The 114344-nt window shown below is 43.4% G+C and overlaps 5 protein-coding genes across 12 annotated transcripts; 2 read left to right on the top strand and 3 right to left on the bottom strand.

Annotated features, from left to right (window-relative positions):
- The first annotated feature begins 2998 nt into the window (after nt 1-2998).
- Nucleotides 2999-24168, top strand: LOC108708772 (ligand-dependent nuclear receptor-interacting factor 1). Its single transcript, XM_041582745.1, has 4 exons — nt 2999-3094; nt 10591-11938; nt 21462-21620; nt 23190-24168. The coding sequence occupies exons 1-4, from the start codon at nt 3006-3008 to the stop codon at nt 23625-23627; spliced, it is 2034 nt and encodes a 677-aa protein (XP_041438679.1). The 5' UTR covers nt 2999-3005; the 3' UTR covers nt 23628-24168.
- Nucleotides 24169-32282: 8114 nt separating this feature from the next.
- Nucleotides 32283-48150, bottom strand: trpc2.l (short transient receptor potential channel 2 L homeolog). The gene is made up of 13 exons (XM_041582744.1): nt 47863-48150; nt 39643-40335; nt 39156-39359; nt 38800-38964; nt 38397-38571; nt 37830-38030; nt 37199-37361; nt 35962-36054; nt 35080-35272; nt 34638-34765; nt 33987-34056; nt 33776-33908; nt 32283-33428 (listed from the first exon to the last, which is right to left on the bottom strand). The coding sequence occupies exons 1-13, from the start codon at nt 47875-47877 to the stop codon at nt 33085-33087; spliced, it is 2577 nt and encodes an 858-aa protein (XP_041438678.1). The 5' UTR covers nt 47878-48150; the 3' UTR covers nt 32283-33084.
- Nucleotides 48151-50128: 1978 nt separating this feature from the next.
- xndc1.l (Xrcc1 N-terminal domain containing 1 L homeolog) lies at nt 50129-56484 on the bottom strand (the record flags this gene model as incomplete). Its single annotated transcript, NM_001093580.1, is given in 10 exon segments — nt 50129-51013; nt 51480-51592; nt 51701-51788; nt 52171-52370; nt 52998-53053; nt 53722-53879; nt 53994-54149; nt 54910-55048; nt 55745-55815; nt 56431-56484. Coding segments are annotated over 9 exon segments (1179 nt in total). The 3' UTR covers nt 50129-50789.
- A 300-nt stretch (nt 56485-56784) lies between these two features.
- numa1.L (nuclear mitotic apparatus protein 1 L homeolog) lies at nt 56785-87624 on the top strand. Of its 7 annotated transcripts, none has more exons than XM_018247805.2 (27): nt 56785-56942; nt 65856-65942; nt 66973-67058; nt 67298-67380; nt 68412-68500; nt 69041-69121; nt 69320-69410; nt 69990-70122; nt 70568-70725; nt 70987-71101; nt 71932-72049; nt 72137-72277; nt 73608-73730; nt 73816-77541; nt 78119-78160; nt 79471-79539; nt 79629-79739; nt 79828-80058; nt 80242-80414; nt 81480-81735; nt 81856-82135; nt 82303-82439; nt 82703-82936; nt 84570-84674; nt 84943-85191; nt 85419-85442; nt 86052-87624. In XM_018247805.2, exons 2-27 carry the CDS (start codon nt 65901-65903, stop codon nt 86082-86084), a joined length of 6930 nt encoding a protein of 2309 aa, XP_018103294.2. In that variant the 5' UTR covers nt 56785-56942; nt 65856-65900; the 3' UTR covers nt 86085-87624. The 7 variants fall into 7 exon arrangements, with proteins under 7 accessions (XP_018103294.2, XP_018103293.2, XP_018103292.2 ...); XM_018247804.2 differs by having other exon boundaries at nt 78119-78169; nt 84946-85191; XM_018247803.2 differs by having other exon boundaries at nt 78119-78169.
- A 1683-nt stretch (nt 87625-89307) lies between these two features.
- LOC108708771 (interleukin-18-binding protein-like) lies at nt 89308-96750 on the bottom strand. 2 transcript variants are annotated; one of them, XM_041582741.1, is made up of 6 exons: nt 96617-96702; nt 95133-95207; nt 93296-93355; nt 91318-91447; nt 90438-90605; nt 89308-90009 (listed from the first exon to the last, which is right to left on the bottom strand). In XM_041582741.1, the coding sequence occupies exons 1-6, from the start codon at nt 96639-96641 to the stop codon at nt 89970-89972; spliced, it is 498 nt and encodes a 165-aa protein (XP_041438675.1). In that variant the 5' UTR covers nt 96642-96702; the 3' UTR covers nt 89308-89969. The 2 variants fall into 2 exon arrangements, with proteins under 2 accessions (XP_041438675.1, XP_041438676.1); XM_041582742.1 differs by lacking the exon at nt 95133-95207 and having other exon boundaries at nt 96617-96750.
- Nucleotides 96751-114344: the final 17594 nt, after the last annotated feature.

The following is a 114344-nucleotide window of genomic DNA, read 5'->3' as shown; positions in this document are numbered from 1 at the left end:
CCATTACTACACCGACATAAACCTTTATTCATGGCTGTCACATCAATGACACAATATGTATTAGAAATGGCACCTTTTAACTCTTTTTCAATATTGAACTATTTAAATTTGAAATTAATGAAAATGTTTTATAACTGAATTAAATATTACCTTTTGTTGCACTGATACTCCAGCTGCTTCCACTGTATTTTGTAAAGAATGTTCAGCCAATAGAATTCTAGAAGCAAATTCTCAATTGAAAAGGTACAGAATTTACTCTGGGTCTGAAGAGACAGACTTCTCTCATGAGGCAGCCCAAAAAATACAGGGATCATGATGATACTCAAACCACCAAAGTGGGTGACCCTAGTCTCCAAAGCCTCCTAATACTCCAAACATGGTTTGATAATGTGGAAGAAATGTTGCTAACCCTGGTGCTAGAAGTGACACTACTTTCTGGAGTGTAATTTTAACATTGGCACCATGCAGCACTTCTACAGAACCCTGTTCTCTCCTGTTACAAATATAAACAGTTATGCCAGGAGTGCAGGGATGGGGAATAATCTCCATATATTGTGCCATGAGCGAAGGGATGGGGGAGAGTCTTCATATATTGTGCCAGGAGCACAGGGATGGGGAAGAGTGTCGATATAGTGTGCCAGGAGTGCAGGGATGGGGAAGAGTCTCCATATATTGTGCCAGGAGTGCAGGGATGGGGAAGAGTCTCCATATATTGTGCCAGGAGTGCAGGGATGGGGAAGAGTCTCCATATATATTATGCCAGGAGTGCAGGGATGGGGAAGAGTCTCCATATAGTGTGCCAGGAGCACAGGATGTGGAAGAGTCTAAATATATTGTGCCAGGAGTACAGGGATAGGGAACAGTCTCCATATATTGTGCCAGGAGTGCAGGGATGGGAAATAGTCTCTATATATATTGTGTCAGGAGTGCAGGGATGGGGAAGAGTCTCCATATATTGTGCCAGGAGTGCAGGGATGGGGAAGAGTCTCCATATATTGTGCCAGTGGTGCAGAGATGGGGAAGGGTCTCTATATATTGTGCCAGGAGTGCAGGGATGGGGAAGAGTATCCATATATTGTACCAGGGGTGCAGGGATGGGGAAGAGTATCTATATATTGTGCCATGAGTGGGGAAGAGCTTCCATATATTGAGCCAGGAGTGCAGGGATGTGGAAAAGACTCCATGTAGTGTGCCTGTGCTGCAGGGATGGGGAAAAGTCTCAATATAATGTGCCAGGAGTGCAGGGATGAGGAAAAGTCTCCATATATTGTGCCAGGAGTGCAGGAGTGGGGAAGAGTCTCCATATATTGTGCCAGGGGTGCAGGGATGGGGAAGAGACTCCATGTAGTGTGCCAGGAGTGCAGGGATGGGAGAGCGACTTCAACTATTGTGCCAGGAACGAAGGGATGGAAGAGAGACTTCATATTTTGTGCCAGGAGCGCAGGGATGGGAGAGAGACTTCATATATTGTGTCAGGAGTGCAGGTTGGGGAAAAGTCTCCATATATTGTGCCAGGAGCGCAGGGATGGGGGAGAGTCTCCATATATTTTGCCAGGAGCGCAGGGATTGGGGAGAGTCTCCATATATTGTGCCAGGAGTGCAGGGATGGGGAAGAGTCTCCATAGATTGTGCCAGGAGTGCAGGGATGGGGAATAGTCTTCATATATTGTCCAGAAGTGCAGGGATGGGGAAGAGTCTCCATATATCGTGCCAGGAGTGCAGGGATGGGGGAGATATCTCCACATATTGTGCCAGGAGCGCAGGGATGGGGAATAGTCTTCATATATTGTGCCAGGAGTGCAGAGATGGGGAAGGGTCTCTATATATTGTGCCAGGAGTGCAGGGATGGGGAAGAGTATCCATATATTGTACCAGGGGTGCAGAGCTGGGAAAGAGCCTCCAGATATTGTGCCAGGAGTGAAGGGATGGGGAAGAGACCCATGTAGTGTGCCTGGGGTGCAGGGATAGGGAAAAGTCTCAATATATTGTGCCAGGAGTGCAGGGATGAGGAAAAGTCTCCATATATTGTGCCAGGAGTGGGGAAGAGTCTCCATATATTGTGCCAGGAGTGGGGAAGAGTCTCCATATATTGTGCCAGGAGTGCAGGAGTGGGGAAGAGTCTCCATATATTGTGCCAGGAGTGCAGGGATGGGGAAGAGACTCCATGTAGTGCGCCAGGAGTGCAGGGATGGGAGAGTGACTTCAAATATTGTGCCAGGAACGAAGGGATAGAAGAGAGACTTCATATATTGTGCCAGGAGCGCAGGGATGGGAGAGAGACTTTATATATTGTGCCAGGAACACAGGGATGGTAGAGAGACTTTATATTTTGTGCCAGGAGCACAGGGATGGGAGAGAGACTTCATATATTGTGCCAGGAGCACAGGGATGGGGGAGAGTCTCCATATATTGTGGCAGGAGTGCAGGGAATGGGGGAGATATCGCCACATATTGTGCCAGGAGTGCAGGAATGGGGGAGAGTCTCCATATATTGTGCCAGGAGTGCAGGGATGCGGAAAAGACTCCATATATTGTGCCAAGAGTGCAGGGATGGGAGAGAGACTTCATATATTGTGCCAGGAGTGCAGGGATGGGGAAGAGACTCCACATAAATACAGAACAATGGAACCCTCATGGCTAAGAATTTAAACCATTCAAGTGTCTCTATGAAATATCAGTGATGCCCAAAGCACTCAGACCAAGTGGATTAATCTTTAAACGAACTAAATTACATTTCATTAACTAAACAAAATGGCTTTGACTCCCAGACAATTGGCGACATCATTAAAACCATTGACTTCCATGACACAAAAACAACTTCCTTTAATGAAACCGGAACTTCAATTTTTTTCACCGCTACCCGGAAGTTGCGTTGACGGAAATTGAGCCTGAAAGCGAGGTACTATTGGACGTGATGACAACGTGCTCGTTACACAACCAATGAGTCCGTGGGAAGAAGGAGTGGCTTCCGGTAGGCTGCGCTCGGAACCCAGTAAGTGTTATGCATGTTCCCCGGGGGGTTGGGGTCGGAGCTGCGGCCTGTTAGTGACGGGATTTGCTCGGTGTTGCCGCGGCGTGGAGAAGTTGTTTGCCGGTATATTTGTGTGGTGGGTCCGATAAATCCCTGGGCATAAAGTGCGGGAATTTGGGGGGGGTTCCGTCAGGGGGCGCCGTGTTGTCTGTCAGGGAAGTGGGCGGTGCTGCTGTCAGCCATACAGAGGGCGCTGGTGAGAAATGTGAGTGAGGGAATTGTTAGAGTTGCTGCTCCTGATAACTCCTCTTATACCCTCCCACGCCTACTGCTGCCCCTAGCGCTCCTCTTATACCTTCCCACGCCTACTGCTTCCCCGTAGCGCTCTTCTATACCCTCCCACTTCTACTGGTACCCCGCCCCTAGCGCTCTCTTATACCCTCCTATGCCTAATGCTGCCCCGCCCCTAGCGCTCCTCTTATACCCTCCCACGCCTACTGCTGCCCCCTAGTGCTCCTCTTATACTCTCCCACACCTATTGTTGCCCATAGTGCTCCTCTTATACCCTCCCACACCTACTGCTGCCCCCCAGCGCTCCCACACCTACTGCCCCCTAACACTGACTCTTATACTCTCCCACGTTTACTGCTGCCCCCTAGCGCTCCGCTTATCACGTCCCACGCCTACTGCTGCCCTGTCCCTAGCTCTCCTCTTATACCCTCTTACGCCTACTGATGCCCAGCCCCTAGCGCTCCTCATACCCTCCCACTTCTACTGCCCAGTCCCTAGCGCTCCTCTTATACCCTCCGATGCCTACTGCTGCCCCCTAGCGCTCCTCTTATACCCTCCGATGCCTACTGCTGCCCCTAGCGCCCTTACTCCGATGCCTACTGCTGCCCCCTAGCGCTCCTCTTATACCCTCCGATGCCTACTGCTGCCCCCTAGCGCTCCTCTTATACCCTCCCACACAGTAGATAACAGATAAGTACTACTATAGTTTATATACACAAGCTGCTGTGTAGCCATGGGGGCAGCCATTCAAACACAGGGTACACAGTAGATAACAGATAAGTACTACTATAGTTTATATAAACAAGCTGCTGTGTAGCCATGGGGGCAGCCATTCAAGTACAGAATACACAGTAGATAACAGATAAGTACTACTATAGTTTATATAAACAAGCTGCTGTGTAGCCATGGGGGCAGCCATTCAAGCACAGGATACACAGTAGATAACAGATAAGTACTAATATAGTTTATATAAACAAGCTGCTGTGTAGCCATGGGGCAGCCATTCAAGCACAGGATACACAGTAGATAACAGATAAGTACTACTATAGTTTATATACACAAGCTGCTGTGTAGCCATGGGGCAGCCATTCAAGCACAGGATACACAGTAGATAACAGATAAGTACTACTATAGTTTATATAAACAAGCTGCTGTGTAGCCATGGGGACAGCCATTCAAGCACAGGATACACAGTAGATAACAGATAAGTACTACTATAGTTTATATACACAAGCTGCTGTGTAGCCATGGGGCAGCCATTCAAGCACAGGATACACAGTAGATAACAGATAAGTACTACTATAGTTTATATAAACACGCTGCTGTGTAGCCATGGGGGCAGCCATTCAAACACAGGGTACACAGTAGATAACAGATAAGTACTACTATAGTTTATATAAACAAGCTGCTGTGTAGCCATGGGGGCAGCCATTCAAGCACAGGATACACAGTAGATAACAGATAAGTACTACTATAGTTTATATAAACAAGCTGCTGTGTAGCCATGGGGGCAGCCATTCAAGCACAGGATACACAGTAGATAACAGATAAGTACTACTATAGTTTATATAAACAAGCTGCTGTGTAGCAATAGCAGAAATTGAATAAAGGTTATATGGTACAGGTTAAATAGTGGATAACAGATAACACCATTATGTTCTACTGAGCTTGTCTGCTATGTAACCTGAGCCTTTTCTCCTTTGAATGGCTAATAACTCCAAAGTTGGGTAAAGATTACTATTAGGTGCAATTTACTGCTGCACATGTGCCTTTATTCACCAACACACAACATGTTTCGAACTTAATAGCCCTTTTTCAAGTGTGAATGGCTGCCCCCATTGCTACACAGCAGCTTGTTTATATAAACTATAGTAGTGCTTCTTAAGCAAACACAGCAGTTTTACTAGTGCAAGACCACTGCATTATATTTGTATACGTTTACTGTTCCTTTAAGCAAATATTAGCCTTTTACATGTTTTTCCTTGAGTCCACTTTTGTGATGGTCTGTGTGTCCGTCAGAGATCACCTGACAGGAAATACTGGAGCTCTAACAGGAACAGGAAGTGTGAGAGTAAAGACAAAGTAAAGCTTTGTCCTTTCATTGGTTCATGTGACCTGACATGTTTGGTTTGTTTGTGTGCACCGTGGGATCCCATGGGGCGGCTCTTCTTTCTTAAAATGGCAATTTTTTGTATAGGATTACCCAGTGGCACATACTGAAAATGGTTGATTTACTGGGTTTTGCATATGAGCTGTTTATGTAATGATTATTCACTTGATAAAGGGTATTGTACCCGAACCATGTTGGGTTTGCCACTACTCGGAATAAAAGTTTGTTTGCAGTAATCTCTGCTGGAATTCCTTTTCCTTCAAGTATATTTGGATCATATGTAATGTCGTTTTATAGAGACCTACACTGTTTGAGGGTATTATTTGCTTTAACTGGTTTATTTCTATGCACGTGTCACATATAAAGAGAATACCGAGTAAGTGGACGGAATACAGGCTGCGGTTTGTGTGTAGGGGGGTTTAGTTTCACTGGATCAATTATATCTGGTGTTAGAGTCCTGCAGCGGGTCGGTTACCCGCAAAAGCCTGCGATACCCTGCGGGTTGTGAGTAGAAGTTCCGGACGTGGTTCTGCGGGTCGCAGGTCGGCAGCGGGTCCTCTCAATAGCGATTTTTACTCCTTTTTTCTGATCACGCCTACTTCCGATGAAGTCACTTCCAGTTTATAACAGCACTTCCTGTTTTACTCCTTGTTTTCTGATCACGTCTACTTCCGATGATGTCCAAGCGGGTAAGAATGCGGGTTCGGGTTGGGTACGGGTTCCAAAAAATGGACCCGCGCAGCACTCTTATCTGGTGTCACTGCTCACAAGCTGGGTGCCACCCTCCGTGTCATTTTTATGAGCGTTATTCTGCCCATAGGCTATATAATTCATTTTTTTAATGACGGGCCTTTTTTCAGGTCATGGGCACAGATCATGGAAGAATTTGGGCAGCACCAGTAATTCGAGAGGGGCACACAGAATTCATCAGTAGCCACACAAAATCTAGTTCTTTAGAAGTGCTGTGATACCAGTAATGTTGACATCCTACTTTCTTGTCCATTCCTATTGTTTTTCAACCTGCTAATGACATTAAATCTTCTCTAGAAGACTTATTGATATCATTGGCTAGGCAGCATTTGCCCATTTGGCTCAGTATGATCAGCAGGAGAGGGCAATTCTTACTGTAATGGATCAAGTCTAATGGATTATGTCTAGTGTTGCCCTTGTTTGTGTGTATCAGCACTGTTTTCATTTTCTTTAGCCCTTTTGATTACATTTATTTTTTCATCTCTATTGACATGCCCCCCCCCAGTGGTCAGATTAGGATAAGTGGAAGAATGATTACTTGTGCCACAAAGCAATAACTGAGAACACTATGCAAGTACAGTTCTTTGGTGCAATTTCATAGCTCCTAAATCCATCTCTTGTTACGTAGACGTCTTTGTAATATTGACAGTGATGTCTTGTCCCCTATGGACTTCACTAAAAGAAAGTTATATATCTATATATATATATATTGCATTTGGAGTAGCTCATTATGGTGCAAGTGTATATTTACAGCTATATATGGAACTGCTCAAGTGATTCCCTTAAGGTAGCCATAGACGCACCGATAATATCATATGCAATTTTTGATCTGATGCCTTTGAAGGCACCTCATCAGCCATTGTTAGTGCTGAATCGTCAGATACAGGTAGAATTCTATTGTTTCTATATGTATATCTGACTATTCAGCTCTAAACGTGTGTATTGAAACAAATGATCTTTTCCAAGAAAGATTATAATTGTAACTGTCTATGGCCTCCTTTAGTGTTTCCCTTCCTTCCTGTTTGCTTTCTTGGCTTCAATTGAAAGCCCAGCCTGAAGGTGACTTATGCAGAGTTCTGAGGTGAAACTTATTTGCTTTTCTAGATATTCCTTGGATGACACTTAAAGCGGACCTGTCACCCAGACACACACAGCTGTATAATTAAAGTCCTTTTCAAATTAAACATGAAATCCAATTTCTATTTTTTATTAAAGCATTCATAGCTGTTGTAAGCTCATTTAAACATCTCAGCTGTCAATCAAATATTGTCTGCCCCTCCTCTATGCCTTAGCTTAGGCAATTACTTTCCATTCAGCACTTCCTAGATGTCACTGCTCTCCCCACATCCCCCCCCCCATACTCTTCACCATTTAATTGTGTAGCCAGGACATGGGGATGGACATCAGGTCCCCCATTCTGGTGCACAAACAAGATACTGAGATAATACAAGGCTTGCCACAAAATGGCTCCTGCCTGCTTGCTATAATAATGAATTCCCAGACTGAAGGAAACAAGATTCAAATAATTTATATAGTGTAATTAAAGTTCATTGTGTTTGACTAATGTGATAAAATAGGATTTTGAATATTTTTTTGGGGGTGACTGGTCCCCTTTAGCGTTTTCCAGTATTGGGTGCCACAAGCTACAGGGGCCCTGACCGAGGTTACAGCCTCAAAAAAAATCTCAAACTGATAAAGTCTGACAACCAGTGCCTCAGACAGTACAAAATGAGGGCATGGAATATTGAGAGCCCAGAACATTCCTTTACTGTATAGGTGTATATATTCAAGTGTAAGAGCTGCCATATTGTTTCCCTTGGATTGTGCATTATGAGAGTTAGGCTAGGGCCAGACAATTGTGGAGAAATGCAGGCTGAGAATCTGCTCCTCTGCTCCTGCTCTGCCTGCACCCGGAAGCATTGTTTCTGTTTTGGTGCAGTCAGATGCTGCAGATTTCTTTGCCAAAATGCAACATTTTGCCTATGGCACCAAAATCCGCCCTGCCTTCAACATACAAGGGGAACAACAGGGCAGTGGATTCTCCGCTTGCACAGAATCTGAAATCATCTGCATTGTCTGGCACTTGTCTAAAGCTTGTTGTGTACACATTGTTCTTTCTGTATTAGTGTATTCAGGGTAATACACTGAATTTTACATCCCCTGATTTTAAGTCTTCCCTCATTTCACATCATTTTTGTGCTCCCACCTATATATTATGTATAATAAATTTCCCTGATTTAGCATTTTCCTGGATTTTACACAATTTCTACTGTCCATATAATGGTGATATTGTGTATACTGCATATAACTATTTATTCCATAGACTCCCACAAAACAGTACCCAGTGTAGGTGATGGTAAGAAGATGGTACTGCTCCATGATTATTTCAATAATACATTAGTAATTAAAAGTCATATTTGCCTTGCTGAATGCAGAGATCTTGGTGCTAAGCTCCGTTAAAGGGGACATGTCTCCCTAAGATATATTACAAATTACTTTCTATTGTTTGTCGGAGCAAAAAGATTTAACTTACTTTATATAAAATATTTAAATCTTTTATTCTTCGGCCTTGGAATTACACAGTCCTAGCTAGCTGGCAGGCGGCATTTTATGGACATATAATTAAAGGGATACTGTCGTGGGAAAAATGTGTTTTTCAAAACACATCAGTTAATCGTTCAGCTCCAGCAAAATTCTGCACTGAAATCCATTTCTCAAAAGAGCAAACAGATTTTTTTCTATTTAATTTTGAAATCTGACATGGGCTAGACATATTGTCAGTTTCCCAGGTGCCCCCAGTCATGTGACTTGTGCTCTGATAAACCCTTTACTGCTGTACTGCAAGTTGGAGTGATCTCACCCCTCCCAGCAGCCTAAAAAAAACAATGAGAAGGTAACCAGATGGCAGCTCCCTGGTAAATCTAAGAACAGCACTCAATATTAAAAATCCAATATTACAGCTAAAAAAACACACTTGCTGGTTCTGGAATGAAATTGTGTATTGTAGAGTGAATTATTTGCAGTGTCATTTAGAAATAAAACTACACCATAAAATCATGACAGAATCCCTTTAAGGCATGCTTAGCATCATGCTAAAATCTTGTTTATGCGCCACAATGGGGCGCCTCGTGCACTTTCTACACAATTAGAATGAATGAAAAGTGTCTGCCCCGCCTCTATGCCTAAGGGGAGGGGCAGGCAATATATGATTGACAGCTGAGACGTTTGTATGCATTTAGAACAGGTACGGATGTTTTAGTTAATTAAAAGTATTTTGGTTTCATGTTTAAAAGAAAAAAAAAAGTACTTTTATTAAAAAGCTTTTTATGTCTGGGTTACAGGTCCCCTGTAATATTTTGCTCCTCTGGAAGTTTGGACAGTTTTCTACATTTGTTTTCCTTCTCCAAATATGCTGAATATTTGACACTTAAATAATCACTGTATTCTCTGTGTGTGTCCGCAGCTTTAGAATTGGTTATTTGTCGTTCCAGTTAGTATTAACGTTATTTATTAATTCACACCTAAACTCCCCTTTGTCATTGAGTTTTCACCAGACCCCCTTAAAGACTCTGATGTTGCTTAAAGGACCAGTAACATAATTTTTTTTTTTTTTTTTTTTTTAAATTCTTTAGTACAGAACGAAAAAAAAAAACCCACAAAGACAAATTAAACTTTTAAATCGCTAAGTCTTTATTAAGAACTAGCTTAACGAAACTCTGCTTGCGTTCATCTTCAGAAAAGGCGACACAGTGACGATCCATCATGTGGCGCTCGATTTCTCCTCTCTGCCTTTCTTATAGGAGATAGCCAGGGAGGTGAAATCGAGCGCTGCATAATGGATCGTCGCCCTGGCGCCTTTTCTGAAGAGGAGCGCAAGCAGAGTTTCAGTAAGTTATTTCTTAATAAAGACTTAGAGATTTCAACGTTTAATTTGTGAGGTTTTTTTCGTTCTATACTAATGAATGTTAAAAAAAAAAATAAATTGATGTTACTAGTCCTTTAAGAGAGAAATGTATTCTAACACGTACATGGAGAAATGAACATGACCGGTCACTTTTTTTCTGACCCGGGGGAGTGGGGTTTATACCCTTTTACTGGTGTGACATTGAGAATGGGGCCCCTACCCTGAGCCTCAGGGTTTCACAATCCGTTTCAGAACTTATGACAAAACTTAAAAGTGGTGTTTTTTATTTCTTAAAGGCACAGTAGAGTTGTACATGCAATATATAACTAAACAAAAAAATTAGTTTGGAAAATCGGTATGCGGTAGAACCCCTACTTTATGTACTCTGATTTTACAGTTTCCCGTAATTGCCATTATCATCCGCCTCTAAACAAGCCCCTGACCCCGTTTTTGTTTTTTCATTTTTATGCTGTTAAATCTGGGTTCTACTGTATGTATTAGTATTTAGACCAACTAGTTGGTTTTTTAAAAAAAAATGTTACTGATAATGAATTTCTTTTGCAGTCTTACAGGTTGTGTGTACCACGTCATTCAAGGTGTTGGGCTTTCTGGGCAAAATGTTCTGAAACTGATACCAGTGTCAAAGCCAGCAAGCAATTTAATCCCAGTGTTTCAGCAGCCTGTGATCTCTGGTATATCGAAACAAAAGCTAGCAGTGCTGCCTCCTGTGCTTTTAAATTCCACCTTGCCCACACCAGTAACCTTGCCTGAGTTACTGCAACCCACTTTTGACAATTATATCATCACAACGAACAACAGTCTTGCAGAAAGTGAAAAAACTGTTCTTGTTGAACAGACGTCTCCCCTTCAGAACGTAACTGTGATCCTTGAGAAGCCCCATGTGACTGTTCCATCGAGCGTGCCTCAGCCAGCAGCACCAACATTTGTCATCATGAAACCGACGCCAGCTGAGGTTACTGTAAATTCACCCCTCATGTTGCCTTTAGGACATCATCTCCAAATTCCTGCTAATGCTGAAGTGAAATCCGTCCCAGCCTCTTCATTGCCTATCGCTATTCAGCAGAAGATCATCACAGCAGCTAACCGCGGAGATGCCAATAGAAATCCTTCTGTTATATATGTTTCTCCAGTTAACACTGTGCGGACCTTGGCTGCAAAACCATTGAGCCCCAAGACTGGCAAAACATCCCCAGCGTCAGTAGGTGTTATGGTACCAGCTCCTAAATCTTTTCAGTCAACTGCAGAATCTCCAAACAGACCAATGAAATGGATTGTGCAACAGAATAAAGAGTCGGCAGCCTGCCTTGTTCCAGTAAAATCCTCCAATGACACTGCTTCAAAGATTCTAAAACTGCTATCAGGGGCTCAAAATGACCAAAAGAACCTTGCAAATGTGTTGCCCGTGTCCAACAGCCCTGCTAGTTCTACTACAAAAGCTATTCATATTAAAGACAATGCTCTAGTTATGTACAATAATAAAATTTATCTACTGGCCAAACGGGGGTCAGACATTTTTGATTCAGAAGCTAAAAAACCTGAGCCATCTAGTCATGCCTCTCCTGACCCTATCAAAGATATCTCCAATAAAGTGGTGGAAGTACTTTCAAAAAATAAAACTTCCGGGCCTTGTGGCAATGAGCAGATAAGTTCTACTGCAGAGAACACTACTCCGAACTTGAACATTAAACAGACCTTTACTCCCAAGCCTTTGCAAGGGACCAGGGCTTTGACCAATGGAATTTCTGTTAATGGTTCTGAAAAGCACTTGACTATTCCTAGACCTTCGCAAAAAGATAACATGTCCACCCCTCCAAAGAAGACACCTGCAATTAATAGAAACGGTGTCACAGATGAACCCGAGGAACCTGTTCCCATTGCACAGATGAACCAGGTAAATTGAGCTTAGGTGCTAAATTTGTGATTCCAATATTTCATTTTCAATAACACTTTCACAAGTGTGATGAACAGGTAAAATTGGTGACTGTTCTGAGGTGCAAATAACTGTTCCTTATCTCCTCCCCCACTGGCCCGCTATTCTCAAATCCATCCACCTTGCTAAATGTGTTTTGTTTTTTTCTTTTGCTTTCTTGTGGGACACGGAACTTTGAGGGTTTTACTAAAGGTCATAACACTAATAAATAAAATAAAATCCTTGTACTTGGCTCTTATTCTTTTGTTTTAAGCCATAGATGTGCCTAAAGTGGAATGGTTTCATTGTAGGCACATGTGGCTTACAATAAAAGACTAAGAGCCAGCATTGCAAGTTGTGCATGAAGGTTATGACTTAATTGGCTGAGAAACCCAACCAGATATCTAGTTATACCTCATATACCTGTGAATTAGGAGTACAGGAGTAGCAGTCAATATTATACTTCTACTTCTATTTCTACTACCATGACCTCTCATGATAGCTTTGTCTAGCTCCTTCAGGTAAGTTGGGAACTTTGCACAGCATCCCCCTTCCCTGGTCTACTAATGGGCTTTCCAACCCCTTTCCATGTGCAGCATCTCATCACATTGTTTGTCCCAGGGTATACAACAAGAACAGTAGTCCAGCAGGCACATTGTTAGAGACAGGACTTCTAGTTCCTTGCAGACCTACGTCAAACATAATCACAAATTTGTGCCTTTTAACCATCCCCAATCATTATAGCAACTTTATAGAACTTTGCAGGAGAATGCTTCTTCTAAGTCATTGACATAAGTAATCAGAACTTCACAGAAGAATGCTTCTGAGAGTGCCTTGTCTCACAATATTCAGCTTCTGCTTGGGAGCAGCAGACATCTGTCATTGGCCAATGTGCAAGGCATAGCTTAACTTTCCAACTCAGGAAAGCAAATATGAGAGCCCGTAAATTCTAAAGCTGGCCATAGACGCAAAGATCCGATCGTACGAATCATGGATTCGTACGATTTTCCGACCATGTGTGGAGAGTCCCGACATTTTTCGTCCGTCGGAGATCGGTCGTTTGGTCGATCAGACAGGTCAGAAAATTTCTGTCGGCTGCCGATAATATCTCTGCGTGTATTGCCGATCGTACGATTTTCAGTGGGAGACTGTCACTAGTGTTGTCAGACATAAGTATCGTACGATTGCTGTCAGGGGCAGAGCATTGGGTGATCTGTTCTTATTTGATCGGAATGGTAAAGACTTTGATCGGAATGGTTAGTGGAGGGTCGGGAGATCGGAAAGTCCGATCGTACGTTGATTCCGAGGCCATTCTTCACTATTACAGCGTCTGTCTTCTAACTGGTCACAACCAGAACTTGGCCAAGCACAACGGTGTCCTCTTGGGCAGAATTTCTGTTGGAATAGTTCAATAATAGTAGTCCATGGCGAGCTGATGGGAAAACTCATTCCTATGGAATTTTCTTTAATGGAAACCCTTGATGTCACAACAGGGTGAGAAAAGCCTTCTTTCCACAATCCACATCACAGTGAACCATTCAATAAAAGCATGGAATGTTTCTTCAGGGATTGTGATTTTATTCCTCCAACGTTGTTCTCCCTCATTGTCATCCATCTTCAGTGGTTTCACTCAAAACAGATAATTACCCCTTTCCAATATTGGAGTGGGATCCGGTGGTTGGAGGACATTTAACGCCATTCTTCAGGAAATGCTCAGTGAAGAAATTTCCTCCAGGCATTTTACCCTCTCTTGAGTTCAGCAGAGAGCCAAAAAGAAGGACCTTTTCAGACCGTATGAGACCTCATCATATACAGACTCATGACACCAGCACTTTTAGTTCAGCACACAGAAGGCTTATCCTTTAATTATTAGCTTTCCTAGATGTAAAGGATTTTGCATTCCTGCAGAGTCACCAGTTTTCAGATTTTTTCCTTTGTTCTCTCATCAGTTCCAAGAATGTTAAATATGATATAAATTATATAAAATAAGTGATATAACTGATCAATGACACCCATACTTCGTCTGTATCCCGGTGAAGTCTGATTCCCAGGAAAAGACTGGAGTATCTGGTGGTGCCAATTCATCATTAAAGATCTTTGGATTGACCATCAGCAAGAAGTTGTACCTAGGACCGATGCGGGTCATGCAAATCTTTTATCTGATTTTCACTATCAAACAGAAATTTTTTCTTCTTCGGAGAAAGCAAGTATCGCTTCCAATTCTGGGTCTATAAAAATGAGCGTGTGTGGAAGGAATATCAATCCAGCTCACGACCAACTCCTCGCCATCATCCTGGACAAATGGAATTCACCTGAACGGAAGTTTCAGGCTACACGTAAATTCTCCAAGTCCTACCCTTTCACCAAAGAATGGGTGGACAAGTGTTCAATGCCACCAGCATTTGATGCACCAGTATCCAGACTTTCCATAACCACAACCCTGCCAGTAACAGACGCGGCAGCATTCAAGGAACCGTCTGATAGACGACTGGAGGGCAAATTAATAAATTCGTATGGTTTCCACTACCACCTCTATGCTGACGATACTCAGATCTATCCCTCATCTCCTGATCTCAACCCAGAACTCCTAACTCGCGTCTCCTCCTGCCTGTCCGCTATCTCTACCTGGATGTCGCAACGCTACCTTAAATTAAACCTCTCTAAAACTGAAATGGTTCTCTTTCCTCCAACTAACACCAGTAGCATCCCCGAAGTTTCCATCATAGTTAACAATTCCACTATCACCCCCTCTCCCCAGGCCCGGTGCCTTGGGGTTATCCTAGATTCTGCCCTGTCATTCACTCCTCATATCCAGTCACTTATTAAATCATGTCACTTCCACCTAAGGAACATATCTAAAATACGATCATTTATCACCCAAGACACTGCCAAAATTCTTATTCACTCTCTCATCATATCGCGTCTAGACTACTGTAACTCTCTTTTAATTGGCCTCCCCCTCCAGAGACTGTCACCTCTCCAGTCCATAATGAACACTGCTGCGAGGCTCATACACCTCAGCAACCGCTCCTCCTCTGCCTCGCCATTCTGTCAATCCCTGCACTGGCTTCCGTTACCTTTCAGAATCAAATTCAAATTAATGACACTGACTTTCAAAGCACTTCATAACTCTGCCCCACCCTACATCTCTGAACTCATCTCTAAATACTCACCCACTCGCTTACTACGGTCCTCTACTGACCTGCTACTCAACTCTTCTCTCATTACCTCCTCACATGCTCGCATTCAAGACTTTGCAAGGGCTGCACCCCTCCTCTGGAACGCTCTCCCACGGTCTGTCCGACTTTCTCCCAACCTTTCTGCTTTCAAAAAATCTCTGAAAACTCACTTCTTTCGAGAAGCCTACCCTCACTCTGCTTAACTACCAAACACAACGCCACATACAATACCACATTTCTCACCCACTTAATTCGATCTTGCCCACTCCCACACCTTGTGTATTACTCCCTTCCCTTTAGACTGTATGCCTATGCATAGGGCCTTCCTCACCTTTTTGTACCTGTATTGATTGTGATGTTTGTTACTCCATATATTCTATATATGTAATTCATGTGATGTAGTTGTATAATCACATTTACTTTACAGTGCTAAGCAATATGTTGGCGCTATATAAATACATGTTAATAATAATAATAAAAGCGGCCGTTATACTAGATGCAATAGTCCACCCCAACTTTCCAATTTTCATTCAAAAACCAATGAAAAAGGGCGACCATCCTGGAAGACCAACAAGTTCCACAGCAAGCCCCCAGCCGACAAATCCACCTCGGGTTGACTGGGCATCCCCATCCGGAATCACAGCAACCAGTAGGGGGAAGGTTGCTCCAATTCCGGGAGGTGTGGAACAAACATTAGTCAGGCAGTAGGGTCAACAAAATAATTTCAGAAGGTTATCATTTGGACTTCTCTTCCTGCCCCCCCCTCCAGAAAATCCCTCATGTCCAGAATCCCTTCCGCACCATCCAAAGCTCAAGCGTTCTTGGACTGCATATCCAAGATGGAACAGAACGGAGTGATTGTACCAGTTCCTCCTGTAGAGAAATTCTCTGGTTTCTACTCAAACCTGTTTCTAGTCCCCAAAAGTAACGGTTCCTACAGACCAGTTCTCGACCTGAAGTTTCTCAACAAACATGCTTGGTTCGGTTCAAAATGGAGACTCTGCGATCCGTGATTCGGAGCAATTGTTGATGTCCCTGGACATCAAGGATGCCTACCTTCATGTTCCCATTTGGCCACCTCACCACCGCTTCCTAAAGTTTGCCTTCAAGAACCTTCACTACCAATTCGTAGCCCTTCCCTTCGGCCTCACCTCGGCCCCCAGGGTTTTCACCAAACTACGACTCCATGGAATCTCTGTGACACCCTATCTGGACGATCTTCTCCTGAAATCCAGAACAAGGGAGAAGGGAAAAGCAGATCTTCAAAAGGCGATCTTATTGCTTCAAGAATTCTAACCTATGTCCCAACCACCAGATGACCTTCCTGGGTCTAGAATTCAACACCCTCACACAGCAAGTCATGTTACCACTAGACAAGCAGATAAAGATCAGAGACCAGATCAACATATTAGCCCACAACCACCATCCTACCACTCACCTGGCCATGAGGGTACTGGGGTTGATAGTTTCCTCCTTAGAGGCGGTACTGTTCGCTCAGATACACCTACGTCCTTTGCAAGCCAACATCCTATCTGGATGGAAAGGAGGCTCCCTCTATCAAAAAATCACACTACTGGAATCAACAAGGGACTCTCTCCATTGGTGGCAGCAACAAGAAAATCTAGCGAAGGACCAATCCTGGGCGACTCCGGATTGGACAGTAATAACGACGGATGCCAGCCTTCAGGGCTGGGGGGCAACATGGAACAACCTCTCAGTACAGGGTACATGGTCCACAGCCAAAGCAAAATTTCCTATAAACATTCTGGAATTACCGGCAGTTCGATTGGCTCTCCATCACTGGACACACCAATTACATACAAGAGAAGTGAGAGTACAGAGCAACAACTCCACCACATAACATAAACAGTCGGGGAGGAACCCACAGCAAGGCAGCCTTCGCAATAGCACAATTAATTGTAACGTGGGCAGAACACAACATAGTGAGACTATCTGCTATCCATATCCCCGGACTGGACAACACAAAAGCAGACTTCCTCAGCTGGAACCAGCTGGATCCAGGGGAATGTGAACTTCATCCAGACGTCTTCTCTCTACTTGTCAGGCACTGGGGCCTTCCCCAGATCGATCTGATGGCGTCCAGATCCAATCGCAAGGTGAAGAGGTTCTTTGCACGCACTCGCAACCCGTTGGCTGTAGGAGTGGATGCCATGACGCAGAGTTGGCACTTCGACCTCCTCTTCCCATGTTGCCTCGAGTTCTCAAGAAGATAAAACAATCCACCACCACAGTGATTCTGATAGCTCCTTATTGGCCCAGAAGAACGTGGTTCTCCGATCTTCAAGAATTGTCGGTGGCACAACCAATTCGTCTTCCAAACAGAAACAACCTTTTCTGTCCGGGGCCCATAGCTCATCACAACCCAGGCCTATTCGCTTTGACAGGATGGCTATTGAGGCAGACATTTAGTGAAGACAAGGCATGACTGAAGAGGTCATTGCCACGATGTTAGTCACGTAAATCCACTTCTTCTAAAGCTTACCACAGAGTGTGGCACAGCTACTGGAACTGGTGTCAAGACGCTCAACTACCGTTCCTCGAGTACAACATCCCTAGAATTTTATCCTTTCTACAACTAGGCCTCAAGCTCAGTTCCTTGAAGGTACAGGTGTCTGCCTTGTCGGCTCTCTTCCATTCACGACTGGCTCTAGAAGACTCCGTGCATACCTTCTTACAAGGAGTAGCTCACGTGGCACCCCCATTTCGCCCTTCGACTACAGGTTGGGATCTAAACCTAGTCCTAGAGGCCTTACTGGATCCACCTTTGAGCCATTACGGACCATCTCCGACAAGTGGCTCACCTGGAAGGTAGTGTTCTTAGTGGCGATTTCATCAGCCAGGAGAGTTTCGGAGCTCAGCGCCTTATCTTGCAATCCAGCTTATCTAGTCTTCCACAAAGATAAAGCAGTCCTATGCACAGTCCCTTCGTTTCTACCCAAGGTAGTGTCTTCATTCCACATAAACCAGGAAATTGTGGTGCCTTCCCTGTGTCCGGAGCCCAAGAACTCAAAGGAAAGCATCTTCACAACCTTGATGTTGTCAGAGCCCTTCGTTATTATTTGGAAAAATCTAAGCCCTTCAGACTGTCACAGAAACTATATTCATTCCTACGGGACCTCGAAGAGGTATGGCAGCATCCAAGGCTTCCATTGCACGTTGCCTGAAGGAGACCATCCATGAAGCCTACTGGCCAAGGGAAAACCGCCATTAGAAGGGGTGCGAGCACATTCCACTAGATCCTTGGGTGCTACCTGGGCTTGGCACAATTCTGCCTCCCTGGATCAGATCTGCAGAGCGGCTACCTGGTCATCTGTTCACACATTGACAAAATTTTACAGTCTACACGCCTTTTCCTCTTCTGAGGCAGCCTTTGGCCGAAAGGTGTTAGTCAGTGGTACAATAATGTGTTACTATCCCTTCACTCCCACCCTGCTGTTCTCGGGGCTGCTTTAAGTCCCCAGCTGTTCCCTTTGTCCCCCTGAGACGACAGAGAAAACTGGATTTTTGTTACTCACCGTTAAATCCGTTTCTCTTTAGTCGATAGGGGGGCACAGGGAACAGCTGGGAAAAATACCGTTTTTGGAAGCATTCTTCTGGCCACTAGAATCTGCTCCTCAATGGAGAAGTATAGCCTAACTAAAGAAGTAGCTAGAAATGTTGTACATGATGTTTCGTGCTTCTGTACCAGCCCAAGGCAACCACAGCCCCTTTAACAGTAAAGATCTGTGTCTCCAAAGATGGCCCAGTAGCTCCCCATCTTCTTTTCTGCTGATTCACTGCACATGCTCTGTGCTGCTGTCACTTACTGAGCTTAGGGACCCACTCACAATATACAGTACACATAGAATAGATATGTCACAATATAAGGCTGATTAGTAATTAATACACATAATTACTACATGGCAGCACAGAAACCAGTGCAATTAGCATCAGAATTGAATAATCAGCAAACCTGTAGCATCAGCTTATATTACAGCCAGGGAAGCTCATTTTCTGCTGGATAATTAGTGACGAGCCCTAAACTTAGCTTCTCAACAGCCAATCAGAGCCCACTGAGCATGTGAGTGTCACAGACACTTTCCAAGATGGTGACCCCTGTGACAAGTTTGAAGTCCTGGATCATTGCTGCTATTGACAAGCTGAAACTTTAGCCTCGTGCAATAAGTTCACTATATAAAAATGACCTTTTTAGCCATATTCATTTTTATGGTTTAGTTCCACTTTCATTTGGATAGTCATAATTTAGTTGCCCAATGTTAAAGGGGGTAGTTCACCTTAAGGTTAAGTTTAAGTATTGGTCTTCATTTTTTATAGTTTCTGAACTGACTTCATCTCCTGCTTCTTCCAGCTCTCCAATGGGGTTAATTGACCCCAGCAGTAAAAACAAATGCTGTGTGAAGCTACAATTTTATTGTAATTGCTTTTTATTGCATATATTTTAGTCCTCTTACTATTCATATTCCAGTCTCTCTCTAAGCCACTGCCTGGTTGCTAGGGTATATTGGACCCTAATAAACGGGTAGCTGCTGAAATGCCAAACTGCAGAACTACACCTTTAAAGTCACATGACTTTAAAGGGCAAGTATAGTGTAACGTAGGATAAGGCTAGAAATGCTGTATTTTGTATACTAAACAATGAACTTACTGCACCACAAGCCTAATCAAACAAATGATTTAGGCTTTCAAAGTTGGCCACAGGGGGTCACCATCTTGTAACTTTGTTAAACATCTTTGCAAGACCAAGACTGTGCACATGCTCAGTGTGGTCTGGGCTGCTTAGGGATCGTCATAAATTATCAAAACAGCACAAGTCAAATAATATCTGCCAGAAGCCGATACAGCAAGACTGATTAATAATCAGAATACATGACAACACAGGACCCGGTGCAGTCTGTATAATCTAATGTGGATTTTATAGTTTTTGTATTGTTTAATACAAACTTCCTCCAACTCTGCAGAACCAGTGGCTGCAGCAAAATAATCCTCCAAATAGAATCCCAGTTTATCTGTTTAAATCTGGCTCCATGATCTTTGTCCCTGCAGCAGGAGTTGGAAACAGTAAAGGGAATGTAAAGGCAAAAATAAAATCCAATACAAATCTCTACACAGTCACCGACTGCTCTACAGGGAAACAAACAAAGCTGCTTGAGTTCTGCATGGCTGGGAAGTAAGGCGGGGGCTCCCCCTGCTGTTCATAAGTTTGATTGTTTCCTTGCAGAGCAGTTAGGGACTGTCTGACAATTCCTATCCACAGCAGTAAATGAAGGGAGAATTTCACTGCATACAGTCAGGTTTCATATAAAAACGGTACACATTTTTTGATTAAAGTATATCGGAAATAGGTTTATTTTTCATTAAAGAAAGTAAAAATGTATATTACATGTCCTTTAAGGGTTTTTGGATTAGTGCATTTCTAGTTTGAGCCTTGTGATATCGTCTCTGCTTGTCCATATCAGCCAGATGATTGTGATTTACTGCTTATGTTTAAAGCTAAAGAATGATGAGGAGAAGCTCCATTCTCTGGACATAATGAGGACCCATTGAAAGATGATGTCTACATTTCATCAGTGACTTTTTGTGATGCTTTCTGGTTCTAGATTTGGTTATGTAGCATCTACAGCAGCTAGTTCAGCGCCCTGTGTCAGAGCAGAGTTTACTGTAACAGAGCTGTGAGCTTCTCTTGGGCTTTGAGAAATGGGGAATCTGCTGAGCAAGTCAAGTTTTTATTTTATACTGAACAATTCCTTTTAAGATGATGGAACTGCTTTCATAAATCCCAGAGATTAGCTATTCGAATTAGTGGTTTGCGGAATAAAAGAAGGGATGAGGAGTTCATTTCATATACTGTCAGTATTCATTTGGTCCCCCAAGTGACTAAGGAAAAATAGTAAGTATAACTCAGCCTGCAGCCTTGTGTCTTTACATGGTCACAGAACAACCCCTCAGTGACTTCTAATATCCTTATCATTTACAGTAGGGGGTACATTATCCCTTATAATACATGAGTGATACTTAGAGTTCCCTGTATAACTCAGCCTGCAGCCTTGTGCCTTTATATGGTCACAGAACCCCTCAGTGACTTCTAATATCCTTATCATTTACAGTAGGGGGTACATTATCCCTTATAGTACATGAGTGATACTCCGAGTTCCCGGTCTATGTCATACATTTTCACTTTCATTAAAAACATTTATATAGGAGACAGAATAACTTTATTACTATAAAGGATCTGCTTTTAATGTATGGGGGTGTCTGTTGAAAAGTTGGGTACCATGTTTAATTCATTTTTCCAATCTTAATTACAGGTACAGAGACTGCCAACACCTGTTGGAAAGCGTGCAAAAACGTCAACTCCAGTTACTCAGAGCAGCGATAAAATTTTGAGACTGAAATTCGGTTTGATTAAAAAAGAAAAAGTCATTCTGAGGAGGCTTCCTTTACTACGGGCGCAGACCTCATCAAAGGCAAGTTGAAAACAAAATCCAATGACACTACTGTATATACAGTTGCAATTGGGTATTTCTATGTTTCACAAATGTAATTAAATGTTTGTTGTGGCAGCTTGATTGGGGGTGTTCATCCTGTTTATATCAAGAACTCGATGATGATGTTATAAAGATTTTGGTATTGAGCAACATGCAGTTCAACTTGCTTTTGTAGAATGTTTCAAAATCTGCCATTTTAAACCTGAATATATAGTGCGTCATTCCTTGTAACACGACTATATAGATGTAGATGTAGATATAGATATAGATAGATAGATATATAGATATATAGATATAGATAGATAGATATAATATAGGTGCTGTTAGGGATTTGGCCTTTTTCGGCAGGATTCAGATTAGGCCCGATACAAGTGCCTGGCTGGACCAAACCTGTATCCAAACAATCACATGACTTTTCATCACACAAATATTTTTTAATACGCGCGGTTCTCTTTCCCTCTCGTTTCCCTAATTTACATATGCAAATTAGGGTTCGGATTCAAACATCTTTCACAAAGGATTCAGCCATATCCTAAAATAGTGGATTTAGTGAATCCCTAGATCTTTATTTGTTCTTGGTCATGTGGAAGATATAAAGTGGGGTCAGGTGGGTTTGAAATGGAAAGTTAAAACTTCTCTATGTTGATACATTTGTACCATACCAACAGCACCAAATGGAGGAGGATTTTGGGTTGTGTGTGGTTTGGCAGGTAGTAGGTTAATGGAAAACTAAACCCTAAAAATGAATAAGGCTAAAAATGCCATATTTTATATAGTGAACTTATTGCACGAGGCTAAAGTTTGAGCTTGTCAATAGCAGCAATGATCCAGGACTTCAAACTTGTCACAGGGGTCACCATCTTGGAAAGTGTCTGTGACACTCACATGCTCAGTGGGCTCTGATTGGCTGTTGAGAAGCTAAGCTTAGGGCTCGTCACTAATTATCCAGCAGAAAATGAGCTTCCTGGCTGTAATATAAGCTGATGCTACAGGTTTGCTGATTATTAAATTCTGATGCTAATTGCACTGGTTTCTGTGCTGCCATGTAGTAATTATCTGTATTAATTACTAATCAGCCTTATATTGTGACATTTCTATTCTATGTGTACTGTATATTGTGAGTGGCTCCCTAAGCTCAGTAAGTGACAGCAGCACAGAGCATGTGCAGTGAATCAGCAGAAAAGAAGATGGGGAGCTACTGGGGCATCTTTGGAGACACAGATCTTTACTGCTAAAGGGCTGTGGTTGCCTTGGGCTGGTACAGAAGCACAAAGCAACATGTACAACATTTCTAGCTACTTCTTTAATTAAGCTTTAGTTGTCCTTGAAGCAGGCCATACACGAGCAGAATTAAAGATTTGGCCCGTTCATAGCAAGTTGTCCGCTTATGTGCCTGTGTGTAGAGCAGAATTCAGAATGGCATTAGGGCAAGGAATTAATGGGCTCATGATGTGCTCCTCCCCTATTTTTATCAACCATAAGCGTTAAATTGTCAATTTGTGGATTACTGTGATTACATGTATGTGATTTTTTTTTTTTATCGTTCAGGAACAGGTTGCAGTGGAACAGCATCCACAAAAAAGAAAATCGGCGTCTCCATACCCTGCACATCAGCTAAAGAGGAGAAAGAGCCTGGATGAATCTGTTGTTCGCCAAGACTTTGCCCCTGCCAGGTCCTCGCGTACAGCATCCGCGCCCCCTGTAACACTAGGTTCTGTCTCGCCTGCACCAATAATTTCCGGTGCTCTTGCGAATACCTCAGCCAAGAATAAAAACCCAAACCCATTGTCTAGTCCCCCAGAACCAAGTAATTCTGATGAACGTTCCTCCCATTCGAATCCAGAGCCTGCGGGCCAGTACTTTCCGACCATTGCTCCGGTTTATTTTGATGATACAATTCGAGATGAGAAAATCCACCGGCTTAAAGAGCTGCTCAAGGAACGGGAACAAGAACTGGAGGCAATAAGAAAAAAGATAAGATCTTAAATGTGCTCCGATTCCTTACAGATCACAACCATTGGTCATCAGTAGGAACCATTAGATCTTTCTATTGCAATGATTGGAGGCTAAAAGATATTCCTACAAAGCTTTCTTAGCTACAGTTTATTCTGATAAGGTGAGGACTCGTCCCTATATTCAGTGTCAATTTGTTTTTGATTTTTTCTTTATTCTTCTAGAGCCAGCATGGTACTTGTACTGGATTTAGGCTGGGCATAACCTTATATTTAGATTTTGGTTTCTGTAGCAATGAATGCAAAACAAGTGAAACGTTTTTAACGTGGGACATTTCTATATATTATTTACTTGTGTTCTAGTAGCAAAGGTGTACTTTACTTCCTGTAGGTGTAACTTGTTCCTGGTGTAATATAGAGGGGAGCATGAGTTATCCTCCAGGGGCACAAACACACTACCATGCACCTAGCTTACTCTACATTTATATTGTTTATATCATTCTATACAATTTTATCAAACTTGAGATGAGAATTCTAGCTCTTTATTTGTGGGATATGAGAACTGTGTATCTGATGTATCTGATAAAAAAAAACCTTTTAGGTTGTGCAGAACCAGGAATCCCTGCAGCTTGCTTCCCACAAACGTTCTACTTCCTGGAAGCGTTTAAATATAACATTTTCCATAATAAAAGCTCATTTATTTCTAAGCAACTATCCAATATATATTCCAGTTAAAACTTTCCACTGACTGTTGAAAGCTCTCATTGCTATATTGGCGCCTTGCCTGGAGGGGGACTCCCAACTGCCGCATTGTTTTAATGGTACATGTAGTCAGAATGAGCAGTGAAGAAAACAGTACGGGAAAGACATGGCTGTAATATTATTGACCTGTTGTAATCAGTGGACGATTGCTTAGAATTTGTGCTTTTAGTATGCAAAATGTTTTATTTAGGATAACTTCCCCATTCATTTTTTTATTTTGGGGGAGGAGGGAGTTGGAGTTGGGAAAAGGGTGCAAAGCTCTAGGTTTTATTTAAAGGGCTTTATGTTCCAGAGACAGATTGTGAAAGGCAATTTATTTAAAAGATGAGTAAACCTTTAAAATAAGTGAATGTAAAATTGACGATTGTGCTATTCTAAGAAATTTTGCAATGTCCATTCATTATATATTTTGTTTTTATTCCAAGATATTAAGGGATACATGTAGTTAATATGAATGAATTCTGTTAAAACAGGCCACCTGCTGGTCATTTTCCCACCAGTCTGACCACAAGTAGTTCAAGGAAGTTGTCAGGAGAAAGAAAGAGGCTGCTCTGATGTTTTCTTCTGTTTTAGGAAAAAAATTAGAAACCTTTCTCACATCTTTCCTAAGCAGAAGACATCAGAGCAGCTCTTTCTTTCTCCTGAAACTTCCTTGACTACTTGGTGGTCAGACTGGTGGGAAAATGACCAGCAGGCGGTGCTGTTGTAACAAAATCCATTCATATTAACAGCACATGTATCCCTTAATATCTTGCAAGAAAAAAATAAATAATGAATGTACATTGCAACATGTCTTAGAATAGCACAATCATCAATTTTACAATCACTTATTTAAAAGGTTTACTTATCCTTTAAGAAAACGCTACGGTGGAGTTCTTCCACCCACATCAAATCGAGCATTGGTTTCTCCTATATCTTGGGTGCCATGTTCCCAATACCCAAGAACTCATGCCAACATGGAGTTAACTCCCCGTTTTGGCGCTGTTAGAATATGGGTGCTTGTTTTATTCTTAGTGACACTCTAATGGCTCATGGGGCCTTTAGTTAAGTGGAAATGCTGCAGAGAGAAGATGAAGTGAGGGGGGTCCCTAGATTTTTTTTTTGATTTTTTTTTTTTTTTTTTTTTTATAGAAAATTCTTAATTCTGACTTGGGAATATGTACTATTGGCCTAATATTTAAGCACTTTTGCACATTTTTGCAGTCACACAAGGACCAATAGTAACCATGCAATGTACCCAAGCACGTGCCCTACTAATATCACAAGTGGGCCGCAGTATTACGTCCTTGTGGCAACTAAACTGTTCTGTTGCAGAAAGGCTCCAGATTTGGCTTATTCATTTCATGACCCAATACCCACTAATGGGGGGACCTGACCTATGCTGTCCAGCTGAACCCCAACAACAAATTGACCATTTTTGGGTAATGCTTGTATTTTTCATTTGCATATGCAGATGTTGTGTGTTGTGCAAATCAGAACTTCTGTTGACTCCCCATTGGCTGAAGCAGATACATTTGTGTAAATAAATGAAAGGGGCAGGTCACTGAAGTGGTGGCGATCTTGTGTTTTCTACAAGGAATTGGGTTTGAGAACAAGCTGTATATTTCAGTTGGAAAGCCAAATGCTTGGTAGGATCGAGCCTGTTTCCTTACTCGAGGAGTCTCGTTTAATGAACAGAATGAATATTACCCAATCAATAAAGGTGAGATGTCTACAGTCCACTTGGGCTTGTTTATTATAGTATTTATGTTCTAGGTCAGACCCCAGGGTGCCTTTGTCAGGACAGCAAGATACATCGCAAAAGAATCCTTTTCCTTTTACAGTTGTATTTTAAATAAAAGCCTTTATCAGTAATATTGTATTCTTTCCTGTTGTAATGTTTTATGACAATGTGGTGGAAAATCCTGTTCATCACATTCATTGGGGTTGCGTCTTAATGGCATTCATCATATTGGGGAACATCGTTACTCTCACTCAACAGGGTTGGAACACGAGTTCACACAATAGGATAAAGCATAAAGTCATGCTGGGAACTGGGTAGAAAGGAAGACGGGCACTAAGGGAGACTGTTGCTGGGACTGACGGAGTATATTTAAGTGGAGACTGAGGAATTAAAGGAGGAGGAAAGGCTAAAATTAAGTAAGCTTTATCAGAAAGGTCTATATAAATACACCAGTAAACCTCAAAGTTTGCTGCTTGTTCCTCTGTAAAAAGAAACCCACAAATTCTTTTTTCTATTGTTCTCATGGGGCTTCTGTATAAAACTTTTTCCCTTTTTCAGGTTTTAAACCTCTAGGGCTTGAGCATGCTCAGTTTGCTCCTCTCTCCCTCTCTCTTCCCCTCACTGCTGTAATCTCAGCCCAGAGCTATGAGTGAGCAAAAAAATTCTTTCATCCCTTGAGTTTGCCCTTTTTATGTGAGACAGAACTTTATTTGCTTTAGTGGCCATAGAATGACTGCCTAAAGTTACACAACTTGTCCCCAAACCCCAAATCCTTTTCAATTAAAGGGATTCTCTCATTATTTTTATCTAAAATACACTGTTTACAAATAATTCACCCCACCATATAAAATTTTATTCCTGAACCAACAAATGTAATATTTTTGAGCTGTAATATGTAGGTGCATCTTTCAGAAAAAGCCAGAACTTCACAATGGAACGGCTATCAGATAAGCTATTTTTTCCTTCTCAACTGAACTAAAGGAGTTGCGGTGGGACTTGTGTTTTTATTATTGAGTGCTGTTCTCATATCTGGGGGGCATGGGAGCATTTTTAGCAATGCAGTGTCAGGGAGTTATCTGGTTACATTCCCATTCTGCTGCTGGGGGGAAGGGGGTGATATCACTCCAACTTGCAATGCAGCAGCAAAGAGTGACTAAAGTTTATCAGAGTACAAGTCACATGACAGAGAGCACCTGGGAAACTGACAATATGTCTAGCTCCATGTCCGATTTCAAAAAAATGGATTTCAGTGCAGGATTTGGCTGGAGCAGCAATATAAACTGATGTGCTTTGAAAAAAAAATTTCTGGGGACAGAATCCCTTTAAAGAAGCTCCCAACACACTACCATTTAGGGGTGTATTTATCATGCAATGTAAAAGGTGGAGTGAAGCATTACTTGTGATGTTGCCCAGAACAACCAATCGGCAATTAGATTTCAACAGTTACAAAACAAACGCAAAGATCTGATTGGTCGCTATGAGCAACAACACCTGTAATGTTTCACTCCACTTTTAATACAGTATGATAAATAGATCCCTTAGTGTATAACTCACATTTTTATTATTTCTACCAAAGTGCATAACCTGCATTTATCAACATTGAACCTCATTTTCCAGTTTGCTGCCCAGTTTTCCAGTTTAGACAGATCACTGTGCAAAGTGGCAGCATCCTGCATGGAACCTATAGTTCTGCACAATTTAGTATCATCTGCACAAATAGAAACAGTACTTTCAATGGCCACCTCCAGGTCATTAATAAACAAGTTGAAAAGCAAGGGACCTAGTACAGAGCCCTGCGGTACTTCACTAACAACACTGGTCCAATTAGAAAATGTTCCACTTACCACCACTCTTTGTAGTCTATCTTTTAGCCAGTTCTCTATCCAGGTACAAATACTATGTTCCAGGCCAACATTCCTTAATTTAACCAGTAACCTTTTGTGTGGCACTGTATCAAATGCTTTAGCAGAGTCTAAGTAAATCACATCCACTGCCATCCCAGAGTCAAGGTTCGTGCTCACCTCATAAACGTTTGCAGTGAAGTTTTCTGTAACCCTTTAAAGGGACAAATAAATCCCTAATCTGGTGGATCAGAGGCACATGCGTGGGGCCACATTTACATAGCGTGTGATCTCCCAGTGTCTGTAAAGCAGTTGAGTTCCGGCAACAGCCCTGTGCTAATATTATTCTTTAATTAGAAGGAGAATGTTATACACCAGGGAGTAACAAGTGCAGACCTGCCAGCCTGTAATTAGTGGCCAATGTGTAACAATATCCTACTGTTAACTACCAACCAGCAGCAGGTGCCTCTATAAATACACACAGTATTTACAGTGTGTGTGTGTGTGTGTATATATATATATATATATATATATATATATATATATATAAACAGTACTATAAGTAAAAGTACTATAAGTTTTATTTATATATATATATATATTTCCTAGGATATTAATTTCAGCCCAAATCTAACACTACTTGGATTTCATGTTGGGCTTTTAGGGGGTATAGATAGTAAATGGCTATTTTCACCCTAAATGGCCTACAAACTGAGCTTGCCTCAAGGAGGTTACAGATTGGGCAGGACAGGTCTAGAGACGTTGCCATAAAGCAGGGCAGGGCTGTTGTTTGCCAGAAGGGAAATAGAAAGGGTCACATGGTTAACAGGAAGTAGATTCCTCTAATTCAGCAGAAAATGCCACTTTATGTCTTTTAGAAATGAAATTAATATTTTTCCCAAATTGATGCCACTTCATACAGTAACACCGTGTTTTTCCGACAGAAGTGACAGTTGTTACTGTGATGTGTGTATCCCTTTAATGAAAAGCAGTAGCGCATCATTCCCATCGGGCCCTTCCCCTAAACACTCGGCTTTACTGAGAAATTAATTTGGGATTCCCATGGGGGCCCCTAACAAGTACATTTATTATTTAGTTTGTGTTTCACCCAGGCCCATTAATTGCTTCCCTGAGAAATCTGTGAATGTAATTATACAAACTGCTCATAGGAATCAATAGAACAATCGTTATACACTAATTATCCCCTTCACTGCAACATTGTTTTTGTTCAACACAGTGATCTAGTTATACCTGGGGTTCCTGCATAAGGAGAGGATGTCAGTGGGAGGGGTTTATGTGAGTAGGAGGATGTGTGTGTGGGATGGTTATATGTGAGTGGGAGGGGTGTATATTAGTGGGAGGGGTGTATGTGAGTAGGAGACTGTGTGAGTGGGAGGGATATATGTGAGTGGGAGGCAGGTCCGGACTGAGAATTAAACTAGGCCCTGGCATTTCAGGTACACAGAGGCCCAATCAGCCCACATAGAGGCCCAAACAGTCCCCACCAGCCCACTAAATAGTGACTTTCTATGGCACCTTATAGCAGCCCCTCTGGCATTTGCCAGAACCCACAGATTGCCAGTCCGGGCCTGGTGGGAGGGGTGTATGTGAGTGGGAGGGATATATGTGAGTGGGAGGGGTGTATGAGTGGGAGGGATATATGTGAGTAAGAGGGGTGTATGTGAGTGGGAGGGGTGTATGTGAGTAGGAGGAGGTGTGTGTGGGAGGGATATATGTGAGTGGGAGGGATATATGTGAGTGGGAGGGGTGTATATTAGTGGGAGGGGTGTATGTAAGTAGGAGGGGGTGTGGGAGGGATATATGTGAGTGGGAGGGATATATGTGAGTGGGAGGGGTGTATATTAGTGGGAGGGGTGTATGTAAGTAGGAGGGGGTGTGGGAGGGATATATGTGAGTGGGAGGGGTGTATATGAGTGGGAGGCATATATGTGAGTGGGAGGGGTGTATGTGAGTAGGAGGAGGTGTGTGTGGGAGGGATATATGTGAGTGGGAGGGGTGTATGTGAGTGGGAGGGGTGTATGTAAGTAGGAGGAGGTGTGTGTGGGAGGGATATATGTGAGTGGGAGAAGTGTATGTGAGTGGGAGGGATATATGTGAGTGGGAGGGGTGTATGTAAGTAGGGGGTGTGTGTGGGAGGGATATATGTGAGTGGGAGGGGTGTATGTGAGTAGGAGGAGGTGTGTGTGGGAGGGATATATGTGAGTGGGAGGGGTGTATGTGAGTGGGAGGGGTGTGTGGGAGGGATATATGTGAGTGGGAGAAGTGTATGTGAGTGGGAGGGATATATGTGAGTGGGAGGGGTGTATGTAAGTAGGAGGGGGTGTGTGGGAGGGATATATGTGAGTGGGAGAGGTGTATGTAAGTAGGAGGAGGTGTGTGTGGGAGGGATATATGTGAGTGGGAGGGGTGTGTGTGGGAGGGATATATGTGTGTGGGAGGGATATATGTGAGTGGGAGGGGTGTATGTGAGTAGGAAGAGGTGTGTGGGAGGGATATATGTGAGTGGGAGGGGTGTATGTGAGTAGGAAGAGGTGTGTGGGAGGGATATATGTGAGTGGGAGGGGTGTATGTGAGTAGGAAGAGGTATGTGGGAGGGATATATGTGAGTGGGAGGGGTGTATGTGGGAGGGATATATGTGTGTGGGAGGGATATATGTGAGTGGGAGGGGTGTATGTGAGTAGGAAGAGGTGTGTGGGAGGGATATATGTGAGTGGGAGGGGTGTATGTGAGTAGGAAGAGGTGTGTGGGAGGGATATATGTGAGTGGGAGGGGTGTATGTGAGTAGGAAGAGGTGTGTGGGAGGGATATATGTGAGTGGGAGGGGTGTATGTGAGTAGGAAGAGGTGTGTGGGAGGGATATATGTGAGTGGGAGGGGTGTATGTGAGTAGGAAGAGGTGTGTGGGAGGGATATATGTGAGTGGGAGGGGTGTATGTGGGAGGGATATATGTGTGTGGGAGGGATATATGTGAGTGGGAGGGGTGTATGTAAATAAGAAGTGAGGATGGTGCAAAACTGACCAGCGGGTGGTGCTGCTGTTAATTATATAAGCAGTGTAAAATTGCTATTATCCTTGAGAAAGCTGGCCGAAGCCTGTGAAACATGTTGGATGTTGCTAAAGAGTCAGTGGAAGTTAGAACTGTAACCACTCCCGGAATTGTGTGGATTTGAGTCTGGATCACTGAGAAACGACACAGAAGTGAGTGGGACAAACCGGAGCCATAAACAGACAGAAAGGAGTTGGAAGAAGGAGCAGTGGACGAGCGACACGGACAGATAAGGATTTTATAGATGCGAATGTTTTTATTGATCTTGTGAGTGTAACTTTTTATGTGGGGATTGTACAAAAACAAACTACTACACTTGGAAAAAAAACTCCCTGCTGTTGCACTTTTTTATAATTATAGATTTTTGTGTGTGGAGAAGGAGTGTTCCAAAAAGAAAGCAGCAGAGTGGGGAAGGGATCTGTGAACGGCTGTTGATACTGGTTAACCCCTGATTCCAGGAGCACCGAAAAAGTTCTAAATTGGTAAAATTGCTAATAGCTTGAAACTTCAGGAAAAAATAATAAATATATATATATATATATATATATATATATATGAGAAATTGTCTAAAGCTGCCACCCCCTGTACCTGAGATATCCCCCTCCCTCCTGGGGATGAAGAGAAAGAGTTATAGTTGGATTAACCACCATGCTGTGCCCAATGTGTGTATATATATACTGTGTATACAGAGCATGATCAGCACACTGTTAAAGGAGAAATAAACCCTAAAAATTAATATGGCGAAAAATGCCATATTTTATATAGTGAACTTATTGCACGAGGCTAAAGTGTCAGCTTGTCAATAGCAGCAATGATCCAGGACTTCAAACTTGTCACAGGGGGTCACCATCTTGGAAAGTGTCTGTGACACTCACATGCTCAGTGGGCTCTGATTGGCTGTTGAGAAGCTAAGCTTAGGGCTCGTCACTAATTATCCAGCAGAAAATGAGCTTCCCCTGTAATATAAGCTGATGCTACAGGTTTGCTGATTATTAAATTCTGATGCTAATTGCACTGGTTTCTGTGCTGCCATGTAGTAATTATCTGTATTAATTACTAATCAGCCTTATATTGTGACATTTCTATTCTATGTGTACTGTATATTGTGAGTGGGTCCCTAAGCTCAGTAAGTGACAGCAGCACAGAGCATGTGCAGTGAATCAGCAGAAAAGAAGATGGGGAGCTACTGGGGCATCTTTGGAGACACAGATCTTTACTGCTAAAGGGCTGTGGTTGCCTTCGGCTGGTACAGAAGCACAAAACATCATGTACAACATTTCTAGCTACTTCTTTAGTTAGGCTTTAGTTCTTTAATAGTGATATAGTGATTTATTTCACATAAAGTAGCATTTTATCCGGCATTTCGGTCCCACATGGGGACCTTTCTCTTATATATATATACATATACACACACATATACACATACAGGCACCCCACATTACCCACCCACACAAACAGATATCTATTCTCAAGTCAAACACTGCTCATTGATAATTGCGTCAGATTAAACATCACCAATTGTCATTGTCACAAACTGAATCCGTGTCATCCGGGGCCACTGTACCCCACTTACACTGGGGGGGTCAACTAGAAAGCCTGAACATTATAGAACTTGTTTCTCACCTTAAGTGGCAGATTTATTATAGTGTGAAATAAGATCTTACCCCGTAACCCCCATTCATTTCTATGGGATTATTCAGAGAAGTTGGAGTTCACCATTTCATAAATACATCTCTAAAAATTCCATAGGAATGGGGGGGGGGAATTTCACACTTTGCTAAATGTGCCCCTATGTGGTGGTGCAAGGAGTGCAGTTTAGTAAATACAAAGGCTGAGACGCCCAATGGAAATACCTGTAGCTACGTGTGTAACTGACAATTTCTGCAACATTCATTCTGTTATGTTAAACTGTAAGGATGGTGCCCCCCATGTACCCCTAATCTATATTGGTGACATTCCTAAATCCAGCAGTGAACATATACTTTATACATGGACAAGCCATGGGATGGGATTATTGGAGATTACCAGGTATTTCCTCGGCACAGTGAAGTCCACACCCCCAGGGTCTCTCTATGCACCTAATGGATCATGTGTTTCCTACATAGCCTCATTCTCATCCAGATGATTGGCTTCCCCGTTCCCTGCCACTCCATTGGTAACGACCTCCTCAGGGTACGGGGGACAGTCATCGTCTGGCATGAGGCCCTGGTCATTGTCCTGATGGATGGTGACTTCTGATGATTCTTTGCTGGAGTTGATGGACACTTGGTCGTAGCTTTGGAAGCTGCCCTTCACCTTCATGATGTACTGGCTCAGCACGTTCTCATTGCTCTTGTTTGTGCCAGACCCAGTGCTGTCCACCACCGAACGTCTCAGGTTCTTCACTTCTGACTGAAGGCGGATCACGTTCTTGTTCAGCTCAGTGATGCGGTTGCCCAGATCTAAGGAGATAAATTGTACAATAATGATGATATCTGTGCTTCTACTGTTGCACCTATAGACACAGTTGTGCCAGCCTGTTGGGTCCTGGAATTTATATTTTGCTGGAGTATCAAACAGAATAATTGTATTACAAATGGTTCCCACTGTAATATACCCCAATGTGATTTATTAATGAAAGGCCTCTGCCAGAGGAACCACCATTAGTGCACTCAGGAGAAGACCACCAAGAAGCCATAGTGTCACTGGGAGCACCTGAGTTGAACCTTTTTTTAACTAGACATTAGTTGGTCTTGCATTGCTCCTCCCCCTGTATCCATGTAGCCAATCCATGGCTGTATCTCATTACCTTTCCTCCTGCTCTCCTCAAACTCCCTCCTGGCGGTGTCTATGTATCTCTGCACCAAGGCCTTTATCACCTGCAGGCGGTACAATGCCCGGCTCTCTCCAGCAGATATTCCTCCATCCACTTCTCTGTTGGACTGAGACAAGAAAGGAAGAAGCTGCAATACTGGGATTCTTTCTGAATTTCCCCCAAGCCTTACAAGATTTTTACTTACAATGGTGGCGATTGGGGGATAATCTTGCCTTTTCTTGGGTTTGGAACAGCATATAAATCTGCACGCTCTCCTACGGGACCAAAGAAACCCAGTTAGCACCGTCCTACACACACACAATCTCTATAGACAATGCCTGGCTCGCTCTTGCTCATAAATATACCCACTGCCAGTGGAACCCTTGAGTACTGGGCATTAGGGGGAGACTTATTGCTGGAGTATGAAAAACACAAAGCTAAGGATGATTGACACCAGATTGAGGAGCCCAGGAATGCAATAGGCAGTTGGTGAAGGTTCTTGGGGTGTAGATGAACAAAGGATAAAGAACTTCACTGTGGGGACATGACATCATATAGGGGTGACAGAAATGCCAACTGTACCACTTGTTAAAAGTCAACCCAATAGACCAATCAGCAGGCGGCATTTGCTGCTCTAGTGCAGTTAGAATATTGATATCAGGTATCTGATTGGTTGGCTTACTTTAGTAGACTGGGACAACTGTTAGTGCCTTACCCCCAAAAAGGTGCCTTCTAATCCCCCCAAACTCTATTTGCTGCACCAGAGTTGCACAAACCCACCCTAGCAACTGCTCCATCCACAGACCTCACGTGTCCTGATGGTAGAGGGGGCAGTTCTGTTGTCATGGCGACCTACCTTATGATGTAGAAGAGGGATTTAGGTGTGGGGATGATGTTAAAAGGCACTGGGAGAGTCAGACCTTCTCTGAAGTAGGAAAGATACAGCTTTGAGCGGGCAAATTTCCATTCCACGTCGGCATCATCCTGCGGGGGGCACAAGGACATGATTGTTGGAGGTTTCCGGCAGTTAGAGAATGCCCACAGCATGGGCACATTGACTCCCATGCACCCCGCACGGGATGCACATTTTGTGTTGATGCATAGCTGCCATCTAGCACTGGGCACATTTGGTGGCACATGCAACCACACTGGAATTCTGGGCAAACACAATGCACTGTTGGTAAAAACACATCCCTGAGCTGTTGTGGGTACTTTGCCTGTTGTTAGTGAATGAGCCCCTAAAGGCTTCATACCTTGTGACACCCAGTAGAAGGACAGGGAGGGTTTAGAGAACTGACCTCGATCTTCTGGAAGGAGTTGGTGATCATGGCTATGAGCATGTTGAGCAGCACAATGACCATGATGATGGTGAATAGTCCATACAGAGCCCGACCCACAAATTCAGCCACAGTATAGTGATTCATGTCCACCGTAGTCCTGTCCACCATCTGGAACATTGTCCAGAACAGGAACTGGAAGGTCTCATTGAAGCTGCCAGGAAACAGACCAAAACAACATAAGTCCACTGCTGGTCCATATCATGAGTTTGCTTGGGCCAGGAAACACTGACTAATATGGTACCAGAACCAAGTATTTCCCTATGGACAATAAGCAGATGGCACCTTGTCAAAATATACCCACTGCCAATTGCGTTAAAGAGGGGGGATATTTGACTTTGTACAAAGGGGTGTGAAGAATTTCAGAATCGTCAAATGGGCCTGGCTGGGTGGGTGCCAGGGAACCCCGGGATCCAGGAGGTCACAGTGCAGAGAGTGATATATAATGAGGAAGACATCAGATAACTAAATGCCTATGGGGATGTGAGACCTTATGGGGGGTCTCTTCTGAAACACAAGTCAATAATTCAGCGATTCAAGATGCAGAAGATAGAGAATGAGTGGGACATTCATCAATTCTAGCCCAGTAACAAGGACCACATTGATCCATTACATAGAAATACCCAGAAACTCACTTTATTTCATTCACTGGTCCTTGGAAGACTCTAGGTCCATCATTTATGAAACAGCACAAACAAAGAGTAATAAGTATCTCACTCTCTTTTACTGAGCTCCTTAATTTCTCAGCAAATGTATCACTTGTCTGAGTCTTTGCAAAGAAATAGACACTTTTATAAATACAGCCCTGAGGTCATTGGCAGAGAAACTGCGAAACACACTCACTTTCCCAGCGTCTGGGACTCGGGGTAATTCACGTAGATGTTGTTGAGGCCACACAGAAAGGCAGTGAGAATAATCATCAGGATAAACATGAACCTAAGGACGAGAGATTGTCCAATCAGATTAACTACTCAGATGGATATTTACAAAATATAGCAACTAAGAATTATTCATCTCTAATGCCAGTTATTTCCTACTGGTTGTTATACAGTCAATGTAATGCTATAATACATAAAGAGGGAATCCTGAGTATCCCTTAGGGATAATGTAAATGATAAGGATATTAGAAGTCACTGAGGGGTTGTTCTGTGACCATATAAAGACACAAGGCTGCAGGCTGAGTTATACAGGGAACTCTGAGTATCACTCATGTATTATAAGGGATAATGTACCCCCTACTGTAAATGATAAGGATATTAGAAGTCACTGAGGGGTTATATGACCATATAAAGGCACAAGGCTGCAGGCTGAGTTATACAGGGAACTCTGAGTATCACTCATGTATTATAAGAGATAATGTACCCCCCTACTGTAAATGATAAGGATATTAGAAGTCACTGAGGGGTTGTTCTGTGACCATATAAATGCACAAGGCTGCAGGCTGAGTTATACAGGGAACTCTGAGTATCACTCATGTATTATAAGGGATAATGTACCCCCTACTGTAAATGATAAGGATATTAGAAGTCACTGAGGGGTTGTTCTGTGACCATATAAAGACACAAGGCTGCAGGCTGAGTTCTACAGGGAACTCTGAGTATCACTCATGTATTATAAGGGATAACGTATCCCCTACTGTAAATGATAAGGATATTAGAAGTCACTGAGGGGTTGTTCTGTGACCATATAAAGGCACAAGGCTGCAGGCTGAGTTATACAGGGAACTCTGAGTATCACTCATGTATTATAAGGGATAATGTGCCCCCTACTGTAAATGATAAGGATATTAGAAGTCACTGAGGGGTTGTTCTGTGACCATATAAAGGCACAAGGCTGCAGGCTGAGTTATACAGGGAACTCTGAGTATCACTCATGTATTATAAGGGATAATGTACCCCCTACTGAAAATAATAAGGATATGAGAAATCACTGAAGGGTTCTGTGACCATATAAAGACACAAGGCTGCAGGCTGAGTTATACAGGGAACTCTGAGTATCACTCATGTATTATAAGAAATAATGTACCCCCTACTGTAAATGATAAGGATATTAGAAGTCACTGAGGGGATGTGCTGCTCACCGTATCATATCATCAATCATTTTGCCAATAGAAATCTGTAGAGTCCCCAGAGTCTCGTGGGCAGGTAGGATGTAGGCCAGGCGAGTGAAGCTGAGCATACTGGTCACGGCAAACAGAACCTCAGCAATGAACTGGGGGTCTTCTGTGTTCCACTCATTCCTTTCTGCAGGATTTCATACAAATATGTTTGTGAAGATTCTCATTCATCCAGGTCATGGTATATCTGTAGAAATAAGTCAAATCAACTGGACTTGCTGTGTTTTTACTGAAGACCTTTCACCAGTCATCCAACTGTTTTTTTCTGAATTGAGAATAAATCACAAGTTATTCAGAACTGAGAAAGTCCAGTTGATTTGACTTATTTCTACATTCATACAAATACAAGTGTCAGATTATCTAGTTCCGAGGACCAGGGAATACACAGATCAATACATTCAGCAGACAGGAGGTCTCTGAGGAAGTGAAACCAGACACGTCAGACCTCAGACACTGTTTTATCAGATGTACAAATAAAGAAACTTTTTAAATATGAAAGTTATTATGATTCCATCTAGGGAGGATGAATTCGGCCGAGTGACTGGGCTGTAGTGGATTCAATGCTTTACACTCATCTCCAATGCTGAGCACTCACCTGATTTGGTGAAGTAGAAACAGAGGTCGGAGTCGGGGAGTTCCAGGCAGGCCAGGTAGCCCTTCACAAACACCAAGATCCTGAGGGAGAAGGAGGCCAGATACATACTAATGGTCACAATGTCCAAGAAGTTCCACCAGTCCAAGAAGTAACTGCGCAGTCCTTCAATCCAGACCTCCTTGCACTCGTGCCATAGGAAACCTGCCGCATTACACATCAGTAGTGAGTGCAGAAGTCATGGGTGGGTCACCCTCCAGCATACAGTGAATAGCAACTCCTACTAGCTTATCATTCCCAATGATCCCACTCATCATATGTCCGACTCTAGGAACCCACAGCAACCAATGAGCGGTTAGCTGTTATTTATCCAGTGCAGTTACCATAATGAAGTCAATATCTAATGGGTTGCTATGGGCAAAGGTTTCCATTATTACCTTATGGTTGCAAATAGGGTTCACTGTTTTGTTGTTTAGGAGTCCATGAATACCTACCAATATTACCCAACTGTACCCCCCACAACAAGAAGAGCAGAACCATTGTATGGAACTGGGTCATCATTGTACCAACCTGTCACCCAGATCATGTGCAAGGAGTTCTGCCAGATGGCCTGGTTCCTGCCCTCGTAGATGTCATGTCTCTGCTCCATGATAATAGACTCCAGCAAGAGGAAGATGAGGAACCACAGATACGAAGCCGAGTGAAGAAGGAACTTAATTACTGGGATTTTTAGTATTTTCCCAATCTAGGTGACAAGGAGAGTGGTTAGACCTATGGCAGCTCCCTCTTCACAATAGACACAGATTTTAGTGAAAAAGAAACATAGACAGAGGGGTGGGGCTAAACCTGATAATCTAGACCAGTAATTTACACCTGGGTCTCACCAACATTAGAGAAAGTGGGGATGGGTCATGTTGAGTGTATCTATTGGGGCGGTTCAATTCCAAGTTGATGTGCCACCAGATGTGGTTACCTTGGATTTGGGTGCCAGCCAGTACACCATGCACAGGAGGGGCATCGATATAAAGATGGTGCAAGCAATGAAGATTTTCCAGATGGTGTTGCTGCCCCTCCAGCCAGAAAGCTTCCCACTCCAGATGGAGGAGAGGACCTGCTGGCAGATGGGGTGTGCCACAAACTAACAGGAAGGAAATGAGAACACAATTAGCTTCTTAGGTACAGACACCTCACCCCACAAATCAGTGGAGCACATCTTTCCAAAACCCATCACAACAACCAATCAACAGTTTGCTTTTAATTGTCACGTGCAGGTAGAGGAGTGAAGGCAAATGTCAAGTTGGTGGGTTTGGGTCATTAGGGCAACTCTACCCTCTTTTGGTTGTGATGGACAGCGAGACGAAGTCGGGCCAAGTTAGGGATCCCCTCCTCAAAGGCCTGATTGTCCAACTCCTCTTCATCACTGTCATCTCCCAAGTCATTCAGCACCGCCGTCACCTCACTCTGGTTCCTGCACATGCCCAGAAGTTCCACAGCAAACTCCTGGCTCAGGTTCTCCAGGCTCAGGTATTCTGGCTGCACAAACCAAAATACACGTTACAGTCTCAGGCCTATCCTAGGTTCAGCCTTCCATGGTCAGCATTGGCCATAGACTAGTAATCATAGGGGTGGGATCAGAGGACCCATATATATATGTTATAGCCAGCTAATAATTAGGCAAATAGCAGAAACAGCCCCATAAACCATAAAACGATGGCAGCATAGGTATCCGCTTGTACTATTCAGCACAATTTGGCAGGAAGTTTGTATATACTGCCCCCTACTACACGCCAAAAGGATAAATAATATTTGGACAAACCTTAAACTCAGGTTCCTTCCTAGAAAGGCGCTTCAGCTCGCGGCTCAGTTTGAAGGCACTTAGCATGGCATCCTCACTGGCAATGGACAGGTAAGCCCTGCTGGCAATACCCTTGTAGGTGTTGATGCGGGAAAGAGAGAATTTGAGGAGATCATACTTGCGCCCATTGCTGCACTCCATACACGTGCATGAAATCTTGTGCGGGGTTGTGATGACATGACCCTTCTTCATCAGCATCTCCACAATCTCATACAGATCCTTTTCACAAGCCAAAGTCAGCGGGGTCACCCCAGGGGCAAAACGGGAGTTGTCAATGGAGTTGTCAAAAAAGGCCATAGAGAAGGACTTGATGTCCATCTTACTCCCTTTCTCCTGATCCAGCCGATCCAGTAACATCTTGACCACATGGGGTTGGTTGGTATCTACTGCCACCAGAAGGGCCTCATGGATCTGCCGGAAATCAAACTTCACACAATGCAGTAGGGTCTTCATGATCTCCTCGTTCCCCGTGCGGATGGCCAGGTTGAGGGCCTCTCGCCATGACCGGTCTTCTGTGTCATCCAATTGGCGCAGCATTCCATCACCCACCTGCAGCAGCTGTTGTACGTGTAGGAGGCTTCCATCATGGATGGCATTGACCAGATTAACAGGGAACTTCAGCTTCTTGTTAACAATCTCCCTCCAGTTGGCTTGCTGGGAATGCAGAATATATCACACATAAATACATTAAATAGGTGCTTGAAAAGCAAAAACCATCATTTCATAGTATATCAAATGACAGGAGGTTTCAGGGCCCTGTTCACAATAATAGGCCCCCTCCACCCACATAGGGTCAGACCAGTCCATTGGAATATCAGGAAATCTCCTATTCTAGTTGGTCCCTTCACCTCAGCTCACTATGGCACTAACTGTCACCAGTCTCTTCTTCTGTTTCATATTCCCCCTCCCCCAGTCTCCCATGCAATTGCTGGCTGCACTGTGCCCATTGTCGTCACAACAGTAGGCAATGCCCGTCCTTCAGTGCTCATAGATAGGGGGCATTTTTGTCACAATTCACCTAAAGTATTTCCACAAGGTACAGTGTGTGCTCTGCATCTATTTTAGTTGCTTTATGCTGATATTGAGCTGATTGGATCCTGAAGGCTGCTGGGCGAGGACTAGACACCAATGAGCCAATGGGAATTTTAGACCTGTATAGAGACGTCTCTGAATGTACCAAACATGGGCAGATAAGTGGCTGTTGTGTCTGAAATGACAGTGAGTTTCCTAAGATGCCCCTATACCTATAGTGATGGAACAACTCCCAACATTTGGAAAATAGAAAGAGGGGAAAAAAAGTGTGATCATCCCCATTTTATGGCCACACCCCCTAAAAACGAAATTTTACAAAATTTGGCAGCTTATGGAAAGTTTGAACCAATTTCTGTTTATTTTATGTGTTATTACAGTTTTGCTAATGAAGGTGAATTGCCCTTTAATCTGCAAGTCACAGTTTCCCCAAGAGACCTGCTTATCTTAAATTGTTACAATTGTTTCCTTGCTTATCTTAAATTGTTACAAATGTATCAAAAAGTGCAGGACCCGAGTGTTCTGGGCTCTATGACAAAAGCGTTTAAGTTAATTACATTCAGAAACTTTGTAGCTTTTTCTGGCATCAGTGCAGGAGACAGTCGAGACGTTTTAGTAACAATCTGGTACTGAGAGTTCAACTGTCAAAATTAGGGCTGTCCCACTAAAATGGCACAATTGGGAGGTGTTTGATGGCTGCATTGAAAGTACTGTTTCTATTTTTGCAGATGAGACTAATTTGTGCAGAATTATAGGTTCCATGCAGGATGCTGCCACTTTGCAGAGGGATTTGTCTAAGTTGGCCCAAAGTTGGCCCAAGGTGGGCCATGTGGGGTCAGTATGGATCTAATTTTTAAACATGAATTCTAATAAATAAATTGTTTTTACTGAATACAAGCCTTGGGATATATATCTTTTGATATAAACATTTTTTCCTTAAAAATCATATAAATGCAAGTTATACACTAAATGGCAGTGTGTTGGGAGTTTCCTTAAATGAGAAGAAGTTTTTATAAGAAGCCTGACTGTATGCAGTGAAATTCTCCCTTCATTTACTGCTGTGGATAGGAATTGTCAGACGGTCCCTAACTGCTCTGCAGGGAAACAATCATACTTATGAACAGCAGGGGGAGCCCCCCCCCTTACTTCCCAGCCATGCAGAACTCAAGCAACTTTGTTTGTTTCCCTGTAGAGCAGTTGGTGACTGTGTAGAGATTTGTATTGGATTTTATTTTTGCCTTTACATCCCCTTTACTGTTTCCAACTCCAGCTGCAGGGACAAAGATCATGGAGCCAGATTTAAACAGATAAACTGGGATTCTATTTGGAGGATTATTTTGCTGCAGCCACTGGTTCTGCAGCGTTGGAGAAAGTTTGTATTAAACAATACAAAAACTATAAAATCCACATTAGATTACATGACAATACAGGACCCAGTGCAGTCTGTATATTCTGATTATTAATCAGTCTTGCTGTATCGGCTTCTGGCAGATATTATTTGACTTGTGCTGTTTTGATCATTTATGACGATCCCTAAGCAGCCCAGATCCCACTGAGCATGTGCACAGTCTTGGTCTTGCAAAGATGTATAACAAAGTTACAAGATGGTGACCCCCTGTGGCCAACTTTGAAAGCATAAATCATTTGTTTGATTAGACTTGTGGTGCAGTAAGTTCATGTTTATGTTTAGTTACAAAATACAGCATTTCTGGCCTTATTCTATTTTACACTTTACTTCCCCTTGAAGACTACTTGGATACACAACATGTTTCAGTTCTAGGAGGTCCCCCATAGGCTAAAACAGCAATTCGCAGGTTTTAGATGGTGAATGTCGAAGTCGAAATTTTTAAAGAGACAGTACATGATAAATTTCAATATTCAAATTTTCGATTCGAATTTGGATTATTCCCTAGTCGAAGTACACAAAAATTAGTTTGAAATTCGAATTTTTCTCATTTGAATTTTCACTTCGACCTTTGATAAATCTGCCCCATGTGGCCATAACACTTTGTTTCCAGCAGATCAGATACTAAAGTATCAATTTCACAACATATTCTGTTTCCAGTGGATCAGATATAAAAGTATTTCTTTCAAAGTGATTGTATCAATGTGTATTACTATGCAGCACTTATGTGACACTTGTGTGATGTGTATGGCAGTTATATTAATGTGGACAATTAGTTTTATATGGACAGTTGTTGAAAGGAAACTATTTCATGGACTAAAGACTTTCTTCATTTGGATTGGACTGTTCCCTGTTTGATGGACTTGATGTATAATTATGGTCACACCTTCCTTGTTAATTATCCACTTGGAGCCTGGGGGTGATGGAAGAGGAGGGTTTATTAAGTTCTTCACGTTCTGTTTTTTGTTACACTTGTGCAGGGCCGCCATTAAAAATCAGGGGACATCGTACAATAACATTTTTGGGGCACACACGTACAATAACATTTTTGGGGCACACTGGGCCCCGCCCACCCCGGCCCCCAAGCCCCACCCCAGATCCCACCCACTCCACACCACAGGTAAAATACCACACTGACATCAGTGCTTAAAAAGGTAACCCCCCACATACACAAGTTATAAAAAGCTATTGATGGTCATGGCCCCTTTATAAGTTAAAAAAAACTGTGGCACCAGGGCTTCCCATAAAAGTTTTATTTAAAATATTGGTGGTCAGAGCCCCCCTACAAGTTAAAAAAAATTGGTGGTCAGGGTTCCCCTACAATTTAAAAAAACAAAATTGGTGGTCAGGGCCCCTTCCAAGCATGTTTTTCAGTTCAATAGTTTTCAGATTGTTCCCCAGAAATAAAAACTTTTTTCATTTACTTTCCATATTTCATTTTTTACTGTTTTTCCAAAATCTAAGATTAAAGTTGAATGTCCGTGTCTCTGGTGTTTGAGTCTGACGGCTCAGTAATTCAGGTGCAGGTTCTGTTACAATTTTACAACAATTAGTTGCTCCATTTCTCAGTAGGATCTATGGGGAATATAAGTGCAACTATTGTATTAATTCTAACAGCTGCCTGTAATGAAACCCAGAAATTCTGCTCAGCAGAGACAAACACAAGAAATGTATCAATTTAGAACAGTATAGAGGGTCGGCGACCCCCCTCCCTCCCGGAGCTGATTTCGAAAGTTAAAAATTACACTTCAATACTAGAGGTCAGTCACACACATAGAAAATAGAAAGTAATTGGAAAAAATCTTTATTTTTGGTGAACTGTCTAAAAGCAACTGAACTGAAAAAAGTGTTGGAAGATGAACATCCCCTTTAATAAACTGTCTGTCAGTGAAAGGGTCGGGGAGCATGAGGGGTCGGGTCGGTATCAGGCGTCAATAAAGAAAGGAAAAGTGAAATAATTCCTGTAACTTTAGTTGACGAAGTAGAAGAATAAATAAACTACAATGAAATGGTGACACAGAGGTTAATTGAAAAAATTCAGCCAATTGCCACAGGGAAAGGGAGAAACTGCCACATTAGTGTGATAATCAACTGGCAACTCCTACACCTGATTCTGCAGAAACTCATGAAACAATTAGTGGCAATGAGGCACCCGACAACACAGGGACAGGAGTGGCCACAAATCACTGCTCCTACTCACGGCAACGATGGTAAAGCAAAGAATTTTGATCTACAATAGTTGTATTTTCACACACATAATTATTGGCAATTAGAAATCCAAAATTGTACACGTGCCGACAACTCCATAAATAACGAATTTTAAATACCCAAAAGAAAGGAACTGCCAGAAAAGTTATTGGTGTCGCACAATCCAATCATTGTTAGGGGCATATTTATCAAGGGTCCAATTTCGAATCGAAAAAACTTCAAAATTCGAATTCAAAAAGACCAACTCAAATTAAGTCAAAGTTTTTTTGGTTGAATAGGTCCGTATTTGGCTGAATTCGAAACGTATGAATCGAAGGAATAACGCATGATTTTTCAAAGTCCACCAATTGACGCCAAATAGGTTCTAGCCTAGGAGGTCCTCCATAGGCTAAAACAGCAATTCGGCAGGTTTTAGATGGCGAATGGTCGAAGTCACAAAACATGATAAATTTCGATATTCAAATTTTTTAATTTTTTTTAATTTTTTCAAATTCAAATCGAATTTGGACTATTCCCTAGTCGAGGTAAACATAAAATAGCTTGAAATCTGAATTTTTTTACTCAGATAAATTCCCTTTGACTCATTGGGTGGAATTCACAAAAGTGGTGATGTCTATACAATAAAAAAGTTGTATTTCTCCACTTTTGTGAATTCGCCCCATTGTGTGAAAACCAATCCTAAGGGGGTTATGTACTAAACTCCAAATGCAAAAATAATTAAAAATTCGTGATTTTAGAATTTATTAAAACCTGAGGATGGAAAAGTCGAATCTGAAAATCCGGCATCTCGGACCTGTTGCGGTTCCATAAAAGTCAGTGGGAGAAGTCCCAATGATTTTTTGATGTGCGTTGAGTTTCGTGCAATACCCCAACGTTTTGGGATGAAAATTCCGAAATAATCGTGAATTTCATGAAAATCTGATTTTTTTTCCCATAAAGCAAATTTGTGTGAAAATGTAATAATAAATAAGCGTAAAAAACAGAGCGGATTTGATTGGAGTTTGTAGCAGAAAATATTGAGATAAATTCGGACTTTGATAAATAACCCTCTTACAATTACTGGGTTTTGCGACGCCAATAACTCTTCTGGCAGTTCCTTTCTTGTGGGTATTTAATAAAAGCAAAGAATTATCCAGAGGGAAAGAAACAGGGAAATTCCGTGTGGAATTGGGTAGCACCCAGGATGTTGGGGCAATGGGGTGGATGTACATGTGAGGCTGATTGGCTGCTCATGTGTGAGTGCTGCAGATGTTACTGGGTGCTGCAGATGTTACTGGGTGCTGCAGATGTTACTGGGTGCTACAGATGTTACTGGGTGCTGCAGATTTTACTGGGTGCTACATATGTTACTGGGTGCTACATATGTTACTGGGTGCTGCAGATGTTACTGGGTGCTGCAGATGTTACTGGGTGCTGCAGATGTTACTGGGTGCTACATATGTTACTGGGTGCTGCAGATGTTACTGGGTGCTGCAGATGTTACTGGGTGATGTTACTGGGTGCTGCAGATGTTACTGGGTGCTACAGATGTTACTGGGTGATGTTACTGGGTGCTACATATGTTACTGGGTGCTACATGTTACTGGGTGCTACATATGTTACTGGGTGCTGCACAGGGCCGCCATCAGGGGGAACAGTGTCCCGGGCCCAGCCATGAAGGGCCGGCAGTGCTGCAGTTTTGAAAGAGCCGGGCCCCCCTTACGAGCGCCCAAGCCGTGCGGCCATTTCTCAAGACCCCAATGCGGAAGTGCTGAAAAGCCGAGGGACCAGAAACCACGAAAACAGCCAAAGTCCTGAAGTGGTGAAAAGACCTGAAGTCATGATAGGAGGCGAAGTTGAAGTCCTGAAGCCACAAGTTTAATTCTACTGAACACCAATTTGTGTTTGTTTTTTTTTGTTTTTGTTTTTTTTAATCCCCTGGCCACCAATGTATTATTTTAATACTCTATAGGCCCCTGCAAATTTTTTTTAACTTGTAAGGGGGCCCTGGTGCCAATGATTTTTTTAAAAGACTTTTATGGGGGGCCCTGGCGCCAATGTTTTTTTTTTAACTTATAAGGGGGCCCTGACCATCAATAGCTTTTTATAGCTTGTGTGTGGAGGGGGGTTACTTTTTTAGCGCTGATTTCTGTTTGGTCTTTTAACTGTGATGTGGAGTGGGCAGGATATGGGGTGGAGCTTGGGCGCCAGTGTGGGCGGGGCCCAAAAATGTTGTTGTATGGGGCCCCGTGATATCTAATGGCGGCCCTGGTGCTGCTAGGGTTGCCACCTGTCCGGTTTTGACCCGGTATTTTGAGGGGCTGCCCGGGTCTATACTTCCTGCCCGGTTTTCCAAATAAGGAAAACCGGGCGGGATTTACTGATTGACACGGCGATCCGGCAATCGCTGATCGCCTCGTCATAGCCCCGCCCACTGACATCACGGGTCCATCCACTGACGTCACAGACACGCCCACTGACGTCACGGACCCCCGCCCCGTCTCAGCCAGATAAAGGTGGCAACCCTAGGTGCTGCAGATGTTACTGAGTGTTACAGGGATGTACCAAATCCTCTATTTTGGATTTGGCCGAACCCCCGAATCCTTTGTGAAAGATTCAGCCGAATACCGAACTGAATACGAGTCCTAATTTGCATATGCAAATTAGGATTCAGATTTGGTTTGGCCGGGCAGAAGATAAGTAATAATAATAATAATGATATTAAATAATAATAGTAATAATAATATAAAATATAATAATATAGTAATAATATATTAATAACTATAGGGAAGGAATGAGGGATTGTGGGAGAGGAGCAGAGTCCAATTGGGAGAGGAAATGATATATTGTCCTATGATAAAGATAATAAATACTCGTTGCTCTATAGTCTATACAATTCCTTATCTGTCAGTGTCACTAATAGGAAACAGCTCAGCCCTTAGGAACCTGTGATGCAGAATCACACAGACAAGTGGAAACCATTGAATCTGCCTATAGGTTGCTAGGATCACTGCCTGTAGCAACCACTGTATGTTTAGAGACAGGCACACAATAAATGAGAATCATCAAATGAGAATCATCAGTTACTTGAGGGGCCATTGGGATTCCCAAAGAGTGTGAGTATCTGCCCAAAACTGGCCCCAGGTTGCGAATCATTTCCCCTTTATTCCCCCCGAGTGCAGTGGGACAGACGGACATTATAGCTCTGGGCACAACTGGGCATGTGCAGGGCTGGGGCTCCCGGCAATGAGAGTTACAGTCATCAATGTATGTGCTGTGCTACTGCCCCAACCTCCCCATCCCTGGGACCCCTTTCTTATGGGCTCATGTTCCAATTCTGTATCCCCCCCCCCCGGTGTTTTATGAATCTGCCCCCCAACAACAAATGCATCATGTTGCACCCAGGGGTGCCGCTGCCTCAGTCCTGGCATGCTGGGAGTTGTAGCTTGGACTGATTTCTAGTCATGGGGCCCCACTGAGAAGCTTTGTGCATAAGAAAGGGAACCCCCCCAGCACTGGCTAACTATAAATAAATAAATGAATGAGCCCCCAGTACTTACAGTTAAATGTTCCATGATGTGGATGAAGCAAAGACAGGAGCCTCAGCCCATGGGAGGGTGCAGGGAGTTGCTGTTGTGCAGGGAGTTGCTGTTGTGCAGAGACAATCAGAGGGGCATCAGCAGAGACTTGGGGTAGAAGTGAGTGACACAGAGGGAGGGAGGCGGCCACTCTGTCATCTGCTCTCCAACTCCCTGCAAACAACTCCCTGTAGGCACCGACAGCCAGTCATTATGGAAACAAGTTCCTCCAATCAGCAGCCTCCAAGGACTCCCGGCAGGGGAAGGTGTTGCCTCCTGCTGTTCTTTCCCCCACTTTAACCCTTCAGCTGCCTCACCAGAAACAACTGCTTCTTCATTAAAGGGCAACTTAACTGGAGGAGTTCAGGGTTGTCTGGGCTGCAAACTGAAGGCTGCGAGGGACGCTGGGAATTGTAGTATAAAAGCTGGGGGGCCCCTTGACAAATATCCAGAATCATTTCTAGAACCACTTATTTTATGCACCTACCCCCAGGGCATCTGCTGTGCATTATGCCCCGCCCAAATACCCCTACTGCATAGCAGGTAAGTACCCTGTGTACCCCCCTCCCCTTGCCACAACACTGACTGTGTATCTGTGTCACAAGCACAAAGGGAACTTATCAAATCCATGTGCCTCATGGTTCCTGCTGCAGACTGCAGTGCTTTCTATACTGCCATGTATAATCTGCATCATCTGCTTGTGGACTGAATGGGGGTAGCTGGTTCCCCTGCTTGTCAGCAACATAATGGGGTACAGGGGTGAGACCTAGTGGCTAATGTGGCCCCTGCACTGGTGCTGAGCTCAAGGAATAACCCTGAGGGCCCCAGGGAGACTTTCCTTATTATTAACAAACCCGACAGACACGTCCTGCACCAGGGGCCCCGGGGAGGTTCAGAGTTATAATCACTGACTGGCACTGCCTGGTCCCTCCTGCTCCCTGTACTGATGTATTTGTATCACACTGGGAATGGGCCCCTGCATCACTAGAAGGGGCCACAGGCATCGTAAGCGAGGGGCACAGGGAGTTGCTCAGTGTGTGTGAATAGGCCCCTCTGTGCCAATAGGAAAACACAGAGTGGGAGGTACTTACCATTCAGGCCTCTGTATTCTCCCCACCAATGAGAAGAGCAATGGGAGTGCCAACCCCCAAGGAGCATATACAGACTTTAATTATATAGATTATTATTATATAGAATATTGTTATACACATTATTATTATTATATAGAATATTATACAGATTATTATTATATAGAAAATTATTATACAGATTATTATATAGAATATTGTTATATAGATTATTATATAATTATTATTATGCAGATTATGATTATATGGAATATTATTATATAGATTATTAATATATAAATTATTATTATACGGAATATTATTATACAGGTTATTATGTAGATTTTTATTATATGGAGTATTATTATATGGAGTATTATTATTATTATATAATAACTATACGCTGCCTCACAAGCGCCAGGGAAGTGATGGTACCCGGGGGGGGGGGAGATAAATAAAGGGCACAAGCTGCAAGTGCAGATTATTTTGTTGTTCAGGAAACTGGGCCCCAAACTTCCCCTTTGTGGCTTTTTGCTGACAGAATTGGGAAAGGGGAAACCCAATGTTTCTTATCAACTTCCTCCCACACTGGGGCCACCCACCCATGTACTGAGAGCATCACCCAAGAGCTTACAATCTAACTCACGAGTGACCCACTCTCCTTGCACTGCTGGATAATGATGACAGTGTAACAACCTTTGTGCCCCTCCCCTAGGGGATATTGGGGTTCATGACTCCCCCATGCACTGAGTAACGAGAACAACTTGGGCAGCCCACGGCTTTGCACTCTTGTACCTTCTTCACCTGCACCCACCTACTGACACCCACATACACCTGTATCTACCTATAAACATTGGAAATTTGTTTTGGTTGTCCCTAGCCCCTCCCACTCCTGGTAATCAGAGTAATTGGAAGTGATGGATTCTGGGGATCCTCTGCTTTTGGTAGTGGGCGGGGCCCAGATTCTCTAGAAAGCAGAGGAATTCCCAGAATCCATAACTTTACAATGGAACAATGTGAGAGAGGGGTTACATGACTCTGTGAGCCTAAGGGGCTTACACCTCAACTTACTACATACCCCCCAACTGACTGAGCGAATGTCACACAGGAGGGATATTTCCCCTTTAATATCACTCAGACACAGCATTGGGGTACCTATCAATCAAGGAATCAGCCGTGTGTGTAACAATAATACATGTATATTTATATTTGGCAGGTCAGAAAGTGTTTATGATGATCATTGTTGGGAGCTACAGTTCAGGCTAACAGGGAATAAAATAAACAATTGGCCCCTGAATGTAAAGGGCCCAGGATCCATTAGGAACAAATACAGAGACTCCTCCCATGATCAGAGCTGAAACAATAAAAAAAAGGGTTCTATAAAGTGAATAAATCCTAAATAAAACCCTAAATTTAATCCAGTGATGTCCGTGTGTGATTTCCCTCATTATCCTATAAACATAAATACGGATCCTCTAATTAGAAAGTGGGTTCCGAGGGGCCAGCCAGCAGCCTCATGATAATATGGATCAGATTATAGTCTGGGGAGATCATTATTTTCCTCTGTGATTGGTCTGACAGGAGGAGTCAGGTTCTGCAGGCGGGATCAGTGTCAGAGCAACACCCAGTAGGAGTCAGATGCTGTGGGCTGGATCAGGGGCAGAGCCACACCCAGGAGGAGCCAGGTGCTTTGTGCGGGATCAGGGGCAGAGCCACACCCAGGAGGAGTCATTCACTGTGGGCGGGATCAGGGGCAGAGCCACACTCAGGAGGAGTCATTCACTGTGGGCGGGATCAGGGGCAGAGCCACACTCAGGAGGATCCGGTGGTACATGTCGGTGACTATTCCCCGCAGGTGTTGGCATGAATCTGTATCTCGGAGCTGGGGAAGTAAAAGCCACAGATGGGGCAGGAGACCCGGGAGTCCGGCTGCTCAGGAACAATAAAGTTTTTGTTGACGTCGTCGTCGGAAGAATCGTCTGATGAAGACACAGTAATGACTCTGGCAGGAGGCTCCTCCCCACACGTGGCGGCATGGAAGGGAAGGTAATGCAGCTGGAAGTATCCTGTGGGGTGAGACGACAGAATTGCTTATATACATATATATACACACTCATCTGGGACAGGGGAGCTAATAACATGGCAATGGGGGGGTGCAAGAGTAAAGGAAGAAAGAATTCAAGGGGTGGATAAGAAGGGGACAGCCAATAGGAACACAGGACAGTGTGAAACTAGCCAATGAGAAAGTGTCTGTACGGTTATGAGGTTCGGGGTTACTCAGTAGCGGCCACTAGAAATCCCGCATCCTCCACCACTGTCAGTGCATATGAGAGTGAAATGGAAAGGTGGTTCCACTTGAAGGAAGTTTATCCCTTTCTGTTCTCTGGTTCTAACTCTTGAAACAATTAAGTTTTAGGAGTGAGAAGCAGCAGTGCAGGGAATATAACGGTCAGACATACTGTTATATATAATGAATGGACATTGGGAGAAGTTGCCCTTTAAGAATGCAGCCAATCCCACATAACCCCTCACCTCCACATATGGGGCAGTTGCTGCAGTCATGTTGTTTCTCAGCTGCTCTCTGTATCCCAGGGTTACTGCCCCCCAACTCAGCTGCCTGTCTCTCCAGTACTGGACCTCGCGCCCTGAAACGGAGACAAAGAGTTGCTATTGGTCTGTACTCAATGACATCACTGTATGACACGCAAACATGGTCTTGGCTTTGGAGTATTATTGGCACATAAAGTCTTTACCTCCCCGGGGGGGGCTCCATCCTCAGTCTCCTCCTGCCATGCGGCTTCCTGGGCTCCTCCTGTGGGGGGGTGGGAGGGGGGCTGAAGCCTGTGGAAAAAACACAAGGGGAAGTGGAGTATCACTGATGGGTGGGTGACAGTTGGTGCCCATGGAATGGAGAGTGGCCCCCGGATATTCACACTATATGTACAAATGTACCCCTAGAACGTCCCTGTTTATAGTTAGGGGGTGAACCTGGATGTGAGGAAGGCTGAGGGGGGTGGGCAATATTCCTCACTGGAAGGGGCGGGGTTTTGAGGGAGGGAATGGGAGGGCGGAGTCATAAATGTGCTGGTGCTGCCGGTGCAATTACATGATCATTATGGGCTTTTACCCCCAGAGAGGTAAATGTATGATAATCTGGGCCCCAGAATAGTGAGGGGCCACTGGCCCTGGGCCTGTCAAATTTAGTTGAATATGGAGGATTTACCGCTGCTCTTTTCTCCCAGCATGTGGAGTGAAGGCAGGACTGGGGGGGTTGTGTCTGGGAATCGGCGCTTGCGAGACTTGGCTGCAGTCAGGACCATGCGTGCCGTGCGACTCAGAGAGTTTGGGGGGGCAACACGGGGAGAAATGATACTGGGGGGCAACTGGTCTTTGCTCTTCTGCCCTTCTGCCTCTGGGGGGCTCCTAGACAAAGGGAAAAAACGAAAATCTATTGCCCCGTCTCTGAGTGATGAGGTAAATCCGTAATGTAAATAACGGGGAGCTAAAGTACATGCAGGGGCCCACATGGAGCAAGACTCATAACGACCCTTTACTGTCTGTGACCCCTCTAATCAGCCCTTCAGGGGTCCCCAAGGGTCGCTGCCATAGAACTGCTCTGTATCCACCCAATGCCTCTATCCCACTACCCCTCCTGGGAGGCGGCTCCTTGTATCTACCCCGCTTTTCCTCCCTCCATTCTTCATGCAATCATTCTTCATGTTGTATTACAAATACCTACAGCTGTTGCACAACTACAAATCCCCTGAGAGCTGAAGCAGCAGTAGAGTTTTATAATCCCATATAAATACTCAGCACTCAGTGTTTCTATGATATGAATGTTATGCTGTTTCTTTGCTCTGATTGGCTGAACTGTCTCTCTCCCACTTACCTGCTGGCTCACTATTGTCACAGTATTGGGGTACCTGGTGGTCAAACGTCTGTACTGTGAGCAGATAAATCCCTTTCATTAAATAAATCAGGGGCCCCTGGAACTGACTGCCCCGGGCCCTTAGTATTACAGTTCTACTGGCCCAATGGACGACTCCTTACTCTGTATGTCGGGGGGTCTGTGAGCCGAGAGTTTTGTTCTTGGGGGGATCCTCACTCTGTGTGAAGAAACAGAACCATTAAATATTCAGTTAGGAGTTTCTGCCCCCCTCCCCCAGTCTTAAGCATGCACCCCTTTATCTGCCCAATGAACCCAAAAACAATCCTGTAGGAAATATAAAGCCAAAACCACACGGCTGTTCCCTCTCAGCTGATACATTTCATATGAAAACACAAGATTTCGCATTTATTCCCACCTTCGCTCATACATTTTACATTAGAGGGAACATCACACGATTGTCAGTAATGAAGGGTCGGTGGGAGGGATTCAGGCCACAAGCAGAAGGGAAATAACTGGTTACAGCACAGGAACCAATAACCACTGGGGGCAGAAATGGAAAGGCAGTACCGTAGCGCTGTCTGAGGGCTACAACTCCCAGAACCCCAAGGATAATGGTTCATGGGTGCAGTGGGGGTGCCAATGGGCTGATGCCCGGGTGCCAGTGTGAGTGAGGTTGGCTGATTACATGATGACACATGGAACACTCATTACTAGGGATGCACCAACTCTACTATTTTGGGTTCGGCTGAATCCCTGAATTCTTTGTGAAAGATTTGGCTGAATACAAACCAAATCCTAATTTACATATGCAAATTAGGATTTGAATTTGGCCTAAATCCTGAATTCTAAACTAAATCCTGGATTTGGTATATTCCTACTCATCACCTTATGCCGCTGCTCCTCGTTGTCCTGTTGCTCCTCATCCAGAGCAGATCGGAAGCGAATGAAGGAGAGGCCGAATAACTGTCGCTTATTGAAGGGCTGACTGGCGCTTATCCGCACGCGGTCCCACAGCTCCGCCCTGACGTCGGCCAGAAAGTCCCCTGTGCCAAGAACAACACACAGTGGGAGGGGCAGAAGCTACAGCTGCCAATTAGGTGCAATAGCGCAATACCCCTCCCCCCAACCCTGCTCATCCCCCCAACCCTGCTCCTCACCTTTCTTGAACATCCGCACCCCATTGGGGTTCCTGCTCTGCTTGGAATCTGCGGGGGACATGAGGGTGGTGGTGGGGAGCAGAGTCACGTAGGGTCTGTCCAAAGGCCAACTGGAGCGACCCACATCAATCTGCACCAAGGCAGAACCGCAATTCCCTGTCAGAGAGAAGAATCAGAACCTGCAGGTACCAGTGTCTGTAGCTTCTGCTTCCCAAAATGGCGCCCCCTAGGCTACGAGCAACAAGCTCCGCCCATTGGTCTCTTTGATAAACCACTGGTACTAATTGGATCTCTGCCCAGGCCCCTCAGTACCTTCAGCTACAGCCCATTCCCCTCCCCCACACTCTTTTTTGATCTGAATGATGAACCCCCTATATATAGTAAATAATGCACCCCTAATACAAGGAGATATAATATAAGGATGTAGGCATCCCAATAATATTAATATGCCTCCCCGAGGAGCTCCATGACCATGTAAAGATGATAATGAGGCTGAAGGCCGAGTGCCTTTAAACAGGGCATGAAACTCTAAGGTGAGGACTAATATCCTTATATTTTGCAACAGGGGGTACTTTATTTATTTTAATACACAAGTTTCAGTGAGTCATGCGACAGAAATGACATCACTAAGCTCCGATTAGAACTGATGACATCACTAAGCACCGTTTACAAGGATATAATTTACAGGATAGGATTGTCATGCATCATATATATGTATATAGAATACACAAGAGCCATGAATATCCTGTAAATTATATCCTTATAAACGCTGCTCAGTGATGTCATCAGTTCTAATCGGAGCTTAGTGATGTCACCTCTGAGTTCCATGACTTTCAGCCTTGTGCTTTTATCTGGCCATGGGACTTCTCGGTAACTTATAATGTGCTTATATTTTACAAGAACGCCCGGGAATTACCGATATCAATGTAAGCGATGTGACTCGCCTTCTCCAGCTGCAGCTCCACCCTCAGGCACCCACTCCGCTCCCGGGAGGAGATCAGCCAGGGCAGCAACGAACTCTCACTCAGGAGATTTTCCGCCGGGTGTTTGGGATCCTGTGGGAGAAGCATCAGAGTCATGAGAGGAACGTTGGTGCAACAGGATCAGGAACACGGGGTCTGGGCCGGTATCAGGGGGCAAGTATTAACCACAACTGCCTTCTTTTTGGGCTTTACTGTCCCTTACTGACACCTAGTGGATATTGTGGGAACTGCGTGTGGCTCCAAATGATGCGCTAGGAACCCGGGATACAGACACAACATTAAGGGAACGGACACAACCAACACTTGCAATGGAACAAAATTCCTGTAATGTTGTGTGTGAATGGACCTGACATTCCCATGGTAACGGCACACGTGTTTGAATGTGGGGCCATCCGACAACTAGTGCTTCAGAAAAAACACTAGAATTTCTTACATTCACCACTGCCCCTGGCCACTAGTGGGTGCTAGTGCTTTAAGCAAGTTTCTCACCTCAAGGCCCTGGTCCAAATAAACCCAACACTTTTATGGTACCGGCCACAGAGAATCCCCAATGAGGAGTTTTTTTAATGAGCCGTAATGAACGGCACAACTTCTCCCTCCTTATACTGGGCCTGACCCAAAGCAACAAGTCAGCCCAGAACTCTGAGCGATGGCACAAGTTACACACGAAGGACTAAAAGAAAGGGTTAAATGCACAAGAAATCAGGAGTTTCCCTGATAAATATACTGGGATATAAATTGTTTCATCATCTGAATTGGCCAATGTACCTGTGAGCTGAAGGACACAATGTGCTTGATTGTAATGGGGGCCATCAGGGGATTCTGCCCCGGAACCAGCTCTGAAACAAAAACATTTACACAAATATTTGTATCAGAAGGAACTAAAATCAGTCAGAACTGAAAGGAAAAGTGTCAGTAACACAAAAGTCTCTCTATGATGAGTCAGTTCCTCTGATCCCCACTAGGAGTCAGTGTAACACAAGTCACTATATAAAGGAGTTAGTTCCTCTGATCCCCACTAGGAGTCAGTGTAATACAAAAGTCACTCTATAAAGGAGTTAGTTCCTCTGATCCCCACTAGGAGTCACTGTAACACAGAAGTCTCTCTATGAGGAGTCAGTTCATCTGATCCCCACTAGGAGTCAGTGTAACACAAGTCACTATATAAAGGAGTTAGTTCCTCTGATCCCCACTAGGGGTCAGTGTAACACAAAAGTTAAACTCTATGATGAGTCAGTTGCTCTGATCCCCACTAGGGGTCAGTGTAACACAAGGAGGCGTGGCTTACTGTTCCATCCTTACAAGTGAACCAGATAATAAGAGGCGGGACATATAGAAATCTCTATTTAAGTCTTAGGGCGCAGAAACCACTTCCCATCACCGATTCACTAAGGCCTCCCCTTACACTGATCGGACCCACCCAATTTAACCCCCTGCAAAGGCAAAATCGTTACCATAGAGACAGCAGGTACTCCGTCCTCTTCCTCAATACCTGAATTTCCCGCGTTTGCCTCCCTGCATTCCCTACATACGTCACCGGAAGAAGAGAATCAATGGGAGGGGCCAATAAAATCCGACATCAGAGTTTTGATCAATTCTAAGAAACAGCCTCCCCATAAAGAACTGGTGGCATGGTGGGACATGTAGTTCTGAAGAGCAACCTTAGCTTCCCGTGGCTCATTTTACATTATTACTGTCGGCTCTGCCCCGCCCCCACTCCGTTTTGGCCCAGCCCCGCCCCCACTCCATTTTGGCCCAGCAAGATGGGATGGAAAAAGAGGCGTGACACGCAGGTGCGTGTCAGTTTCATCATGCGCGTTAGGACGCGCGCGCAGTTATACGGCAGCCAATGGCGGACAGAGCAGTGGGCGGCGATTTTGTTTGAATCCTTCGTAGGTAGAAATTAATTTTTGATTTCGCGTCGGGGAGGGAATTACAGGCAGCGGGGGAGCGGCACCGGCTAAAGGTGAGTCACTGGGGCTTCCGTCCGGCCTGGAGATTTTATGTTTGTCTGTACTGAGCCCAGGGCGCTGTGTGTGGTACTGAGTCTGGGGCTCTGTGGTGCCACTGGGAGCTGAGTGTGGCCCTGTGATGAGAGAGTAGAGACAGGAGGGCCCTGCGGGTGACGTGGGGCAGGAGGAGCAGGAGGGCCGGTGGCTATTGGGGTGTAGGAGGAATGACAAGTACAAGTGTGAGGATAAAGCTGTGGGTTGGACTGGCGGTGCCCGGCGGGGGGGGTGGAGTCAGCTGTATAACCTGCACTGTCGGTTGTGACTGTATAGAAGACATAAGATTATTAGTCATTAGTGGGGGAGTCTGTGGGATACAGTAGTGGGGGCAGGAGGGGTCTGTGTTGTTCAATATAACCACGACCCCCCTGTGCCCCTCCTCATTTCTTCTGCCTCCCTGCAATTGGTCACAGCAGCTCTGGTTAAAGGGGAAGTTTCCCTTTTGTAAATTCCTATGTGATAATGTGAGTGATGGAAGAACTTCATCCATTACTTTGTCTGAGAAGCTTCATCCAGGTCATTGTATTTCTACTGCAGTGATCCCCAACCTGTAGCTCGTGAGTAACATGTTGATCTCCAACCCCTTGGACGTTGCTCCCAGTGGCCTCAAAGCAGATGATTATTTTTCAATTCCAGGCTTGGAGACAAGTTTTAGTTGTATAAAAAACAGATGTACTGACAAATAGTCTCAATGTAGGTTGACAATCCACATAGGGGCTACTAATAGCCAATCACAGCCCTTATTTGGCACCCTGGAACATTTTTCATGCTTGTGTTGCTCCCCAACTCCTTTTACTGCTGAATGTTGCTCACGGGTTCCAAAGGTTGGGATCCCTGTTCTACTGTAACAAATCAATCAGACAAGTTTACATCCTGGACAGGGGGAGGGTTGGTTCAAAAGAGGGGTCAAACCAAGTTTGAACACGGAGGTGGGGGGGTGTGACCCCTATTGTCTGCCACAAACACTGCTGTTGTCCCAATAATAGAGGCCATACACACAGGCACATTAAAGCTGCGGATATCAGTCCTTTAGTCCAATTCAGCCGTTTATCTGCCCTTTTATGGGGCGTTCCAACGGGTCTCCCTCATTGATATCAGGCCAGATATTAATCAGGCAGGTTTGATTTATTTTTGGTGATCGAGGTGATCAAATTAACCAGATATCACCCTGTGTTTGGTGGGTATATTGGGTTAAGATCTGCTTACTAAATGAGCAGATCTTATAGTGTATGGCCACCTTAACACCTCGTGGCTACAATTATACTAATGCCATCAGCACCTTGTCTCCATGAGTCTCTGACCCCATGCTGATTATACTAAACACATTATGTTGATTGGGGGAAAGAGCCCAGGGTGCTGACTTGGGGAAAGAGCCCAGGGTGCTGGACTGGGAGAAAGAGCCCAGGGTGCTGGACTGGGGGAAAGAGCCCAGGGTGCTGGACTGGGGGAAAGAGCCCAGGGTGCTGGACTGGGGGAAAGAGCCCAGGGTGCTGGACTGGGGGAAAGAGCCCAGGGTGCTGGACTGGGGGAAAGAGCCCAGGGTGCTGGACTGGGGGAAAGAGCCCAGGGTGCTGGACTGGGGGAAAGAGCCCAGGGTGCTGGACTGGGGAAAGAGCCCAGGGTGCTGGACTGGGGGAAAGAGCCCAGGGTGCTGGACTGGGGGAAAGAGCCCAGGGTGCTGGACTGGGGGAAAGAGCCCAGGGTGCTGGACTGGGGGAAAGAGCCCAGGGTATATAAGCAGAACCATTGTGTACAGGACATTCTGAATTGACAAAGCCAGTCTGATGACTAGTGAAACGCCTTTAAAGGAGATGGAAAGCTACGGAGGCATTTTATTGCCAATAGATTAGCTGCAATAGTGCAAGCTAGAATGCTATATTTATTCTGTAGAATGTTTTACCATACCTGAGTAAAAAGCTCTAGAAACTCTCTGTTTGTTTAGGATAGTAGCTGCAGTATTAATGTGGTGTGACATCACTTCCTGCCTGAGTCTCTCCCTGCTCTGGGCTCAGATTACAGTAGAGAAGGGAGGGAGGGGGAAGAGGAGCAAACTGAGCATGCTCTTGCCCAGGGCAATGAGGTTTAAGCTGAAGGCAGGAAGTCTGATACAGAAGCCCATGAGTACACAATAGAAGGAAAGAAATGCAGTGTTTCTTTTGACAGGGGACTCAGAGCAGCATTACATTGGGGGTTTACTGGTATATTTAGATGGACCTTTCTGATAAGGCTTACTTAGTTTTAACCTTTCCTTCTCCTTTAAAGAAAAAGTCCAGTTGATTTGACTCATTACTATAGACACATCTATTGCTTTGTTCATGAAAACCAGTAAAGGCAGACCCCACTGGGCAGTCATGATGTGTAAAGGACATTGAATGGTGACAAATCAACTAAACCCATGAGTGACCGCGGGGCACTTTTATTTGCTCCATAATAAACACCAGGGCAGACCAACAGGTATATTCAGGTGAATGTATGTTAAACAGCCCCCCCCCCAAGTGATATAAATTGTTCTCTGTACCTGCCCATGGATAGTGCTGTGCTGGCATACACCTTATATTGGGCATGTGCCGTGCAGTAAAACTTCACATCTTTATGTTTGAATGTAAAACTGCACTAGGGGCACCAGGCAAAGGGTAAGTTAAAGCTGACCGCGCTTTTCCATAGGCTGATCTTTCAGAAGGGCGGCACTAGCACAAAAGAAACCTCACCAGTTTATTTCACTGGGGGGACTCAGACTTTATAGAATATGCAAATGAGGATATGTTATTTCTTTGTTTATAGCAATTCTGTCCCATCTGTCCTTTGTGATTATCTCCATGTTTCTTACTTACAGGGGTGTTGAAAGATATACAATAGCTCCCAAAAATCCTTGCAAAATTTAGCTGGGCCCTTGGCCTCTGGTTGTGGGGTATGACCCATAACCTAGGGCTCTTACACACGGCCGTTCCGACCTGCGCTCCCCTGCGTTCCGTTTTTTGGCGTTCAGCCGCAGGGGAGCGCAGGAATAGACGCAAGTCATTATTTGAAATGGGGCTGTACTCACTCAGGCGCGTGTAGGCGCCGAACGCAGGTTCAGATGCAACATGCTGCATTTTTCCTGCGTTCGGCGCCTACACGCGCCTGAGTGAGTACAGCCCCATTTCAAATAATGACTTGCGTCTATTCCTGCGCTCCCCTGCGGCTGAACGCCAAAAAACGGAACGCAGGGGAGCGCAGGTCGGAACGGCCGTGTGTAAGAGCTCTTACTGTGTCTGTGCAGAGTTACTGCTCCTGGGCCTTGAGTAACTAACCCACCCCCGGGATTTTGGGGAGAAGACCCATTTGCTTTGGCTGATGCTCTAAGAAACTCCTATTGATTTTGCTGAAACATTGTTTCCTCTCTTAGTTTTGTGTCGGCGCCTGAAGGGATGATAAATCTGTTGGTTTTTATATTTCTGTAACTTTTGTAGGGTGTAACGTGGGGGTATAAAGGGGATGTTCATCTTTTAAGCACTTTACACCATTTTTTCTGGTCCCCTGAAAAACATTAAGTGGGATTTTACAGTGTGGTTGACCTTTAAGTAAAAATTTAGTATGTTATAGAATGACCAAATCTAAGCAACTTTTTAATTGGTCTGTATTCTATTTTTTTTTTTTTTTATGTTTTACACAGTACTGTGTATATAGGGGTAGGATGTAAATGTATATGTGACTTTGACAAAGGCTGTGATACAGCCGAAACGTTAGTTTTTTCTTTAATAAAGTACTTATATATTCATATGTCCTGAGGGTGCGGTTTCTACTTTGGAGGATTATATATATGTATATATATATGTGTATGTATATGTGTATGTGTGTATATATATATATATATATATATATATATATATATATATATATATATATATATATATATATATATATATATATATGTATGTATGTGTATATATATATATATATATATATATATATATATGTATATATATATGTATATATATATATATATATATGTATGTATATATATATGTATGTATATATATATATATGTATGTATATATATATATATATATATATATATATATATATATATATATATATATATATATATATATATATATATATAATCTTTACATTTCTGAAAACAAAACAATATCTGGACTTGTTTATTTTAGGGGCTGCACTGTGTCCTGCTCTTCTGATTGCTTGGAAGGGGAGACTGTTGTTTTTATGCTGGAGAGGATGATATGGGGATAATTGAAACTTATAGGCTGCTGCCGTTATGTATTGTGAGTTGCCCATGCAGGTGCCCCAGTCAGATAGGGCAGCAATGAATGAGATGTACTGGCACCTGCTGCTTAGTACATAACGCTCTCAACAGCATTGTTAGCCTCCTCCCTGTGCTGCTGTGCCGGGGTAGCTGCACCCATGGGAAATATTAGGGTTTTTTGGGCGTGTGCCACCCTGGAAATTGCCCCAGTGTAGAAGGAACGTGTATGAGATGCAGAACAGCTTGTCTGTATAAAGGATCCTCCTGTTCAGCTGTATGGCAACCCTCGGGTTCAATGTGGAGCATGTGTTATAGAAGAAGCAAAGGCTACAGAGTGAGAGGTGCAGTGGAAGTCTCATTCATTTGTGTTTAATTTGCATTCCTGTTGCATCAGCTGTGCTCAGTAGCCTTGTACCCCCGAGGGATTGTTTGTGGCAACAAATGACCTGACTAGCCACTGGCATCAGCATGTTTGTTGTGGTTGTCCCGTATCATGTCTCTCCTTGTCTTTGTGACTGTATTGGGATATTATTTATAGACAGTCGCAGTCCATGGGGAGAGAACCTCGGGCACATGAAGTGCAGTAAGAGCTGTGACTATTTAGTAATTGTGTAGGGGAGGGTGCAGGTGCTTCTCAGCTGATATAAACTGCATTACAATATATTGTCTTCGTCCTTTGGGCATTCAACTGAATGGTGTTTTGTGGGCAGGGGACGTAACCCTACAATTGCCACCCTATAATTTGAATTGAAGTGCTGGTGCAGTCTCGTGCAGGAGAGTTTCGGTGATCATTGCTGTATCACAAATCACAAAATTGTCTCTAAAATCCTAATGTCTCAATTGTACCCTAAACTTTAGTTAGTAAACTCTAATTTGTAGTGCCCTCTAATCCTACTGTACTCTGTAACCCTTGTCTGTTATCCTCCATTTATTCCTTGTTTGTTATAACGAAGGTAAAGCACTGGGTATCTTGTCGGCGCTATATAAATAAATGATAACTGCCTGCACAATCCTTTATTCAAAGTGACTGGGGGGTAGTTTGGGTGTCCTGCCCCCAGCCTGAGGACCTATTAAGTCACCCCCCCCCCCTCATATCCATGCTTAGGATCTATGTGAATACTTGATGCCCTCATATCAAGCTGCATTGGTCCTGTTGTAGTGTTGTTGGCTGAGGTCCCCATTCTACTTACAACCCCCCCCCCCCAGACTCCAGCTTTGAGATCAGCCCTACAGAGCAAGCACAGTATAGGGTCAAACACTAGGATAGTAAATCCTGATGCCGTCCCTTTAATTAACTTCCTCCCCAGCCCCTATTGATTTCTCCACAGATGATTGTTAGCGGTGCAATAGTGCTCCATGCCGTGCTCTATGGGTGTGAATACATCACATATTTGTTATTTCTGCCTGACTGAGTAACAATGCTGAGCATGTCCCTCTCCCTGGGCAATAAATAACTGTGTTTTTATGTGACACCTGCTCTCTGCTCCAGGGACCCCCAGTGAGTGTGTCACATGTCACGAGACCCCCAGTGTTGGGTGGGAGTCGTGAGTGAGAACCGTGGGTGGGAGCTGTGGGGGTACGGCTGCTGTTGGCCGGATGAGCTGCACATTGAGCCCCAGGCACAGAGAAGCAGATTAATGATTTATCAGCCGCTCTCTACTCCCTGTACTACTCCCTGTGACTCCCTGCACTACTCCCTGTGACTCCAATGCAACCAAACTCCTCGTCTCCCTGGGCCTTCCCAGCCACATGACAGCGTGTCACTGCCCCAGAGCATGCTGGGAGTTGGCATGTAAATACAAGCTGAGCTGCCATGGAGCCTTCCCTGGGACTTGGGGAGACACTCGGCCACTTCACTGGCTGCGCTTAGGGCCACACTGTCAGCTCCTCTCCCGGGTGACTCTGATACCAGTGCCCCCCCCCCAGCACATGATACAGTTCAGCCCAAGTGATTCATGTGAGTTAAACTCTTCTATTATTGGATATTTGAGTTCCAGGCTGAGGAATGTTGTACAGAGGCGCTTGCTCCGGTGCTTAATGTGGGGCCTGGGGGGAGGAGCCGCGGCTAGTTAAAGCTTCTGGGCACGGTGCCATGTAAAGTTGGCTACGGTTCTGTGTCTCTTCTCTGCCACTTTGTGACTGGGTGTTGCAGGGGTTAATGTTTATCTGGTTAATGTTCATCTGAGGAGCAGACATCTAATTGGTGGGAGTTGTTGGATGAGGATGTTGGGAATTGGAGTAACAACTGAAGTGCTGTGAGTTTTGCTTCCCTGAGTATATCGGTCTGTCTGTACTATGAGTAACCGTTTGTATTGTGTAATAGGAGGATTGTGTGTGTAACCCCTTGTGCGCCAGTGCTGCCGTATCTTTCCCTCCATGAGAGTTTAGTGCTGCCAGTGGATGGGCCAGTGGATGGGCCAGTGGATGGGCCAGTGGATGGGCCAGTGGATTGGGCCAGTGGATGGGCCAGTGGATGGGCCAGTGGATGGGCCAGTGGATGGGTCAGTGGATGGGTCAGTGGATGGGCCAGTGTGTGAGCAGTGTATGGGCCAGTGTGTGAGCAGTGTATGGGCCCGGCCCAGGGATGAATGTCAATCTACAGTCACAGGTGCAATGCTGAAGCCCCTCCTCTCTATCAGGTGGGGGAGGAGCTTGAGTTCCACTAGAGGGGCTCTCTATCAGCTGTGATCTGAATTTATTTGGCCATTTGGTTGAGAGGTTTCATTTCCACTATGTTCACAATGTTCTGGGGATAATAATGATAATATGTATTTATACAGCACCATCCTATCCCACAGCACTAGCAATATATGTATTAATCACACAGGTGATCCATATAAATACCCCGAGTGCAGCTGCAGTGACCTCCCTTATCTGCCGCTGATATGTGACTGGGAGTTGATCTGTGTAACTTGCCCTTTGTTACAGAGTCGCTGGGAGATTAGCAAGTGATGCCACAATGTATCCCTGGGGCAATAACCTTCTGCACACAGGCATGATCGTAATCCTGTACTACTCACTCCAGCAGCCCAATGAGGAATGCTGGGAAATGTAGTTAAAGGGTTGTTCACCTTCCAAACACTTTTTTTTTCCATTTATTTTCATATTGTTCATTATAAACAATGTCTTTTTTTACTTTCCATCTCTTAATTTTTATTGTTTTCCCACAATTGAAGTTTAACATTTAATGTTCGTGTCTCTGGCGTTTGTCTGGCAGCTCAGTGATCCAGGTGCAGACTCTGAACTGTTACAATTTGCTACAATTATTGATACATTTAGTTTATACATTGAGTTGATACATTTCTCAGCAGCAGCTCTGGAATATTAGCAAATATTGTATCAATTCTAACAGCTGCCTGTAATGAAACTCAGGGATTCTGCTCAGCAGGGACAAAGATAAGAAATGGATCAACTAAATGTATCAATTTAGAACAGTTTACAGGGTCGGCGACCTCTCTCCCTGAGTTGCTTTAGAAGGTGAAAAATGACACTTTACAATTCAATGTAAGCAAAATGGTCACAAATAGAAAAAAGAAAGTCATTGGAAAAAGTATTTTTCTAGTGAACCAACTGAACTGAAAAAAGTGTTTGAAGGTGAACATCCCCTTAAGGGTATGGCCACACGAGCAGATTCGGGGACATTAGTCGCCCCCCAGCGACAAGTCTCTTCTTTGGGGTGACAATCGCCACAAACTGCCTTCCCCCTGCCCTCCGCCGGCTAAAATGAAAATTGCCTGGGGGAAGGCACATGCGGCGCTTTGTTTAATGAAGTTTCCTCGTGAGGCAACTTCGGAAAACGTGCCTTCCCGCCAGCGATTTACATTTTAGCCAGAGGGAAGGCAGTTCAGGGAGATTAGTCAACCCGAAGAAGAGCAGATTTGTCGCCGGGCAACTAATCTCTCCGAATCCGCCTGTTTATCCTGACCCTAAAGGAGGGCATTGGGGACTGATTAAAAGCCTGGGAATATGCAGTGTGTCCTCTCCTTATTGGAGTCATTAGGATTGTGTCTGCCAATCACTCACCATTGCCTCTCTGTGGCACTTCAACTTCAGGAATGTCAGTAGGTTTAACCCTTTACTAGCAGCACAGTGGGGGTAACCAGTATCTTTCTGTGGATAAAGCTACAGTGCCCGAGTAACATGACGTGTGCCCTGCTTCTTAAACCTGCTGCCCCATGTTAGGATGAAGCAACTGAAGGAAAAATCATTCCTCTCCCCTTGTATAAAGTTCCTGCCACTGACTGGCACAGATGCACCTAAGCAGCCTACACCCATGGGTGCCACATACTGGACACATGTTCTTTCACATACTGTCAAGTGTCATTATAATAAATACAGAGTACACTTATAATAAAGATTTTGAAACAGTCTGTTATAGGAGGATATAAATACTGCAGGTTACAGTGAGGGATAATTGCAGAGTTTTGTGTCACCGGTTATGGGAGCTGGCAGTGTGCTCTTATACACAGGCCATTCCTCACTCACAGGTACCACAGTCTGACCCAAATCTCACTGGGTCCCAGTGCTGGTGCAGTTGGTGCCCTCTGTGTTTCTTCTTACTGTAGAGTGTATAGGGCCTGCACCCCGTTTTATGTAATTCACGTGCCTCTATGTTATGCCCTAGGAGCTTACAATTAGTCTGAAACTGGGGGAAAAGTAGTGAAACAAAATGGCGTTACACAGTGGCAAGATGGAAGCGTTAATCTGCTGGGTGAGTATTAAAGGGAAACATAATCATGTAAATGTTGTTGTCCCTTTAAATGTTTAGGATACATTAGGCATCATTTTCTGCAGTGTGCCAACTGTGCCCCTAGATACAAGAAATAGAAAGATGGAGAATACTTGATTCCTGGCATGCAACAGTCTGGTACAGAAGTAACCTATAGGCCCATTTGTATGTGACCCCATCCCCAATTGACCAATGCCACACATTGGTAAACACTTTCTGTTATCCAGAAAGCTCCACATTACGGGACAGCCATCTCCCATAGGCTCCATTTTAAACAATTGTAATAATTGTTCCCGTTTATAATAATAAAACTGTAACTTGTACTTGATCCCAACTAAGATATAATTAATCCTTATTGGAAGCAAAACCAGCCTATTGGCTTTATTTCATGTTTATATGATTTTCTAGTAGACGTAAGGTAAGAAGATCCAATTTATAGAAAGATCCCTTATCTAGAAAACACCAGGTCCCAAGTTTTTTGGATAATGGGTCTCATACCTGTATATAGCTGTGTACAAATTGCATTAGGTAGCCTGTAAACTGCGTTGTAGGAACATGGGGACATATACTAATCCAGCTCATCCCTATGAATAAAGTCTCATTTGCCCGTGTCTAAGCCCACTGCCACCATAGGAAACAGCTTGGAATTCGCGCTTATCAGTGAGCAGTCTCTTATCTTTATTCTTCTTAGCCCCACCCAATAAGGTGGGTGGAGCCTACTTCACCTTTAAAGTAGCCCTTAGTATACTGCTTGGTGTAATCACAGTGACTGATTTAATTGCAGTTTGCCTGTCCCCCTCCCCCTGTTCATTTGTTTTCTAGTATTCAAGGGCCTGGTTGCTAGGGGAAGCGAGGCTGGTAACTATATACCCTGCAAATAGACCATTGATAGATTGTTTTAAAGCAACAGAGCCTACATCACACTACAGTGACATGATATGCCAATTAGGTGTGCCAGCCTCTTGTCTCAGTATCAATGCTCTGTTACCCTCACCCCCTCTTGTCTCTGCAGGTGAACAGTCTGAAGGTGGATGAACCAGTCGAGAGATTCTCACAGCTGCAGGATCTGAACATTTTGCTGAAAGTTGTCGGCGTATTGTGAGTACTACAGACTAGTCAGTATGTTAAAGTGGTACTAAAATAATGAACCGTGTAGGAAAGTGTCATTTCCTTTACATTAATTCTTCGGAGTGATTAAGCCACATTGTGGGTTGCCCCCAACCTTGCCCTGATCAGCCAGAAACTTCAACCACTAATAGGAAACCCCTGTCCTACAATATTGGGGGGCTAGATACAGCTCACTGACTCTATATGATGTGCTCTTTCTGTCTTATCAGATCTGGGAACTTGGAGGAAACGACTTCAGTCCTACAGCAGAATCCGGAGCAGCGGCTCAACTTCCTGGGATCCTTTTTACAAAGTAAGATCAGATGGGGGGGCATGAAGGGTTAGGGACTTTTGTGTTCTGTTCACAGGTGAGGGTGTTTGGGGGGGAGGGGTCACACCTGGAGAGAGTTACACACCCTCCACCAAGTACCAATCTCTGTAATGTCGGCCCCTTTCTCTTCCTGATATTCTTCATTATTTTATTTTTTTATAGCTTTTGTATTATCTGCTTTCCTCTTTTCTCCAGTTTTCAAATGGGGGTCATTGACCCCTGGCAGCCAAAAAAAACTTGGCTCTGTAATCTTACAATTTTATTATCTTTGTGACTTTTCATTCCTCATCTCTGTGTTCAGGCCCCTCCTATTCATTCAAATCACTGCCTGGATGCTAGAGTAATTTGGTCCCTGGCAACCAGAAAGCTGCTGAAATTCCAAACTGGAGGGCTATTGAATAAAAAGCAAAATTACCGTAAAACCACAAAAAATTTTTTAAATTAACACCATTTGTAATTTGTCTCAGATTATCATTGTCCATGTCATACTAAAAGTTAATTTTAATGGTGAACAACCCCTTTAATGCTGCACTTGGCTGGATAGGTTGTAATGTACCAATCACTTGCCCCTTTCCCTTAGCAAATCGGAATAATTGCTCATATGTATCACATGCCCTTCAGTCTTGCTGATACTGGCACTGATACCCATGGCAGTTCGGGTTGTTTTATACCCCAAGTTATTAGTTGCCAATTGAATGGGCATTGCTCTTAAAGGGGATGTAAAGGCAAAAAAAAATCACATTTTTACTTTCTTTAATGAAAAGAAACCTATCGCCAATATACTTTAATTAAAAAATGTCTACCATTTTTATAAGAAACCTGACTGTATGCAGTGAAATTCCTCCTTCGTTTTACTTGCTCTGACTGCTGTGGATAGGAAACTTCAGACAGTCCCTAACTGCTCTGCATACAGCATTATTCTTTTTTAGACTTTAGTTTCCCTTTAAGGGCATTTTTCTGAGCTTCTCCAGCCTATTGTATCCTGAGTAAATGTCACTTATTCTCTCCTGTAGAGTATTGCCGGCCTGGCTCCTCAGCTGAAAACTTGGTACAATGGCAGAAGATTCTGCAGGGGGAAAACCTGGAATTGGAATTCTCAAAGGTATTTACTGGCTGCTCTCAATGTCCTTTAGGACCCGTTCTCTTTCTCATCCATCCCATGGCTCTCCATCTAAAGGATTGCTGACCTTAGGCTAAAATGTAGTTCAGAAGCTGCTAGTAGGTGCCTTTCCCTGTCCATAAGATCTACATCATTGCTCTGGCATCAAAGGACTGTAAGTGGCTAATCTTTGAACTGCCCACAGGGCAACTTTGGTTCTTCTGCTATTTTCTCCCAGCATGCCACATTCACATATTCAATGTTCCATATACTATTTCCATTGGCTGGAGTCTCTTGTTGGGCAAAAGGATCTGCATCTATTGGTTGCTTTAGTTTGATATGTCCCAGATATTGTGTATAACATCTAATATGTATTTCAGCAGCAGAGAAAATAAAATACTGCAGTAAACTAATAGGCAAGTAGTGACCTTTAATGGACACACTAACATGTATTATGAGGACATTGGTCTAATTTGAGTTGTGCTATAGAGTTTGGGTGTCTTTAGTTCAGCAATTCTAACTGCACTCCTTTATATCTCACAGGTTATCGTCCTTCTCTTCTATTACTCAACCATGAGTTCCAAAAACCCAAAGAAATCTGAGGATTTTGATCATAAAACTCAGGTGAGGATCCTGCCATTGTGCTGGTACAATCCTAACATCACGGGAGCAGTGGCTGCTTCGCTTGTGGCTCGGCTCTTTCCTGAATTGAATTTGCATTCTCTGATTCGCTTATTTAGATCTGAAAAGATCAACTCTCATCCTGAATTTCTGCATTTCCAAATGTTGTGCCTCCAACATTTACACTGTGTTCCCTTGCAGACAGAGCTGGCCTCCATCTTGCGCTTTGTACTGGATAATGAAGAGTCTCTCTGTCTAGATGACAAACTTATAAACTTCTTGCAGCGCAAAGGTGAGTCCGCATGTGTAATGGGAAGCTGTTTGCTCATGTTCAATAACTATGTTGTGGGCATGCAAGCTGCATGTTCAGCTGTTCTTTATTTTTGCACTTGGGACTGATGTCTCAATAATTAAAGGGGTGATTCACCTTTAAGTTAACTTTTTGTATCTTACAGAATGACTAATTTTTATATTTTTTTGAATTATTTATCTTCTTACTCTTTTCAGCTTTCAATTGGTGGTCATAGACCCTATCTAAAAATCAAATGCTTTGAAAGGCTACACATTTGTTGTTGCTACTTTTTATTCCTCATCTTTCTATTCAGGCCTCTCCTATTCATATTCCAGTCTCTTATTCAAATTAGTGCATAGTTGCTAGGGTAATTTGGACCCTAGAAACCACATTGCTTAAATTGCAAACTGGAGAGCAGCTGAATAATTTAAAAAACCACAAATATTAAAAAATGAAAACCAATTGCAAATTGCCTCACTCTCTACATCATACTAAAAGTAAACTCCAAGGTGAACAACCCCTTTAATACATTTCCTGCATTGTCACTTACTCTTGCTAATGAGCCGCCTTGTCCTGCAGCACGTTTTCCATCTTCAGGCGACGATGCGTCCGGTTCCTCCGATGCCATGTCTCCTTATATGTCCCACAGGCGGAAAACTGAAGTGCGCTTTCTGGAGCTGCATCGCGTGGCTTCCTCCTCTACTATAAAAAGGTAAATATCCTGCTCCTTCTCATAAATAGGAAGGTCTTGGCCTGACTTACATTTTTTTATTTCTGGTGTTTCCACACTTCCTTTGATTATTTTTCTCTGAAATATAATCATTCCCACTGCTGGAAAGTTCATGTAGGAGACTCGTGTCATTGAGTAAATAGATCCCAATAGAAACATGTGACTCTATAATAATCCGTCATTCCCACTTCTGGAAAGTTTATTTAGGAGAGACTCCTATCATTCATGCTCCTGCACTTGGACTTGCAAGGGCCTTACTCCTGTACATTTGGGTAGTGCTCAGCTCTAGCAGACAGGTAAAACTGTGTTCAGTGTGTCAGATCTCGGCACTGCCTGCATGCAGCAAACGTGTAAGTGCTTTGCAACAAGGTTTTTTTATCTTTTTGCTACAAAACTGAGGCTTTATCCTGACTCTGCTGTTCCACAGTTTACCAGCAGACGCCCCATCTTCCCCAATGATTGAAGTACTGCACACCCCTCAGTTCCAGATGAGGCGCCTGAAGAAGCAGTTGAGTGAAGTGCGGGAATGCAGAGATGAACTAGAGGTAGAGCTGGCACAGAACCACAAACACCTGGCAGAGAAAGGTCAGTGGATTTACCCCTCTAAAAGCTCTATATAAATAAATTCCTCATCTGTAAGCCAGAGACACAAGCACAGCACATTCCTCCTATGTTTATTTATATATGCATATGGAGCTGCTGTATGTTTTTCATTTTAATTACTACAGGACTAATTGTGTGCAAAGCCCTAATGGTAACCAAATGTCACATGATCTCTATTTACACTTGTGCTAGCTTTTTAGTAGAATAACATGATGTGACCCCCCCTCTCTCATTTCCTTACAGAGGCTCAGATTTCCCTCCTACAGCAGCAGATTGAACACCTTCGTATCTTAAGGGAGAACCAGGCTGAGCTGCAGGAACCCAAAGAGCTGGAGGAACTTCGGGAGAAGAACGAGAGGTGAGTAACTAGAGGCACCACCTGTTCTTTCTACAAATGACCTGTTAAATGGATGTACTCCAGCACTTGGATAGATTGCTTTTATTTGTATTCTGAGTACACCTGTGCACCTTTATGTACACTATAGGTCTGCTCCCTTGTTCCAAAAACACTCAGGCACCCTGCAAGTGCAGCACTATATAAATAAAGCATTATATCAATAGAAACTCCTTGGGATTTACCCCCTATCCTACACCATGTGTAACCATTTTTATACAACCAGAAAAATTAACATGCACTCCTGGAGACAGCGATGAGGCCTTTCGTATTCAACGATACATAATCATTGTTACCTATGATTACGTATTGATGGATACGAAACGCGCTAGGACATGTAGCTTTTAGCAATATGGAATAAACTTAGTTTTTACCTCATCGGCTGGCTCCAGGAGTGCGTGTTCATTTTTCTGGTTGTGAATTCACCTCAAACTATGGGTTCGAGGCACGGCACCCGAGCCAAATCAAATTTGGTGAGTGCGAGTTTTATTTGCGTTGTAAATTTTCCATGGATTGTGTCCGAAGGTCTCTACACCTAGGTCCCTACCCCCATCAGGTGAGCTGCAGTTCTACTTCATTTAGCAGCTTAAATTGCAATGCTCGGGGATTTATGGTTCCGGGCTAATATTTATTTGAGTTTTACGTAGTTCAGATATTCGAGCCGGCTATACATATTTGTCATTTTTATACAAGCCATATTATATTTGCCCACGGTCACAGTTACTGCAATCTTCATTTATTCTAATCCCACTGTCCCATACACAATGGTTGACCCGTGGCCTTCTTCCCTATAGCCTGATGATGAGACTCCGGGACACACTTAAGCAGTGTCAGGATATGAAGACTGACAAGAAACAACTGGAACGCAAGAATGATCAGTGGGCCGAAGAAAATGGCGAGCTCACTTACAAGGTTTTGTAATCTTTGTCACATGCAGTGTTCCATGTCTCAAAAGATATATGCAAATATATATAATTATCCATTCATTTCATTGTGCAGGTGCGTGACCTGTCTAACCGCTTGGCACAACTGCAGGAGGCTCTCTATGAAACCACTGAGGAGCATGAGCGTTCTCTGAGCAACTGGCAGCAGAAACAGAACCAGTTAGAAAGTGAGCTGAGTGGTGCTGTTGGTGAAAAGGTAAATCATTAATCGGATCATAAATCAATTGTGTTGGGCGGCTTTCTTTAGGCTGGGTTTTGCTTGGGGTCCTCTAATGATGCCAACAACCTATGATAACAGGGTGGACAAGCTCTGTGTGATGTGCTCCAGCAAATGGGCAAGGGGGGTATTGTGACAGGCAGCTTTTGATAATAGGCAATCTGTTACTCTTCTTCAAATGAAACTATCCCTTTTAGGTTTAGCATTTATGAATACGCCAGCCTAGTATCCCTCTGTTCATATTTAACCAGATGACATAGGAACCATTGGGATCTGGCTTCCACCATCTGGATGAAAAAAACTAAAATTAAAAGAATTCAAGCTGAAATTGACCCGTCCCACACAGGCTATACTTCTACCTCTTCTTGTGTTATCGTTAATGGAGTCAGGGAAAATACAAACTGCCTGTATGCTCCGTGGCTTGTAGTGACAGCCAGGGGACTTATGGGTCCTTGCTGGTTAGACGAGACATCCATGTGTTGTGTATTCTCGGGGTAGTGGATTTCCACTGGGTGTCAGTGCTGCATTTAACAAGCAGAGGCCACACTAACTTCTTTAAAGGAGAAGGAAAGCTACGGAGGCATTTTATTGCCAATAGATTAGCTGCACTAGTGCAAGCTAGAATGCTATATTTATTCTGTAGAATGTTTTACCATACCTGAGTAAAAAGCTCTAGAAACTCTCTGTTTGTTTAGAATAGGAGCTGCAGTATTAATGTGGTGTGACATCACTTCCTGCCTGAGTCTCTCCCTGCTCTGGGCTCAGATTACAGTAGAGAAGGGAGGGGGGGGGAGAGGAGCAAACTGAGCATGCTCTTGCCCAGGGCAATGAGGTTTAAGCTGAAGGCAGGAAGTCTGATACAGAAGCCCATGAGTACACAATAGAAGGAAAGAAATGCTGTGTTTCTTTTGACAGGGGACTCAGAGCGACATTACTTTGGTGTTTTACTGGTATATTTAGATGGACCTTTCTGATAAGGCTTACTTACTTTTAACCTTTCCTTCTCCTTTAAGGTAATCTAATGCTAGCCCCCAAATTGGAGAGCAGACATACCATGGCTCTGTCTGCCTTAAAATGGAGTTAATCACTCCATCCCATTTCCCACTATGTCTCCCTGGGATGCTGACCACAGGTCTTTTGACTGGCACTGACTGTTGTTCATGCTGCCATCTCCAGTTTTTACCAAAAGTGTTTCCAGGCTCCAACCTCCTTTTTTCTTCTCCTTCACCTAGAGATTTAACCGTATTTGTAACTGATGTTATGTGTATTCAAAATGGATTTTGCTTTTAACATGTTTGGTTTTCTACAGAAATATTTGGAGGAGCATGATTTAATACTGCAGGGAAAAATCTCAATGCTTGAGGATCAGCTAAAGAAGATGGGAGAGAGAGAGGTGCAAGAGACAGGGGACTGTATGGGTGACATTCTCAAGGTATGGATGGATGCGATAGAGACGGTAAAGACTGCATTAGTACCATACATTAGCTAAGGTGTGTTTTTTTTTTGTTTTTCTTTAGCTGGACGACTTGAAACAAGAGGTAGCTGTGCACAGCACACAATGTCTCAGTCTAAAGGAACAGATCCGTCAACTGGAAGAGGAAAAGAGCATTGCAGAAGTTGAAATGGAGGCACAGAGGTCCAGATTTGAATCTGAGAAAGCTCAGCTACAGGAGATAGTCACTAACCTGCAGACCTCATTGTCAGAAATCACATTTCAGAAGGAGAGGCTAGATAATGAGGCCAGAGCACAGCAGGAACATCTGATGTGTCAGATGACAACTTTAAAACTGGAGATATCCAAGATAAAGTCTTCCCTGATGCATAAGGATAAAGAGCTGAAGGACATTCACCATAAAGTGGAAGAAGAGAGAAGTGAAAAAAATCAGCTCTTGGAAAACCTCAAAATGCTTGAAGAATCTTCAAAGAAGGACAGGCAGGAGCTTATTCACCAAGTGGAGCATCTTGATAGCTCTTTGAAGGTTTCTGAGGGCAATCTGGTTGGAATTACACAACAGCTAGAGAGCAAGACTAAAGAAGCTGACTATTTAAGAGAAGAACAGCAAAAAATAATTTGTGAAAGAGATTCCTCTCTGTCAACACTCAATGAGTACAAGTGCAAAAAAGATGAAGAGTTCATTGCCTTAAATGGGACCTTGAGAACAATGGAACAAGATCACCAAACTAGCCTTTCTGTTATAGAAGAGCTGAAAAGGGAAAAGGCAGAGTTGGCATCCAAGGTACAGGAACTGGATGCAACCATTCTAGATCTTATTGCTAAATGCCAGAATTTGGATAGTGAGAATGATTCACAGAGCAAATCCCATGCAATCACTGTAGAGTCTCTAAAGGCACAGCTTTCAGAGCAGGAGAGTCAAGTAAAAATATATCAGAAGAAGTTGTCTTCCAATGAGTTGGTATCTAAAGAAAATTCACAGCTTAAAGAACAGCTCCTTTCTATGGAAGAAAGTGTGAGGAATCTTTCGGAACATCTGGACAAAGAGAAAATGAAGTTTGCTGCCTCTCTTGATGGTGACAGTAAAAGAATTTCCCACCTTGAGGAGGAAATGAAGAAGTTGACTGAAAGCCGAGATGCAGCACTGCGTAACCTTGATGAAGAAAGGACCGCTGGAAAGAAAATTGAATCTCAGCTCAAGAACTTAGAGGAGGAGTACCACAGATCAAATGAAAGCCAACATGCACAACTGGCAGAATCTTGTGCTGCTATTAAACAGCGGGAAGAAGAGCGTGATGAGTTGTCCAAAGTAGTTGATATCTGGAAGGCCAAATATGGAGAGTCTCAGCAGAAGATCGCCCAGAATTCCTGCCACATGCAGGAACAAATTGAAGAGCTGAAAAAGACTCATTCTGATGTTTATCAGCAACTGGAGGGAGAGAGGAGCAAAGTCTTGATGATAGAAGCCAAGGCAAGTGAAACCAAGTCTTCTCAACTGGAGAAGATAAATCAGTTAGAGGGTGAACTGTCTGCAGCCAACGCCTGTATCAAAGAGAGAGAAGCTGAAGAAAAGAAGCTTGTGTCTGCTCTCCACTCTGCAGAAGAAAAACTCAAGATTGCTTATCAAGGGGAAAGTGAGCGTCTTTCCCACCTCGAAACAGCCTTAAGCAATGCAAAGCAAGACCTGGATTGTCTAGCCAAAGAACTGTCTGATGAGAAGTATAAGAAAGCAGAATTTGAAGCCATGGTAAAAGTGTTAAAAGAGCAAAATTCTGAAAGAATAGCATCCCTCGAATCTGAATTGAAAAACAGTTTAGCTGTGGTCAAAGAGCGAAAATGTGAATCTGAAAAGCTTTCTGGAGAGGTGGAGCATCTGAAAAGGCAACTAGATGATTCCAGTCAGAAGCATAAGGAAGCACTAGCTCAGAAAAATATTGAAATCAAACAGCTGATTGATGCAAAAGAAAAAGCCACATCGGACTTGGCTATTAAATCTGAGATGGGCGCTCAGCTACAGAAAGCAGTGGATACACACAAAAGCGAATTCAGTGCCTTGCAAAATGAGCTGTCTCGTTCTCTTGATTTCATTGCTCTAAAGGAAGGGGAAGTAGAAAGACTTAATAAAGAGGCTGCCCTAAGACAAGAGGAAATACAGCAGCAGCAACAAACCATGACTAAGCTCACTGAAGAGCTAACGGCATTGGCTGCACTTAAAGAGAAGGTCGCCCTGCAGGAAAAGGAGATCAAGCAACAAGTCCAGGCCACTAAAGGTGCTGAAGAAGAGATGGCTAACCTGAAATCTATCATTTCTGAAAAATCTAAAAGGATTGAATGTTTGGAACAAGACATTAAGAACCAGAAGACAGACCTTTCTAGCATTCAAGAACAGTATCAAAGCAAACTTAGTGAGGCCCAAGGGCATCAAGCTTTAATTGCAGATCTGGAAAAGAAGTGCAAAGAGCAGAAGGAACTGATCTGTGAAGCCCAAAATAAGGCTGCTGAGGCAAAAACCCTGGCCTCCGAAAAGGCTTCAATGTCTGAGAAACAGTTAAAAGGAATCCAAACTCTGGAAAATGAGATCCAAAAAGAGAGACAAAAGACGTGCGACCTTCAGAAGCAGCTGGAGGTTTCTCAGGCACTGCAAGCAGAAAAGGAAACTGAGCTTGAAGCGCTGAAGAAAGAGTTGTTTCATAAAGTTCAAGAACTGGAACAGAGTCAGAAATCTTTTACTGACTCAAATCGAGAGCTTTCCTCTATGCTTTCTGAGGTTCAGGAGAGGCAGCAAGCCTTAACAGAGGCTAAGGAACAAGCAGAACAGTACCAGAAGGTGATTGACATGAAGAATAAAGAGGTAAACAGCCTGCAAGCAGAAATAAATATCTTGAGTTCTAAAGTGACTTCCAAAGAAGAAGTGTCTGCAGACTTTGAACAACGGCTATTGCAGGAAACCAGTAAAAGTGCAAAGCTAGAAGAGAAGCTGAAAAAACTCCACACAGAAGTAGAGGTATCTTCTAAAGAACTGGTTGAAAAGAATTGTGCGGTGGATATTTTAAGGACGGAAGCCCAAACCTTCAAAGGAGAAGCAGACGAGCAACGAATGGCAGTTGACTGCCTTCAGCAGAAGCTCTCCTCCCAGGCAGAAACAAACAATAATTTGCAACAGGAAATTCAGTCCTGGCAGAAGAACTGTGCTGAGAAGGAGCAGAAAATCTGTTCTCTCCAACAAAATCTCAACAGCAATCAAAGTCTGTTGGAGGAATTTGCATCCCTAAAACGCAGTTACCAGGAAATCCTTGCAGAACGGGGTTTGATGCAACAAAAGCACCAGGAGGAACTTCTGAGCCATAAAAATCTAACTGAGAGGTTTCAGGCTGAACTGGAAAAGACCAAGGAGGACATGGCAGAAATTGTTTTACTTAAGGAGAAACTTAACAACCAAGAGCTTCAGTTGCATAAATTGCAATCGGAGAACAGCGATCAGTCATCCCAAATATCCAATCTTCAGCAGGTTAACAGTCGGCTTCTTGGTGAGAACCAGAGTTTGTCTCAAATTTCTGATCAGGATGCAAAGAAACTGTCAATTGAGATGTCCACCCTCAAGGAGCAGCATGAGGAGGAGATGAAGACTCTCCGGCTGCAGTACGAGAAGACTCAAAGAGAAGGTAACGAGCAAGTACAAGATCTCAGCCTTAGACTGGAAACTGCTACCAGCAAATATGACCACGTGAAGAGCAAGGTTTTGAAGGATCAGAAAACATTCCAGGAAGAAAAGCAGATGCTCCTTCTTCGGGTATGATGTTTTCTAGTATTGCCTAAAGTATACACACATTCTCTTCCCACAGCCAGAAGGATTAATAAGATTATATTCAGGAGCAGTTACCCATATCAAACAATCAGCAGGTGCTTAAATGCCAACATCTTATTCATTCCAATGGGTTACTGCTACAGAGCAAACTTGGTGCCCTTTATTACAAATGGCGGTTAGTGTTTTTTAGGTCAAAACGTGCCAATTATGCCCCCAGTCATAAATTAATTTTTCAGATTATTATTTTTAGGATCCATTTGGTGTAGGTATATACATAAGGGAGGTGGATACATTTAAAAACTGACAGCTAGGATTTGGGGTCCTGGTAACACTTCAATAACTCTTGGGTATCTTGCAAGACTGACAAGGCATTGTGTGTGTGTTGTACTGACTGTCAGCTCTTCTGTCCAGTAAAAAATCATTATGTATTCTATAAGCACTGAGAGAGGGTTGTATGAAATGTTTAGCCTAGCCAATAGCTCACCTACTGTTACTCACTGTGCTGATATGTATGGAGAAGGCAGCCATATACAGTAAATGTCTTTGGTTAATGCAATCGCAGGTGGAAGAGCTGGCGGCAGCAAAGAAAGAACAAAGTGAGCAGGTAACGCACGTAAGCAACCCTCGCCTCCAGCTACTCAAACGGTGATGGTGCATGCCGCTAACTCGCCCCTATATACACCACCAGCTCTGGCCTCTTACACCGCATTTGTTTTCCTTGTGAACTGTTTGCCAAAGGGATGCGGGATCTGGTACAAGCATGGAACGGATGCGCCTTTCCCTTTGTGCTTTTGCTATCGGAGAGCAGAGACTTCGCTCAGTTTTAGGGTAATGGATTTTCCCGGGGACTGAGTTCCCATTTATAGATTTCTCTGTTCTGCCGTGCAGGTTAAACCTTCCCTTTCTGTGGCATCTTCTGCTTCCAAACAACCAGAAATTGTGCTGCTCTCCTTTAATTCCTCCGCATTTCCTCTTATATTTAGTCTTACTCCTGGCACTTAACTTCAACCCCAAATCATTCTTATTCAATGAACTGTGCCCGAGTGCCCTGTCTGCCCCAGTGCCTTCCCCCATCTCTTTTTCAGAGTCACAAAATGCTTTGTGTTGCCTTTCCGTATGTGCCGGAGGCATGGAGCAATGTTAGCAAACGTTCAACACACAAACCCACTGTTTTATTTAATTTCTAAAATGATTTACATGACCTTTCTAGTCAGGAAATCTACAACTGGGTCTTCATTTTAACATTTGTTTGTGTCTAGTCTTATTCTTCTCCTCACCACAGCTTGGTTGCTATGTTTCTGATCCTAGCAACCACTGGAAGATAAGAGAAGTAATAAAGTGTAAAACTCCATATTATTCTAGGGCAAGACATTCTAGCTGTCGGGTAGGAAAGCAGCTAATGGTGGGAAGATGATACAATAACACACAGACCCAACACAACTTGCCTGGGTCATGTCCGTTTATTCCATAGTGATTTCAGGTTGCACTTCCCCTTGGAAAATTCTACTTTTGCTTTGATTTGTGATCAGATATGCCATATCCACATTCTGACTCACTACATGGTGTTTAGTAAAGTCACCAACCAACTACAATTTTTATGAGGCAAACAGTTTGCAATGAAAGCTGCCATATAGCTTGTTGTCTCTATTCTAATACGTTGCTGCTTCACGGCCCTGCTAATCATGTTCTGCTTCTCCCACTGCATCTTCTGTGTCCGACCCACTGTATATAGGTGTTCTCCTGCCACTTGCTTAGAGCCTTTCCCCAGCCTGGGGAAGCTATTGCCAATAATAGCCAAAAAATATTTCTGGGACTATTGATAAAATATACATAAAATACATGACTGGCCCAGGCAAGACTGACCTTTTATATGTAGTATGTACAGAGACCTAAGTGTCAGTTGTTTCTCTGTAGGTGCAGGAGCTGAACAAGCAACTGAGGCAGCAGGAGAAGACCTTACAGAGCCAGCAGCAGAAGCTGAAGGTAAGGGCTACTCGTATTGGCTTTTGTTCTGAACTTGGATCAGTTGGGAACCATGCACTCACTCACTTTTTCCTTGTGCCTTGATAAAGCAGCGGGAAGGTGAGACTCATGAAGAGGCTGAGAAGACCCATAAGAGAGTGATTGAGTTAGAGTCCCAGCTGGAGCAGCAGACTCAGGCTGTGGAACATTACAAAGCTCAGGTATGTGTCCCTGCACCCCATTCTGCCCCAGAGCAGTTGTATGCCGTGTCCCTACTGAGCTCTCTGTATGTGTGTTTGGTGCCATCAGATGGAGAAAGCTAAGGTGCATTATGATGCCAAGAAGAAGCAGAACCAGGAGCTGAGCGATGAGCTGCAGAGCCACATTAGAGAGCAGGAACATCTACGCAAGGAGAATGCAGATCTCAAGGCAGAGTCTGAGCAACTCAGTAAGGAGCTACAGCATTCGCTGCTCCAGAGCAAAGAGGCGGAGCAAAACTGCAAGAACCTGTCTAATCGAGTCAGGAGTTTGGAGGCCCAGGTATGAACTGAGCAATAAAAGTAAGACCAGAGTAGTGGATGGCTCGGTATATACAGAGCAATGTGCAGTGTGCCAGCAGACTCAAGAAAACTGCTACATTTCCCTTGTATTGTCCTGCATTGCCACAAGCACACAATGGTATCTCCTGCCTTCCACATAAAGGTGCCCAATTATAATTCTCAGGTGGAGTATTCCGACCGGCAGCTGCAAGACCTTGGGAAGTTCCAGTTGGCCACAGATTCCACGAAGCGTCGGGACACTTTCTGTGTCCCACGTGAGACAAGGAGCCATGCAGATGTCAGTATAGACAGCCTGGACTTGAGCTTCGAGGAGGACCAGCTTCTGAACTCAACAAGGTGAGAGGTTGTTATTCTTTTTAACAGGTACCTTGGTTTTACTTCCCTGAGCTCTCCATTCTCTGCTGTGCGTAACCAGAAGGTGCCAGCCGAGCTGTTCTGCTCAGGACATTACTTTGGCCACATACTACTAAATACCCACACATATTCATGTGGCACCAAAGAAAAAGCAACCTCCTACAGGGTGCCATGCTTCATAGAAATGAGCCCCATCTAGTGGTTAGAAATCACCATTGATGCATTTATATATATATTTATTAGTGTGTGTGTGTGTGTGTGTGTGTGTGTGTGTGTGTGTGTTGCAGTCTGGCAATACTGAAGCCTTAACAAATTAGAACACCAAGGGAACCCTAGCCTAAACTGTGACAGTTGTACAGACGGAGAAGCATTCTCACTACTTAAATGGTGAGAATGTCACAGATAGCCCCTCTAGCTTTAAGTAATTATTACTCCACAACTGCAGAAATGATACTAATGTGATAAAGGCACTTAAATTGAAAGCTTCAGGGGGCAGAACCCTGCAGGTCCTGACTGCAATTCAAAATAGGCATTTCAAGTACCCAGAGGCCCAAGCAACCCAAGAATAAGATTATGGGATGTTCTAGCAGCACCTCTAGCATTCTCCAGAAAATACAGATTGTGAGACTGGCCTGCCTGTAGCATAATGTGTCTCTTAGAATGTGCCATTTATTCATTGTGACTTTATTTATTGCAATGTTTGTTTCTCCTGTACTATGGTATATGCAGTAAATGATATCAAGTAGGGCTAAATAAATACAAGACATTTGGTGGGCTCCATCTTGCCCCTAGAGGGCAGCATAGCATGGTTACATTAGCTCCTTCTCTGTTTTGCACACCCAAATCTGCCATACAAGCAAGAATAAAGCCAGGAGACTATTAAGTACGTTTGAGTAACTGCAGGGATGCATATTTTGCATAAGAACTGCTCACATAGCGTTCACCAGTGGAAACTCACCCCCATTCCTTCCTTCCTTCAAATGAATATAGCGTTCATGTCCCTGACCCAGCATGAATATACACTCATATGCATTTTATTTATCACAGTAAAAATGGCCGCTGCAACCAGGAACCTGCCACATCATCAGTCCATGCCAGCAGTCTGGACTCCCCTGCCTCAAGCCAACTCCCCAAAAAGGTTGAGTCTCTGGAAAGCCTCTACTTCACACCCATCCCCACCCGGGCACAGTCCAAACTGGAGAGTAGCATTGGTTCCATTGGGGATCTGTCCTTAGACTCCAGCAAAAAGACACGGTCTGCAAGGAGACGGACCACCCAGATCATCAACATCACAATGACCAAGGTAAGAAGAAATCGTTAATGTGGGGCAAGTGAGGGCTTTGAGGCAGGAACAGAACAGTTTCTAATATGTCTTGGATTCAAGTAGGGTGTCCATTAAATTTGCATTATGTTCTCATTTCAGAAAACAAAGGAGGAACGAGAACCAGAGAGTGCCAACACATCATTCTACAGCCTGCGCTCTGCTCCGTCCTATCAGAATCTACACCAGCAGAACCCCAGGAAAGCTGCGCGTCCCCAGGCAGCTATTTCTACCCCAGCACTGGCCAGTCTCCCATCCCAGGAGTCCCTGGCTAAGACAGAACACTTCTCCTCTGATGACAGCTTGAATAACTCTGTTTTAATGAACTTGCCTGGTTACCGGGCCCCTGCACGTCGATCTTCGAGGCTTTCACAGACTGGAGGTAGTAGCCTGTTCCATTTTGTGTTTGCTGTGTAGGCCCCTTCTATAGCACTTAGTCTGTGCTCCATACTCTTCTTACATTACTCCTACCAACAGCTTTGTATGCTTCCCCTACTCCTGGGGACTATCTGTTAGTAAAAGCCCTCGGGGCCATATTGTGTCTTTCAGGCAGAAGCAGTTTCTATATGAGCACTTGCCAGGATGAGCCAGACCCACAGGAAGACTGGACCCGGATTGCTGAATTACAGGCCAGGAACAAGACCTGCCCACCCCACCTCAAGACTTCCTACCCCCTGGAGTCCAAGGTGCGTATCTCTGTTTTTTAGATTGTTCTGGCACCCACGTCTTCCTCGTGCCTTACTGATTGGTGGGCTGTTATTACTTGCCGTTACCTGCTTGTCATGGGACTTTAGCTGCACAGGTGGCTTTTTTGGGAAGGGGTATGGCAGCCCTCTAGGCTAACACTAGCCAATGCATTTGACTTGATTGCTTGGATTAGGGACTGTGCAATTCATCAACAGAATTTGTTTGTCTAGAATCTAATCTGGAGTTTTGAATCCACTTTTAGCCGTCCCTCTTTAGCTCCACCCTTACTGATGAAGAAGTCAAGCTGGGAGACCCTAAAGAGACCCTCAGGAGAGCCACCATGCTGCCCAGCCAGATTCAAGATTCCACCACCAGCACCCGCAGACTGACCTTGGCTGGCTCAGGGGCAGAGCATTTGAAAGGGCACGGCATCAGCACCAGGCAGCAGATGAAGCGTGTGTCAGAGGAATCCCATTATGGTCCAGACACCCCAGAAGTGAGAAGTTTTGACTTTCCGTGTTTGTTCTCAGGCTCTGCTAAAGGGCAATTGGCTCTGGTGTCCTGTAGAGCTACGTAATCATATTTGCAGTTTCCCTCACTTCTTTTTCAAAGCCCTGTAATTTAAAGGTGAACTACTGCGAAAAGAAAAAAATTATATAAGCTACATCATACTGAAATAAACTTTTCAAATAAATAATAACTAAATAATAATTATTTAAAAATGATGTACCGTTTCTGAAATAATCATGTTTATGTTCACTATTCCTCTCTCAGCATCTTTTTCTCTTCATTCTCTCTTCATGCAGGAGTTGGGTGTCAAATATTCACTGACAGTTAGATCCAATATATCTTATAGGGGGGCTCCTTTTGCCTAGACGATGTATTAGAGCTCACTCTATTAAAATCACCAGACATCATGCCTCTCTACATGCAGAATTTGTGCAAAATACAGTTATTTTGTTAGATTTTGTTTGTACTGGAATCCGTTATTTGAGTGAGCTCTAATACATCTGCTAGGAAAGGAGCCCCCCTATAAGATATATTGGATCTAACTGTCCATGCAGCAGTTGGGTGTCAGATATTCATTAAGAGAGAATGAGGAGAAACAGATGTGAATAGTGAAGATAAACTTGATTATTTCTTAAATTCTACAGAATATTTAATTGTATTTAGAAAGTTTCTTATTTCAGTATGATGGTTATATTCAATTTTCATTTTCACAGTAGTTCCCCTTTAACCATGGGATGCCCAAAACTGGCCACACCGGCAAATCTTTGCACTGACGCCTACATCTGCCAGTGTGTGGGTGCGGAGCAAAGTGATTGTGGTTATAGTTGGGCATGTTAAAGGAGAAGTAAGCCTAAAATGAATATGACTAAAAATGCCATATTTTATAAAGTGAACTTATTGCACGAGGCTAAAGTTTCAGCTTGACAATAGCAGCAATGATCCAGGACTTCAAACTTGTCACAGGGGGTCACCATCTTGGAAAGTGTCTGTGACACTCACATGCTCAGTGGGCTCTGATTGGCTGTTGAGAAGCTAAGCTTAGGGCTCGTCACTAATTATCCAGCAGAAAATGAGCTTCCCCTGTAATATAAGCTGATGCTACAGGTTTGCTGATTATTAAATTCTGATGCTAATTGCACTGGTTTCTGCGCTGCCATGTAGTAATTATCTGTATTAATTACTAATCAGCCTTATATTGTGACATTTCTATTCTATGTGTACTGTATATTGTGAGTGGGTCCCTAAGTTCAGTAAGTGACAGCAGCACAGAGCATGTGCAGTGAATCAGCAGAAAAGAAGATGGGGAGCTACTGGGCCATCTTTGGAGACACAGATCTTTACTGCTAAAGGGCCGTGATTGCCTGGCTGGTAGATAAGCTCAAAACATAATCTACAACATTTCTAGCTACTTCTTTAGTTTAACCTTCCTTGTCCTTTAACACCTCCATTCGGCTGGTGAACCCCATCAGTGCAGGTAAGCAGGCTACAAGGAACCCCAGATTGACCAGCTCATGGGAGCTTAGTCCGTGGTTTAGTCCATGTGTGGCCCTTTAACGTATTGTAGTGGGAATGTTTCATGTGGATATGTGAATAGAACTGACTTTCCCCATTGCCTACAGGGCAAGAAGACGGCCACTTGCTTTCCTCGACCCATGACCCCAAAGGATAAACACGACGCTCGCAGATTGTCCACTATGGAAAGCAAAGCAAGCTCCAGCCACCAGGTGACCTGCTAATTCTAGCACATTTATCATTCTAGCCAATCCTGTGTGTGCCCAATCCCAGAAGGAAGGTGATTTATTGTGATCTCATTATATTCCAATGAAATGTACCAGTGAATTCAGTGGAAATGTTCTCGCATTCCTTGTCTTTGCCACTGTCCCTCCAAATGTCTCCTGGGAAAGTTTTGTTACTGACGGTAGAATAATAGAGAAGCTCATGTTCCTATGGTTCTCATGGTTATAATTTCATACAACGTTCTGCTCTCTCCAGCAGGTGCAGCCCACTCGCCGACAGACTTCAGCATTTAGTATTTTCAACACCCCCAAAAAGCTAGGCAGCAGCCTTCTGAAGAGAGGCCTCAACAAAAAAACAACTCCCAAAAACAGTCCCCGGGGGAGGGGAACAAACAGCAGCGCCAGCAGCACCTCCAGCAAATCCCCGCACCTCTCTCTCCGCAAATCCCCCAGCAGACGTTCTCCGAGGGTCTCCACGGCAAAGTCCCCCAAAGCTTCAAACAAGGTAACAGTGAGGTGTTTCTCTAGTCTTTCCAACGTGTCTCCACTTAACTGAGTGCAGGTGCTGAGTAGCGGGAGCTGCCATGTGGCTCCAATTACAAAGCTGTGACAGTATTTCTATCCCTGAGCACATGAGATTTGAGAATTAATTTCAGTTAGAAGATATTTGGATGGATGGTGTTTAAATGAATGTGAATTGTGGAACCAATAATATTCTCTGCTGTGTCTCAGGTGGGACAGGAGGAGCAGATACAGGTAAGTTTTGCCTGTTAATGTGGGAGGGGCAGTGGGAGCTGCACAGGTGCATTATGGGCTGTCTGTCCCTTATTCTCTAGTCTAAAGGTTTTTTTTGTTCCTGGGGAAGGTGCACCTGTCCTGCTGATATTTCTGTCCTTCCTGTTGGCTGGGGATTTTCCTCTTTGCTTTGTGGGGTGTCTATTTCCCCTGTTTGGTTTCAGCTCCCATGAGCAGTGCCTGTCCGTTATAAAGCAGAACCGTATGGAGGAGGAGCTTAGCCATGGGGGTTGTTCACTACAGCAGGGGCAACTCCATGAGGGCACTGCTACCTAACATGGGATTCCTAATGGGCAGTTCTTATTTTATACAAAATGGTACCGCTGCCCTTAGTAGAACCGGCTGGACATTTGTCTAACTCTATATGAGGGAATACCCCTACATTGTAACTGACTCCCCCAAATTATAACTGACTCCCCCAAATTATAAGTGAAGTTGCCCTGAGCCTCCAGCTGATGATTAATCCTATTGTCAGACCTGTTCCTTCCTCTCATTACTCTCTGTTCATTCTCTACAACCAGTTTGATTCATTGTTTTTTTTTTTTTTTTTTTTTTTGCTTCTCGTTGTAGTTTTTTGAGCGCAAGCAGCAGAGGAACAAGTAGAGGGAGGAGCCTTTGTATCTATACCGCGTTTAACCCACGGACTTCCAGAAGGATTGGAACAGGGTGGGGCAGCATCAGACATTGGGAGAGAGATATATATATATATATATATTCATGCCTTTTGCCGCTTTTGGGCTCATCCTCATGATTTTGCCGATGAATGCCCAGATTTGAAATTTTTCTTTTCTTTAAGCAAAACTTCCCAGGCCTGAAGGTTGCACACCTACCTACCTAACTACCCACCTACTCACCCACCTACCATGGGGGCAGCTGCAGTGACTGCCCATCAGCGCGAAGGCTTTGCCCAGGGCTCTAGACCAAATGCAACGTCTGGAATGTGAATCCCAAGTGGAAGATGGTGCAATTGTATTGGGAATGCGCTGGACGAGCTGTATTTGCAGATGGTGGATTGGTGCATGGCTTGTGTGACTTGTGCTTAGGTTGCCAGCAGGGCAGTCATTTTCTGTTGCCCAGATGGGTAAGCAAATTCCTTTAGTGCCTTATAGTTTTGTCTCAGTAATGTAGTTTATTTATTATGAATATAAGCACCCCACCCATTCTAGCCCAATGCCTCTCTAATACAGTCACCTGCAAAGGAAAGAACTTGCCCCCCAACTTGCCTTTCATTGGCCACTCTGCCCACGCACATCCTCAGTGGCAGCTTCAGTTCAGGCTCAGTAGTTGTGTAATCATGAGCCAGTGCTCGGTCATTCTTCTCTCTGCTGTGGCGCCGCCCTGGTGGGCTTGTCTGTGTAACACAGTATAAAATACACACACACAGAAAGAAGGGAAGCCCCTTTAAGTTTGGATTCTCTCGTGTCCCCTCCCAATACATTCAGCTTTTTAATTCTTATTTTATGAATGTTTGTGTTTTAACCCTTTCGCCTCCGTGTATATGTTGTGCAGGGCGAGCTCCTACGCCGATGCTGCTCTCTTGCTGTGTGCGTTTATTTTATATGAATACCTGTAAATCTGTATTGTACTCTTTGTTCTGCGATGTCATTGGTTAATGAGGCAGGTGGATGTGGCAAGACGTTGCCTTTTCTGCTCCCCCCATACTGCCAGTGGATTGTCCCAGTTTAGTGGTATCAGATAGGCAGTGTATATCCATGATGACTGTGCATGGGGGGGCCAGACACTGCACACTTTCCCTCCCGGGGGTGGAGCCTGGGATATCACATAAGCCCCTCCTAGAAATGGAGCCACAGATATTTTACTTACTTCCACTTCCCAAACTGGTAGATTGGCAGGTGCCGTTGGCTCAGCAGCCGTTCCGTCCCTGTGAGTGAGCGAGTGAGTGTGTGAGAGCAAGTGTGAGTGAGTGTTGGGTATTGGCCAGGGCACATGTTGCCCATGGGTGAATACAAAGGGAAGCCTATCAGTGTGTAATGGACACGTATGTTACACAGGTAGTTTAGTCTCACATACATTGGCCATTGCTCCGTCCTTGTGTAACTGGCATGGCTTCTACCTGTGCCCTCTGTCCCATTCGCTGTGCCTTCTTCTCTTGTGCTTTGTAAATAAAGTTCTCTCACTTGTAGCCCCGGGTCTGTCTTTATTCCAAAGCAGGATGGGGGGGTACTTAGGCTAAACCTATTTGCTAAACAAATTTAAACTGACCGTCCTTAAAGGGATCCTGTCATCAGAAAACATGATTTTTTTTTCAAAACGCACCAGTTAATAGTGCTACTCCAGCAGAATTCTGCACTGAAATCCATTTCTCAAAAGAGCAAACAGATGTTTTTATATTCAATTTTGAAATCTGACATGGGGCTAGACATTTTGTCAATTTCCCAGCTGCCCCTGGTCATGTGACTTGTGCCTGCACTTTAGGAGAGAAATGCTTTCTGGCAGGCTGCTGTTTTCCTTCTCAATGTAACTGAATGTGTCTCAGTGAGACATGGGTTTTTACTATTGAGTGTTGTTCTTAGATCTACCAGGCAACTGTTATCTTGTGTTAGGGAGCTGTTATCTGGTTACCTTCCCATTGTTCTTTTGTTTGGCTGCTGGGGGGGAGGGAAGGGAGGGGGTGATATCACTCCAACTTGCAGTACAGCAGTAAAGAGTGATTGAAGTTTATCAGAGCACAAGTCACATGACTTGGGGCAGCTGGGAAATTGACAATATGTCTAGCCCCATGTCGGATTTCAAAATTGAATATAAAAAAATCTGTTTGCTCTTTTGAGAAATGGATTTCAGTGCAGAATTCTGCTGGAGCAGCACTATTAACTGATTCATTTTGAAAAAATTTTTTTTTCCCATGACAGGATCCCTTTAAGAATCTTATTCACAAAAGTGCTGAGCTTGAGACAAAATAAGTGGAGATAAAAATGTTGGATTTCCCACCAAATTCACAAACCTTTATCTCCACTTTTGTGAATTTGTCTTTTAAACAGTTTTCAGATTTTGTCTTTTGCACGACATTTTAAAGACTTTTTTTTTTTCTGTATTTGTCTTTAGTTCCTATTAAACCTGTCCGTCAGCCATTAAACTGGAATATGCGGGGGAGGGGGTTATTTCACCTAGGAAAATTATACATCATTTTTTTCGGGATGTTTGTGTAATTTCACTTCAGTAACAAGATATAAGGGTCTAAATACAAAAAAAGACTATTTTGCATAATAGAGGGATTTGTTTAAAAAGTATGTTTTATTACTTTAGTCAAGTGCTGTGAAAACGAAAAAATTTACTGGGAGGTTTTACTTTTCCGTAGGTCGACACCCCACATATGGGGTAAAAATAGCCAATCACAGCCCTTATTTGGCACCCCAGGAACATTTTTCATGCTCGTGTTGCTCCCCAACTCCTTTTACTTGTGAATGTTGCTCACGGGTTGTAAAGTCCCCTCCCTCGCTAATCCCATGGCTCCTTCCCTTCCTTAGCTAATCCCATGGCTCCTCCCCTTGGTGGTCCTAATTTCCATATGCAAATTAGGGGTGGGAGGGGAAAACATTTTTTACTTCCTTGTTTTGTGACAAAAAGTCACACAATTTCCCTCCACGCTCCTAATTTGCATATGCAAATTAGGATTCAGGTTCAGCCGGGCAGAAGGATTCGGCTGAATCAGAATCCTGCTGAAAAGGCTGAATCCTGAGCGAATCCCGAACCCAATCCAGGATTCAGTGCATCCCTAGTTTGGAATACATTTTAGTTATGAAACCATCTTTGGTTTCCTTTATGTGGACATCCATATATGGTGCTGAATGAACAGAGTGTGCCGTGATACAGATATACATTTATTTACTTGTGAATATTCCATATTATTATTTAGCAGATCAGTAAGTACAAGTGTCAGTATCATGTTCAGTTCTGTCAGTGCTGGGGGTTCATATGATTTGGATCCACTCGCTCAGGTATTGGTTCCATGTGTTCATCAGTCAGTATGGCAGCACCACCCATGGGCATCAGTACATTTATATACACAGAGAATTACTGGGTGTATAGTGGGCGGGGTTACAAGCCAGAAAGCAATCCGGTCCATAGATCTGCGCTGTTTATGCAGACACAAAGCATTCTGGGTAAATGGAAAGCTGGCAGTGTCACTTTGCCAGCAAGTGAAATGTTCAGGATGAGATGCATTATGGGTAGTGATGGCAACCAGTCCATTTCTGAGGCTCCAGAACCACAATGAAGACTTGGACCCAGTGAAGATTTGGAACTTTCCATCTCCCCTTTCTCCCTGTAACTGATTCCTGAGACTTGGAAGTGTCTAACCCCCCCCCCCCATAGGAGAACTTTCATCCTGCAGGACCGTCCCACCTTACAGGCAATAGGGGAGTTCTGGAACCTTCTGCATAGATGGAGACGCAAGGGTTGTTCTTAGTGGGATGAGCCGAACCCTGAGCCTGTTTTGTACCAGCCCTGTGATTGGTCCATCCCCTTCTGTCACTGGGGTAACTCCATGGGGGCTCCTGATGTTTCTTCTCTGTAATAAAAATATAAACCTCTTTGGCTTCAGTCACAAAACCTTCTGCCCTACTGAGGGGCACCCACTGAACCCCCAACCCTGCCCCTCACTATCTAATCCCATGGCGCCTCCCTATCTAATCCCATGATTCCTCCCTTCCCTAGCTAATCCCATGGCCCCTCCCTAGCTATATCTATGGCCCCTCCCCTCCTTAGCTAATACCCATGGCCCCTCCCCTTGGCATTGTCTTTAGAGCCACAATCTCACAGGCTGTGAGGCCCCAATTGAGCAGGAACATCACGGCCCCATATTTCTTTGCTAAGGTTTCTGGCACAGCAGAGCTTTACACTATAAGGGGATCCCAGTGCTCCCACCTTTTGGCAGATCTCTGTGCTGATACCCCACAACCTGTTTCCCCACACACGTGCCTCACATCACACTCCTACCTGCTTGTTGCTTCAGCTGAAACTATTGGGGGGTCCCTCTGTAGGGTGATATTCCTTATCTCTACTCCTGACGGGTCCTGGATGATGCAGCAGAACTGAACTGAGAAATCCGTCTCCTCCACAGAAGAAAAGACCAGAGATTTCTCTATCGTCTGATTGGACATTTGTCTGAAGTCGGAACAGAGGAACAGTCAGTAATTGGGGTTTGTCTTTTGTGAGTCAGGACTGGGGTTTCCAGGGTTAATAGTGATGTATCTCCACTTTATATACAACTCCCTGCACCTTTATACTGTCACTAGCCAAACCCTGTAAGATCTCTGCTTCTATACTACCCTGTACTGTACCCCCTATATTCCTCCTTCAAACTCCCACCCCTATATACCCCCTCCTCTCTACTGCCCCTGTGCTCCTACCCCTAAATACCCCCTACTGCCCTTATATACCCCATACTGCCCCTATATATCCCCCTCCTCTCTACTGACCCTTATGTCCCCTCCCTGTGCTCCTGCCCCTATTTACCCCACTGCCCTATGTCCCACTACTGCCCCTATTTACCCCACTGCCCTTATATATCCCCTACTGCCCCTCTATACCTCCTATTGCTCCTATATATCCCTCCTATTGCTCCTATATATCCCCTACTGCCCCTATATATCCCCCTCCTCTCTACTGCCCCTTATGACTCCACTCTATGCTCCCGCCCCTATATACCCCTTACTGCCCCTATATACCCCCTCCTCTCTACTGCCCCTTATGTCCCCTACTGCCCCTATTTACCCCCTACTGCCCCTATATACCTCCTCCTCTCTGTACTGCCGTCATTTCATTTCTATGACACACAATGAGCCCTGCCTGTGACAATATTCCCATTGGGACTTACCTCTCTGGCTCCTCCCACACCCTCCCATCAGGAAACAAATCTTCAATAAAGTTGTTGTCTGCCAACCAATAGACAACGTGGAAGTTGGGCCACGAGCTGCGCGACACACACGTGATGATCCAGTCGCTGCCTGGGGGGAGGGGGAGGGATTGGTGAAGTGACTGATCATGGAAATAATAGAACTGTCTCTATGTGCCCCCACCCTCCCCTGTATGAAACAACATGGATGGAGGTTGCCATATGTATAACTGTGACTAAATACTAATATACAGCAAACTATATGGCAGCTCCCGTATTTATCATCATCTGTTTATTTATTTATATATATATATATATATATATATATATATATATATATATATAGCGCCTACAAGTTACACAGCTTTACATTAGATACAAACAGGGAACAGTCAGTGAATAACAAACGAGTTACAGAGACAATAGGATTAGAGGCAACTACTCACAGGAGTTTACTAATTAAAGGGTTGGGGGATAATTGAGACATAGGGATTTTAGAAAGAATTGTTTGATTTGTAATATGATTAATTAAGGTACATTGAATAAGCTTCAATAAACAGGTGGGTTTTTAGGGAATGTTTGGAGAGAAGGAGAAAGTCTGACAGTTGGAGGCAGAGAGTTCCAGAGAAAAGCAGAAGAGCAGAGAATGTCTAGGAGGAGTGAGTGGTCTCTGCAGAGAGATCTAGAAGGATGAGTATGGAATAGTGACCTTTAGACTTTGCCAGTAGAAGATCATTGGTTACTTTGGTGAGTGCAGTTTCAGTTGAGTGTGTTGGGCGGAAGCCAGATTGCAGGGGGTCAAGAAGGGAGTTGTGAGTGAGATGCTGGATCGAGCCCTTGTAAACAAGCCTTTCCAGTAATTTGGATGCAAATGGAAGAAGGGAAATCAGACAATATTTAGCGGGAGAGCTGGGATTAAGGGAAGGTTTTTTGAGGATAGGAGTGATTAGTGCTTGTTTGTATAAGGATGGAAAAGTACCAGTAGAGAGTGAAAGATGAAATAGGTGGGTAAGTGCAGGAGAGAGTGTATCAGAGATTGGATAGAGGAGGCGAGAGGGTATGGGGTTAAGGGAACAGGTGGTGGGTTTTGATCAGGATAGAAGTTTGATAACTTCATCTAGTGTTGCAGGGGTGAAGGAGTACAAAGTGGATGTGAGTGGACTGCACGTGAGTCTGAGATTGTTGTCACATGGGATGATCAGTCTAATGAGATCAATTTTCATTAAGGAAATGAGCAAGATCTTGAGCAGTTACATTAATGGGTGGAGGGGATATAGGAGTGAGTTAAATGTGGCAAATAGTCGCTGCGGTTTAGAGGACAGAGTGGAGATTAAAGAAGAGAAGTTTTGTTCTTTAGCTAATGATAGAGCTCGATTGTAGCAGGAGAACATGAATCTGAAGTGGATGAAGTCGGGATCAGTTTGTGACTTTCTACACCGTCGATCAGCTGATCTACTACATCTTCTGAGGTACCGAGTTACACTAGTGTGTCAGGGTTGGGGTTCAGCTGGTCAAGTGTGACGGGTGGTAGAAGGTGCAAGGGAGTCAAGTGCTGTTGAAAGGGTGTCATTGTAGAGAGAAGCTGCCATATTGGGACAAGAAAGATTATTAATATGAGAGATGGGTTGTGCTGATACTGTTGGTAATTGTTGTGGGTCAAATGAGTTAAGGTTTCTGTACGTGTAGGTAGAGAGAGATGGTTGTGATGGTGCAGGTGAAAGTGTTATGTGAAAGGAGAGTAGGTGATGGGGGTAAGGAGAGTTAGTAGGGTGGCAGAATATAAGATCAAGAGCATGACCCTCAATGTGGTGAGTCAATGAGACCAAATGAAGTTGTTAGAGAGGAGTTTATCTGTAGCTGAGAGAAGTACAGTTGTCAATGGGAATGTTGAGGTCACCTAAAATGAGAGCAAAAAAAAAAGTTTTTGCCATTTTGCCATGTGTGCAGAGCCAGTACTTACCCCGGGGTGTGAAGGTGGTGCAGTCCTTTGGAAATATAATCTCGGGGGCCCGAATGACAGCTGGAATGAGATGGGCAGAGAGTTAGGGGGTCACACATGCCTGTACCCCACATTTACATTTCTATCACTCCCAGGAAAGGGAGGGGATAGCGCTGGTGCCAAACAGATATGTAGGATTATTTGTAACCGAAATACATGTAAATGTAGGATTATTTATAACTGAAATACTCACATTAACCAGCAGGGGGCAGGCTCAGCCAAATCAATAAATCTTAAAGGCACACAGTCCTCATATAAGTGCCCACTTGTATTGTGATAAATTTCAACATGTGCCATAATATTCCTGTAATGTCCCTCTGTATCTGTTCTGTATGTCTGTTTCTTCAACCTCAGCTCAAATTCCTTATCTACTATCTCACTCTTAGTGCACAATAAGGGGGATATGATCGCTATATATAAGGGGGATATGATCTCTATATATAAATATATAAGGGGATATGATCACTATATATAAATATATAAGGGGGATATGATCACTATATATAAATGTATAAGGAGGATATGATCACTATATATAAATGTATAAGGGGGATAGGATCACTATATATAAATGTATAAGGGGGATATTATCACTATATATAAATGTATAAGGAGGATATGATCACTATACATAAATGTATAAGGGGGATATGATCACTATATATAAATGTATAAGGAGGATATGATCACTATATATAAATGTATAAGGGGGATATGATCACTATATATAAATGTATAAGGAGGATATGATCACTATATATAAATATATAAGGGGGATATGATCACTATATATATAAATGTATAAGGGGGATATGATCGCTATATATAAATGTATAAGGAGGATATGATCGCTATATATAAATGTATAAGGGGGATATGATCCCTATATATAAATGTATAAGGAGGATATGATCACTACATATACATATATAAGGAGGATATGATCACTATATATAAATATATAAGAGGGATATGATCACTATATATAAATATATAAGAGGGATATGCTCACTATATACAAATATATAAGGGGATATGATCAATATATATAAATATATAAGGGGATATGATCACTATATATAAATATATAAGGGGGATATGATCACTATATATAAATGTATAAGGAGGATATGATCACTATATATAAATGTATAAGGGGGATAGGATCACTATATATAAATGTATAAGGAGGATATGATCACTACATATACATATATAAGGAGGATATGATCACTATATATAAATATATAAGGAGGATATGATCACTATATATAAATATATAAGGGGATATGATCACTATATATAAATATATAAGGGGGATAGGATCACTATATATAAATGTATAAGGGGGATATGATCACTATATATAAATGTATAAGGAGGATATGATCACTATATATAAATGTATAAGGGGGATATGATCACTATACATAAATGTATAAGGGGGATATGATCACTATATATAAATGTATAAGGGGATATGATCACTATATATAAATGTATAAGGAGGATATGATCACTATATATAAGGAGGGACAGTAATGAAATAGAGAAATTAATCAGACCGAGAGAAAGATTGTTACAATCATTGACTGTTGGTGAGGTGGGTCCCATTTGAGTCCCTAATACACATCAGTCAGACCCAGTACACAGTATGGCTGATCCCCCTATAAATAATCTCCATACATTTGGCAAATGCACAAACAGACACAAAACTTGTTCCTTTTGACCTGAGAGTGAGACTCACTGCCCCCCCCCGATACAACTCCCTGCGCATGCTGTGTCCCCCACTCCTTACCTCTTCCATAGGTCACAAAGCAGCAGTGGGTCAGAAGCAAATAAAACAGGGGGGGAGCACCCAGAATTCCCTGACCTGAAACAACAGAGGCTTTGGATGAAGTGGGAAGAAGTCCCCCCTTCTCCTGTGCAGACTGAGGGTCCCTGTATTATTGTCACCTCCCAGTGCGCCCCCAGCCCTCTATTTACTTATGGCTCATGTGATTGGCCCAGGATGTAGCATTTGGATAAAATGGAGTCCATGGGAGATGGCCTTTCCGTAATTCGGAATTCTCTGGATAACGGGTTTCAGATAACGAATCCCACACCTGTACAAAGCAAGGAATAGAAGGGGGTGCTGGGAACAGCCTGTGAACCCCTAAAGAGCGGCAACACCCTGTAATGAGCAGATGAGATTGTGTATCTGAGTCTGTCACTAATGCGCCCCATGGACCTCTGCAGCCTCTCTATATACATCTACCCCATGTATCACTGCTCCTACTCTATGTACTGTATGTATGTATGTATGTATGTATTTACTGTATGTATGTATGTATGTATGTATGTATGAATGTATGTATGTAAGATCTGTATATATACATTATATATGTATGTGAGGTCTGTATGTATTAACTGTATGTATGTATGTAAGGTATGTATGTAAGGTATGTACTGTATGTATGTGAGGTCTGTATATATGTAAGGTTTGTATGTAAAGTATGTACTGTATGTATGTATGTAAGATATGTATGTATTTATTGTATGTAAGTATGTATGTATGTAAGGTCTGTATGTAAGATATGTATGTATATATGTATGGTAGGTACTGTATGTATGTAAGGTATGTATGTATGTAAGGTATGTACTGTATGTATGTAAGGTCTGTATGTATGTATGTATGTAAGGTATGTATGTATGTAAGATATGTATGTACCGTATGTATGTATGTAAGGTATGTATGTATGTATGTACAGTATGTATGTTAGGTATGTATGTATGTACAGTATGTATGTATGTTAGGTATGTATGTATAGTATGTAAGGTATGTATGTACAGTATGTATGTAAGTATGTAAGGTCTGTATGTATATACAGTATGTATGTAAGGTCTGTATGTATACAACAGTAATTCATAGCACAAACAGAGGTCATTACAGTTACTTGCAGGATCCATTATAATTTCTTATTTCATTTCCACCTTTCTATTTGTTTTAAACTACAACTCCCTACATCTCTTAACAACATTCCACAGTTGGTGGATGCTGGGAGGCTGCAGGTGGGCAAGTCTGTGTAGCACAATGGGGTGGGTATTTCTCCCTACTTACACCCCCTATCCTGCACCCCAGGACCTGACTCTCTAATTCAGGGCTATAAATAACAAAGAGGGGTAATAAATTATGTAACACCCAAACTGGTAGAAAGCCACCTCTGTATGGCTATATGCCCCTAACATGAACTGCCCCATGGCACACTGTTGCCATTTAACCCCTGCAGAGCCGGTGCTTACCTGGTTGGGAGAGTTTGGAGGGCATGATGCTGAGCACAGAGCTGGCAGTCTGTCTGTGTGCCTGTCATGCTGAGCAGTAGCTATTTATATTGTGACTGTGACTCATACAGAAACATCACCACTTACACTTTAGCACCAATTACACCACATTCCTATTTATCACAGCAGCAGGTATAATGAAAGGCAGCATATGATTGGTCACTGTGGGCTGATGTCATTTACCCTATTTCCTTGATTAACTCTGTCACTGTGCTGCTTTAATATGCGCAGAAATCCAACCAATCAGCAAACAGCAGCACTATATTGTATTCTCTGGCAAATTCCTTTTTTTGGAATGGATTTTCTGCAAATGAATTCACTCCAGTTCCTCTGTGTACAGTGAGTTTCTATATCAGTGCTCGTGTCAGTGCCACCCCAGTGTGAGTAGTTACCCCATGTGCCAGGTCATGCTTACATCACACGCCTTTACCCCACATCTGTGACACCATAGTCATCATGATGCTGATGTAATGATGTAATAGGTCACTCGCTGGGAGTAGTCAGGGACAGGTCCCTCCTGATTTAGTGGCCCTCAAACATGCCAGACATGTGCCCTTACCTGAATCCTCCTTGTTACCTTTAAAGGATAACTCAACCCCAAAAACATTTTTTGGCCTAATAAAACAGAACATAATTACAAGCGACTTTGCAATATACAAAATTGTGTTGTTGATACAATGCTGCAACAGTCAGAGTTCCCCAGAAGCAAAGGCAGGTCTGTTAATCAGCTGCGTGTCCTACATTGTATCAACAGTCTTAGCCATTAGAGCAGAGGATAGAAAGGGACAGACACTGCTTTCAATAGCAATACATATACAAATAACTTAAAAACCATAGAAAAATTGTAATGAATGTATATTGCAAAGTTGCTTAGAATTATGCTTTCTTTTATTACGCAAAACAATATTTTTGGGGTTGACTTATCCTTTAATAAGAAAGGAATTGTCCCATCGGGATATGAGATTCCTACCTGCCTTTACCCCCAAGTTGTATTTATTGCTCAGCTGAGCAGCTTCATGGCAGATACCTAAGGACAACTCCCATAATAGTGGGACTTAATTGGCCAAATCTGCTCTCCTAATCTGCCCACCTACCAGTAAAGGCAAAGAGCAAGTGGTGTCAAGGTGAGATGGACTAGAAGTATTATACAGTAAGTACCATACTACAGGTGCTATACGGTAGGCATTATCCAGTAAGTACTATACAACAGGTGCTATACAGTAGGTATTATACAGTAGATACAATAAAACAGGTGCTATACGGTAGTTATTATACAGTAAGTAATATAAAACAGATGCTATATGGTAGGTATTATACAGTAAGTACAATATAACAGGTGCTATACTGTGGGTATTATACAGTTAGTTCAATATAACAGGTGCTATACTGTGGGTATTATACAGTAAGTACAATATAACAGGTGCTATACTGTGGGTATTATACAGTAAGTACAATATAACAGGTGCTATACTGTGGGTATTATACAGTAAGTACAATATAACAGGTGCTATACTGTGGGTATTATACAGTAAGTACAATATAACAGGTGCTATACTGTGGCCGCGGGCCCATTAAGTCCGAGGGGGGGGCCCACATAGCTAGCATATACTTGCGCGCACAATCTAACCACCTGCAAAGAAGTGAAGTAGCGAGTGCCCGCAGGGGCCCACAAGGCCTGGGGCCCACCGGGATTTTTCCCGGTGTCCCGGTGGGCCAGTCCGACACTGGTGGGTATTATACAGTAAGTACTATACAACAGGTGCTATACGTTAGTTATTATACAGTAGGTATTATACGGTAGGTACTTTACACAGTGAGTACTATACAGTAGTTAGTTTACAGTGAGTACTATACAGTAGTTAGTTTACAGTGAGTACTATACAGTAAGTAGTATACATGGTGGAGTGGTTCTATACATGAAATCTTTTTATTTCTGAGCAGGGGAGGCCTGGGCTCTACTTGTTATTGATGACTGATCCCTATTAATTGTATCAGTGTATTGTGCTGCTCTACACACTGCACAGGGATAATATAACTGTATGAAGCTAATTATCATTATCTGGTTACCTTCCCATTGTTCTTTTGTTTGGCTGCTGGGGGGGAAAAGGGAGGGGGGTGATATTACTCCAACTTGCAGTACAGCAGTAAAGAGTGACTGAAGTTTATCAGACCACAAGTCAAATGACTTGGGGCAGCTGGGAAATTGACAATATATCTAGCCCCATGTCAGATTTCAAAATTGAATATAAAAAAATCTGTTTGCTCTTTTGAGAAATGGATTTTAGTGCAGAATTCTGCTGGAGCAGCACTATTAACTGATTTTTTTCCCATGACAGTATCCCTTAAAGTAAATTCTCAGCATGACGTGCAATTCCAGCTCCTGTTCCTCTGTGTTTTCCGGAAAATGAAACTCCCGGCCTGGAATCCACTTTCATTTATGTCAGTTCCAGTAGGGACATTAGTACATTATGTGCCCAACAAATGACCCATCCCCCGGCTGTTCCTGCTGAAATAACACATATGTATCAACGTCACAATAACAACAGTTAAATCCACTCTGCAGCCCCCGCACTCACAATATTTGTGTTTCACTTGCGTCACGAGGCCTCGTCTGAGCAACAAGGATCAGATTATTTAGTTAAAGAGAATTGTTTCATAAAAATGTTTGTACAGGGTGCAGGGAGTTGTACTCTCAGAAACCTGGTCCCCTGGGCTGCAAATGATAAAGTTGTTGTTCTGTGGATCTCGTGTGTTTAGTTTTACAGGTGACACATCTTCAACCATCAAGATCAGAGGGCGACCCCAGGAGAGGAGCCCGTGCCATGTAATAAAAAGCAGCAATAACAATACATGTGTAGCCTTACAGAGCATTTGTTTTTTTAGATGGGGTCACTGACCCCTATTTGAAAGCTGGAAAGATTCAGAAGAAGAAGGCAAATCATTCATAAACTATATAAAAAAAAATAATAAAGACCATTTGAAAACTCGTTTAGAATTAGCCATTCTGTAACAAACTAAAAGTTAACTGAAAGGTGAACCATCCCTTTAACTGAAACTTCATAACAAAGAAACTCCCTAAATTTCACTGACTGCACTTGCTCTGGTTGCCATGGAAATAAAAAAATATTAGTCTGTTTTTCCACATCTTAGTTATTTCCAACACAATTTCTACAAATAACTCACTGCACAAACAGCCTCTTGTCTTTAATTGTCTCTTCTATCAATAACATGTCACTCTGATCTCCAACGGTGTCCTTTTATACACAATGTACCCCCTACTGTAAATTATAAGGATATTAGAAGTCACTGAGGGGTTGTTCTGTGACCATATAAAGACACAAGGCTGCAGGCTGAGTTATACAGGGAACTCTGAGTATCACTCATGTATTATAAGGGATAATGTACCCCCTACTGTAAATGATAAGGATATTAGAAGTCACTGAGGGGTTGTTCTGTGACCATATAAAGGCACAAGGCTGCAGGCTGAGTTATACAGGGAACTCTGAGTATCACTCATGTATTATAAGGGATAATGTACCCCCCTACTGTAAATGATAAGGATATTAGAAGTCACTGAGGGGTTGTTCTGTGACCATATAAAGGCACAAGGCTGCAGGCTGAGTTATACAGGGAACTCTGAGTATCACTCATGTATTATAAGGGATAATGTACCCCCTACTGTAAATGATAAGGATATTAGAAGTCACTGAGGGGTTGTTCTGTGACCATATAAAGGCACAAGGCTGCAGGCTGAGTTATACAGGGAACTCTGAGTATCACTCATGTATTATAAGGGATAATGTACCCCCTACTGTAAATGATAAGGATATTAGAAGTCACTGAGGGGTTGTTCTGTGACCATATAAAGGCACAAGGCTGCAGGCTGAGTTATACAGGGAACTTTGAGTATCACTCATGTATTATAAGGGATAATGTACCCCCTACTGTAAATGATAAGGATATTAGAAATCACTGAGATGGAGATGTGCTTGAGTTATACAGAAGAATGTGGGGCACATAGGGCTGAGTAGGTAGTAGTGATGAGTGGGGAGTGTGAGTAAATTGGAGTATAATTGTAAGTACAGAATATGTTTCTTTTGTAGGCAATAAGAGAGAGGCACTAACCCCCAATAAGACAAATAGCAGGGGCTGTTGGATAATTATATATTCAGAAAAAAAGAAGCTGGGATTCCCCCTTATTCACTGGTGGGAGTAGTTAAAGTGTCCCCAGAGCAGATAGAAAGGGTGGAGCAGAGAGGATGTGAGAGAGCAGAAAGCAAACGGAGGCAGGTGGAGAAATACACATTGTCAGTTTATATGTTTAACCTCCCACCTATAAGATATTTGCTGTAAAACAGTAATGTCTTATGATTGGTTGCTATGGGTTACTAGAAGTGGAGAAGAAACTGCAACATTCCACAATTGTGCTGCAGGGAGGGGCAGTTACACAAGGGTTTAGTCACCTGCACCAAATGATCCCTTTTACTTTCAGCTTCGTTTCCCAGCTTTTGAGTTCTTCTGGGAATCGACAAGAAACTGACAGTCCCTACATGTGCCACTGGCAATCACCCTAATACTGCCATGTCTACCACTAATTTGGCTTTGCAAATTTGGGTTCAAATTGGATTTTGGCCAAATCATGTTATATCCCAAAAACGTGGATTCAGTGCATCACTAATATACACAAAAGACCTATCTATACACTCATATAAACTATATATACCAATATCTTATACAATTAGTTACACAGTAACATAGTAAGTATGGTTGAAAAAAGACACACATCCATCAAGTTCAACCTTTTAACTCTATTTATAACCTGCCTAACTGCCAGTTGATCCAGAGGAAGGAGAAATTCCCATTTGAAGCCTCTCCAATTTGCCTCAGAGGGAAAAAATTTCCTTCCTGACTCCAAAATGGCAATGGGACCAGTCCCTGGATCAACTTGTACTATGAGCTATCTCCCATAACCCTGTATTCCCTCACTTGCTAAACACCATCCAACCCCTTCTTATACCTATCTAATGTATCAGCCTGTACCACTGATTCAGGGAGACAATTCCACATCTTCACAGCTCTCACTGTAACAAACCCCTTCCCAATATTTAGGCGGAACCTCTTTTCTTCTAATCGGAATGGGTGACCTTGTGTCAGCTGGAAAGACCTACTGGTAAATAAAGTATTAGAGAGATTATTATATGAGCCCCTTATATATTTATACAGTTATCATATCACCCCTTAAGCGCCTCTTCTCCAGCGTGAACATCCCCAATTTGGCCAGTCTTTCCTCATAGCTAAGATTTTCCCTTTACCAGCTTAGTTGCCCTTCTCTGTACCCTCTCTAATACAATAATGTCCTGTTTGAGTGATGGAGACCAAAACTGTACGGCATATTCTAGATGGGGCCTTACAAGTGCTCTATACAGTGGGACCCCCTCCTTCCGTGACTCTATGCCCCATTTAATACAACTCAAGACCTTATTTGCCCTTGATGCTGCTGACTGGCATTGCTTGCTACAGCCAAGTTTATCATCTACAAGGACTCCAAGCTCATTCTCCATTATGGATTTGCCTAGTGCAGTCCCATTAAGGGTATAAGTGGATATTTTTACATCCCAGGTGCATGACTTTACATTTATCAACATTGAATCTCATTTGCCACTTAGCTGCCCAGATTGCCAGTTTGTCAAGATCCTGTTGCAAGTGCCACATCCTGGATGGAATTAATTGGGCTGATAGTTTTGTGTCATCTGCAAACACTGATACATTACTTACAATACCCTCCCCTAAGTCATTAATGAACAAGTTGAATAAAAGTGGACCCAATACTGAGCCCTGGGGGACCCCACTAAGAACCTTACTCCAAGTAGAGAATGTCCCATTAACAACCACCCTCTGTACCCGATCCTGTAGCCAGTTTCCTATCCACGTGCAAACGACTTCATTAAGCCCAATAGACCTTAGTTTAGAAAGCAGTCGTTTGTGGGGCACAGTATCAAACGCTTTGGCAAAATCCAAATAGATCACATCTACTGCCCCCCCACTGTCCAGAATCTTACTTACCTCATCATAAAATGCAATCAAATTTGTCTGACATGACCTATCTGTAACAACTCTCTCTGTGGTCTAGTGGGGACTATGGACCAGTGGAGACACCTGCAGCCCAAGTCCTTCCTTTCCTCCGGCACTGGATTCTATGGCACTTGCGGCGTTATCGCGTTTGGTGCAACGTTTGAATATTTAAAGGGGGCCTCGGGCCAAAACTCATTGCATGTTGTTAGATCTATTTTAATAGTTCCTGTGTGCACTTTCTCTCTGTTATCTCCTGGTTTTTGATCACTGCCTGACTGACTTTGCTTTAACTCATCCTGGTCTGACCTCGCTATCTCATCTACTCTTTGTGAAGTTGGTGTTGTCTTCCGTCCTAAAGCTGGTATCGATCGTGCCCCTTTGTTTGCTTTGCTCCTCTCATATTAAGACCTGGCGGCATCTGACTAGCTGAGGGCTCCTCCCAAAACCAAAGGTGGTTGCTAAAGGCAGAAGATTGAGCCGTAACTGGGAGCTTAGCACTAGTTCTGGATTTAGGGAGCCGATTGTGACACTATCCTTCATAAAAGGACATTTCCTGAGACTCCACAGGAACTGCTCAGTGGATAGTATCTTTGGGGAGCAGGCACTGGATATGCAGAGAAGGTTACTTGAGAGGGGTTATGTACAAAGAACCATATATAAAGCTTTTCAAAAAGCGGTAAGAACAGATTTATTAAAAAGTGTAAAAAACAAAAAAGAGAAACGAGATTGGTCAACAAGGGTTGCTTTTACCACTAGATACAGCAAACAATCTTGTCAAGAATGATAAAAAAGATGTTTACCTATTCTATATGGTGATGACAGCTTGTTTGAGGTTTTGAGCTTGGGTATTAATGTTATTTCTAAACAAGCTCATACATTAAGGGACATGTTATTGCTGAGTCTATTCAGGGGGGATACTCCGCAACGTAATTTAGGACCACTAATGACTACAGGTGGTTATAAGTGTGGCAGTCGTAGATGCATCACCTGCAGCCATATGAAAGGGTCTTAAAACTTTAAATCAACAGTGATGGGCAAAACATTTGATATAACAGTGTAACAAACTGTAACCTACAGCACCTTATTACCACTCCGAATTGTGTCTGTCTGTTACCCTCCCATTTAGACTGTAAGCTCCTGGGGGTAGGGTCCTCTAGCCTTTTGTTTCATTGACACTGAGCACTTAATCTGTAGTGTATTATATTTTATATTTATGTGAATTGTATTTCTAATAATGCACCTATTGTAACTTTTTACTTCAATGACCCCTTGTTTGTTACTACTGATTTATTGTTTCTCTGTACAGTGCTTTGCCCTCAAGGAGCGCTTTACAAATAAAAATATACATACATACATATGAAGGGATACATAAATTGCAACACTTCACTCATGATCTATCTAATCACATGTTTGAAAACAAACACGCTTACCATTGGGACTCAATTATGAATTTGACATCACATGCTATGTGTAAATATAGTGGTGTGATCCGCCCTATATGATGTGAACACTAACTATATACGTGATACATCAATGAGGGTGCTAATGTACATATTAGAGATGGGATATTTACTGTTTAAAATGTTTTTGTGTGGTTTTAACACACCAATTTTTGTATTATACTTTACTGGTTGTAATATATATTGTTTGACCAAGAATAATTTCTACTAGATATATACAACTTGAGGATTGTGATAGGAATTATATATCAGCCAGAATTTTACATAACGTAGGCTTAAATAATTTTAATAAAATGGTACTAGTGCCCCGAAAAGGCATAAGATGTAAAGAGATTGAGCTAACTTCATTGATGTTTGATTGGTTTTAAAAGTAAATGGGTGGGATCACCCTGGTTTTAAATTCTGTGAATAATATGATGTTAATAAAGACACCTATGACTAAGTACCGGATGGTATGAAAAGCGTAAAGTGGGCCATATGGGGTCAGTATGTACCTTTTTAATGTGATATTGAATAAACTTTTGATAATATTGAGTCATGGGACATATACTTTGCCCACCACAGATGTCAAACTTACTGGCCTATAATTGCCAGGCTGAGATCGTAATCCATTTCTAAATACAAGAATGACATCATCTTTTCTCCAATCCATAGGCCCCATACCAGATGAAAGAGAGTCTGAGAAAATAGGGGCTGGTCTAAAACTGAACTAAGCTCACTTTGGGGCAAATTCACTAAGATGCGAAGTTGCGCCAGGCGCAACTTCGCCGCACTTCGCCAGGTGTAGTTTCGCCAGCGCTCCGCAAATTCACTAAAATCCGAAGTTGCGCTCAGGGGTAGCGTAAGGTTGCGAAGTTGCGCTAGCGTTGATTCACTATGTAAAGTGAAGTTACGCTAGCGAAGGCTAATTTGCATACGGCGCCAAATTCAAATTTCAATGGAGGAATACGTATCTGCACTACAAATGCCAAGAAAACCTTCAAATCTGCAAATAAAAATTTTATTTTGCCCTACACCTGTGCCCACTGTCTAGGTAAGTTGCCATGAGTCAGGAAATGTAGGGGGGAAGGAGGGGAGCCCCAAAAAATTTTTCGATCTTTTTCAGCCTATCACCCATAATGTAGAAAACACGCCAGCGTTTTTTGGGACTTAGAAAAAATTTTGACTTTTTTTGAAACAATCCGTATCTACTCTATTGCGCTTCGCCAGGTCTGAGGTGGCGAAGGAAGTCTAGCGTAAAAGGTAGCGTTCAGTACACTGCGCAAGTTAGTGAATTTGCGTAGTTTCGTCGCTAGCGAAAATTCACCTGGCGTAAGGGTGCTAAGTAACACTAGCGAAACTACGCCAGCGTTCGTTAGTGAATTTGCGCAGTACCAAAAATGTCAAATGCTAGCGAATTAACGCTAGTGTTCGGGCGCTTAGTGAATTTGCCCCTTAGTACCTGAGGGTATATGCCATTTGGCCCTGGTGCCTTGTTTACATTAATATTTACTAAAGCTTTATGAATCATATCCTGAGTCAGCCACTGACTAGAGTGAGCTGAGCCATCAGTACAGCTATGAAGTGAGCCTGGGAACTCAGACTCCTTTATTGTATACACTGAAGAAAATAACTGATTTAGCACATTTGTCTTTTCTGTATCAGTTACAACCATACTGGTCAGGGGCGCTCCGCCAATGAGGCGAGCTGAGCCGCTCGCCTCAGGCGGCAGCGCCAGACAGGATTCCAGGGGCGGCAAAAAGCCGCTCCTGCACCTTTAAGAGCCGAATTTCCGGTTTTTAAACCGGAAATTCGGCTGCGCTATTGCGAGAGAGCGCAATTGCGCTCTCCGCAATCGTGTTCCTGCCTCCCCTCGCCGACAGGTAAGTCAGTGCGGGGGGCGGCATTGCAGGAGCCGCCTCAGGCGGCTCCTTCCCCAGAAATGGCGCTGATACTGGTACCATTATGCAAAGGAGCAACACTCTCAAACTGCATCTTTTTACTATAATATACTTAAAAACTTCTTGGGGTTAGTCTTAGCCTCAGCCACAATGCACTCTTCATATCCTTTCTTTGCCTTCCAGATTGCTGATTTACAACATTTATTATAGTATTTATATTCATTAAATGCAGCTTCTGTCCCAACAGACTTGTAGTTATTAAATGCCTTTCTCTTCTTTCATATTAACTTCTTTACTTCTGTATTAAGCCACATAGGGTGATTCTTAGAGCTTCTACATTTACTTCTTAAGGGAATAAATTGAGAATAGTAAAAATTTTATATTTAAATAACAACCATTGCTGTTCTATGCTCTGCAGGGCAGTCCTTAAGGCGCAGTTGTAGATTTTAGTATCACAATAAACCTTGATCTTGTGCTTGTCCAAGAAATCATCCATCAAGTTAAAATCGAATTAGAAAATGTTCCATTTACCCCCACTCTGTGTAATCCATCCTTCAGACAGTTCTCTATCCAGGTACAAATACTATGTTCCAGACCTACAGTTTATTCCTTAATTTAACCAGTAACCTTCTGTGTGGCACTGTATCAGATGCTTTAGAAAAGTCTAAGTAGATCACATCCACTGCCGTCCCAGAGTCTAGGTTCCTGCTCACCTTAATGTTGCCACCTAAAATATTGGTACAATAGTGGAGGTTTAGGGGGAAGGCCAGTGGCTCAACTTAAGGGTATTACAAATTTAACAGCAGCTTCATTGCCAGTAAATTTATAATACTGTTGCTGGCCTAGGCCAGTAAAATGTTTGCTGGAGGGGTAACCCTAGCTCTCCTCCTCATAGAACACAATTAGATTAGTCTGGCAAGATTGTACATTGTACATAAAACCATGCTGGAAATGTATTCAAATATCATATCCCTTAATAACCCTTCGAAAATCTTTCCAACAACTAAAATCAGACCGGCCTATAGTGTTCAGGCTGAGAACAGGATTCCTTTATGAATAGCGGCACCACATAAGCAATTGGCCAGTATCTTGGCAGCAAAAAAAAGAGGTTTGGCAATCACAGAGGTAAGCTGGTTTAGTACCCTGGGATGAATCCCATCCGGCCCCGGACCTTTGTCTAAATTTACAAGTTCTAGTCTCTTCTGTATTTCCACTTGCCTTAATATATGCATCAATAGTTGTATTACTAGAATTGGGACTATTATGAAGGAACCATTCATTAATTGGTTCCTCATATGTGTAGACTGACTAAAAATAGTTCAGAATTTCTGCTTTTTCTCTGTTCTCATTGAGCAACTGTATACAGTCTGATATAAAGTGCACCACCCATTCCAGCTTCATTTTTTTTTCCTATTTACATAATTAAAAAATCATTTTGGATTATTTTTACTCCTTACTGACATGTACATTTATTATAAAGACTTCACATTTTTGTTCTGTGTTTAACCCAGTGAAAAGGCTTTCCCCGTTAATATGTTGCAGAGATGTCCTTATATTGGCAAAGGTTGCACAAATAAAATTTTGTGTTCGAGTTCCTCCCTTATAGAGTTGTTTATCGCAGGTCCCAGGTAACCCAGCTGATCCACCCCCCCGTGGGTAAGTGACAGGTACCAATGATGAGTGGGCAGTGGGGGAATGAGAGCTCTGAGTGGGGGCAGGCAGACAGAAGAGATACGTTTCTGGGCAAGTGCCTCTTCTGCCCACCCCTAGTCCCAACCCTGGAGTTGTCTGTGCAACACAATGTCAAAGGGGACCAAATTATGATCACTATTTTCTAAATGCCCCTCACCCACACAAATGAGATAAATAAATATATACATGGTGCATGGCCCAGTTATAAAGATCATGTAATTGTCTGCCCTAGTAGGAGGTAGGGAGCACCTTACACCCTTAGCTTTGGATAAAATAGAGGAAACAATTTCCACCAATAAAAGAATTTCAGCCATAAGCAAGCATATTATGCATAAACATAGGGGTGACTTTAATCAGATCAAATTTCAAGGTATAGAGAGTGTTAAATTAGGATCAAGGGGAGGAGATATTAAAAAGATGATTTATCAAAGGGAAGTATATTGGCTATTTACTTTGAAAACACGGCGTCCATATGGTCTCATTAATAATTGAGAAGTAACATGCTTTTTATAAAGATATATTCATATACTTCATTGCACCTTACTTCATGTCTATTATATCCTAAATGTGTCAAACAATTCATTATAACAGCTGATGTAACTGATATGACATGCAATATGCAAAATGACTTTTTGCTGTTTTTTTTTTTTTTTTTAAATGATTGATAGTTTTAATGAAGACTGATATATAAAGCATGGGATATCCTGTGACCCCACCTCTGATGAAGTGCCAGAAAGAGGCATGAAACGCGTCAGGTGATCACATATGTCATAGAGTAGGAAGTACATCTGTAATTGATGCCTGTTTGTTATTTTAAATAGCACAAAATGAAGTATTTTTTTGATTTTAACTTCTGCTTGCAGCATACTTTCCTCACCTACCAAACCCTAGTAGGATGTACCCCCGGGGAACAACACCGGATCAGTTGCTGGCCTGGAATTACACCTGGCACGAGTACTGAATATAAAGTAAAATACACTGTGCCAGGGAATGTGACTGCAGGGAAAATCCAGATGGAACATACCAGGCTGCTGGGCTCCAGTGAACCCCCAAATGCCATTCAGTACTCGTGCCAGTGCCCCTGAACTGGGGGTATTGCTGCACTGCACTTGGCACTGGCATTGGTAGAATAACCCTATAGCCCAGAGTTGCCCTTTTGGCTTCACTAAGGACTTTCTGCTCTTTTACCCTGTAAGGAGTAAGATTGAGGCAGGGGATTGTGTGGACCCCAATTAATCAGAGACAATGAGAAATTCGTTAGTGTCCTTTCTTGAGAAACACCCAACTCGTCAGTAATTAGCTCTTCATTAAATAACAGTGTCTCTGTGAGTTCCCCGTAGCCTAGAGTTTAGGTACTTTCTGCTGCTCCGTGTTGGTTCTGCTCAGACTGGTTACAGAATAATAGAATTATTCAGAATTACTCAGCTCCTGACAAATAACTTGGTCAATAGGTACAACCCCTGCACTTCTGTTTGGGGGGACGATGACACATAAAACCCATGCTTTGACCCCTGGGGGTATTTTTCTTCATCTTGGAGGGTGGAACTTGAACTCCACTGACTTCTATTCTTGATCCAAACTGAGTGACTATGGGGGTAATTCAATAAGGATTTGCTCGAGGTCTAGTGACCCATAGCAGTAAAGTATTCACTTTCTAACAGTTGACCAGTAAATCAATCCATCTGATGGTTACTAGGGGTTACTAGATTTGCTGCCAGTGTTTCCATGTGATGTTAGGGCAGCCATCACCATACTGAGCCCAGTCATGAGAAGCATCATCAGTGCCCCCTTGCTTTATCTCCTGTAAGGAACAAAGTTGGGGTTACAAGAAGGTTACTAGAAACTGAACTGAATTACTTTCTTGCACATGTTGTGGTAGAAGTGTAAGTCTGGAACACTGTACTGTATATAGGGTCTGGGTTTCTCATGTTGGACCTAAGAGAACAACATTCCTTTGTCAGGGGAACCGAACCCCCAGTCTGTGACAGCAAGGAGTCTGGGCAGGGTCGGACTGGGCCGGTCAGACCTGATCCTCACCAGCTCTGTGAGGGGGAGGGTGGAGGTGATGCAGCGGAGGCCCCTGGGACGGCAGCCCTGGTGGGCCTTACACCCATCAATCTGACCCAGAGTCTGGGTTTCTGTTGTCACAATTTGGTTCCTGCCATTTCCACTCTTAGGATCTCCCCATGAGACATATCCAGGGAGGGGGTCACGTGGAGTAGAAACAAGTTGTAATTGTCTGTTTGGGTCAATTCAGTTTCTGTATTGAGCTGAATGCATACGATTGTGCATTAATATTGGTCAGTTGGAGGTGCACCCCAAAAATCAAATTGTAGTTCTCCATCACTTGCCCTTTTTAAATAAAAATGTGTTTTTTTTACATGATTGGCTGCTCCCCCATTTCTCTGTGTTCCAACTTAAAGGTAATTGGAAGAGGCTGTACCTGCTCCAAATTGGGAGGGGGTTTATTGTTGTTATTATTATGCTGTTAACCCATTATGGGCCCTGTGGGTACCCAGCTGTAAGCACTGGAGCACTACTATTTCAAATTGACTACGTTATTCTACCTCCCTACTACAAATGTCAGGAGAGGAAAGTGGGTGGGAATAGAGGAGTTGACCATTCGCCAGTTTTATTTTCCACATAAAGACACAACCAGGGGAGGATGGGGAGAAGGACGGGGGGTTTCGTCCTCTTCTTCCTCAGGGCTGTCCACAAGGTTCTAGTCCCAAAGCTGACTGGGAATAAGCCTGTGCCAGTCTTGGATGTTCATTCCCTCTCTCCTTAGAATCAGATGATTCCTGGAAAACCACAAACCAGTTGATAAGGTGCCAGGCTTCCAGTCTTGCCCTTTCTGTGCAGGTGCCCCGAAACAGTCCCTATAGCACTGTATGATGAGTGAGAAAGTTCCTGGGCACACACAGTCCATGAGTTCAGGTTCCAGGCATCAATCCTCATGAATAATGTACTGTGGACAATGTTGGTACCTGCACGGTTATGGGCACACATGAAGGTTCCAAGGGGAAGTCCACCTTGTATAGAAATTCATGCAATGCCAGGGCCCATTAAGGTGGGGGTCTGGAGCAGAGCTATTTGAGGGCTAGGGGGAGGAGGAGGGCTCACTGAGATTGGGGAAAGTGGGGAGCATATGGAAGTTGGGGAGCAGGGGAAGACACTGATATTGGGGAACAGCAGGTGGTGGGGGAGACCGTAAAGAAACTGGTAAAGCAGGGAGGCAGTTAGGAAAAGGCCACAGAGATTGTGGCAGAGCAAGGGGAACAGAGAGAGCTCATGGATATGAGGAAATAAGTGGGAATGATGGGAAGAGGGCAACTGAGGTTGGAGGAAGAGCACAGAGACAGTGCAAAGAGACTGGATAAAAGGAGATCAGGTAGGTGTGGGGGCGAGGAGGAGGAGAAGATTGAGGGAACATGGAGAATGGAAGAGAAAAAGGAGAGAGAAAAATGTGAATATAGAGTGTAATTATTCTGGTGTGGATCACTAACTGGGGGGAGCCAATTTGTTCCTAAAATCTTGTCCTACTGGTTCCTTGTCTTACTTGCTGTAGTTCAACAACAGATGAAGAGCTGTATGTTAGAAATGTCCTGCTTTTCTATGTTTTCCCTTCTATGGGGGCCCTTCCTGTATTTACAGGGGCCCCTTTTATTGATTTTTATCCCTGAGTACAAGCCCAAGTGCAGATGTCTCATTCTACATGACGAGCCTCCCCAAACGTCATTAGGTTGCACTACTGGTTTCTACCATTTCATGTTGTCTTCCAGTTGGTTCCACTTTGGGCTCACTGTCCTGGTCAGGCACTAGCATTGGCACTTGGCTGGTATTGTACTGACCCAACTGTTGCAACTGATACCAGATGTCCATGTTATGCCCACATTATAGTATTAGTGAGGATGGAGAGTTGAGGGTTATTGTTGGACCAGTGGATGAGTAAGATCTGATGGCATTTTCATAGGAAACCAGTGGTGGGTTATGGTTATTTTGGGAATTGTGTAATCCTATTAATCACAAGTAAATATTATCCTATTGCACCAGCCATATTGGATGAGCATGATGCTCCTGTGGGAAGATAATTGCTGTCTGGGAAAATTCCAGCCCAGGGTCATTGGGTTTAATATAATTACTCAATCATAGACATACTTCTCAGGAGAACCCCTTAGTACCCCCCTCTCAAACACCAATGGCACACAGGTGGAGGCTCGGCCACCTCCCAACAGTAGCCCAATAGAAAAATCCAATGGCACACAGGTCTGCTGAAACACTTCAAGTGTTTTTTATGGAGTGCAGTGCAAGATTTCGGGGCGGACCTTTTGTCAAGCATGTCTGCCCCGAAACATGGCACTTCACTCTGTAATAAACACTTGAAGTGTTTCAGCAGACCTGTGTGCCATTGGATTTTTCTATTGAGCTACTGTTGGGAGGTGGCCGAGCCTCCACCTTTGTGCACCAGGCATCCTTGTTCGGCCCATTAGGTAGGGTGCGTGAGGTCCAACAACAATTCCCTCTCAAACACCCCTAGGTCAATATTATCATATGTCCAAAAAATGCTATTTGGCTTGTTTTAGGGATGCACCGAATCCACTATTTTGGATTCGGCCAAACCCCCGAATCCCCGGATTCGGCAGAATACCCAACCAAATCCTAATTACATATGCAAATTAGGGGTGGGAGTTCGAAAACATTTTTTAACCTCTTGTTTTGAGACAAAAAGTCATGTGATTTCCCTCCCTCCCCTCATTTGCATATGATTCAGTTCGGCTGGGCAGAAGGATTCAGCCAAATCCGAATTCTGCTGAAAAAGGCCGAATCCTGACCGAATCCCGAAACTAATCCTGGATTCGGTGCATCCCTAGTTTGATTTAAGTCTGGGATCACCAGTGGTTGAAGTACTGACAGGACATTCAAAACAGTGATTATAAAGTTCAGCCCACTGACTGGTTGCTATAGGTAATTAGACCTATATAAAACTTTACAACAAACAGTTGCTCGGACAAATTCTGCTTATAGATTCTGGTACCAGCCAGTTAGTGGGTCAGAAATATTGTCTGATCTGCTGGCACAGAATTTCGGCTGTGGCACGTGTTCAGTGAATTGGGGACTGGCGGGTCAAGAAGGAGGAGGATTACCTCACAATTTGCCTGAAATTAGGGGTCATTTGTAATATGGAATTGTATGTTGATTTGTAGGGTTCTTAATAGGGGATGTAAGGCAGGGAGGATAGAGGGCACCCATGTCTAGTTCCTCTTGCATGACAATGGGCTCTCAGGTGGGACTATTTCTCCTCTGGGGATGGGTACAGGTTGGTTATAGGGGGCAGTGAGAGTGGAAGGCAGTAGCTAAGTGGCACCTGACGGCATCAGGACACAAGTCAGAGGCATGTTGGCATATTGGTCTGACACTGTGTGAGCTATAAGTGTGGTATTTGCTGCCCTGAATCCTGGCACTGATGCCATGTGTAAGTGCCACCCTGAGGGCAGTGTATTAGGGTTGGGGTAAAGCAGCTACAATCACCTGTTTTCCATTAATAGTGTGAAAAGTATGTTTAGTAGCACTATCGTTATATGGGGAATCAGGTTTGGGGACTGTGTAAGTTACATTAAATGCTGGGGGGGGCTTTGCCTCCAGGAATGTTTATTATACAGGCGTAGGATCTATTATCTGAAATGTTTGGGTTTTCTGCCACCAATATGGATCTATCAAGTAAAAGGTTCTGCTTTTTAATACAGAGAAAAGGAAAACATTTAAAAAAAAAAAAGTATTTGTTTAAAATGGACTGTATGGGAGACACCTTTGCAAAAATTTCTGGATATGGGGTCACCGTCCCATCTCTTTGGCCTCCACTCCCCTAAGTACCCACAGTGTCACCAGTGTTATCTCTGGATCTGTCCCATGACAAGCAGATCCAACTGCTGATTCACTCCGTAGGTCCGGCTCAATGTTCCATTGTGTGTCTGGCTGGGTATTTACTAGCACAAAGCCATTTCCCTATTTAACCAGTGTGATACACGAGATATGTGACATGTGATACACGAGATATGTGACATGTGATACACGAGATATCTGATACCTGAGCAGAAGCAGAACTACTCATAGCAGAGTTTAAAGGCAACACTATATAAACAGCTCCCATGAACAGAAGACCCGGTAAGTGCACTTACACAAGGGGAAGTGGGTGCAGGAGGAAGTGTGTGCGTGAGTGCGACAGTGGAGGAAGCAGGAGGATATTTATGTAGAAATAATTTACCTTCAGGAAATGCAGTGCATGTTGTACAATCAAGTGTGGGGGTGGGGAGCCTCCCGGGATTTGTGAAGGGGGGGGTCTCCCATCTCTGTCTGTTCTGCACATATCTGGGCCTCTCAACCAATAGCAACACCAATGGCAGCTCACACTCCCAGCCCTTCTGCTGTCTCACATATGTAGATGAACTGCACCTCTATGACTCACCTGCTGGTGGTGCAGAACCCCCAGGATAATCGGCACACGTCACTTCAATGTAGAAGAAGAATATTCTTGAGAGAGTCGCACAAACACCATGTTTACTGCACCCCTTTTATTGTGACCACTTG

This window comes from Xenopus laevis, chromosome 2L, assembly GCF_017654675.1.
Source record: "Xenopus laevis strain J_2021 chromosome 2L, Xenopus_laevis_v10.1, whole genome shotgun sequence".
Classification (NCBI taxonomy): domain Eukaryota; kingdom Metazoa; phylum Chordata; class Amphibia; order Anura; family Pipidae; genus Xenopus; species Xenopus laevis.
The sequence above is the reverse complement of the archived record's forward strand: the minus strand, read 5'-3'. Positions and strand labels throughout refer to the sequence as shown.

What these genes read in the sequence shown, in the direction of transcription:
- LOC108708772 (XM_041582745.1), top strand. Translation starts at nt 3,006, where the DNA reads ATGTTCCCCGGGGGGTTGGGGTCGGAGCTGCGGCCTGTTAGTGACGGG. An exon ending in CGTGGAGAAGTTGTTTGCCG is followed by an intron (nt 3,095 to 10,590) that starts GTATATTTGTGT and finishes TTTCTTTTGCAG; the next exon opens with TCTTACAGGTTGTGTGTACC. An exon ending in CCATTGCACAGATGAACCAG is followed by an intron (nt 11,939 to 21,461) that starts GTAAATTGAGCT and finishes TCTTAATTACAG; the next exon opens with GTACAGAGACTGCCAACACC.
- trpc2.l (XM_041582744.1), bottom strand. An exon ending in GAGTCCCAGACGCTGGGAAA is followed by an intron (nt 35,273 to 35,961) that starts GTGAGTGTGTTT and finishes GTTTCCTGGCAG; the next exon opens with CTTCAATGAGACCTTCCAGT. An exon ending in TCCCTCTTCTACATCATAAG is followed by an intron (nt 34,057 to 34,637) that starts GTAGGTCGCCAT and finishes TTGGTCCCGTAG; the next exon opens with GAGAGCGTGCAGATTTATAT.
- numa1.L (XM_018247803.2), top strand. Translation starts at nt 65,901, where the DNA reads ATGGCGTTACACAGTGGCAAGATGGAAGCGTTAATCTGCTGG. An exon ending in TGGAACATTACAAAGCTCAG is followed by an intron (nt 79,740 to 79,827) that starts GTATGTGTCCCT and finishes TGGTGCCATCAG; the next exon opens with ATGGAGAAAGCTAAGGTGCA. An exon ending in CCCCCAAAGCTTCAAACAAG is followed by an intron (nt 85,192 to 85,418) that starts GTAACAGTGAGG and finishes GCTGTGTCTCAG; the next exon opens with GTGGGACAGGAGGAGCAGAT.
- LOC108708771 (XM_041582741.1), bottom strand. Translation starts at nt 96,641, where the DNA reads ATGCCCTCCAAACTCTCCCAACCAG. An exon ending in CACCACCTTCACACCCCGGG is followed by an intron (nt 91,448 to 93,295) that starts GTAAGTACTGGC and finishes CCCTCCCCCCAG; the next exon opens with GCAGCGACTGGATCATCACG. An exon ending in TCAGCTGAAGCAACAAGCAG is followed by an intron (nt 90,010 to 90,437) that starts GTAGGAGTGTGA and finishes TTTTTATTACAG; the next exon opens with AGAAGAAACATCAGGAGCCC.